Below are 130,556 nucleotides of genomic sequence, written 5' to 3'. Positions count from 1 at the left end.
ACTCACTTGAGTCAAATAGGACTTGGCACTTAGTAGATCTACTCCCAGGATGTAAGGCAATAGGGTACAAATGGATCTTAAGGAGGAAACTTAGACCTGATGGGACTGTCGACAAATTTAAAGCCAGGTTAGTAGCGAAAGGCTTTAGACAGAGAGAAAATGTAGATTTCTTTGACACCTTCTCCCTTGTCACTAGAATTACCTCTATCTGTGTCCTGTTCTCTTTCGCTGCCCTTTATAACCTCGTAGTATATCAGATAGATGTAAAAATCGCTTTCCTAAATGGTGAACTTGAAGAAGAGATTTACATGGAACAACCTGAGGGTTTTGTTGTCCATGGTCGAGAAAATAAGGTGTGAAAATTAGACAAATCTCTCTATGGACTAAAATAAGCTCCTAAGCAATGGCATGAAAAATTTGACAACCTGATCTTATCTAAAGGTTTCAAGGTCAATGAAAGTGACAAATGTATCTACCATAAGTTTGATAATAACCTCTGCACTATCTTGTATCTATATGTAGATGATTTATTGATCTTTGGGTCGAACTTGCATGTCATAAATGATGTAAAATCAATATTGAGTGCGAACTTCGACATGAAAAACTTAGGAGAAGCTAGTGTAATCTTAGGCATAAAAGTAAATAGATCTGAAAAGGGAATTTCTTTAGATTAATCTCACTATGTAGAAAAGATTCTAAAGAAATATAATTACTTTGAGTGTAAACCAGCCTGTACTCCTTATGACCCTAGTGTCAAGTTGTTCAAGAACACTAGTGACAGTGTTAATCAATCTGAGTATGCGAGCATCATAGACAGTCTTAGATACGCTACCAACTGCACTAAACCTGACATAGCTTATACTGTAGGACTACTTTCTAGGTTTACAAGCAGACCTAGTAAAGAGCATTGGAATGCTATAGAAAGGGTCATGAGATACTTAAAGAAAACCCAAAACCTAGGATTATATTATCAAAAGTTTCCCGCTGTCTTGAAAGGGTTCAGTGATGCTGATTGGAACTCTCATTCGGATGATTCAAAGGCTACAAGTGGCTATGTCTTTAATATAGCTGATGGAGCTGTCTCTTGGAAATCCAATAAATAGACTATTTTAGCCCAATCTACGATGGAGTCAGAAATGATAGCACTAGCGACAGCTAGTGAAGAAGCAGGTCGGTTTAGAAGTCTGCTATCAGAGATTCCCTAATGGAAAAAGCCGGTTTTAGCTATATTGATCCATTACGATCGTACTGCAGAAATCGCAAAAGTTCAGAACCGTACTACAACGGAAAGAGACGTCAAATACGTCGTAAGCACAGTACCATTAGAGAGTTTCTCACTATTGGTACAGTTAGAGTGGATTATATACGGACTGATGAAAATTTGGCAGATCTTTTGACGAAAGGACTGGCCAGAGAAAAGGTTTTCAGAACCTCAGAAAGGATGAGACTCATGTCTATCGAAAAATGAATCATAGTGAGGAAAACCCAACCTGTAGATTGGAGATCCCAAGAAACAAGTTCAACGGGTAATAACTGATCACGAGTGATATATAGAGAATCATGCTAAACCAAACACAGAGTTCCATTTCTATGACTTAAAGTCTGAGCATGATATCCTGAAGCGTAAGAAAGGTTGAACTCAGTTCTTAATGAGATCTATACTTGATAAAAAGCGGGGTACCCAGCTACAGGAGTACCCTTGACAGACTCACCTGTGTGAATGTGGAAGTGAGGGCCACTTCCTATGGAGTTTTTAGGAAAACTCTCTAGAGCATTCACTAAACCGGGATTCACGTGCTAGGCCTTAAAAGCACGGGCTTTCGTACTACACCCTAATGACACTCTGTGTGAGATGCTATTAGAGATAGAGTTCAAAATCAAGGGTTACTCTAGTATATTCTGAATCATCTACACTATGTAAAGGTTCAAGTCGTAAGATACCTTTGCTTATGCACAGTGTTGTATAGATTGATACTGCTCGATGAAAATATTTTCTCTCTTTTCGTTTTGTTTAAATTTCCAAGTGGTGGATTGTTTGGTGCAAATTTAACTTTCAAAACTAGAGGGAACCAACTTTTTGGTTGGAGAATCCCACATTGGAAAATTTGGTGTTGGAAGTCTCATTTATGTACTCCAACCTTGTGTTTTGGGTTTGGGCCCCAAGGGGTACCTATGTTTTGGAGGGAGTAAGGAGATAGACCAATGTGGGTTCGGTGGTCATCCCACACGCACGCCGCCGTCTGTTCGATCGGGCGAGGCGTGTGTATGTGATGATTATTTTTAATAAAAAATAATAAAATATTTTATTATTATTATTTTAACTAAAAAAAGGGGAAACGGTCCATTTATTATTTTTAAAACGATCCATTGATTATTTTTAAAACGGTCCATTGATTAATTTTAAAATGGTCCGTTGATTAATTTTAAAACGGTCCATTGATTATTTTTAAAACGGTCCATTTCGACGTTGAAGGCCTATAAAAGGCGAGGCCTTCAACAGTTTGTAAGACATATAATTCATTTTGTAAATTCCCACTTCAATTTCCTCTCCTTCTCCATCTTAGCTTTTCGAGCAATGAGTTTAGAAAGGGTGTATATTCTAATCGGTAATGGTGCATTTCCGATTAGTTTTCATTTGGCTGTTTTATCCTGGGAACGACGTGGCAGTTTCAGACCTACTTGCACACTTGGGCAGAGCCATGAAACGTCTTAAAGAGAGTGAGCTCCGCGACTCAACCTATAATGTGAAACCCGGATTTCCATTTTTACTACTTAAGCAGGTGGTTAAGGAAATTAACAAAGTAAAAGTTAAATCCTATGTTGAAGTGAAGGAAATTTCTAGGTGTTGAATAGATTTTCCTTGAATAGTTGAGTTAAGCTTTAATTGATGAAAAATTGATAAGTGTTGGACTAGGCATTGCCATGCATTGGCCATAAGATCTTGGAGAGATTATTTAGGCCAAGGGAGAAGTTGAAGTGGGAGTGACACATGCCTTAGAGGTTAGACCAACACATTAGGCTGGATGGATGCGTTGGATGCATTGGACGCATTGGATACGTTGGATACGTTGGACGCGTTGGATACATTGGACGCGTTGTATGCGTTGGATGTGTTGGATGCGTTGGATGTGTTGGATGCGTTGGATGATGGATGCGTTGGATGCGTTGGATGATGGATGCATTGGATACGTTGGATACGTTGGATGCGTTGGATGATGGATGGAAAATGGAAGTGAGGCATTGGGATGGCACGAGGGCTGGAGGGTGGCATGCATCGAGCAACCTCGGCCAAATGCCCAGCCATATGTCGAGCAACCTCGGTCAAATGCCCAGCCATGCGTCGAGCAGCCTTGGCCAGACGCCCAGCCATGCGTTGAGCAGCCTCGGCCAAACTGCCCAGGCATGCGTCGATGTACCCAGCCCATGTGTCAAGCACTGCCAAGCTTGCCGAGCGCCTTGTCGAACGGCCATGCCCATGAGGCCAAGCACGCCCATGCGTCGATGGCCATCACCTAAGCCACACACTCATGCGTCGAGTGGCTAGCGCCTATGCCAAGCACCATGCGCCGAGCATGCCTTGTGGTGATACCTAGTGAGCCATGCATCGAGGATGAGCGGCCATCCTATGCGTTGGTGATGGCTAGCTCTTGCGATGGCTAAGTTGGATTGCGATGGTAATGAATTGGCTTGCTATGCATTGATTATAGGATATGCATTGAGTATGGACTATGTGTTGATGGCCTAATATGTGTTAAACATCCAAGGGTTTGTGGACGCATAAGAAGGATGAACTCATGGAGGATGTCATCCAGACATGTGGCTTGCTAGGAGGAATTCTTAAACCTTAAGCAAATTAGGTGGAGGCATAAGAAGACATGTAAAGGATGGGGGCTATGCATTGGTGAAAGGAGAAGAAGACACTTTGACTTATGCTGATGCAAGATTGCGTTGATGATGTAAGGAAGAGACACTTAGTCATGCGGCTAAGTAAGAGGTGTCAGCCATGGAGCAATCTTGGACGCCTATAAATAGAGCCAAGGATTTCAGATGAAAACTCAAATTATCTTCAAAATACATAAAGAAGAGTGTGTGAGGACTAATTTGGAGAAGACCATGCATTGGTAGCAAGACCATGCGTTGGTCAAGAAGTTCCAAGAGGGGAGATGCTGTCGGGCAGAAAAGACAGGAAGTAACATCAACTTGGAACAAGGAGTTCTCCTAATTTACTCGTGCGTTTGATGTTATTCCAAAGCCATCTGAAAGTTAAAAGAGTCTAGTTTTCATGGTGAAGCTGCCGGAGAAGAAGCTCTAAGGAATCAGTCTGGAGAATGAGGAAAAGACAGAAGGGGTCGAGCTGTCGGGTAAGCTGGGCTAGTCTTGATGTTTTGATGATTCCGGCCAAACCACGAGAAGTTATGAGTTAAGATTTTAGGGTAAGATTCCTGAGACATTTTAAAGTATATGTGTAGAAGTAAGTATCTCTAGATAAAGTTTATAACTATGAGTAATCTGAGCTTTAATTTGAATCTGGATTTTAGGGTTCAAAAGGGAGCCCGAGGTGACAAAGGAACTTCTAGAGAGAAAGGTTCCTAAACGATCAAGGTGAGTGACTAAAATATTTAAAATGTTTTAAGAAACCATGTGCTAAAGAAAGATCTTTCAGATAAAGACATGTTTTCTAATTTTTATTAAAGAAAATCATTGTATGACTAGTTTTACTTGAAACTCGATACCGAAGGACATTTGAGAAGGTATCTGAGTAGCTTGATACTGAAGGACACAATTGAGAAGGTATCTGAGCAAAAGTACAAGTGTGGGGTAGTTCTTTTGATAAAAATCAGTTTTCTGGTCACTCACTGGGCTTATAGCTCATGCTTTCCAAATGTTTTTCTTTTCTTCCCAGGTAGCGAAAGGTGAGGAGTTCCAGGGTGCTGCTAAGGTCAAGGTCTGCCACATGCCACAGTTACACTTCCGAAGGGTTTTACGGTTGTTGTTGTAAACTTTGTTATTAAGTCTTTGAGTTGTATAAACGTTACATTGTTGTAAAATAAAATGAGCCTACTTAATCAGTTGATTGTTCAATTTGTACATTGGTATCAGAGTTATTTCCGCAAGAGTTATTAGGCAGTAAGTGTCAACGAAATGGTTGATAACTACTGCAGTCACGCTCTTTCCTAGGCTAAGAGGGTGGTCTGGGGTGGGGTGTGACATATAACGAGTTTCTGTTTTGCAGGTTTTGCTTCGCTTGACCGTCGTGCCTTGATGGTTTACAGTTCGTCGTTCTTAGGGTCCTGCCATTTCTAACACAACGCTTACCAGAAATGTGTCTCGACTACATTTTGAGTCTCCAAAGGTTTTGAGGCTCTTTCAAGTTTTTGTTATTTTCATATCTAGCTTTCGTTTAGGTTTGAATATTATACATTGAGTGTATTGTTTCTAGTTATTGAGGTGTAATCAGTTTACTATTATATTCAGTTTTATATATACTATTTTGCCCCATCAAGATTTATTTAAAATCTGAAAGATTGTTGCCTTCATAAATGAAAGCAATAATCGACAAAAAGCTTTAGAGAAGAAAACAATATATATTTGATATATATAATAGACACTATATATTTGAATTTTCGAGTAGGGGTGTACATGAATTGAGTTGGATTAGGTTGAAGGCATTTTTTGGACCAATCTGAAAATTTGGGTTGGTTGGGTTGGCAACCCAAAGGACCCAAATAAAGTCTCCAACCCAATCCAAACCTTAAAATTTGGGTTTGCTTGAGTGGGTTATTGGGTTATAACTTTTTCTTTAATTAAAAATATATAAATATATACAACACATGACTAATAACTAAAATGTCATAAAATTCCAATGCTAAATATCAAATATCTATGATATTTATTGCAAATTTTAAACAAAGACAAATATCATAACAATTTTAAAAGAAAAAGTATTAAAAATTCACAAATTAATTAATACAAAGTAATCAAACTCATATATATGTATATACATATATACATATATGTTGGGTTAGATTGGGTCAATCCAATTTTTTAACAACCCACGACCCAACCCAACCCAACAATTTTTTTTTAAAAAAATAAGGGCTAACAAAAGGAATAGCATATTTTAAATTTTCATTTGTAAAAGTAGCATATCAATTTTTCATTCGTAAAAATGGAAAAATGAATTAAAAATAAAAAAATAAACGAATTTATAAAAGTCTTAACTACCCCAGGCCATACAAATGAGATAACAAATTGGCTTATTAAATAATATTCGTAATTACACTGTAATTAAAACAAACATCTAGAGACTATCAGTGTCTTTCTTGACCAGACTCTGAGCACTGCACCAACCTCTTCTCCAATCAAGTCGCCGCATTTTCCTCTCCGAAATCGGCTCCTCCATCAATAGTGGCGACACCTCCAGCTTCAATTTTGTTTTCATCTCTTGCTCCGTCGAGTGTGGCTCCCTCTACTTCCACCAAAACTTCACAACCAACTTCGACTTCAACTCCTTCTCCACTGGCTTCATTTATTGCTCCTTCATCATTCCAGTTCCATCTTCTTCTATCTCAACTCCTCCGACACAACTTCTGTCGTCAACCTTAACCCCTAGCAATGATGTTGTCTTGAATAGAATTATTGCCTATGAATCTATCATCGCAACTATAATTTCCTCCACTCTACTACTTTAAATGTGATTGGTTTGTCTTCACTCTTCACTCTGTTACTTTGAGGAAGCCATCGGCTCAAAGACGAAGATGGGGAAAGCGTGTAGTGTTGTTGGGTTAAATTAATGTAAGTTTTTTTATAAAAAAAAAAGTCAACTCCCATTATATATATATATATACATGCACATATTTTGATGGTATAAACATTTCAAACTAGTTAAAAAATCAAAATGCAAAAACATAAAATAAGTTGAAAAATATTAAAGAAATAAAAAAAAATAAATCAATGATATTTGAAAAAAATGGTTTAGTTTTGATATTTGAATAATAATAATAATATGATTTTATGATTTAAAAAAGGGATGTATTTTAGAAGAAAATAAAGATATATGATAAAAGAAACATGCAAAGGAAAAAATTTGTTACACAGTAGTTCGAATAAGGGTTTGGTAGTCATAAAAGGTCTTGTGAAAGTTTTTGGAGATATTTACATGACAAATATACTGTAATTAATCTCCTAGCTATACCCAACAAATACACTAACTTAAAAACAAATACATTGCAATTGAAAATCTTAATCAAACCATCTAAATTGCTTTTGAACTTGCCCAAAATTGTATAACAATACATTTTCTTGTTCTAGACCCAAAATATCAATTTAGAAAGCGAGGACTGTACCTATGAAGACTTTATCTAAATAATTGCATTCATGAAGAAAGAAACCGATCTAGATTGGAGTATGAAAATTTCAATTAAAAATCATCAATTGAAATTACGAACCAATTATGATGTGGTGTTGATGTCAATTGGGAAGATCTCATGAATAGAAGAGAAACAAACAATATTCGGTGATGGTATATCCTCCTTTGATCGAATCTGTTGAGGTAGGTTTAAGATCCCCAAGGCAAACTGGTTAATACCAACACCGTTCATATGCTTCGCATAACTCTACAATGGCTCAATAGGAATCACTCTGAAAAGAAGAGACTTTGCAACTTGAACTCTTGGTTGATGGTTGATTAAGTCGAACTTTTCATCTATTAGATTTGATTGATTAAGTCAAGCCTCCAAAATAGACTTGTTTGTTGATTGAGAACAAAAAAATAAAATAAGTTAAATAAGATGAAAATTGAAAAATTAGATAAAATAAAATTTGAAATTGAAGATAAGATCAAATATAATATTTGAAAAAAAAATTACATTTGATTTTTAAAATTCGAAAAGTGTACGGGAGATAATATAGGAGAAAATCAGTATTCATGCTAAAAAATTTGCAAATAGTAGAATTAGTTATAATGTAACAAAAAATCTATATAAGGGCATTTTAGGGTTAAAGAAAAGTGGGAACACATGAGTGAGTGTATTTGGAATTTTTTTTTTTATTCTTACCAACTAAACTTTAAAACAAAAAATAATATTATTCAAAATTTTAAAATAAGACTAACTAATAAAAATGAGATGTTTTATAGTATTTCACACTTAAAACAAAATTATAATAAAGATAATCATAAATTTTTTTTAATAACATATGATTTAGTTATGATTAACAGAAATTCTAATTTAAATATAATTAGTTATTAATATAATATTAGATTTGAAAATTCAAAATATAATTTAAAAACAGATTATTTTATTAGGATTAAGAGAAAGTATAATATAAATATAAAAAGTTAGTATAGGAAAGGATTTAGAAAAATTCAAAATATTTTTTAAAGATAGTGCGATATAGATTTTAATTATTTTGAAATTAAATCACAAAATTTATGCCAAATTTTTCGAATGGAAATAGGTGGTTAGTTCCGGATTAAAATCTCAAGAAATCAGTAGAGTTCACATTATAAATTTGGTAAATTAATTACAGTGTAAGTAAGAAAGAGATAGAATTAATTACAGAGGAATTAAAAAGGTTGGTGAAGGTATTTTAGAATTAATGGAAAACTAACCCGCATGTGTATCAAGCAATTTTCTATATTTCAAAAGAATTTTGTGGTTTGCTATTTCTCCAAATGAGAATGTAATTAGTGCAAAATATATATATATATATATTATATATATGATTCTTTCAAAGTTTAACCCAACTCAACCCAACAAAAATAGAAAAGGTTTAACTCAACCCAACCCAAGAACAAAACTAACCCAACCCAAATCTAAAATTTTGGGTTGGATGGTTAGAGTAATTCACATTGTCGGATTATTTGAACACCCCTAATTATTCCCTTCAATCAATGTATATAGGATATAAAAAGAAGAATGAAAAATAATGCTATTACCAATAGTTTAATGTTTTATAGAAGTTGTATGTTAGTAGTTGAATGCGAGTTAATGTGTTTGAGTTTAGTACACCGAAACAAATACACGTTGAGAATTTAGATTATAATTTCGAGGACATTGAAAGAAAAAGAAAGAAAACATGTACAATACCAAATTTGTAGCAACGAAGATTTTGTTGGTCGCAATTCAAATTAGTCTATTTGTTGTGATAAGATAAGAAGGTTTCTCATGATCGAAGATGATATTCCTTTGTCGGCCTTTTTTGTATTTGTTGATTATCTTTTTGTTGAGTTTTTGATAGGAGATTTTGATTTTGGGATATTTTAGGATTGTGGCCCTTACTATTGTTTATGATTCACCGTATTGTTGGAAAAACCTAATGTTATATATGGATTCAATAGCGTTGACATTCGTTATCACCCAACAACAGTCTAATAGAGAAAATAATTGTTAATACTAAGACATATATTGCGTTAGAAACCAGTGATGTAGGGCTTTAAGTTGGGGACACAAATTCAAATAAAGCATTTTTTTCCGTTCGAAACGCAAACTCATGTAAGATTGAATTATAAATTTAGTTTCGAAATGTTTAGATTTGTATATATAGTCTCCAAAATTTCAAAAACCATACGGTATGCCTCTCAATTTTCAAGAAATCTTTGAACTTTTAATTCTCCATCTAATACGTTTTTGGTAAAAATCTGGAATGAAGATTTGATGAATTGATATCCCTTTAGAATGGCTTGGTTTTTCTTAAAAAAAAAAGGAAAAAAATGCAAAAGCAATTAACCATGACTTATTTTTTAAATTAAATACTTGAAAACATATTCAAACACACCGTTAAAAGACTTCTTCCAATGCAGTAACACTTCAAGATAGGCTCATTATGTGTTAGGATAGGTTAAAGAGTCGAATTCTTTTTTCCTTTTTTTAAAGAAAATACTTTTCTCCCATACGCCTGATTGCACATCGGCAAAGAGTTACACATATCAATGAAATTCAACGCATCGAGAAAAATACCGTCAGCACAGACAACTTCTTGTAGTGTTTCTCTACCTAAAATTCCTGTGCTTCATATCACTCACCAAATTACAAATCACATTAAACTGTTTGATCTTACATAGGGATTCAATTAACCACTTGTAACTCTCTGAAGTGTGTTTGAAGCCTTTCTACTTACCTGCCCACCTGAAGAACGAGAAAGCGCAAGAAACCCCGCATTGCTCAGCTTGTTCAACACCTCCATTAAAGCACCATCAAACGGCGATTTCAGCATTTTTCCTGATTGAATTTTAGTCGGCTTCCAAATCCTGTTTGCTATGCTCTGTACCATGATCCGTGAAATGGTGAGCGGCATAATTGCGATTCGGAATAAACCCAGTTGAATGATCATTGCAACTAGACAATACAGATTGAAGTTTGATTTCTAGTGATTGTTTACATATCTACCTGAACCAGAATGACTAAAGAAAGAAGATTAATCATTGTTGCAATCCTACTGCAGTGCTAACTTATACTTTACAATGCAAAGGGAACCAAATCTCAACTTTTAAAGAGAGAGATGGCAACACAATAAATGAAAATTCAATGAATGAATTATGACTCTTGGTAAAGCAATTGAGAGTCGAGTGGTAGAATAAAGGCAACAAGAAGGGAAAATGTTCCCATTGTTTGAATAGATTGTGAGGCTCTTAAATAAATACTAACCCCACGATAATACTACATTATAATCCAAAACCATCCTTATCTTCTCTAACCTGTTATGAACATGGCTAATGCCCACCCCCCCTCCCCGAATCAAATCAAATATTATGATTTGTAACCTTACTTGTGAGTGAATCAAGCCTTGGGTCAATGTTTCCATTGTATTGCCTTTCATTGGCATTGATTCGATTGAGTGTTCCAGTCGTCAAGAAGGTTCTTCATGGACTCTTCAAACTTCTTAGCTTGAGATCCAGGCTTCAATATATTGACATCACTCCACTGGGAGCACGGATCCATCAACCAGCTCTTCCGACCCGAGCACCATGCTCCAGGAAGAAGTCGGTTGCGTCCTCGCTTCAAGAGTTTTTGATCGACCATGTCCAGAACAGAGTCATCTTTATGAAATTCTCGAGCAAATGCAGCTCCACTTTCAGCCATGACATCAAAGTTTGATACATTGAGGAAAAGTGGTTCCATCTTTGGGGGATCGTCCCAGATCATAAATCTTAGATCACTATTAACAGTTTTGTTCTTGAACTCATTTGAATTACAAATGACAGAGTGAAAGTATCCTTCTTGTGATAATATGATGTTGTTAAAATACATAAGAAGTATCCGAGGAAGGTTATCCCACCCAAGAACACAGAATTCAAGAAACGATCGACTAAGGATGAACCAAGGGGAACCTGCAAATGATACGGTCTTAGGTACAATATCCTTTAGAGAGCATTAGATTAAGAAGAAAACCATACAAGTAGAATGTTGATAGCTATATCTACATAAGGAACGAAATGCAGAAAAAGAAGGGGGCAAAATCAACTTAACCGGTGAAAATTTTGAAAGCATCAGGTGTTGGCCGCTTCTCAGTGGCATGAAATATTTGAGTTCTCCTTGCCAAATATAGCCCTGGATCAACTACAATTGGTTGAACCCTCTGCCCTCTGGCATTACCAAACACCGATAATATTATAATTCAATTCAACCATGAACAGTTTATAATGCTGATGCAAATTGGTATTTTCTTACTCTTTCCACCCAAGGTTGCTCGTGTGATCTATGAAATTGAGATCTCTTCTAACAGACGAAAAGACATGTGATAGATCTGAAAGCACGGAAAAGAAAGATGTTACTATGCAAGGAAAAGGAAAGAAATTCATGGAAATCATTAAGTCGAATAACTTTGAAAACTTCCCAGCCTCGGAGATTTGCATAATTTATAATGCCTTTTAAATGCATTGAGAAGCTTGAAAGAGATGAAAGAAAAAAAAAAGTGCTTGAAAGAGATGAGATACAGAATAAATATCCTAGAACTAATATTTTAAACTAATAAGTCTCATAAATCATAAGTAATTCTTATAGACGTGTATAACGAAATTATCCACTCCCATACAAGTCTTCTCCTTCAACTTTATCAATTACAGTGATATAAACAATATTATTGAGGTTTCCTCGAAAGTGTTTTTCTCTTTTTTCGTGTGTGTGATGTTTGACCTAAATTTCAAAGACTATTTACACCATGCATCATTTGGCCATCATGCCAACCGGCCCACCCATAATGGTTTTCTCCTTTGAAATTCAAGTAATGAAAATCAGTAATATTCATCTTATAATAGCAAGTCTTTCTTCCTTCCAAAAAAGAAATAATAGCAAGTCTTTCTATGTGATACTTCATACAAGTCGGTGAAAGCCTCTTAAGATCCCAATACGTTAACCTTTCCATTCTTTGCCCCTAACCTGGTAAAAAGCCCCTCTATAACAGTCCCACCCTCAAAAGGAAAAGGGATAAAAATGTTTCAGAAAAGAATAAATGAATAAAATGAAACTTCAAACTTGGCCAGAATTATTTGGTTCCTCCAAGAAAAGATTCCTAGTGATTCTAGTCTAAGAGAAACCCTTTATGAAATGAGATCAAGATAAAATTACAAGTAGAATGGATATGGCATCCAAACTTGAGCAACAATCTATGGAAAAAGAAAAAAAAAAATGAAGTAAATGTTTTAAGACTCCATTGCAGTTAACCCGAATGCAAAGCAATGAAGTGAATGTAGATCAGTTAATGAGTTGCTATGGCAATGGTTCAAATTTTGTACAGAAAGTACACTCCAGTTTTTGCACATCACTGTGAATCGGTGAAACCTCAAAGGCTCAAAAGGGCTGTAAGAAAAAAAATCAACCTAAAACAATCCATCAGTTTCCTCAAATATAGAAGGTGAAAGTGTCTATTATCTCTAACAGAGTAATTCTAGAGAATAACTATCATATGAAGACTTCATGGATCAAATGACTTAACATGATTAGAGGTTCTCAAGGATTAGCATTGAATATTTCTCTCTGCTTGAACCAGTTAATTCAACCTACATTATCTGATCAATTAAAAAGAGTTGGCTTCCTATCCCAAAAACATAAAATACTTTTTTTAAAAAAGAAACCCCAAAAAACATAAACATGCCATTCTGAAATCTCTTAATAAATTAGAAAGATCCTAAAATTGGCTAAGTCTATAACAATCCTCCTACTAATTGCATCAACTCTGTTAATACAGGTTATGAAGTCCCAAAATAATCATAATATAACTAATAAATCGGAAAAATTAAAGCTCTTTCAAGAATTATTCCCATACATACCTCCCCTGGGTGAAGATGGGCCAAACAATCAAACCATCAAACAAACAAACACATTAACAGTAATCCACAAATTTGATAAAAAGAAAAAAAGATGGCAAAAACTGTTCCATTTTCCAAATTGGCGTATGACAATAAACGCAACAAGAAACAATTACCGAATTGGCATTACCATCCTGACTGATCAGCGGGTAATCCCTGGCACTCAAAGTGATAAACCAGTCCCAACCACTCTCAATTTTGAGAAGAATCGCTGCAGCATGAAGAATCGTGGCAATGTTAGACGACCCCATGTAGCTGATTCGATTGGGCTTTCCAACAATGTCAACATTTTCAAAGGCACGAATTGCCGGTACCGACTTCACTGCTACGGCGAGCTGCAGTCGCTCATCATTGGAAGCATCTGCTGCGAGATGCAGAAGGTACCGGTTTCTGGGGTGGTAGACAGCGAGCAGCAGCCTGAAGATTCGGTCCTTGTCACCGCGGCCACCAGAAATGTAATAGGCAAACGCCGGAGGATATGGAGCTCCGTGGTGGACTATTGAGGGAATGGATCGCGGAGAGCTGAATGCAGAAATGGAAGAGAATAAAAGGAGGAGAAGAGAAAGGAAAACGGCGGAGAAGAGAGTGAAAAGCCATTTCTTCTCAGCTCCCATGACGATGATCGTGGTCCTGGTTTTACTTTTTTCACTTTCTGGTGATGGGAATTACAGCACTCTGATGATGATGACGACGATTCAACTGGGTGGGGCATATGGGTAACCGTCAATTCGAGAAAACGGGTGAGATTGAGAATGAATTTAGGCTTTCAGATCGTTTTAGGGAAATGGGTCGTTGGTAGATCTTCGTTTCTTTGGCGATTCCAGTTCAGGGAGCCGCTCCTCTCGAAGATCTGGGATTCAAAAACACACAGTAAAAGATCGAAAGCTGTGAAATATAAAAAAGTACTGCGTCCAATTCATCAAAATAAAAGGGACGCAATAATAGACAGTAACCCCCAGTCATCCACACGCCAAACATCGAGCCAAACACGTACAGACAGAAACTAAAGAAAGACTTACCTTGTTGAAACGAAATTGAAGACTGGCCTGGAAATTTCGGAAGTTGCAATCAACCTCCTTGCAGTCGAAATCATAGGACACCGGTACTTCGCGTCAGAAGTTGCAGTCGCGGCCTAGATCGGCTCAAATCGCATCAGTTGAAGTCGAAATGGTGGGTCGTCGTTTCTGTCTCCGATGGAAAACGTGGGTTCGGCTGGATTTTGTCTCCGATGGTTTGTCGAGGGTTAGTACTTTCTCTCCGTGGATTTTCTCTGATTGTTGCCGTCGAAATCGTTTTCTTTTTCTTTTTCTTTTCTTTTTTTTTCCGATCGAGGGACTTCGGCTGGATTTTCGTCGTCGTTTCTTTCCGTGGGCTTTTGCCGTGGGCCATTTTGATTGGGCTTTTTTTTTTTATTTTGGATAACTAAACATATGCACTTAATCTAATTTTTTTTTAGCTGACCAAATTTTGGGGGTTTATTTGAAAAAATAGTAAAACATTTTCAAAATTGTGAAAATGACAAAATCAAATTAAATAAAAATAATATGGTAAATTGTCAAAGCTGCCCTCACTTACAAATAAATACCTAACAAAAAACTTAACTAAATAATTAGCACGGTAACCAATGTAGCCTACCAAAAGTCCAATCAACATCTACCAAAAGTCCAATCAACATCTACCTGATAAGATTACTACACTACTCTAAGCATTCAAAGAAAATAAAAAAATAATTAAAACCAAAACCACCAACAACTCAAATAAAGAAAAAAAATAGGGATTTAAAAAACTTCTCCTTTTCCTTCAGTCTTCCTCTAAAAAAGAAATTATGAGTTTGAGAATTTCTTCATGCAACCACAACGCCTCTTCCTTCAGTTTTCCTTTTCATCAAGGGATCACAATACAAACTGTCACAAAGAATAAGAACAAATTGAAGGAAAGAAAAATCATATATTGGAGTTGTATGGCTGCCAATGACAGGCATGAACAAATAAAAAAAGTGAGAAAGGAAAAAAAAATACCTTAACTTCTAGTAGTATGATGCGAACAACAAAAATGGGAAAAGATAAAAAAAAGTTGTAGTCTGTAGGGTTATATATATATTTTTTCCTTTCTTTTATTTTTTTTTATTGATTTGAATTATATTAAAATTGAATTCTAAAACAAAACCTAGATATTTCACTCTACTAAAGTTTATTGGATTCTTCAAAAATGTTATATATATAATTTACAAATTTCAAATCTTTTATCAACTTAAATGTAAAATTTTCAAATCTCGTATCAAATAAATTTAAATGAATTATCTTCTCAATTATGTTAATGGATTATCTTCTCAATTATATTAGTTTTGACACTAAAATACAAAATTAAAATGAAACAAAATTCAATAATTTGAGATAGTTAATTTAAATTCACAAGATCTCATAGTATTATAGTTTATATACTAATGATATATTATTATATTATTATATGATATATTTTTTTAAAAAATTATATAAATAGTAATAATATAAAAGAAAAATGTATGAAATAAAAAAATAGCTAAACTATGATAAGTATACAAATCCCTAAATATGAAAAAATGAAAAAGAAATAGATAAAACTTAATCATTTTGATAAAAGAATGTAACAAAAAACTGAATTTGATAAGAAAATGTATAAATAAATTAAAAAGGAATAAGATAAAACCAAATTTGATAAGAAAATATATAAATAAATTGACAATGAATAAGATAAAATAAGATCTTATGACAAAAGACAGATTTTGATAGATAATCATGGAGAAAAATCTAGAAGATACAAAATAGTGTTATAATGATGGATCACAAAAAAAAAAAAAAATTATGGTTAAAATCTCACAAGTTTACATTACAATTATGTATAAATGTAAAATAATTAAATCTCATAGCTTCATATTATGTGTAACTATATGTGGTGAAATCTTATATAAATATAACTATAATAGTATGATAAGTGCTAAAATTGATAAAATAAATAAATAAATAAATAAATAAAGAATATTTTAACGATTTGGAAAAAATAAATATCACTTCGTACACAAATGGTCATTCAAAGATATGAGAAATATACATCTAATTTATTAAGAATATATGTATAAAATTATGAAAATCGTTAAAATAATAGCAAAAAGAGTATATAAAACAATTTAATGCTATGAGAAATATACAACTAGTTTATTAAGAATATATATATATAATTATGAAAAACAATTGAAAAATTTGAATAAAATTGAATATGTAAAAAGTAGTAAAAAACCATTCAAAGATTTGAATAAATTTGAAATTTGATTAGATAAAATAAAACATAATAATATATGGTTATTTAAAATATTAATTTGGTAGAAAAATTTGGATATTTAATTTAGGTGAGATTAATTCGAAAAGTGGTTAAACAAAATCTAAATTAATAATAAAATATGGAGATTATGTTAATTACATGAGCAAAATCAGGAGGACAATTTTCAGGAGAAAAATCAACAATTACATTATATACATAACCCGACCTTATGTTTTATTCAACAACTACCTTGTATTTGATTCTGACTTTATAATTAGTGAAATTCAAAATATTGTTTTCAAGTTGATCCTGGTGTTCCTATAGCTTTACTAAAATAAATAGTTAAAAATGAATATAATTAAAAGAATAAGTATGATTCCTCCAGACAAATATTATCAGATACAAGTTGTGAGCTTGAAAGAGAAGACATGTTATTTCAACAAGTTACACTCCTTTAAGATTTTGTGCTTTTATATAATTGCAATTTATAATTACACGCATTTGGCACATTCACCTTTTATTAAAGAATCTTACTAAATGTCCCAATACCAATGATGTCATGAATCTTGTTTCCATCATATACTGTATAAAAATTATCGGTCAAATGCAACATTTGAGATAGTTCATCCAAACGATAATTTATTTCAAGAACATGGATACCCAAAAAGTTCGCGAATTCATAATGAGTTGGGTTAGCGTGAAGTAGCTACAAAAAATCAATGCAGATTATATATGAGAGAATGACATAATAAGCGTACTTGTTTAACTCGTTGTTAGATGCTCTTCAAGCCATGAATGAATAAGTTTGATGTGCGTCTCCCTTTTATTTATTTATTTATTTTTTCCTTTTTCTTTTATCATTGTAGTGGACTTTGTTGGTTATTAATGGACTCTATTCATTTTTTTTCTTTTTGTAATTGTGATGGAATTTATTAGCTTTTGTAGTTTTGTCTATTTGTGTAATGGTCTTTGTTAATTTTGTTAATTTTGGTAATGGGTGTTTGTTATATTGCTATAGTTATTAATTTTAGTTAATTTATGTCTATTACCTTTCAATATTTTTTACGATCATAGTTCGACTGATATGATTCAATTATATTTACAACAAACTTATTGTTCACAATTAGTATGAGATATTCAGTTTACTATAGTATTAAGGTGTCAAAAAAGAGAGGCAATAGTACAACATAATATAATGTTAGATCAACACATCATGCTTATCAACGACAGTCTAGTTTTTTAGAAGTTAGATAAATTGGGTTTATCAAACTAGATTGACATCTCATTATTGCTTTATTGTAACAATGGAGAGCAAAAACCCTACATTTCACATGTCTGGTGGGGAATGTACAATAACATTGTAAGATATTGCAGTTCAATTCGGATTATTAGTGGATAGAAAACTTGTTACTTAATGGTTGCATTATGATGTCTGGTGGGGAATGTACAATTACATTGCAAGATATTGCATCTCAATTTGGACTACTAGTGGATGGAGGACTTGTTCCTTGATGGTTGCATTATGACTAGGAACGTGTTTGTGAGATTATTTTGGGTTTTTACCACCTAAAATAAAGGGGTTGAGGTTGAATATCTCATGATTGGCATCACACTTTATAGAATTTTCCTCCAATGCTAACGTGGTCACAATATAGAGATATGCATGAGCATCTATAATGCAACTTATTGGAGGATTCTTGTTTGCCGACAAGTCCAACAATTTGGTTCACCCAATGCTCCTTCCTCTATTGGGCAATTTTGAGGAAGCTAGTAGGTAGTTATGAGGCGTTTTCTGTCTTGCATGGCCATAAAGAGAATTATGTCAAGCTAGTTATGCAACAACTTTGGGAATAACAGGTATGTTGATACTACTGCAAATATAAGCTTTTGATCGATTTTATACTATCGCACTGCAATACAAGTTAAAGACCCCCGATTATTTTGTTGGGTGTCCACTTAGTGCCTAATATTATTTTCTTTACATATTTATTTCATTCTAATTTTACATTATAAAATGTTTTTGATGAATTATATTCATGTGTAGATGGAGCGGTACCTTAGCTGTATCTGAGCAATCAACAAACATGTTAATAATATATCAAGTATCATTTGACCGACTAATGCAATAATCAAGGCATTTGGTTGACAATGAGCCCCCTTATATGCTTTCATATCATAAAGTGCACAAGGAGGATCTAGTAGATGCTTTAGCTATATAATATGACTATTTATTTGGGACGACTTAATTGCGAGAAGATATATCACAGTTGATGGCGCTTATTACCGTTGCATGGTAAGAATTTTATTGTCTAATTTTTTTCAATTATATTACATAATTATTATGTTATATTAATCTTTTTCTTCATGTAGAATAATTTTGTCCAAAATGTGCAACAATATTCAATACAACACAACTTACCACAATTAGGTTCAAAGTGTGATCAATGTGTGGTAAATATAATAGATATCATTCAACAGACAAGAATACTTAATGTTACTAACACTGATAGAAGACATGCTCATTGTAGATGCCAAGGATAATAGGTCGAGATATTCCAGAGCAACACGGATAGCAGATGTGGTCTGTCCCATAGATCCATACTCTGCAGGTGACCCTCAAACACATTAGCCGTGAGGGCCTTTGTAAATGGATCAGCAACGTTGTGCTTTAAAGCTATCTTCGTGGCAATCAAGTCCCCTCGATGTACAATCTCTCAGATGAGATGATACTTTCGCTCTATATGCTTGCCACACTTATGACTCCTAGGCTCTCGAAAATTAGCCATAACACCACTATTATCATAATAAAGTGTTATGGGCTTTGACATGTCTGAAACAACTTCTAGATCAATCACGAATTCCCTGAGCCAAACGGCTTCCTTAGCAGCTTCACAATCGCTACATACTCAGCCTCCATGGTGGAGTCAACGACACACCCTTGCTTGGTGCTACGCCATACTACTGCTCCTTCGTTAAGAGTGAACACTGATCCTAATGTGGATTTCCTAGAATCCTTATCAATCTAAAAATCAGAGTCTGTATATCCCGTAAGGATAAAATCCTTAGAACCATACACGAGTATGTAGTCCCTCATTCTCCAGAGATACTTGAGGATGTTCTTAACGGCTGTCCAGTGATCTAATCCTGGATTAGATTGATATCTATTGATTATCCCTACTGCATAGCAGATATCAGGTCTAGTACATAACATTGCATACATCAAGCTGCCTACAACAAATGCATAGGGGATCCAAACCTCTTGGGGTGTTTTAAGACATTGTTCTTTAGCCCCTTTTGGAGTTCTATATCAAATATTTGACAAACATCTTGTCAATATACGACGCCTGAGACAATTTTATTCTTTCAATCTCGAAAGATCTGAATACCCATAAAAAACTGAGCTTCTCCCAAATCTTTCATTTGAAATTGGGTCCCTAGCCAGTTTTTAACTGTAGTCAGTAAACCTACATCATTCCCAATGAATAGGATATCATCTACATACAACACTACAAAAAACTATTGAACTATTGATGATCTTCTTGTATACACAAAGCTTATCAATATTTTGATCAAAGCCATAAGATTTTGTCGCAATATCAAACCTTATGTTCCAAGATCGAGATGTTTGTTTCAGTCCAAAAATGGACAAATTAAGCTTGCGAACTTTTTGATCTTAGCCTTGGATTATGAATTCCTCGGGCTGCACCATATAAATGGTCTCCTCAAGATTGTCATTCAGAAAAGCAGTCTTGACATCCATTTGCCAAATCTCATAGTCATAATATGAGGCAATGGATAGAAGGATCCGGATAGACTTTAGCATGGCAACAGGCAAGAAAGTCTCCTCATAATTGACTCCCTCAACCTAGGTATAACCCTTTGCCACCAGTCTAGCCTTGAAGATTTGCACCTTCCTATCAGCACCCTGTTTCCTCTTGTATATCCATTTACAACCTATAGGTTTAACCCCATCAGGTTGATCTACAAGATCCCATATTGGATTGAAGTACATAGACTCCATTTCGAGATCCATGGCTTTGATCCATTCATCCCTATCAACATCCTCTATTGCCTTCTTGTAAGACAATGGATCCTCAACTTTGCCATTAGTTACCATAGCTAGGATTTCAGTTAAACCCATATAGCGAATAGGTGGGTTCGCAACCCTCCCACTATGTCGAGGTTTCCTCAACACTTTAGGTAGATTTGACCTACTAGATGAACCTACTTCAACAACTCTTATTGAGGTACTAGGCTCTTCAACAACTCTTGTTGAAGATTCAGTAGTTTCTTTGAAAATCTCATTCAACATAATTTTACTTTTGGGTCTTTGCTTCCTTATGTGGTATTTTTCAAGAAAAGTAGCATTTGTCGATATAAATACTTTATTTTTTTTTAGGATCAAAGAAATAATCACCTCTCGTTCTCTTGGGGTAGTCTACGAATAGGCATAACCTTGAACGTGGTTCCAATTTCTTAGGAATAGCCTCAAGCACATGTTCTGGGCAACCCCTGATTCTGAAATGACATAAACTATGTTGGGAATGTCCTAGAACTCGCAGTTCGTAAATTTTGTGTTAAACATTCTGTTTATCAATAAAATATTATTGAGTATCTTATTCAATAAAGTTGTTGATTTTGCATTCTATTATGAAAATCCAATAAACATATCCATGGGTATAGTATAAATACTTTAACTTTACATGGTAACATAAACAGGATCAAGTTAATAGTATATAGCCTAAATGATCTATAAGTATATGGATGAAATTGGGTATCTCATCCTGGTAACACTATTGGATGCGACTCATTTTGTATAGGTAATACAAATGGTGTGATCCATAAATGGTCTGCATCATATAAATGAGGCAATCCTCAAGATTCTATTCAGAAAGATAGTCTTGACGTCCATTTGCCATATCTCATAATCATAATATGAGGCAATTGACTGGAGGATGCGGATAGACTTCAACATGGCAATGGGTGAGAAAGTCTCCTCATAGTCGACTCCCTTCACCTGGGTATAACCCTTTCCCATAAGTCTAGCCTTGAAGGTTTGCACCTTCCCATCGGCACCCCGTTTCCTCTTGTAGATCCATTTGCAACCTATAGGTTTTACCCCATTAGGATGATCTACAAGATCCCATACTGAGTTGAAGTACATCGACTCCATCTCGAGATCCATGGCTTTGACCCATTCATCCCAATCAACATATCCATTGCCTTCTGATAAGACAATGGATCCTCAACCTTGTCATCGACTACCATAGCCAAGATTTTCGTGAAACCCATATAACGAACAGATGGGTTCGCAACCCTCCCACTACGTCGAGGTTCCCTCAACTCTTGAGGTGGAACTGACCTACCAGATGAACTTCCATCAACAACTCTTGCTGATGGAGCAGGCCCTTCAACAACTCTTGTTAAGTTTCAGTAGTTACGTTGGAAAGCTTAGACAACACGATCTTACTACATGGATTGTGCTCCCTCATATGATCCTCCTCCAAGAAGGTAGCGTTCGTTGACACAAACACTCTGTTTTCCATAGGATCATAAAAGTAACCCCCTCATGTACCTTGGTAGCCTACAAAGAGGCATAACCTCGAACGTGGTTCCAATTTCTTTGGATTAGCCTCAAGCACATGTGCTGGGCAACTCCATATGTTGAAGTTACACAAACTAACTTTACGCCCGTTCCACAACTCCAAAGGTGTTCTCACAACACTCTTGAAAGGAACACAGTTGAGGATATACACTGTAGTCTCCACTGCAAAACCCCAAAACGAGTCCGGTAAGGAAGCGTAACTCATCATCGAGAAAACCATGTCCAACAATGTTCTGTTTTTCCTCTCCACTATACCATTTTGCTGAGGTGTACCCGATACTGAGAGTTGGGAAACGATTCCATGTTCTATCATATAGTTCTAGAACTTAAAATCCAAAAACTCTCCGCCTTGATCCGATTGAAGTATTTTAATCCGTCTATCCAATGCATTTTCAACTTCAGCCTTGAACTCTTTAAACTTTGACATAAGTTCTATCTGCTATTTACACATTGCATGCGCCCTAGAAATAGGAATGATGGTATGTGGTCATCTTGTGTTATGTGTGCGTCATTAATCATTTGGACATACTTGAGAGAGTAGTCTAAAGATAGAATCTAGGTTTGAGAGAGTCGAATTAGATCACATAAGCAAGCGTAGAAACTTAGAAATAATTTTTGTCGACTGTTTCGCATAGACATCACATGCATCCTAGAAATAGGAATTATGGCATTATGCATTGAGAAATGTAGTACTGATATTTGTGTATAGCATGATCGCATAACTTGTGCGCAATCTTGCGAAATGTTAGCTAAACCCCTTCTCAACCCCTTCATCGCATACTTATTGTAACTCTACGCTCTCATCACTCCGCGTTCAACTCCGTCGCATAGGAAAAATCTAAATCAAAGCACTATCCACTTCTTTTTCACCACCGCAATAGAATCAAAGAGTCTGTCGCATATCTACTTAGTAGTCCCTGTGTTCGACCTTGGACTTACCAGGAACTTAAGAAGGCTTATACTTGGGCTTTGTTAGAAAAACTTGAATGATCATCGCATAACACATATCATCGCATACTCACACCATCACATCATAATTTTACGCATCAAACTGCTTAGAAGATGAAGCAACATTTGCATCACCTCCCTTCTTCTCCTTACTGTTCAACAAGGATTGGAATGTCTGCAACTTGTTGAGGATAGTTGTAAAGATATATTCCACTTTGTTCAGTATCGCATTACTAATAAAGTGCAGGAAGCTATCGGGCAACGAGTGCAGAATTATGCTAACCTGGTTGCCCTCATCGATGCGTGACCCATTCATCTCCGCCACGTTGAAGTGGACCATCATATTTAACACATGTTCACGAAAAAAGGTGCCTTCCTCCATTTTGAAGTTGAAGATACATTTAACCTCATGCTTGAGTTGTCCAGACGGTTGTCCAAACATTCCCCATAGGGACTCCATGATCTCATGCGCTAAGACCATAGGCTCATGCTTCTTGGCTAAAACATCGTTAAGACTAGCCAAGATATAAGCTCAGACCTTCTCGTTTGCCAATGTCCAATGGTCATAAGCCTCCTGAACATTTCGAGTGGCATTCTGAGGTGGAATAGTAGGACACTCCTCCGTAAGGACGAACCGTAAATCATTGATGATCAAAATAGTAGTGATCGTATGTTTCCAACTAACGTAGTTCTCGTTAGTCAGTTTGTCGGCACTTACTAGAGCTAATGTGGCTGTAGCCATATTTACGTCACTGAAAAACAAACAAACATAATGAGTCTGTGTACTACAACTTTTAGCTCCAATTTTAGTTTTAGCAAAATAGTTTCCATGTACGCTAAGTGAAAAGACATCTATTTCGAAATGATGCCCCAGCGAGGCAGGACAAACATCATCGGTGGGGTGGTCAGATGCCCCTTCACTGGGATGAGACACTCTCAACCATTAGGCAGAAACAACTCTTGTAACTGACCCTAACAGTCACCATTTTTCAGTCTAGAACTGTTAACCTTTAACAATTTCGCGTAAGTATAACGTTTCATTTTCGGCCCTAGAGTCCTGCCCTAATGTGCTCACCATAGGGAAAAAGCAGATTAGGACAAGAGATTAAAACGACCTTATCCTATACAGGAGATTAGATAAAGAGTTGTGCAAAACTACTATCCTATAAGGGGACATTCCCAGAGTGCCTCGAGGTGATGAACAAAAACGTTATCCAACCTAATGAGAGAGACTGTGGGATATTTTGTCCACGTTCTCCCACTTACTATGAACATTCTCTCCATTCACCTTGGTATTGACCTACCCAAACACCATCCTTTAAGGGGACACTCTGATGCTCATATTTATGAAGTGGAAATATGAATGATATGTGTTGATGGAATTGCGTTGTGCACTCAAGTTTCCCAAGCGGAATTCAAGTGTAAATTCCTTTGAGTTTCTTGGTAAGTCCAGGGTCGAACACAGGGACTTGTGAAAATAGATTGCGTTGGTAATTTTGATGAAAACTTTGCTGTAACTAAGTAAATAGTTGGGTTTGTTGTTTGAGTTGATGAAAAAGAAATAAATAAAGGTGGTGGATTTGAGAAAAGACAGTTACATTGATAGATGCAATGAGTATGCGATGAACGGGTTGAGAAGATCTTTAGCTGACGTTACTTGGGAATGCGTCAGACTATGCGATCATGTTACAACCATGCACGACAAATCATTTTCCAATGTAAATGCGATGCTCCTAAATCTAGGATGCATGTGTTGAATGCAAAATGTCCATAGAGCTCATCCCTAAGTCTCTACTCTTGTCCTATGCGATGATGCAAAATGCATGAAAGCAAGGTGACCGCATACAATCATATCCTATCTCTAGGATCCATGCGATGCGTTGATAACAAATAGTGCTCATTCCTAAGTACCTATCTCTCATTTATACGTTCTAATCTGGCTCTTCCGAGTCTAGATTCTAACTTGACCTTCCTAAGTCTAGATCCTGTCCTTAGACTACCCTCTCGAGTATCTCTAATGGACGAATAAAGCATACATAAACAAGATAATCGCAAAGAATGAAGATTCCCTAGTTGTGCTAGCTAAATGCTTCTCAACCCATTCAATTGATTTAGCTACTCATGCGTGAATAACAGAGAGTGAACAGATATAGAGAAAGGAATTCCATTCTTATAAATGAGTTGAGTATAAAATGGCAATGGAAAGTAAAGGTAGAGAGCCTGGTAGGAATTCCTTGCTGACCGAGGCTTTTTACACTGAAATCTCTATTCTAATATAAAGATGTTCCCGTTTCTGCATGCATCAGCCCTCTCTCTGTCCTTGGAGCTCCCAGTGCTCTCCCAAGCTTACCGGAACGATCTACCTGCACAACTTCTTCCTTCGCGTCCGCCTTAAAATGAAAGAAAACTAAGAACACAGACGTGCGACCTGTGGAACAAAAGATTGTAAAAATGGTGAACCCCTTTTCTAAAGAATGCACTTGGTATTTATGGAGCATCCGTGGTGAAAGGCGACTTCTCTCTCCTGGTTGTACAGATGAGACAACTTTAATTCCTAACTGATGCACCACATAATTGTCACCGATAAAGCTGAATGTACTTTATGACCATTATCGGCTGTCAACTTAATTTGGATTCGATTGTCATTAGCTTTCTGTCCCATCGCTCTTAATTATCCTTTCACCCGGATACGTCCACCATGTTGGGCTGACCAAGTTGTGGCAATCCTTCTCGAGCGAATGTTTGCGAGCATGATCAACGCAAAGCCTTGCGGTGAAGTTGCGCTCGACCGATGATTTCCTATGATCGTAATCTTGCATTGCGTTAACGTATATTCTGCACAAAAATACAAAGATCAACTGTTCTAATGCACTGAATGCATGCGTCCACAGTATTATAGAATTTATGCTTAATGGATGCAATTTAACATATTTCATCAATGCAATCCAACATTGTTTAAGAACTTAGCACTATGATAACGTGCATTTCTACCCGTTATCACACCCCCAAATTTAAACAATGCTTGTCCTCAAGCATATGCTAAAGATTCCTTTAGCAAGTCAATCGCAAAGTTCTTTTCCTAGATTTCTCAAGAATACTTCGTTCAAATCCTATATACCAGAATTTCCTTAAGTCTTATTCAAGTCTCTTCTTAAAATATTTCTAAGACCTAGGGACTGCAAGCTTACCTTTCAAAAGGACGTTACTAAATTTCGGAACATCACATGATTTATTTCAAAAAAGAAAATTTTTTTCCAGAGTGTCAAATGATTTTATCCTTGCATAAAAATTTTTCTTCATTGCTATTTTTTTCTGATCTTACGCTGATCCAAGTGCCTTGCCTTCGTTTTGGCTTGCCCCCACGTGTGTCATGCAGACATCCAACTACGAGCAATGCACTCTTTCTCAGACTAAACTCATATCGATTTGGCAGTGGAGTTGCGGTCATTGATTTATGCGTTGATCCTGGTGACTTACTTTCGTTTTGGCTTGCCCCTACGTGTGTCATGCGGACATCCAACTACGGGTAAGTGTCTTTCACAACTTAACGCTTATCAACATGGGTTTTCCATTGCGTTTACAGTGGAGTTGTTATTCTCAAAATATATATATTGTTTTTGTTTTTTTTTAAGAAAGAAATAGCAAGGTCGAAAATAAATACTCACCCCCAAATTTAAAATGCGGCAATGTCCTCATTGCTAAAAGATAAAAATAAGTCATGCGATGGTCATAGAATGCGTTGTAAGGAAAGTTTGAAAGAAAGCTAGCAAACCCCTAACTTCGAGAAATATTTCATGAGGTGACTATCTTAAGACTAAGTTGACTCTAGTATATATGAAAGAAATAGAAGCATATTTGTCATCATTGAAATCATACTTGGCAAAGAACAGAATGCGGTAAACTACTAAATTTATCTATGTCAAATGATTGCGGTGATAAGACTTTTAAAATTAACATGCGATGTGATAGCACAATATTTGAAATAAAGATAGGGAAGAGCACACCCCCAAATTTTGCGCTATTGCCCACATTGTGTACTGACGCATCCTTCCTTACGGCGATCTATCTTCTATGGATTGCGGTGATGGATTGAGATCATTTGCTTCTTCTTGTAACATCTCCGCAATCCTGTGCCTTAATCATTGTAAACAGACAAAGAGAGGGTCAAATGATTTAAAACAAAACAACAATTTTTTTTTTAGAGAAAGAAGTAAAATTCAGTAAGATTTAGATAGCTAAATACTAGTAAACGAGACAAAGAAATAAGAGTTCAAGAATCATGTAGGGGGGTAGTCCGGGTCTTTCAGCTTCACGAAGACTTTTTCTGGCTGAAAATCACCTCCACAATATGCTTTAACTCGTTGTCCATTAACCTTAAATATCCGACTGCCATCCTCAGTGATCAGCTCCACCGCACCATGTGGAAATATTTCTTTAATGATGAAGGGACCGGACCAGCGTGATTTTAGTTTTCCCGGGAAGAACCGCAGTCTTGAATTGAAGAGTAAGACCTTTTGCCCGACTTGGAGGTTCTTACCGCATATGCGTTTGTCATGCCAGTGCTTGGTGCGCTCCTTATAAATCTTCGCATTCTCATATGCGTTGATCCTCTATTCTTCTAACTCGACCAGCTGCATTTTCCGCACATCTCCTTTTTTCTTCAAATCAAAATTTAGCTTCTTGACTGCCCACAGTGCCTTATACTCTAGCTCCAAAGGCAAGTGACACGCCTTGCCAAATACCAACGCATAGGGAGACATACCTATTGGTGTTTTAAATGCGGTCCGGTATGCCCACAATGCATCGTCAAGTTTCGTTGCCCAATCTTTCCGTGAAGGCTTTACTACCTTCTCAAGTATCAACTTAATTTCACGATTGGATACTTCAACCTGACCATTCGTTTGTGGATGGTATACGGTGGCCACTTTGTGGAGGATGTTGTACTTGTGCATCAGCTCTTTGATATTATGATTGATAAAGTGGGATCCTTCATCACTTATGATGGCACAAGGAGTGCCAAAACGAGTGAAAATATTTTTCTTCAGGAATTGGGAGACTACGCCGCATCACTTGTGGCACATGCTATTGCCTCTACCCACTTGGAGACATAATCGACGACCAATAAAATGTAATGCTTGCCATACGAAGGAGGGAATGGTCCCATGAAATCAATCCCCCATACGTCGAATAATTCCAGCTCCAAGATAGTGTTCATTGGCATTGCGTTTTTCCATGAAATGTTGCCTGTGCGTTGACACCGATCACATTTCATTGCGTAGTCAGCAACATCCTTGAATAATGTGGGCCAAAAGAATCCACTTTGCAAAACTTTGGCTGCAGTGTGCTACCCTCCAAAGTGCCCACCATATGATGAGTCGTGGCATTGTGATAATATGCGTTTTTTAGCAGCATTCGGTACGCATAATCGAATAATCTGGTCTGCACCTCTCGTATACAAATTTGGCTCATCCTAATAATAATGTTTGCATTTGTGCTTGAGCTTCTTCTATTGATGATAGGTGTAATCTTTAGGAAATTGCTCATAAACCAAATAATTAACGATGTCCGCATACCAGGGCAATTCTTTTATGTGGAATAGCTGCTCATCCGGGAACACGACACTCACTTCAGTCTCATTGCGGTCAACTTTAGGATTTTCCAGTCTAGACAAATGATCCGCAACCTGATTCTTTATCCCATTCCGGTCAATTATTTCGATATCAAATTCTTGAAGGAGGAGAACCCATCTGATCAACCTCGGCTTTGCATCCTTCTTTGTCATTAAGTATTTGATTGTCGAGTGATCAGTGTGGATGAGTACCTTGGTTCCCAATAGATATGCCCGGAATTTTTCCAACACAAAAATCACAGCTAGGAGTTCCTTCTCTGTGCTGGTATAATTTATTTGTACAGGGTTTAAAGTTTTACTCGCATATGCGATGGGGTGCAAAATTGTTTTTCTCTTTTGCGCTAAAGCTGCCTCCATCTGTAAACCTCGAACTCTAAGTTTCTTAGATAAGCATGTTTGCTAAAGGAATGTTATAATAAATATTTAACTAATGGGAATCTATGTATATTTATAGGAGTTGGGGAGATAGGAAAGAAAAAAAAATCATATGAAATGAGGTAGCTCATTTATTAGTTTGGCTGGAGGCACTAAATATGGGTGATGTGGCAGTTTAATCCTTGAACTCAGGAGGCGACAGGAAGATTAAAAGGAAGTGAAACTTCAAAAGCATGGTTTTGGCAATTGGCATGAGAAAATTTAGTGAAATCAATGCCATTTGAAAGCTGGGAGAATCTAATTTTCGAGGTTTTCTTGTCGGAGAAAGATTGCAAGAGGAGAAGAACAAAAAGTGAAGAATTTGTAAAAGAGGCAAAATCTCAGATTAATCGGGGCTCGAGGTGAAGATTGGAAGCTCCAGGCCGAACTATATGATATTTTCGGATGAAATTTTAAGGTAAGACAATTACTCAATTCTAAACAAGTTTGTAGAAGGAGGTTTCTTGAAAAGAGTTATGGATTTTGAGTTATAAATTTTTGAATTTGAAATAGAGAATCTGTGCAGAAGCAGACAGCTGCTTGGGAAGAACAAGCAAACAACTCACCATAGAGAGCGAGAGCGAGATAAAGGGCATGAGGATCTCACTCAGGATGATAATCTCGTTAATTTTGTGTTGAAGATCTCACTCAAGAAGGAAATCTCGCTGGAATTTGGGCTTAATCTCGCTGGTAAGGTGAGTATCGTTAAGATGAAAGTTTGCTAGGAAAAGCTTGATCTCGCTCATGATGAGGAACTCACCCATGAGGAGGATCTCGCTCATGAGGATCTCGTTCATGAGGATGGATTTACTCATGATGATTATCTCGCTAGTAATGCTGTCTTTGTTGATGAAAGCTCCATTAGTAAATGAACTATTTGAGGTATTTTGCTAAGAATTCTAAGTAGTTTAACCGGGAATTATGTCCTTTCAGGCCAAAAAGAGCTAGGATAGGCATATAAACCATTAAGAGGCCGACGAGTTGTGAGTGACTAAGTGAACTTAATGTTTTAATACTTATGCATATAAGGTCAAGTAAGTTACAGTAATGTTAATGATGAATTTACACTCCCTCAAGCAACAAATAGTTGAAGAATAGCTTAACATATGTTCCCCGGCTTGTATATGTGTAACACAGGCCAAGGTATGTGGTGAAATCATTAAAGTTAAGTTTCTAATGTTGAAATATGCTTCCTAGAGGAAGGCTATAATAGAATGAATTCTTGTGTAAATGACATGCAGGGAAACTTAATTTAATACGATGAAATAACCCGATACCGAAGGACATGGAGAAGGTATCGGGGTAATAGTACCTAAGGTATTGACGGTACTTAGAAAACTCCACGTGCACGTAGGTAGTTCTGAATGAGAGGCCGAAGTATGGGTCTCCTAGGCCATACATCATCAAAGGGAGGCCGAAGTATGGGTCTCTTGGCCGGTAAAAGACGTTGGGAGCTAGAGCGTTATAGGCTCGTTCTCAACTAAGGAATAATGATGTTAATGATGCCTAAGAATAGTTGTAAATTATGTTTAGAGGAAGTTTCTTGAGATTCTCATCAGTATATTCACATGTTTATAGTGATGTAATGCATGATGTAATATGATTCTATAGTCACTCACTGAGCTACTAGCTCACAGATTTTCTATGTTTCCTTTTTCAGGTAGCGGTCAGATTCCTCAAGGTTGATCCTACTGCTGTTTGCCACTGAAAGGCCCGACTTGTTAAGGAGAACTTAGGTTGATGGCCTGTTTATGTACACATGTTTTGAGAGGGACTAGGACTTTGTTAGAAATGTTTAGGGCCATCTGTGAATATTTTGTTGTAAATGTTATGTCATGGCTGTATGCATGTGTTTATATAATCCTTGTAGAACCTTAGGAGGCTTGCTGTATGCGTATACTATTAATGTTTAAAATAGGTTAGTATTTAGATTAGAAGGCTTTGGTGGTGGGTGCTGGCAGTAGGGCTAGTAACTACCACGGTCATATCCTCTTTTAGATTAAAAGGGTAATCTGGGAGGGGGTGTGACAAGTTGGTATCAGAGCATAAGTTTTTGGGAATAGAAGGGAAAGTTCATGCATAAGTCTAAGTCCCTAAAGTGTGAGTCCCTAACATGTGTACATTGTATTAGGTGAAATGCCGAGGCAAAGTGGCAGACAGTGTAAGCAGACAGGAGGCAGGAATTTTGACCCTACCAATAAGGGCTCGGAGGTTAGAAAGAATGCATCGAGTGGGAAAAAGAAGGTGATAATCTAGTGGGTCAGGAAACGACGTCTGAGGGAGAGTCTAGTACTCCCTAGGCAAGGACAGATTCTCAGCTAGAAGATATAGTTTTTGACAGGATAGCGCAGAGGCTAGCAGCCAGTGTGGGCTCAGTACGAGCAGACCTAGAGAAGAAATATGGAATTGAGAGGTTTAAAGCCTTAGGGGCTGTGACATTTGAAGGTATAGCAGACCCGGCTGAAGCCGAGTTATGGCTGGATGTAGTTGAAAAATGTTTCAATGTTATGAGTTGTCCAGAGGACAGAAAAGTAGGGCTAGCCACCTTTCTACTACAAAAAGAAGCAGAGAAATGGTGGAAAGTGATATCCGCCAGACGAGCCAGTACAGATGCAATGTTATGGCCTGAGTTCAGGAAGGCCTTTGAAGACAAGTACTACCCCAGCTCGTTCCGAGATGCAAAAAGGGATGAGTTCCTCAGACTAATGCAGGGAACAATGTCAGTGGCAGAATATGAGCAGAAATTTATAGAGTTATCACAGTATGCTCTGCCGATTATTGTTGAGGAAAGAGATAGATGCAGGAAATTTGAACAAGGCTTGAGAAAAGAAGTCAGAACTCCGGTGACATCTACGGCTAATTGGCTAGATTTTAACCAATTAATAGAAATGGTGATATGAGTCGAGCGGAGTTTGGTAGATGATGAGCAATTGCCAAGGGGCAATGAGGCAGTAGTAGGGCCTAGAGACAGGGGATCTCGACCTCCAGTTGCAACTCAAACTAGTGGAAGCCAATTCAAGGGTACAAGTTGGCAAGGATCCAGGAAAAGGAAATCGAGACCCTCGGTCAGTGCAGTTAGCCGTCCAGAGATGCCACGAGCTGATGAGTCGGTAGCCAGCACAGCAGGATACCGATGTGCCCTAGTTATGGCAAGAGGCATCTTGGAGTATGCTATAGTGACAGGTGAACAGGGACACCCCAACCACACAACAGATAATCTCCCAGACAGTTAACCAACCAAAGGGCGCTAGTAATCGAGGCGAAGGGTCAAGGGGTGCTAAGCAGAAGAATGTCATAAGTCGACCCCAGCAGTAGGGGCAAGTGTATGCCATGACACACTAGGAGGCAGCAGAGTCTCTAGATGTTATGATCTGTAATGTCATATTATGTGGGCAGTTTGCTTATGTTTTATTTGACCCTGGTGCCACACATTCATTTATATATAGCATGTATGCATCTAGTATGGATAGATTGGTTGAGCCTATGCCTGAAGAGTTATTTATCTCTACCCCTTTGAGAGATGTGATAATAGTAGATAAATGTTATAATCATAGTGAGATATTGATCAATGGTCAGGACTTCTATGTTGATTTACTTCCCTTAGAGTTGTTGGAGTTTGATGCTATCCTGGGGATGGATTTTCTAAGTAAGTATCGTGCTTCAGTAGACTGTTATAAGAAGGAGGTAATGCTCAGAAAATCAAATGGCCAGGATGCAATGCTGACAGGAAGCAAAAGATTAATCGCGGGGAATCTGATATCAGCAGTGAGAGCTCAGAAGCTGTTGAGCAAGGGATGTAAAGCCTATCTGGCTCACGTAGTGGTTTCTCAAGGGAAAGAGCTGAACCCAGAAGATGTCCCTGTGGTAAATGAGTTTTGGGATGTATTTCCTGAGGAATTATCGGGATTGCCACCCGACAGAGAGGTGGAGTTTACTATTGACTTAGTCCCAGGAACAACTCCTATATCGCAGACACTGTATAGAATGGTGCCAACTGAATTAAAAGAATTAAAGGTTTAGTTGCAAGAGTTAATTGACAAGGAATACATTCGACCTAGTGTATCGCCTTGGGGAGCTTCGGTATTGTTTGTAAGGAAGAAAGACGGTACACTTAGATTGTGTATTGATTATAGGCAGCTGAATAAGGTAACAATTAAGAATAAATATCCGTTACCACGCATTGATGATTTGTTTGATCAGCTAAGAGGAGCCATAGTGTTTTCAAAGATAGACCTGAGATCGAGCTATCATCAACTGAAAGTGAAGGAAGCTGACATTCCTAAAACCGCATTTAGAACTAGATATGGACATTATGAATTTTTAGGAATGCCATTCGGATTGACAAATGCTCCTGCATTATTCATGGATTTTATGAACAGGATATTTCATCCCTACTTGGACCAGTTTGTGATAGTATTCATTGATGACATATTGGTATATTCTGGCAGTAGGGAGGATCATATAACCCACCTGAGGATAGTATTGAAGACGTTGTGAGATAAGCAGTTGTATACTAAGTTCAGTAAATGTGATTTTTGGTTAGATTGGGTTGTATTTCTTGGGCATGTTGTCTCAGCAGATGATATTAGTGTAGATGCCCAGAAGACGGATGCAATAGTTAATCGGGAATGACCCACGACCATTTCAGAGATATGTAATTTCTTAGGTTTGGCAGGTTATTACCAGAGGTTTGTGGAGGTTTTCTCTAAGATAGCTCTTCCGTTGACGAACCTGACCAAGAAAGGCATGAGGTTTGAATGGTCGTCGGAGTGTGAGCATAATTTTCAGGAGCTGAAACAAAGACTAGTATCAACACTAGTGCTTACCTTGCCTGTTCCAGGTAAGGAATTTGAGATTTATTGTGACGCATCCCGACAAGGATTGGGATGTGTGTTGATGCAGGATGGGAAGGTAATTGCATATGCCTCTCGTCAACTTAAGAAGCACAAAAGCATTTATCCTACGCATGATCTGGAGTTGGCAGCAATTATTTTGGCTCTGAAGTTATGGAGACATTACCTATTTGGAGAGCGCTGCAGAATATTTACAAATCACAAAAGTTTAAAATATATCTTTGATAAAAAAGAGTTGAATCTAATATAAAGAAGATGGATTGAATTGATTAAAGATTATGACTATTCCATCGAGTACCACCCTGGTAAGGCTAATTTTGTAGCGGATGCACTATGTAGGAAGGCCATTATTGGTTCAATAAGAGGAATGCTATTGCAGGAGTTCAGGAATTCTAGAACCGCCTTATCAGTGGGACCGTCAGGAGGAATGATAGCTACTTTCCAGGTAAGGCCTACCTTAGTAGAAAACCTCAAGAAAGATCAGTTGAAAGACCCTGATCTTCAGAGGATTGTGATGATGTAAGTAAGGGCATCAGAGTTGACTTTCAACTGGGAACAGACAATGTACTAGAAAAGGAGGGGAGAATGTGTGTGCCTAATAAGCTACAGCTTAAATAAGCCATTCTGGAGGAAGCATATAGTTCTGCTTACGCTATGCATCTAGGAAGCACCAAGATGTATAGAACCTTGAAAAGATCTTACTGGTGGTCTGGGATGAAGAGAGACATAGCAGAATATGTGGATGATGTATAATCTGTCAACAAGTAAAACCTGAAAGATAAAGACTAGCAGGATTACTCAATCCACTCCCAGTGCCTGAGAGGAAGTGACTTTCTATTTGTATTTCCTAGGATGCCCTCAGGATACGATGGCATTTGGGTAATAGTCGATAGACTGACCAAGACAGCCAAGTTTATACCAGTAAAAGTTACTTTTACACTAGACCGTCTAGCTAAGATTTATGTGGATAGGATAATTAGTCAATATGGAGACTCGAGGTTTACTTCAAAATTTTGGCCTAATGTACAGAGGGCTATGGGCACTAAATTGCATTTCAGTATGGCTTTTCATCCACAAATAGATAGACAGTCAGAAAGGACTATACAGACACTAGAAGATATGTTAAGAGCTTATGAATTACAATTCAAGGGAAGTTGGGATACACAATTACCGTTAATTGAATTTGCATACAACAATAGCTACCATTCTAGTATCGAAATGGCTCCCTATGAAGTATTGTACGGTCGACCTTGCAGGACCCCACATTTAATTGTCTAAAAATTGACAACGACATCAAATTTATGCTGGCCCCCAAATCACACAGGGCTTGCCCAATATAGAGTCCTCCTATGGAGCAAGGAATGGTGAAGCTCCCAGGATCGCTCATCTTCGATGGGATTATGGATTTGGAACTTTGTGTTAATGCCACCATGGCAAATATTCCAGCACCCCTCTTCTTAGTTACCATGTCCTTTAGAAACTTGGCGTAGGCAAGCATTTCCTCAACGACTTCACTGAAAGGAATGTTAACATGTAATTGCTTTAACATAGATAAGAATCGTTGGTACTGTACCTCTTCATTTTTCTGCTTACTTAGTCTCTGAAGGAAAGGTGGTAACTGAACTTTCACGGTTCCCGTTTCAGTTGGCTTCGAGGTTGATGCAACCTCAGGTTTTTCTGCTTCATTTTCTCTTTCTTCTTCTTGCGTTACTGCAATCTCAGGTTCAGCTGCAATGGAAGTTGTTCTACTATGCTCATTCTTTTCTCCCTCCACAGTCTTCCCACTGCGCAATGTCACAACCTGACATTACTCCTTACCTGATCCCCCCTGAGTTGTGTGGAAGTTCGGTTGAACTTGGCAACGCCTCTTGTGACTTACTTTTCAGCTCACTCGCAATTTGGCCCATCTGTAATTTAAGATTTCGGATAGACGTAGCCTGACTTTGAAGCACCGTATCGTTTTTCTCTATATATTGCTTCAATAGGCTCTCCAAAGAAGAGGATTGCGTTGGTTGTTGTGAGCTACTTTCTTGATTGCTCGGTTGACCGTTGTTGCGTTTAAAGAATCCTGGTGGCCCTTCTTTTTGCACCACAGGTTGAAAATTTTGTTGTTGATTCTTCCAAGCAAAATTGGGGTGGTTTCTCCACCTGGGATTTTAGGTGTTTGAAAAGGGATTATTTTTCACAAAGTAGACATATTGTGGATTTTGCGGGCAATATTCCATCGCATGACCATCACCGCAAGTCGCACACCTTGCGGTGTTTTGACTGATTGTGTTGATTTGCCCACCTTGCGGTGTTGGGCTACTGATCGCCATTCCTTGGATCAAATTCATCATTGCGGTCATTTAGTTTTGTAATGAAGTAATAACACTGTTGTTTGCGTCAGAGTCTTTGAGTCTCAATCTCTGGTCACTCTCTCTCCAGTTTTCATGGTTCTTGGAGATGCGATCTAGGATATTCTTCGCCTCATCATAAGTTTTATCAAGTAGACCACCAGCGGCTGCCGCATTGGCAGCAGTCTGTGAAGCAGGATTCAAACTATGATAGAAAATCTCCATTTGAAGGTAGTCTGGTAACCCATTATGCGGACAATCCCGGACCAACCTTTTAAACCTCACCCAAGCATCACTGAGCAATTTGTCCATATCTTGTTCAAAATTTGTAATCAGTTTCCTTCGTCTTGCATTCTCGGTAGGTGGAAAATACTTCTTCATAAATTTCTCCACTACCTACTCCCAAGAAGTGATCTCTCCTAGTTCGAGAGAATATGCCCATTTCCTAGCCTGATCATAGAGAGAAAACGAGAATAACGTTAGTCGAACTTCTTCAGCAGAGATGTTCGAGAACACAAAAGTGTTGCAGATTTCAATAAAACTTCGGAGGTGAGCGTGCGGATCCTCGCCACACCTTCCTCCGAATTGACCTGCAGTCTGGATCATCTGTAGCACCACCGGTTTCATTTCGAATTTGCTTCCGTCGAGGGCAGGCCTCATGATTCCCGGAGAGAAATCATAAAGGTTTGGCGATGCATAGTCCCTGATGGGCCTATTGCGATTGTTTGCCAATAGAATCGGATTCGCCATGACATTATTATCATTTGGTGCTCCATTTCCAGGCTGCTCCACTATCTCTTCTTTGTCTGGTTGTGGTTGCTGTTGGCGGTCTCTCAATCTTCGGGTCATAATTCGCCAGAGATTGAGAGTTCTGCAAAGAAATCAAAAAAATTATCGTTAACAAACTATTTTACCGAAGTCCTCGGCAACGGTGCCAAAAACTTGATGCTCGTATTTATGAAGTGGAAATATAAATGATATGCATTGATGGATTTGGGTTGTGCACTCAAGTTTCCTCAGCGGAATTCAAGTGTAAATTCCTCTGAGTTTCCTTGTAAGTCTAGGGTCGAACACAGGGACTTGTGAAAATAGATTGTGTTGGTAATTTTGATGAAAACTTTGTGGTAACCAAGTAAATAAATAAGTGTTGGGTTTGTTGTTTGCATTGATGAAAAAGAAATAAATAAAGGTGGAGGATTTGAGAAAAGACAGTTGCGTTGATAGATGCAATGAGTTTGTGATGAATGGGTTGAGATGATCTTTAGCTAGCGTTACTTGGGAATGCGTCAGACTATGCAATCATGTTACAACCATGCACAACAACTCATTTTCTAATGTAAATGCGATGCTCCTAAATCTAGGACGCATGTGTTGAATGCAAAATGTCCATAGAGCTCATCCCTAAGTCTCTACTCTTGTCCTATGCGATGATGCAAAATGCATGAAAACAAGGTGACCGCATACAATCATATCCTATCTTTAGGATGCATGCGATGCGTTGATAACAAATAGTGCTCATTCCTAAGCGCCTATCTCTCGTTTATGCGTTCTAATTTGGATTCGATTGTCATCAGCTTTCTGTCCCATCGCTCTTAATTATCCTTTCACCCAAATGCGCCCACCATGTTGCGATGACCAAGTTACGGCGATCCTTCTCAGGCGAATGTTTGCGAGCACGATCATCCAAAGCCTTGTAGTGAAGTTATGCTCGACCGATGGTTTCCTATGATCGCAATCTTTCATTGCGTTAACGCATATTCTGCACAAAAATACAAAGATCAACTATTCTAATGTGCTGAACATATGCGATCGCAATATTATAGAATTTATGCTTAATGGACGCAATTTAACAAATTTCATCAACGCAATCCAACATTGTTTAAGAACTTAGCACTATGATAACATGCATTTCTGCTTGTTATCACACTCCCAGGGTGCCACGAGGCTGGGGATAGATCTCACGGTGTGAACACAAAAGGGAGAAACGCGAAGAGGTTTAAATGAAGTATCATATACCCTAAGTACCTCCCACTGAATGTTCTACCTGGGGGTTCATTAACTTAGACCATCCGACTACTGATTTTATCTAAGTCAGTTTAGTTTTCTAAAAAACAACCCTTGTCTTTGAAACCAAACAAGTTCAAGTAGTCCCATTAAACTCTTTAACGAACTGTCCTCAAATTTGCATGCATGCATCAAATCTATCTAATTCACCTTTCCAGGTAGGTTCCCAGGTAGGGGTGTTTCGTTTCCACCAGCTTAAGTACCCTAGCTTAGACAGAACCCGCTTTAGACAATAGGTCCCTTATAGATAGATTTGCTACATATTTAATCTTTTATTAGTCAATTTAATCCTATTAAACTGATTAAAAGATTAAATCTTAGGTTCCTAATCTCATTAGAACCGTGATCTTAGGTCTATCTCCCCTAAGTTTTAAAACACTTTTAAAACCATGATTCAAGCCTAAGTTCACATGCAAGTCTTTCTTATTGATTTTAGTTCTAATTTCCCTTATAACTCTTATAAAAGAAACAACCAAAACCCATTCACATTGCCATGCACAACTAGGTATTTATAACTCTTATAAATTTAACCTATGTGTCATGCTTCATGCAATGTCCATTCATTACTATATATAACACTTATATACTTGGTAATGAACTAAGCAAGCATGCTTCCATACACCCTTATACTATAACACTTATAATATAAAGATGACGTATGTCTATGCTTAATGCATGCATAAATATAACTCTTATATTAGATGATGTATAAACATGTTCTTATGTAATTTAAGTCATGCAAACTACTATATCATATCACTTACTATATAGAGATGATGCATGACCAATGCATAACCTAAGGTGGGATATCAAATATATGGCATACCATATGACATATAATCAAACATACATCTTATGTACATTCATAGAACTAATGAATCGGGATGATTGAGCCTAAAAAACCGGAAATTAAAATTCTATCTATTACATAAATCCATCGAGCAAACTGATTCACAGGCGAACCGGGTCTTGAACTGCCCGGGCAAAGCCTCCCTGATCGAACTGGCCGAGTAACCACGATCGCATAGCTATGATCGAGTACCATTTACAATGCGATCAATTATGAGGCACTCAATCGTTTAGCGCACTAACATTAAATATACAAGTCTAAACGATTGTTTAGACGATGACGTTGCTATGAAGCACGATCGTCTAAACAACCATAGAACAAGTGCTTAAGTAACTTTTACTACACGATCATGTAGTCAGTGACTAAGTGATGAAGCTTGCTGAACTACACAATCGTTTAGTGCGTGCACGTTCACCTTGCTGCCAAGTATCTCATACTCAACGATCGCTTACCCCATCATTTACACAATCTGACCAACGCTTGGTCTTCTTTTTCCTCGAAGTATAGTGCAGCTCCTTACCTTGAAGCTTCATCACGAGCGACTCACACTAACTCAAACACTTTGAATTACATACTCGATAGCAAGTTAATACGCCCAAAAACACAGAGGCCCTTACAATTAACTTTAAATGTAAAAAGAATTAAAGAACCAAAGGCAACCATCCCAGAAACTCCATTAATCCACATCCACAAACATATTTAACACTTAAACAGAATGTAGACATGTTTTACCCACCAAGAATGCAAATGCTATTCTATACATCAATGGATTTGGAATATCAGAACTTGGCTCTGATACCAAATGAAGGAACTCTTATCAAAGAGAACCTTTGAGCGGAAGAAAGATCGTTCCAAATTTATAATGACAAAATTACAAGCATTCATAAACATACACAGTAGTTATGCATTTAAGAACAAATTACGGCATGCTTTTAACAATAAATACACACGAATGAGAGACTTACCTTTGAAGACTTTTCTTTTGTTTTCCTTTTGCTCTCGTCAAGAAGTGGGACCTACGCCTCTCGCTATCGCTGCAATCGTCTACCCAAATCTCTCACTATCGCTCAGCAAACAAACAATATTCTCCATGAACAAACAGCCTCTCGGACACCACCACTCAGTGACCTTGGTATTCTCGAAGTGAGCATCCAGGAGGTGTGGGCGCTGTTGGATTTGGTAGAGGGAAGGAGGAAACAACAATCGTAATCAAGACCAAGCAAGTGGGAGAGGTTTGTGTCTATCATATAGACTTGTGCTTGATCGTTTAGAAAAGGTGCACGATCGTTTAGTAAAACAGGTTTGGTCGTTTAGACAATCGTTTAGTGAATCTCGCTTAGGTGCACGATCACTTAGTAAAAACAACACGATCATTTAGGAAACAGCGCGTGACATGATCGTTTAGGAAACATTTGAGGCTATCTTGTAGGCTCTCGTGAGCTAAACGATAGGCAGTGTACAACCAATCAAGAGATAATGCGATTCCTATCCAAAATGAAATTTTTTTCATTTTATACTTCAGTTATGAGAACTAAATAAAACTTCCCACTTTCACGTATAGTTAAGAAGAAACCACCAACAATTATCTCATAATTGTTTTAATTATAAATAAATATAATAACTAACTTATCATATTATATTTATAACCTATAGTTTTAATATCACATCATATGCAACATTTAAACCATAGTCCTTTTCTCCTTTACTTAATATAAATCATATTTATATCAAATCCTCCAATTAATGTAGAATATCATGTCAACTATATCATATATAATTGAACCAGTGTAATCATATCATATATAATCAAACTCCCTCTTGCCAATTTGAACACTTCAAACTGACCCAAAAAATTGATTCTCAACTTGAATCCATTGAGCTACGAAGGGGATCTTATGAACCTGTAGCTTGAAGCTCCAACGGTAAGTGAATAGCTAACTAAACTCTTTAGCCACGAGATCCACCATCCGTTAACTGTCAGGCACTCCACTAAAGACCGACAGCTGCACTCTTCAACTACAAATATATTTCCGTGTCCTTCGGATATAACTAGTCAATAGTACGATAACCCTTCACAGATGCTCGTAAGTACAGTTGAGCCAATTTACTGTTTTGCCCCTGTGGTTACATCTAACTTCTTAAATACCACTGATCCCTCTAATGAACAATACATCATAGTCCTATTATGAGTGGACACCTCTCGGGCCTTGAGAAGGTGTATAGCGCCACATCGTTCAAGCACCGGAATCAACCCTTAAGGGAGCAATCTATCTACTTACCCCTTCTTCGGGGAAGGAGTTTCGTGTGTAGATGAGTTCCTAACTCCCCAATCAGACGAATCCCCAAAATGGTAGGTTTTAGTCGGTGATCTAACCACTCGCACCCATGCAAATCAAAGAACTTTCCTCAAAGGCAGAAGTTCCCAACTCACTCAGGATTAAGGTCATGTTACCTATGGTCATCCTAGTGAAGTGAAGTTTCTGTCATGAATGACGTTATATAACGAGACTAAACACTTCGTGGTCCGGTCTTATACAAACTCCTTTGTATAGGACACCCTTGTTAGCATGTCTCCACATGAATGATCAGGATCAAACCATCTGTAGCACGTCACAACACTTGTAACTATCTTAAAAGTGGGTCACATCCGTAGTGTCACCAGGATAAGGTTTCCCTCCTATATTCATACACTACAGACCAGTTTTGTCATCACTTAAGGCATGATCCACATGTATGTCTCCACATACATGCTTAAGTTACAACGACAACTAGGGATCTTAGTTTATTGGTTTGTGGTAAAGCAAATAAAACATCTCATGTTTCATAGACAACAGTGAAGAAAATATCTCATATCATTACACCACAAGCGTTTGTTCAATACTAGTGTTTACAAACTACAGGACCCAATGAGAGTTCAGGGCATCAACCCCAACAATTATTTGGTCAATAATTGTCTTGCTTCAGTGAAGGAATTGTTGACTACCCTATGGTAGTAACTATTCGAAACACTAAAGTATCGTTGCAAATAAATAAATATTTTTTGGGTACTTTATTTTTTTTTGCTAAAATTGGATTTAGATGCATAAAGTTTAATAGAATTTGTTTAAATTTTCCAGCAATGTCGAATTCAATTATACAACTTCTTGCTTCCGATAAATTTAACGGTGAAGTATATTCAAACTGGAAATCCAAGTACGATATTAGTTGTGGATGATTTGAGGTTTGTGTTGGGGACATCTATGATCGGTGGGTTAGGGCTAACGAATAACCTAGGCTTATATCTTAGCAAGTATATCCGATGTACTTAATAAAAAACATGAGGTAACACTTCATTAGATTCAGGCACCACTAATCATGTTTGCACTTTTCTACAGGAAACTAGTTCTTGGAGACAACTTTCTAAACAAGAAATGACTTTCAAGGTGGGAACGAGTGAAGTCATTTTAGCTCATGCAGTGGAAGATGTCAAGCTATTTTTTGGAGAATCTTTCATCTTACTTAGAAATGTATATTATGTACCTAAGATGAAAAGAAACTTAATCTCCATTTCCTATCTGCTAGAAAATATGTACAGAATATCCTTTGAATCTAATGAAGTGTTTGTTTTTTCAAGAGGTGTTCATATTTGTTCTACAAGACTCGAAAATAACTTGTACATATTAAAACCAACTGAAGCAAAGGCCATTCTAAATATAGAGATGTTTAAAATGGCTGAGACTCAAAATAAAAGATGGAAAATTTCTCCTAATGCCTATCTTTGGCACCTCAGACTTGGTCACATTAATCTCAATAGGATTGAGAGATTGGTAAAAAAACGGTCATCTAAGCCAGTTAGAAGATAGTTTTTTACCTCCATGTGAATCATGTCTTGAGGGAAGAATGACAAAAAAATCTTTTTCTGGTAAAGGTCTTCGTGCCAAAGAACCTCTCGAACTTATATATTCAGATCTATGTGGTCCGATGAGTGTAAAAGTGATGTGTTATTTTATTTAATGTGGAAAATGGATGATATGCGTTGATGGAATTACGTTGTGCACTCAAGTTTCCCCAGCGGAATCCAAGAGTAAATTCCTCTGAGTTTCCTGGTAAGTCCAAGGTCGATCACAGGGACTTGTGAAAATAGTTTGCGTTGATAATTTTCTTATGAAAACTTTGCAGTAACCGGTAAAATAAATAAGGTTGTTGGTTTATTGTTGCGTTAATGAAAATAATAATAAATGAGGCAGAGTTTGAAAAGAGTTGGCAACGGAAAATACATTGAATATGCGGTGAACGGGTTGAGAAGGGTTTTGGCTAACACTCCTTAGGTTGCATTCATGCCTTGCGATAATGCAACATGCATATAATAGTAAACCACCTCTCGATGTGAATGCCACGGCTTCTAAGGCTAGAACGCATGCGATAAATATGCGATAAGTCTACAGGGTTTACACATAAACCTCTATTTCTATTTATGTGATGACATTCACACAAATATGCGACCACAAAATATCATTCCTATTCCTAGGATGCATGCAATGCAAGTTGACAAACAGAGCTTATCTCTAAGTCCCTATTTCTTGTTTATGCAAGCCTAATCTTGCTCTTTCAAGTCATCAGATTCTAACCTATCTCTCTAGAGACATTAGGTTATTTCTTTAGATTCTTTCTCGAGCAACTCTAAAGGGATGTTTCGCGCAGCATAAAACAAGACAGTTGCAAGCGATGAACTTCCTAGATCATGTTAGCTTAGTTCCTCTCAACCCATTCAACTGGCTTAGCTACTCATGCATATTAAGAGAGTGAGCAGATGTAGAAATATAACTTCTATTGAATAGATTAAAGATGAAGTACAGAATAACAATGCAAGTATAGTAAAGAGCCTAGAGCAATTTCTTGCCACCAGGTGTTACACTGTTCTACTCGTGCTCTAAAGATACTCTCGCTTTCGTGAGAGTCAACCCACTCTCTGCTCTTACGCCCCAAGGTTCTCTCTCAAGCTGCCTTGGATGATCTCCAGCGTCCCCACTCTTTTCTAGCTCCACCGTGAAATGGAAAAGAAAACTATGAATAGAGGTGTGAACTTGTAAAGTGATGAAGTAATCGACTGCTTAACCCCTTCTCTGAAGAATGCACTTGGTATTTATAGGGCATCAAAGGTGAAAGGCAGCTTCTCTCTCCTAGCTGTACAGATGGGACAGCCTTAATTCCTAACTGATGCGCCGGATAATTGTCACCGATAAAGCTGGATGTACTTTGTGACCGTTATCGGCTATCAACTTAATTTGGATCCGACTACTGTCAGCTTTCTGTCCCATCGATCTTAATTGTCCTTTCGTCTGGATATGTCCACCATGTTGTGGTGATTCTTTTTGGGTGGATGTTTGCGAGCACGATCAATGAAAAATCTTGCGGTGAAGTTGCACTCGACCGATGTATTCCTATGATCGCATTCTTTGTATTACGTTAATGCATCATTCTGCACAAAAATATAGAGATCAACTTCCCTCATGCGTTAGATGCATGCGACCGCAATATTGTAGAATTTATGCTTAATGGACGCAATTTATCATATTCTATCAACGCAATCCAACATTGTTTAAGAACTTAGTACTATGATAACGTGCATTTCTGCTCGTTATCAAAAAGCACGAGGAGTATATCGATACTTTGTCAGTTTTATTGATGATTACTCGAGATATGGCTACATTTACTTAATAAGCCACAAGTCTGAAACTCTTGAAAAGTTCAAAGAATTTAAGATCGAGACAGAAAATTTGTTAAGTAAAAGAATTAAAACACTTCGATCTGATCGAGGTGGTGATATATGGATTTACAATTCCAACACTATCTAGTAGATCATGGAATTTAATCCCAGCTCACAGCACCTAGAACACCACAACAAAACGATGTTGCAGAAAGGAGAAATCGAACCTTGTTAAACATGGCCCGATCAATGATGAGTTGTGCAAACTGCAGTATATATTCTAAACATCGTTCCTTCAAAAAGTGTTCCAGAAAAATCATATGAATTATAGAAAGGACACAAAATTAGTTTACGTCATTTTCGTATCTTGGGTTGTCTAGCACACATGGTACAAAATCCTAAGAAACTAGAAACACGTTCGAAGTTATGCCTCTTTGTAGGATACCCTAAAGAAACAAAAGAAGGAATGTTCTATGATCCCCAAGAAGACAAAGTGTTTGTATCAACAAATGCTACATTCTTGGAAGAAGATCATATTAAAAAATCATCTACCTCACAGTAAATTAATATTACAAGAAATGACCAAAGATGCTATAGAAAAATCAACAAGAGTTGTTCATCAAACTAGTCCATCAACAACTGTTGTTGTCTCGTCACGTCCGTCTCAAACGTTGAGTATGCCTCGACGTAGTGGGAGGGTTATTCATCAACCTGAACGCTATATGGCTTTGATAGAAACTCAAAACATCATACATGATGATGGATTAGAGGATCCATTAACCTTTAAAAAGGCAATAGAAGATGTTGACAGGGAATAGCAGATAAAAGCCATGGACGTTGAAATGGAGTTTATGTACTTCAATTTGTCTGGGAACAGCAGATTAAACCTATAGGTTGCAAATGGATCTACAAAAGAGAACAAACTGGCAAGGTGAAAATCTACAAAGCCAGACTCGTGGCAAAAGGTTTTACCTAAAGAGAAGGGGTTGATTATGAAGAAACCTTTTCTCATGTTGCCATGTTAAAATCGATTAGAATACTTCTATCCATTGCCACATATTATGAATATGAAATATGGAAAATGGATGTCAAGACAACTTTTGAACAACCATCTAGATGAAAGTATTTTTATGTCTCAACCAGAAGGGTTCATCGAACTCGGACAGGAACAGAAAGTCTGTAAGCTTAAACGATCCATTTATGGGTTAAAACAAGCTTCAAGATCCTAGAATATAAGATTTGATACTGCGATCAAATCTTATAGCTTTGAACAGAATGTTGATGAACCTTGTGTATACAAGAAAATAGTCAACAAGACTGTAGCATTCTTAGTACTTTATGTTGATGACATCTTGCTCATTGGGAATGAGACAAGCTTCCTTGCTGACGTAAAGAGATGGTTAGCAACATAGTTCCAAATGAAAGATTTGGATGATGCTCAATACGTTCTAGGAATACAGATCTTTCAAAATTGAAAGAATAGAACCCTAGCACTATCTCGAGTATCTTATATTGACAAGATGTTGTCAAGATATAATATGCAAAATTCCAAAAAAGGTATGTTACCGTTTAGACATGGAATTCATTTTTCAAAGGAACAGTGTCCTAAGACACCTCAAGATGTTGAGGAAATGACAAGATTCCATATGCATCTGCAGTTGGGAGTTTGATGTACGCAATGTTATGTACACGTCCTAACATATGCTTTGTAGTTGGAATCGTCAGCAGGTTCCAATCCAATCCAGGACATAGTCATTGAACTACTGTAAAAAACATCCTCAAGTATCTAAGGAGAACGAGGGACTATATGCTTGTGTATAGACTAAAGATTTGGTCCTTACTGGATACACTGGTTCTGATTTCCAAACTAATGTAGATTCAAGGAAATCTACTTCAAGATCAGTTTTCACTCTCAATGAAGGAGCTATAGTTTGGAGAAGCATTAAACAAAGTTGTATCGCTGACTCCACGATGGAGGCATAATACATAGCCGCATGTGAAGTCGCTAAAGAAGCAGTATGGCTACGTAAATTCTTGGCTGACTTGGAAGTAATTCCAGATATGCACCTACCTATCACACTGTATTGTGACAATATGGGTGTTGTTGCCAACTCGAAAGAATCAAGGAGTCACAAACGTGGAAAACATATTTAGAGAAAGTACAATCTCATCAGAGAAATAGTACACTGAGGAGACATATCCATGACTATAGTATGAATACTTTAACTTTATATGGTGACATAAACATGATCAAGTTAATAGTATATAGCTGATAACGAGTAGAAATGCACGTTATTATAGTGCTAAGTTATTAAACAATGCAGGTTTGCATTGATAAAATATATAAGATCGCATCCAAAAAGCATTAAGTTTATAACATTGCGATTGCATGTGTTCATAGCATAACAACAGTTAACTTTTGTATTTTTGTGCAGAATATGTGTTGACGCAAAGCGTAAAATGCGATCACAAGAAAGCAACGGTCGAGCGCAGCGTTACCGCAAGGCTTTGCGGTGATTTGCGCTCGGAAGTATCTATTCAAGAAGGATTGCCGCATAGAGCCGGCACAACTTGATGGGCGCATTTGAGTGAAAAGCATAATTAATCACGATGGGACAGAAATTTGATGACGGTCGAGTCCGAATTAAGTTCACAAGCCATTAACGATCTACTATTGCAAGTACACTCAACTTTTCGGTGACAAATATTCGGCGCATTAGACAGAGGATTAAAGCCATCCATTAGTGCAATCATAAGAGAGAAGACACCTTTCACCCTGAAATTCTATAAATACCGAAGACAACCTTCAATAAAGGAGTTCGGATAGTTAGAGAATTTTTCCTTAGATAGATTAGCCTTGTTCTTAGTTTTTCTTTTATTTAAGGCGAAAGTGAGAGAAGCGAGATTGTGCCAAGAGATCATTCTGGTGAACTTGGAAGAGTGTCGGAAGCGTCGAGATCAGAGAGAGGGCCAGCTTCTGTGTAAGCAGGAATATCTTTTGAACAAAATAGAGTTGACAGTGTAAAAGCTTTGGGAAGCAAGGGATTGCTACCAGGCTCTCTATCCTTATCTTCTATTATCATTTTGTACTTAAACTTATCTATAGAAATGGAATTTACTTCTTTATATCTGTTCACTCTCTGTTTATTACGCATGAGTAGCTCTGTCAAATGGGTTGGGAAGCACTTAACTAGCATAATGGGGGATCTTCATTCTATGCAATTATCTTGTATTATGTATGCATCATTCGTTCATTAGAGATACTCGGGAGGGTAGTCTAAGGGTAGAATCTAGGCTTGGAAAATTCAAGTTAGAATCTAGGCTCGGAAGAGTCAGATTAGAACGTATAATCAAGAGATAGGAGCTTAGGAATAAGTACTGTTTGCTATTAACGCATCGCATGCATCCTAGAGATAGGATATGATTGTGTACGGTCACCTTGCCTTTGTGTGCATCTTGCATCATCACATAGGAAAAAAGTAGAGACTTAGGAATAAGCTCTATGGACATTATTGCATTCAACACATGCGTCCTAGAACTAGGAGCACGACATTTGCATTGGAAAGTGATTTGCTGTCGCACAAGTGTAGCATGATCGCATAGTTTGACGCATTCCTGGGAAACGCTAGCTAAAGACTTTCTCAACTCGTTCCTCCGCATACTCAGTGTATCTACTACATAATCGATAATTTCTCAAATCTACCGCATGCTTTTTATACCGCAAACAACAACCCAAAAACAACTCTTGATTGATTGGTTACAGCAAAGTCTTCTTAGAAATTATCACCGCATACCGTTTTCCTTAGTCCCTGAGTTTGACCCTGGACTTACCAGGAAACTCAATGAGATTTATACTTGGATTCTGCTGAGAAAACTTGTTGCTCAATGCATTTCCATCACCGCATTTCATTCCATAATTTCATCACATAAAATAAACGCATCAATAGCCTAAATGGTCTATAAGTATATGGATGAAATTGGGTATTTCATCCTGGTAACACTATTGAATGCGACCCATTTTATATAGGTAATACAAATGATGTGATCCACAGATCATTCATGTAGAGACATGTGAGTGGGGGCATCCTATGCAATGAGTTTGCATATAGACTGGACCACGAAATAGTCACTTTTCTTTATAATGATCATTTAATATTAAAACTGACTATTTCATACTAAAGTAACCTAGGATATCTCGATCTTAATCCTGAGCTAGCTATGAACTCCTGTTCATTCGAGATTATCCTTTGATCTGCATGGGTGAGAGTAGTACAACAACACTACTCAATAAGCCTTCCATTTTGGGGATAAGACCAAATGGATAGCTAGGGACATAGCCCTACAAGATGGAATTCACTCCTACCCGTTTTAGGGTTAGTAGATCGGTTGTTCCCTTAAGTGCTAATTCCAGGTCTTGAACAATCAAGGCCCTGCCTTCTCATAATAGAGAGGGACATGGTTCATAAGTAATATTATGAATCAAATTGTTCATTAGAGGGTCAGTGGGAACATAAGGAACAAGATGTATTTATAGGGGTAAAACAATAATTTTGACACAGCTGTAATTACGAATGACCTGTGAAGGATCGGCTTACTAATTATGGTTTACATGGACAAAAATATATCTAAAGTGAGGAGAGTGCAACTATCGAGCTATAGTGGTGTGTCTTGATAGTTAATGAATAGTAATTAATTTGATTAAAGAGTTTAACGAATTAATTACAGATCGTTGGAGCTCATGATCTGTAGGTCCATTAGGTCTCTCTACTAGCTCTTAAATTGGAATACAAATTGAATATTGATGTATGAAATTAGGGTTATGAATTTGAAATGTTCAAATTCAATTTTAGGGTTTTCCAATTGATTGTATATGATACAATTAGAAACGTTTAATTTAATTGAAATTAAATGAAGCTGGAAAATCAATTAATATTTAAATTATGATTTAAATATGAAGATTTATATTGGTGAAATTGGTACTTTATTGATTTAATATTAAGGTATTAAATTAATATTATTTTAATTTAAAAGTTTAATTAAAAATTAATTAAAATTAGTTTTATTTAAATTAATTATTTTTTAATTAAATTTATAAAACTAATTTAAAAAATAAAATAAAATGATTTTTGAAATCATTTTTTAGTTAGTGGATTGTTCCAACTTTTAGGAAAAATCCATTAACCATATTTTGATGGATTATCACAAAAATTCAATTGAATTATGTGATGATCACCAAGTAGGTGGTGCCCTCCATGTAGCCTATTGGTTTTGCATGATTTCTATCTATATATAGAAGCTCCATGCAGAAAGATTATCAAGAATCTGAGTTTTACTTGCTGAAGTAAAAACCTGAAAACTCTACACAACCCTCACTTGTTCATCCACAATTCAGCTTGGTTTGAGTGTTTGCACCACACATTCCTTCTTGAGCATAGTGGAGAAGATCTTGGTGGTGGTCTTCTTGTAGATTCAAGCTTAATCTTGGTGAAATTTTGCTGAATTCGTGGAAGAGATCTTCAAAGGTAATATGTGTTTCAAACCCTCTTATGAATGTCATATGAACAACATGTTTAAAACTCAAACTAAATGTAGTTTAAGTGCTTATTGATTCTGAAGTCTTCCATTGCATGTTATATTACTCCTTCAAACTAGCTTTACGACCATTCCATAACTTCCAAGGTGTTCTAGTAATACTCTTGGAGGGAATGCAGTTCAGTGTACACTGCAGTCTCCACTGCATAACCCCAAAACGAGTCAGATAAGGGAGCGTAACTCTTCATAGATTGAACCATGTCCAACAACGTTCAATTTCTCCTTTCTGATACACCATTTTGCTGAGGTGTACCAGGTGCTAAGAGTTGAGTTACGACAGTTTTAAACATTTTTATGTTATGGAGGGCATTTGTTGCTAACAACTTTAGCACATACAAATTATTTTCCAGTTTTGTAGGACATATATCAACACCATTCTTTGTAATAAACACTTTATTAAAAGAAAAGTTTAAATGATAACGTTGTTCAATTAAGCACTTTATAGATATTAAGTTCTTTTTTTAAATCAGGAACTACAAATACATCATTCAAAATTAGAAATTTGTTCTATAAAGTCAATCGGAGACCTCCCACTGCCACAGTTGAGACGACATGCTTGGTTCCAACTCGCATCGTCATCTCACCAACATCAAGTTGCCGCTAAGAATTAATTCCCTGAAATGAAGAACAAACATGGTTAGTGGCCCCAGAGTCAATAATCCAGGCAGAATCATCATTCTCCACTAAACAAGTTTCCAAGACAAGTAAATCATATGGACCTTATCTGGCCTTCTTCTTTTTTGCCAAATATCCGGGGCAGTTCCTCTTTTAAGCCCATCCTAGTTGCAATGGAAACATTTTCCCTTGTCAACCCTAACAGGTTGTCTACCCCTTGGTGCAGTAACTCCTAAGTTGGCAGTAGTTTTCCCCTTTCCACCCTTCTTTTTCTTCCACCTTTTGGTGCCGGAGGATGAAGGTACAAACTTAGTTCCAGAGGTCGAACCTTTGTGGAACTTTTTGGAAGATGAGGCAACATTTGCTTCACCTTTCTTCTCCTTGATTTTCAACAAGGATTGGAAGGTCTGTAGCTCGTTGAGCAGGGTAGTCAGGTTGTAGTCAATCGTGTTCAGAACAGCATTGCTACGGAAGTGCAGGAAACTTTCAGGTAAAGATTTCAGTATAATGCTAACCTGGTTGGCCTCATCGATGCTTGACTCGTTCATCTCCACCACGTTGAATTGGATCATCATGTTCAGAACGTGTTCTCAAACAGATGTCCCTTCTTACATACGGGCATTGAACATGTACTTGAGGGGTCATGCCTGAGCTGTACAGACGGTTGTCCGAACATTCCCCTCAGAGACTCCATAATCTCACGGCCTGTGAGCATGGGCTCATGCTTCTTGGCCAAGACTTTGTTAAGGCTTGCCAAGATATACGCTCGGGCCTTTTTGTTTGCCCTTGTCCAACACTCATATGCTTCCCAAACGTTTCGAGGAGCATTGGGAAGTGGGATAGGAGGACACTTCTCTATCAGAACGAAATGCATGTCATCGATGATTAGAATAGTGTTGATTGTGTTTTTCTAGCTAGCATAGTTTTCACCCGTTAATTTATCAGTAATTAGTAAACTAAGAGTCGCGGTAGCCATTATAAATTTGTTGAAAAAGAACAAACTACTTTAGTTTACTTGCATTAAACCACTTTTAAGAAAACCAATCAAGTTTTAGCAAAATAGTCTAGTGTACCCTAAGTGACATCTATTTTGCAATGATACTTCAATGAGATAGGACAAAAGTCACCATAGGGTGATCAAGGGCCCCTTCAGTAAAATGAGACATTCTCAACCATTAGACAGAAACAACGCTTTGTCACTGTAACTAATAGTCACCATTATTTGGTCCAGAATTTGTTAACATCCTTAACAATTCTGTGTAAGTGTAACCCCTCATTTTAGGTTCTAGGGTCCCGCCCCAATGAGCCAATCGTAGGGAAAAGCCGATTGGAACAAGAGACTAAAGCAACCCTATCCATTTCTGGAGATCAAATAAAGCATCATGCAATGCGTCCATCCTTTAGGGGGACACCCACGATGCCTCGAGGCGATGCATGAAACTTTATCCAAATTAATGGGAGAGGCCGAGGAATGTGTTGTCACACGTCCTGGTCCCACTTACTATAAACACTCTCTCCATTCACCTTGTTATTGACCTACCCAAATGCCACCATAGGGGTACACCCATGGTGCCTCAAGGCCAAGAGTAGATTTCACGGTGTGAACTTTTAGGGAGAAACGTGTAGAGGTAAAATTTAAATATCATATATCCCTTTTTCCTCCCACTGAGTGTTCTACCTAGGGTTAATTAACTTAGAAAAATCCGACTACTGATTTTGTCTAAGTGTTTGTTTAATTTCATAAAAAAACAACTCTTCTCTTTGATGATTAAACAATTTTGTTTCAAGTCTCATTAAACTCTTTAATAGACTTTCATCAAACATGCATACATGTAACAAATCTATCTAATTCACCTTTCCAGGTAGGTTCCTAGGTATGGGTACGACATTTCTATCGAGTTAAGTACCCCAGCCTAGCCAGAACCCGCCTTAGACAAAAGTTCCTTTATAGATACATTTGTTACATATTTAATCTTTTATTAGGAATCAATTTAATCCCATTAAAGCGATTTAAAAGATTAAACTTAGATTTTTAATCTCATTAGTAATGTGATCTTAGGTCTATCTCAATCATATTTTAAAAAATTTTAAAAAATGATTATAGCCTAAGGTTTGCATGCTACTCTTTATTATTGATTTTAATTATAATTTCATTTATTATAACAATTATAAGTAATGAAACAATTAAAACCAACCATTGCATACTAGACATACATAAGTTATTTATAACATCTATAAATTAACCTAAGGTAATGTCATGCTTCATGCAATGTTCATTCATTACTAATATATAAAATTTATATAACTAAGTAATGAATCATGCTATAGTAAACATTCCATACAACCATTCAACCATATATTATAACACTTGTAATATAAATAATGCATGCATACATATACTATAACTCTTATATTATATGATGCATGAGCATGCTTTATGTAATTTAAATCATGCATATTCATATATTATAATACTTATAGTATAAAATGATGCATGAAAAAAATGCATAATCTATGGTGGGTTTTAAAACTATATGACATACATTATGACATACAATATAAAACATGCATCACATGTATATTTATTCTAAACGTTGATGGACCGGGATAGAACCTCTCTAAAATAAATAAACAAAGGCTAACTATTACAAGATTTGAGTCAACCGGTTTGGAACAGGTGAACTGGGTCTTGAACCACTTGACCCGAATCGCTCCTCAAAGAACACTTCGTAGTTGATCATGTAGCAAATGCACCATGCGTCAAGCAGTTATGCATTGAGTATGTAACACTATGCGATTACGTAGCTAATGACTATGCGATGAGCATGATAGTCTACGCGATTGTGTAGCACATAAGCATGCATCAAGTATCCAATACTACACGATCGTCTAGCAAGCGAGCGCCTATGCGATCATGTAGCCAACACAACACAATCGTGTAGCAAACACTACATGATCACGTAGCATTAACTATGCGATCGTTTAGCAAATGCTACACGATCGTGTAGCAAATTCTACACTATCACATAACAAAAGCTACACGATCGTTTAACTCTAGCTACACGATCCGAAACCTTTGTTTCGTCTTCTCCATTGAAACTACGAACTGCAACCTTTCTTTGAAGCCTCTGGAACACCACGAGCGACTCAAAACTAACAAATTTACAGACTCGATTGCAATAATAATGCCCAAAAACGCAAGGGCCCTTACAAACCAACTTTGTAAATTTAAAGAAATCCTTAAACAAAGAGTTTTATCCTGTAAACATCCATAAACAATTCATCCACAACCATTCATTGCATAAATAGAATGTAGATCGTAAAACCCACCAGTACTATAAACAATTCAATACAAGAATTGAATTTGGAATAAAAAACCTAGAACCTGGCTCTGATACCAATTGAAGGATCTCGTATGAGGAAAACCTTGAGTGGAAGCGGATCGACCAAAAGTTTATAGTAAACATACAAATAGATATGCATTCAAAATCAAATTACAGCATGCTTTATAAAGAACCGAGTTCAAGAAATATTACTTTTGAAGAACCTTTTCTTCACGAATTTTCCTCAAACAGTCACGAACCTTTTGAAGACCTTCTTCAAAAATAATCTCGAACCAAATCCCGAACACTACCACAGTGAAACCTTGGTATTCTTAGGGTGAGAACCCAAAAGTGGTGGGCTCTGACTATTTTGGTTTAGAGGGGAAAATTAATGTGGAAGAGGAAGAAGATTGAGCACTCTTTCTACAAGGCAAACTCACTAAACAATTTTTTAAATTTCTTTCAATCGTTCAACTAAGTTGCAAAACATCGAAGAAGAAGAAAAACAAATTTTCTTTTATTCTGTTTGCCATAAAGACATAACCACCCCACTAAAGTAGGTGGCGAGAAAAGATAGGGAAGGGAGTTGAACTCCCTTCCATATTATACAAATAATAATAATATAATATAAATGTGATAACTAACTTATCATATTATATATATATATATATATTAAACTATATGTTATATCAAATATAACATATAACCTATAGTTTTAATATTGTATCACATACAATATAAATTATAGTTTTCTTTTCTCTATTTTATGGCATTTAATATAAATCTCATTTATATTAAATTTAACAACTATGAATCCCATTCATAGAAAATATATTTGAATCTCATTCAAATATTTATTTCCTCCCATTAAACTATAATGTATCAAATACATTAGGACAATTATATCATATATAATTAAAACAATTTAATTATATCATATATAATTAATTCCCCCTATTAATTAGAACAATTCAAATTAATCCAAAAACTGATTCTCAACTAAATTCTATTGAGCTACCAAGGGGACCTCATGGACCTATAGCTTGAAACTTCAACGATACATGAATAATTAATTAAACTCTTTAATTACATTATTCACCATCCGTTCACTGTTGGGCACTCCAATAAAGACCGACAGCTGCATTCTTCACGCTATAGATATATTTCTATGTCCATTAGATATAAATAATCAATAGTACGATGACCCTTCACAAATTGCTCGTAAGTACAGCTAGGCCAAATTACCATTTTTTCTTTGTAGTTACATCTAACTCTTTAAGTACCACTAATCCCGCTAATGAACAATAGATCATAGTCCTACTATGACTAAACCCCTCTTGGGTCAGGAGAGGGTATGGCACCATATTGTTCAAGACCCGGAATCAGCCCTTAAGGGAGCAATTTATTTACTTACCCCTGCTTCCGGGAAGGAGTGAATTCCATCTGTGTAGTTGTGTTCCTAGCACCCCAATCAGACGAATCCCCAAAATATTAGGCTTGTTGAGTCGATGATCTGGCCACTCTCACCCATACAAATCAAAGGACTGCCCTCATAGGCAGGAGTTCACAACTCACTCAGGATTCAGGTCATGTTATCTATAGTCATCCTGGTAAAATGTAAGTCTCAATTATGAACGGTGTTATATAATGAGACTAAACATTTTGTGGTTCGGTCTTATACAAACTCATTTGTATGGAATATCTCCACTTCCATGTCTAATACATGAATGATCAGGATTAGATCATTTGTAACACTTTACAAAAATTGTAATAACTACAAAGCGGGCCAGACTCATAGTGTCACTAAAATAAGGTACCCAGCCTTATCCATCTACTACAGACCATTTAGGTTATCACTTAAATATGATCCACTCATATGTCTCCACATACATGTTTAAGTTATAAAGATAATCTTGGATGTTAGTTTATTGGTTTGTGGTTAATGTAACTAAAATATCACATATTTTATAGACAAAATGAATAAAAGATCATATATTTTAGTAATCACAAAATGAGTTTGTTCATAAAATGTTTACAAACTATAGGACCCTGCGAGATTTAGGGCATCAACCCCAACAATCTCTCACTTGTCCTAAAGCTAGTGGAGTGTACAAAATAATAAAATACAAGTACACAAAACAATAAACTAGGGCATAACTCACCCAGTACAAGATCTCCTACTTGCCCTAGTCCAGTCGTGGTCTGTCCTAAAGACCCATACTCTGCAGGTGACACTAAAAAACTGTAGCCGTGAGGGCCTTCGTAAAAAAATCAGCAACATTGTGCTCTAAAACGATCTTCGTGACAATCACGTCCCCTTGATGCACAATATCTCAGATGAGATGATACTTCCACTCTATGTGCTTGTCGGGCTTATGACTCCTAGGCTCTTGGGAATTAGCCACAACACCACTATTATCACAATAAAGTGTGATGGGATTTGACATGTCTGGAACAACTTCCATATCAGTCAAGAATTTCCTGAGCCAAACGGCCTCCTTAGCAGCTTCACAAGTCGTTACATACTCAGCCTCCATGGTAGAGTCCGCAATGCACCCCTGCTTGGTGCTTTTCCATACTACTGCCCCTCCATTAAGAGTGAACATTGATCCTGATGTGGATTTCCTAAAGTCCCTATCAGTCTGAAAATCAGAGTCTTGTATCCTATAAGGATCAAATCCTTAGAACCATACACAAGCATGTAGTACCTCATTCTCCGTGGATACTTGAGGATGTTCTTAATGGTTGTCTAGTGATCTAATCCTGGATTAGATTAATATCTGCTGACTATCCCTACTGCATAGTAGATGTCAGGTCTAGTAGATAACATCGCATACATCAAACTGCCCACGACAGATGATAGGGGATTCATCTCATATCGTCAACCTCTTGAGGTGTCTTAGGACATTGTTCCTTAGACAATGTAACTCCGTGCCTGAAAGGAAATAGGCCCCTCTTGAAGTTCTACATCGAATATCTGACAAGCATCTTGTCAATATACGAGGCCTGAGACAGTGCTAGCATTTTTTTCTTTCGATCTTGAAAGATCTAAATGCCCAGAACAAACTGAGCTGCTCCCAAATCTTTCATTTGGAATTGGGTCGCTAGCCAGTTCTTAACGGTAGTCAGTAAACCTACATCATTCCCAATGAGTAAGATATCATCTATATATTGTTGGGATTGGTGTCCTAATTCTCCCGAAAGTCTCGTAGTTTGTAATCTGTACACATTGTTATGAATAAAATAAGAGTTGTTTTATCTGATATTTACTCATATCCAATAAACAAAGCTCCATGGTTATTGTATGAAAACTTAAGCATGTATAGGAGATATACAAGTGATCATGCCTTAAGTGATAACCTAAATAGGTCTGTAGTATAAGGATTAAGGAGGGATTCCTGATCCTGGTGACACTATACGACCCACTTTGTAGAGGTTTGCAAGTGTTGTGAACTACTATAGATGGTAGATTCTTACCATTCATGTGGAGACATGCGAGCGAGGATGTCCTATACAAAGAGTTTATAAGACCGGACCACAAGATGATTCGTCTCTATATATAATGCCATTGATACTGGAAACTTACATCTCACTTAAATGACCATAGGTGACATGACCTCAATCCTGAGTGTTTTGGGAGCTCCTACTTTTGAGGGCAGTCCTTTGATTAGTATGGGTGAGAGTGGCCAGATTTCTAACTCAACATGCCTACCTTTTTGGGGACTTGTCTGATTTGGGAGCTAGGAACTTAGTTACACAAGATGGAATTCACTCTTTCCCTGAAGCAGGGGTAAATAGATAGATTGCTCTCTTAAGGGCTGATTCTGAGGCTTGAACATAGTGGGCACAACTTCTCTTTGGAAGAGAGGACTCGGTCATAGTAGGACTATGACTTATGTTCATTAAACAGATAAGTGGTACTTAAGGAGTTAGATGTAACTACAGGGGCATAACGGTTATTTGCCCAACTGTACTTACGAGTGATTTGTGAAGGGTTATCTTACTGTTGATTGGTTGATATGGACACATAATATATCTGTAGTAAGAAGAGTTCAGCTATCCGTCTTTAGTAGAGTGCCTAACAGTTAACAAATGGTGGATCCCGTATCTAAAGAGTTTAGTCAGTTATTCACATACCGTTGGAGCTTCGAGCTATAGGTCCATAAGGTCCCTTTGGTAGCTCAATGGATTCAAGTTGAGAATCAGTTCTTGGTGTTGATTTGAAATGTTCAAATTGACAAGAGGTAATTCGATTATATATGATATGATCGGTGTGATGTATGAGATACATCAAGTGGAGGATTTATGTAAATGAGATTTACATTAAGTACCATGAAATAGAAAAAGAGCTATGGTTTATATGTTTCATGAGATGAAATATTAAAACTATAGGATAAATATACTATGGTAAGTTGGTTATCGTGTATATTTATAATTATGTTAATTATTGGATAATTATCTCTTTTTCTCTAATAACCAATTGAGTGGGAGGTTATTAGTGATTTCATGGTAACCGTGAGATAAAAGGAAAAATGTTTTCCTAAATTTAATAAGATTTGCTAAAGATTTGTGAGATTTTCTATTCTTGGAAAAAGACTCACGTTGGTTGTCAAGTGAATAAGATTTACTAAACGATAGCTGAAGAATAGACTATACGATTGTGGAGTGACACTACACAATAGTCACTCAGCTGGCCAATAGCTAAACGATCGCAGAGCTTTTTCTAAACGATCGTGGAGCTTCTTCTAAACGATTGGGCATTGTCTATACGATAAACTTATCATCTCCCACTTGCTCAATCGTTTACACAATTATTCTTCCTTCGGTCTCGTCCTCTAATCAAGTCCACATAGAGCCCACACTTTTGGATTCTCACACCGAGAATACCAAGGTAGTCATTGTGGTGGTGTCGTACTCAACTCAACATAGTTCATTGAGTTCGCAGTGTTCGTGTGGTGGTTATTGATTGAATGTGATCTTGGAGATCACTGAGTTCGAACGTTCGTGAGTTGCAGTATTGCTGATTGTTCGAGCGTTTGTGATCGAGGGTGTTTGAAGATGAGTCTTCAAAGGTATGTGTAATTCTATCCTTTGATCTTTTGAAAAGCATGTTGTCATTTCGTTTTGTGCATGACCGATTAGTTTCCGTTTGTGTACTGTAATTGTTGTTTTTCAAATACGAGTGGAATTTAGAACAATCATTCCCTTGCTCATGGAAATCCTCATGTCTAATCTCCTTCACATACAACACTATGAAAACTACTGAACTGTTGATGATTTTCTTGTATACACAAGGCTCATCAACGTTTTGATCAAAGCTATAAGATTTTATCGCAATATCAAACCTTATGTTCCAAGATCGAGATGCTTGTTTCAGTCCATAAATAGACCGATTAATCTTGCAAACCTTTTACTCTTGACCTTGGATTATGAATCCCTCAAGTTGCACTACATAAATGGTCTACTCAAGATTGTCATTCAGAAAAGCAGTCTTGACATCCATTTGCCATATCTCATAGTCATAATATGAGGCAATGGATAGGAGGATCTTGATAGACTTCAGCATAGCAACATGCGAGAAAGTCTCCTCATAGTCGACTTCCTCTACTTGAGTATAACCTTTTGCCACTAGTCTAGCCTTGAAAGTTTGCACCTTCCCATTAGTACCTCGTTTCCTCTTGTAGATTCATTTGCAACCTATAGGTCATTAGGTTGATCTACAAGATCCCATACTGAATTATAGTACATAGACTCCATTTTGAGATCCATGGCTTTGATCCATTCATCTCTGTCAACATCCTCCATTGCCTTCTTGTAAGCCAATGGATCCTCAACCTCACCACCAGTTACCATAGCTAGGATTTCAGTTAAACCCACATAGCGAATAGGTGGGTTTGCAACCCTCCCACTACGTCAAGGTTCCCTCAACACTTGAGGTGGATTTGACCTACTAGATGAACCTATTTCAACAACTCTTGTTGAGGTAATGGGCTCTTCAACAACTCTTATTGAAGATTCAGTAGTTTCTTTGGAAATCTCATTCAACACGATTTTACTTCTGGTATGTGCTTCCTTATGTGGTCTTCCTCAAGAAAAGTAGCATTTTTCGATACAAATACTTTGTTTTCTTTAGGATCAAAGAAATAACCACCTCTTGTTCCCTTGGGGTAGCCTACAAATAAGTATAACCTTGAACATGGTTCCAATTTCTTAGGATTGGCCTCAAGCACATGAGTTGGACAACCCCAGATTCTGAAATGACGTAAACTAGCTTTATGACCATTCCATAACACTCTTAGAGGGAATGCAGTTCAGGATATACATTGCAGTCTCCACTACATAACAACTTTATGCGGCCATCTTCTTGAGCAACTTCTCACGATCGCATACGATCGCATGACTTTGCGATCGCAATCTTTCAAGCGCGCGGACGCCTAATTCCTTAAATCACAATTTTACTTGCGCCAACGCATTTTTCCTGCACAAAATAAGTAAATTAATTGTTTTTATGCGATGGGTGCATGCAATCGCAATTTTCTCAGTTGAAGACTTTTGGACATGATATTGTTTATTTTTACCATCGCATTCCTTCATTGTTTTACTTATTTGAGCTATAATAACATGTATTTCTACTCGTTATCACACCCCCAAATTTAAAACAATGCATGTCCTCAAGCATAAACTAAATATTTTCTTTAAAGAGTCAACCACTTTTACCCTACCTAGATTTCTCAAGGTGCCTTATTCAAATTTCATGAACCAACGCCTTCTTAATTTCTATCCTGGTCTCTTCCTAAAATATTTCTAATCTTTAGGGACCGCAAGTTTAACCTTCAAAAAAATTTACTCGTTTCCAGGACATCGCATGATTTATTTTAAAACTTTTTCCAACCGAGGTGTGTCCAAATGATTTTTATTCTTGCGTGATTTAGATATTCTTTTTGTGACCTTGCGTTGATCCAAGTGCCTACCCTTCATTTTGGCTTGCCCCCAGGGTGTCATACGAGCATCCAACTACAAGCAAGGCGCTCTTTCTCAGTCTAAACTCATGCCCATTTTACTTGGCAGCAGAGTTCCGATCACTTGATTTATGTGTTGATCACGATTCCTACCTTCGTTTTGGCTTGTCCCTACGATTCCTACATCCAACTATGAGTAGGATCCGATCTCAATGTTATGATTTTTTTTTTTTAGTTTGAATCTCTAAACGTAGCAAGGTTGAAAACAAATACTAGCACACCCAAATTTATACACAGCAATGTCTCATTGCTGATAGATTGAAATAACTCATGCGATGCTTTTAGGAAATTTTATAAAAATCGTGTTGAAAGAAAGCTGGTGGACCGCTAACTTTTAGAAATGTTTCATGAATTGACTGTCCTGAAATTAAGTTGACTCTAATACATGCGGTAAGAAATAAAGGCATGAATTTCATCATTGAAATCATAATTGGTACGGGGAAGAATGCGGTGACTAAATAAAGTAATCAAAATTTAATGATTGCGCCAAACTAAAGAGGATGCGATAATAAAATCTTAGCAATGTTAAAATGAGATGTAAGAAGTGAAAAATTGGAATAAAAGAGTCAAAGAAAGATACAACCCCCAAATTTTCTCTGTTGCTCGCATCATCTATGATCACATCCTTGCTTGTAGTGGGCCGATTCCTCGATTGCGATGGGCTGATCGATCTGGTCACGTGTTTTGAGGTTATCACATAGCTCCACCGCAATCGTTCACTACGATCATTGCTAAATATTAAGAGGGTAAAAAGTATGGAAGACAGAGTTGATAGTTTTAAAGAGTAGTGGTTGTACAAAAGGGTAAGTAAGTTCATGAAAGAAAGATTTCAAAAGGATACTCAAAAAATGTGTCCCTGATGAATTTGTGTCACCTATCAACACAGGGACCGCTCATTTCTTCCTCAATTTGGATTTTTCACGTCCACGAAGGTTTTCTCTCATTTTCTTGATCCTCTGGGATCTTGGTCGCCTCAATCCGGAGCTTCTTCCCATTAATGCTCATCGTGATCTCTCCTTTGTGCACATCAATTCGAGCATGACCAATAAATAGAAATGGTCGTCCCAATATGAAGGGCACATCTTCATCCGCTTCATGATCTAGAATGATGAAGTCTGCCGGTAGAATGAATTTATCAATTAAGACCAAGACATCCTTCAACTCTCCCTCAGGGTGTACTAGGGACCTGTCTGCAAGCTGGAGAGTCTCCGTCGTGGGCGTTAGTTTTCCCACATTCAATTGTTTGAAGATTGAAAGTGGCATTAAATTTATACTCGCCCCAAGATCGCATAGTGCTTGACCGATGTAGACCCCTCCAATTGAGCAAGGTATCGTAAAGCTTCCTGGGTCGCGCATCTTCGGTGGGATTATAGTGTTTGATCTTTGCGTTAATGCCATCATAGCGATCTTTCCTTCATCATCCTGCTTCTTTTTTAGTCTTTGCAGGAATGGCGGTAGCTGTACCTTCTCTATTTCTTGTTCTAGAGGCCTTGGATGCAACTTCCAGTTTCATCGTCTCAGGCTCTTTTGATCATCTTGTGTCAACGGGTTCTTGGATTCCATCGCATTTGGATTGGTCTTGCTGGGCTCTTTCCCTTCTTCTGCTGTCATCTTTCCACTTACCAAGGAGATTGCTAGGCATTGTTCTTTCCCTGTATTCCCCGAGGTGCGAGGGAGCTTAGTTGAGCTCGAAAACGTCCCTTGGGGTCTATTTTTCAGCTCTCCCACAATCTGTCATATTTGGATCTCTAGACTGTGGGTGGAAGTTGCCTGATTCTGGAGGACCGTCTCATTCTTTTCAATGTACTGCTTTAATAGGCTCTCCAGAGAGGAAGATGGCGGTGTTTGTGAGTTGCTGGCTTGATGTTGTGGTTGACCGTTCGTTCGTTGGAAAAATCCTGGCGGTCTTTCTTTTTGCACCCTAGGTTGATAACTCTGTTGTTGGTTATTTTTCCAAGGGAAATTGGGGTGGTTTCTCCACCCATGGTTGATTTTATTAGAGAAAGGGTTGTTCTTTACGAAGTATACCGACTGCGGGTTCCTTGGACATTCTTCAATCGGATGAGATTCTCCACAAGTAGCACAACTCGTGCTCATCTATTCAATTGCGTTGACCTGCCCTTTTTGCATTCCATGGTTGTTGATTGTAACAGATTAATCATCGTATTCAGTTGGTTCTATAGAGATGCAATGGCCCCATTGTTTGCGTTACCTTCTCGAATTTTTAGTCGTTGATCGCTTTCCTACCAGTCTTCGTGATTCTTTGATATACGATCAAGGATATTCTTCACCTCATCATAAGTTTTATCAAGCAGACCACCAGTTACTGCCGCATTGTCAACTATCTGTGATGCAAGATTCAAGCCATGGTAGAAGATCTTCATTTGAAGGCAATCTGGCAAATCGTTGTACGGACAATCTCGCACCAATCTCTTAAACCTCACCCACGCGTCGCTGAGCGATTCGTCTATTTCCTGTTCAAAATTTGTAATTAACTTCCTCTTCTTGCATTCTCAGTAGGAGGGAAGCATTTCTTCATGGACTTTTCAACAACTAATTCCCATGAAGTTATCTCCCCTGGTTCGAGGGAATATGCCATTTCCTTTCTTGATCTCATAACAAAAATCGGAACAGCGTTAGTCGAACTTCTTCAGCTGAGATATTTGGGAACACAAAAGTGTTACAGATTTCAATGAAACTTCGGAGATGGGCGTGCGGGTCCTCGCCACGCCTTCCACTAAACTGTCTGGTTGTTTGGATCATCTGTAACATAACCGGCTTCATCTTAAACCTTGATCCGTCCAAAGTTAGCCTCATGATTGCTGGGGAGAAATCATAACGGTGATGCATAGTCCCGGATGGGTCTATTGCGGTCGTTCACCAGGAGAATGGGGTTTTCCATGATGTTGTTCGCGTTTGCAGCTCTTTCTTCCGGTTGTTCCGCCATTCTGGGATTTCTCTCTTGTTGTTATCGGCGGTTGTCTCTCTGTCTTCTTCGGAACGTTCTTTCGATCTCTGAGTCGTAGTTGGGCTTAGGAGCGTGTCCTTCACTCATGTGACACCTGCTTCTTCCCTTACCAAAGGAATGATAGTGCACAGAGGTCAAAAGCTGCAAAGAAAATAAAAAAGGTTTACTGTTAGCGCAATATATACTGTCGTAGCCCCTAGTAACGGCGCCAAAAACTTGATGCATTGTGAATTGTGATGTGATTATGGTATGAGTTTGCGATGATGTGTTATGTGTTGCACATGCAAGTTTTCCTAATAAGACCCAAGTATAAGCCTCACTAGGGTTCCTGGTAAGTCCAGGGTCGAACACAAGGACTACCGAGTTAATATGTGACAGTTAATTTTGATTCTCTTGCAGTGGTGAAAACAAGTAAGTTGGATGGTGTTTTGATTAAGATTACTTCCTATGCAATGGAGTCGATCAAAGAGTTGATGAAATCGAGAGTTACAATGAGTATGCGATGAATGGGTTGAGAAGGGGTTTAGCTAATACTTCCCAAGATTACATACAAGTTATGCGATCATGCTACACACAAACAACAACATGTCATCTCTTAATGCAAATGCCATAATTCCTATTTCTAAGACGCATGCGATGTATACAAAAATGTCGATAGGACTTATGTCTAAGCCTCTATTCTTGTCTATGCGATGATGAATGATGCACACATACACAAGGTGACCGCATACTATCATATCCTATTTCTAGGGTGCATGCGATATGTAAATAGCGATAGAACTTATGTCTAAGTTTCTATTTCTTGCTTATGCAGTTCTAATCTGACTTTCTCAAGCCTAGATTCTAATCTTACTCTCTCAAGTCTAAATTCTATCTTTAGACTACTCTCTCAAGTATCTCTAAAGGATGAATGACGCATACATAAGACAAGAAGATCGCATAAAATATAAATCTTAGGTCATGCTAGCTAAGTACTTTTTAACCCATTCGAAAATTTAGCTATTCATGTGAAGTATGGAGATATTGAACATAGTTTGAAATGAGATTTCCATTTTCTATAAATAAAATGCAGAATACAGAATAGCAATGGAATGTAGAGATAAGAAGCCCGGCAGTAATGTCTTGCTTTCCGTGGCCTTTTACACTGCCTTTTTTCACTCCAACTCTATCTAGATGAATATTCTTGCTTTCGCAAGTGTTGATCCAAATATCCGAAACGCAGGAACGATCTTACTAGAAATTCATTCAAAACTTGATTGAAGAACCAGCGTTTATTAAAGAAGCTATAGAGTCAATTACAAAAAGTACTAGTTTGAAAGGCTTGTTGGAATTGATTCGCTATGGGATTTACATTATATGCAACAAAAGCACCTGAAGTACTAAACAAAATAGGTATTAGTTTGGTAATGGTTGGAGCAGCAAACTCGGATTTGGCAACAATCGATCGATAGTCAGATTTTCATTATAGAAAATAGACCACCACCGCTAGAGCCATAAAACCGACCGACCAAAGTTGTTCGATTTAGTTAGTCAATTCAACTTTTTATTAGATTTTATTTGTTCACCCTAAACTTTTGTCGAGCCAAAATAGAATGGTGTTTTTGAAAAATGGCCAAATAGTTTCTATTTGGAAGAATGGTCCAATCAAACAATTTTAGAGATTGGGGAATGGAAGATGGGGAATAAAAGAGTATTGAAGAGGAGAGGGAAAGAGAAGAAAAATAAGGAAGTGTTAGACCATAACTTGAAGCAGAAGAGAGAGAGAAAATGGAAAGGGAAGGTGATGGGGTTTAAATAAATAGCTTTAGTCCATATACTAATTTTAATGGTGTTTTTTATTTTATTTTTTTTATAAGTTTAAGGTTATAAATGAAACTTTTGAAAGCTCGAGGATACTTTTTAAATAAAATATTAACAGGTTTTGTCAAAAAAATTATGTAAAGTATGTTTTAAAATTTTATTTAAAATTAAGAGTATCCACGAAACTTTTGAAGGTTTGTGAATATTTTTTAAACAAAGTACAAATTTAGTGGCCTTTTGTATAATTTAACCAATAAAGAAAAGGATAAATTATACAAAATACTCTGAAACTTTGAATTTTGTGTCAAAGATGCCCTTGGATGAAATTGCTAGTGTTTTGTGTAAAAAAATACCCCTTAAATTTCAAAAGTTTCAGAAACACTCTTACTGTTAGTATGTGGATTGAAATCGTTAGTACCTTCTTACTTCTTTATTTTTCTTCTTTTTTGACCCATCTTGTTTTTTTCAATACCCTTTTACTTCCCTTCTTGTTTTTTGTTTCTTTATATCTGTAAATGTACATATTAACTTAAGCATACCTCAACTAATTTCACAGCTCAACTCGCTTGACTTGACAACATTTGGTTGTGAAGGAAACTTGAAGAACATTAAATCTTAGGTAGGTCGCTATCATGAATTGAGCCCATTATCTCTTAGCTCTTTATGAAACCCACACCTGTTATTTACCACTAGGCCAACCACATGATGAAATACTCCCTTTTTTGTTAACTGTTTAATATTTTTTTATCTAAAAAATTAACAAACAAATAAGATTGCCCACTTTAAAGGTATATATATTATGTTATGAGTGTTTTGACCGAATGGTATAATTGACATTAAGAAATGACAAAGTCAAAGGGAAGCGTGATACGGGCCGAAACTAGAAACTAAAAACTGAAAATGGGTTTAGGAAAAAGGGGTTGGCCTAGGCCTGATTCAAGTTAGCGACCTCGACCTCGACCTCCTTGCCAAATGCCTAACAGGGCATGTTTTATGCATGCTCTGACCAAAATTAACATTTTAGGCCCAAGATATGACCTAAAGGGGACGAAGAGCGTGTGGCAAGTACCACACCGGTGTGTAAGTTTCTCTCCTTTGTAGACAACATTCTTCTTCTCTTCAAACAAATCACTGCTTGTGTCACGTGAAAGTCAGGTGCATTTCTCCTGTCCAAAATTGGAATCAACAGATTATAACAAGAAGAAAAAGGTTAATAGAAGTACTAATGGATCTTAGTACTTCAATGTTTTAATAAAGTTCCAGGTTAGTAGTTGAGCGTGTGTTAATAACAAAATGTACTTTTTTTTATTTGGCTATTTATTTTTTTGGTAAGTTTTAGGAGGAGAATTTAATTATGGAATTTTGAGGGATTTTATGTTTTAGCTAGAGTTGACAAAAATCTTCGCAGGGTTGGGTCCCCACCTTAATCGGGGCGAGGAATCCCCGATTTAACCGAGGATGGAGGTCAAATCGGGGATTATAATTGGGTCCCCGGTTGATAACGTGTAGAAATACAAGTTATTTATACTGTTTTATTTAGATATTGCGGCAAAAAGAAACAAAAGTTACGTCGATATTATAGAAATTGGCTAAGAAATGCGAGAATTATAAAATGTCGTGAATACACCCACTAACACCATTGCGATGGTAGAATAGAATGTTTCAATTTCTTTTTTGCAGGAAATCAGTCACCGCATGCGTTCATGGCACAAAGATGAAAGAAACAACGCATCTACGTCACATTACGCCCATCATTCAGGAATGAAGAGATGATCAACGCAATGACGGCACATGTGACAATCGATCAAGAGCTTAGCGATCAACGCAAATTCAACCGCATGCGATAATAAAAAATAACACCGCATGCGGCGATCGATCAAAGATGTAAAGAGCAATGCATTTGCAGAGGATTCTGAAAAATGTACAGCTTTCAGTTGTGCATTTCTGACAGGTTGATTGTGTAACAGAAGGAATATTCACTCCACCATTTCAGGAACTACCATAACCATGCAGTGGGGACCACAAAGTCAAAGAGCCAAGCTTCACTTATAAATAGCTTCTGCAAATTCACTGAGAGATATACTAGAATACATAGAGACATGTATATACTGATCTGAGAGAGAGACTGGTCTGAAGCAATTTCCAGAGTAGATCCGGGATAATGACGAGACAAGGCTGAGAGGTGAATCTTCGAGTAAAGAATCCTTCCAATCCTCGCCGTTGAAGCTATGTGCGAAGATCATTTCTACCATAAGAGATCAAGCCTAAGAGGGAAGTTCTCCTCTCCATTTTTACCACACGTCGGCAAGCAAAACCTCCATCCAGGATCTGTGTCAAGATGTTGACACTTTTTTGTATTTGTTTCTAATCTCTATTTCATCACTTGTATTCATCTTCTTAATCTTTCATTCACACCATGTATCGAACGCTTAATCTTAATATTAAATGTTATGATAATTTCCATTGTCATCTCTCTGTCTATTTCCGTTCATCCATAATCCATTTTCTCCATGATATTTTCCTAATTCCCTAGGTAAATAGCAAGAATTAAGCAAGAAAATTAATTTGTGTTGAGGAAATAATTATGTTTAGCTAAAGTATGCTCAACAACATCTTCACCTGTGAGAGTAGAAGTGTAGATGTTATTCCGCCTATCGAGAAAAGGTTGGAAGAATGTGTTAACTAAAGTAAGAAGTATTTCCAGAGATGGAAACAACCTTGCATTCATCACGTTCATCCCTATTTCACCATAGAGATATGGGAACGCAGCCGATCACTGAGAGGTATACGCCAAGGGAAAGCAGAACCTTAGTTGCATCTTTAATGCAATTAACAAACTTGCAATGTTTTTACTATTTATTCCTTCTATTTCTGATTCATCCATAAAGACTTGCCATCGCATACCACGATCCTTTGTATAACTTCACAGTCAGTCTCGAGCTCAGTATCATGTATCATGTATCTTGTATCTTGTATCATATTAGTTTAGGACTTTCTTTTGGAAATGGAAAATGAACGCATTTTCTTAATGATCGCATATTCTTGATCTTATCTGCTCAGACCTTCCACACCCCCAAATTTAAAGATAAGCAAGGTCCTCATTGCGTATTTTGGATAGACTAGACAAACACTTAGAATAAAAATTTCAAAAAGATGGTTTAAGCAGAACTTTGAAAGATAAAAGGTAAAGTACTGCTAAACTAAGAATTAACTAAGTGTTGGTCAAAATTTACAAAGTGTGGGAAATGTTTCTAAATATCAACATATATTACATCATGGCAATGCAATGAATAACACAACAATAAAAGATCAGAACATCGCAAATATTGACAAAGGATGATAAAGAAAAAAGGCACGGGCAAAAAGGAGTGAATATATACTCAAATTGTATTGAATATTAACAAAGTATACAAAGAATTAAAAATTAACGCAATACAAAAATTGTGCCTATACAAAGAATCAAATAATTTCGTTCTTTTTAAATTTGATTCAGATGGGTGCATGCTAAAATTTGACACCCCGCTTCTAATAATTCAAATACATTTTTGCTGAGGATGGACAACAACGCATGCACCCCCATAACACACCCCTTAACTAAACACATTTCTTGAGGATACCTCAACATAGTGCATTTAGCTAAGAACGGGCAACGGACAGATCGCGCGCAACACATCCCTCAATGCAATGCAGTTGAGTGTAATGGATGCAAGGTATCTCTTGTTAACACACTATGCACCCATAATCGCGTTACATACCAGTTTTTTTTTTTTTTTTTAATTCATCAACAATCGCAAGTCGAAAAGTCTATGCGGTGTTCAATGTTTCATCCAATCATTCACAAAAATTAAAGAACAGCGCTACTAATGCGTACAAATTAAAGGAATTAAACATGACATGAAAAATTAAATTGAAGAGAATTACAGAAAGCATTAAAGGTTAATTCTAAAAAGCAGTAAATACGTAATTTAGAAAGCAGTAAAAGAAAAAAATGTAAAGAAAGCAAGTAAACATAGATAGGGATGCTGATTGAAAGAAGTTCTCAGAATTATCGCAATCTCGCTTCCCTCGTAAGCGGTTTAATACTGCTTGCCCAACCAATGTCCTCAGGGACATTGTTCACCTCCTTTCCTCATCCCGTAGTGTATATGGGAAGAAAGTTGATCTACTTCTTTAGGGAATCACACCAGTTATGGGGAGCGCGTTGCACCTTGCATCCTCTGCAACCATAGATCTTGAAGTTCCGGTGCTTAATCTGGTCCTGATGTGCTCCTGCGCGAAAAATACACCTGATCTCTGGGTCAGCTTAGAATTTCTGGATCGCTCCAGTACTCATAAGCCGTCAGACTACTCTTCGCGATAAATAGCCAGTACAAAGAGATCTGTCCTGCACATACTATAAACATATTCAACAATAAACCATTAACCAATCCCCGGCAACGGTGCCATAAACTTGTAACGCAAATTTTAGTCTTAAACAATTCGCTGATACAAATATAGATATGAATTAATGAACAAGTCCATGTCCCCACTACCAGTTCCCCAGCAATGGCACAAAAACTTGTAATGCAGAAAAAACTATACAATGATGCACGCAAGGTACAAATCCATGTGATATTACTTCAAGATATGCGTTAATTAACAATGTCTTTGTAGTATGCTGTGCGTTGTCACAAGTTTCCATGCATTGAAACCAAGTACAATTTCATCGCAAGTTTATCGGTGTGATCCGAGGTCGAACACAGGGACTGTTTTAGGTTATTGCGTTATGCTTGTGATACATGCGACCAAGGGTTTTCAATTAATAAAAGTTGTGGTGTATAAGAATATAAACATGCGATAAAGTAAAGTAAAGCGGTAAATATGCGATAATAAAATAAATTGCGTTAAAGTAAATCTAAGCTGAGATGATACAAGATACAGGATTCATGATACAAGATACTGAGGTCAAGGCTGACTATGAAGATCGTGTAATGGGTGACAAGTTTTATATACGAAGCAGAAACAGAAAAGATAATTAATACAAAAATCAAAAGTTTCCTAATTGCGTTAAAGGCATAAATATGGTTCGGCTTTTCCCTTGACGTACACCTCTCGGTGATCGGCCGCGCTCCCACATCTTTGTGGTGAAACAAGGACATACGTGATGGACGCAAGGTTGCTTCCATCTCTGGAAGTACTTCTTGCTTTAGTTAACGCATTCTTCTAACCTTCTCTCAACAGATCAGAATGGCATCTTCACTTCTACTCTCACAGATGAAGATGCCGTCTAGCATGCTTTAGCTAAACGTTCTTATTTCTTTAGCATAGAGTAAGTTACTTGTTTAATTCATATTAATTACCAAGGGATTAAAAAGACTTTATGAAGAAAGCGATAAACGGAGGAACGGAAATAGACAGAGAAAGGGATATGAAATCGATCGAGACATTCAATATTTCTATTCAATGTCTGATACATGATTTGTGAATGAAGAGATTAAGAAGATGAAATACAGTGATGAATAGAGTTAGAAACAAATACAAATAAACGCCAACGGCTTGGTGCTGATCTGGATGGAGATTTGCTTGCCAATGTGGATGGATCATGCGGAAGGATGAACTTCCCTCTCAAGCTTGCCCAACCGGTAGCAGGGATCTGAGTATAGAGCTTCGCGAGGAGGATCTGGTAGACTCACCTCTTGGCCTTGTCTCTTTTCTTCCCGGATTTCTTCCATTCAGTACTCAGCTCAACCTTTTCTTTCAATAATCCAACAACAATTAGCCCTCGTATCAATTATACCCGTATCAAGTATATGTTCTCTGAATTCTATAGAGGTATTTATAGGTGAAAAGCTTTGACTCTTGGCTTGTGGAACCCACTTCTTGTTGTGGAAATTCCAAAGATGGAGGAATAAATATTCCTTCTGTTATGCAATCAGATCATCAAATCTGTACAACGGTTAGTTGTACACGTGTCACAATCCTCCGCCTTTGCATTGCTCAGCTGCATCTTTCGATCGGTTGCTCGCATGCAGTGTTGTTTTTATTACCGCATGCAGTTGAAATTCAGCTCGGGATTGACAGTCGCATTGCGCCGTCATTGTGTTAATTGTCTCTTCATTGTTGATTGACGGGCGCAATGTAACAGAGATGCGTTGTTCAGTTTCTCGTTGATCCTTGATCGCAAGCGGTGACTTGGTTTCCTACAAAACGGAGTAAAAATATCCTCTTCTACCATCTTGACGATGTTAGTGGGTGTAATTGCGTTAATTCATAATTATTGTATCTTTGAGCTAATTTCCATACAATCAACGCATATTCCGTCTCTTTTGGCCGCAATATCTAGATAAGTCAGCATAAATAACTTGTATTTCTACAAGTTATCATAACCTCAAAAGGTATCAGACTTTACCTCTTCCCATACACCTTGAGGGATGAGGTTAAGAGGTGGGCTCATTCATTGGAGCCAAATGAAATAACGTCCTGGGACCAGTTAGTGGAATGGTTTATAAAGAATTTCTTCCCTCCAGCAGTCAATGCAAGAAGATCAAAGGACGTGCTGAACTTCGAGCAGATGGATAACGAGACCCTAAGCACCGCCTGGGTGCGATTCAGAAGATTGGTGAAGAATTTTTCGCATATCGAGATACCCAAATGCGTTCTTATCGAAACATTTTACAACAGCCTGAATAGATCAACGCAAGTCGTTGCTGATGCCTCCACAGCAGGAGGTTTTATGGATAAAACTTACACAGAAGCCAAGGTCATCCTTGACCGCATCTCGCGGAACATGGGTGACTGGGTAAATGACGGGTACGGAGGAAGAGGCTCCGAGAGAAGAAGAAATGATAATGCCATTGTACCTGCGGATACAATGACAACTTTGGCCGTACAGATGGCCGCGGTGACCTCTCTTCTACAATTGATGGCATTTAATCAAGGTGCCCTCTCCCAAGGATCAGCGCAACCCAATGTGCCGGCACAAATGGCCGCAATAAGTTGCGTCCAATGTGGAGGGGGCCATGCGGTGGAAATGTGCCAATCGAACCCGCAGCAAGTGTGTGCTATCCAGAATAATCCGTAATACAACACTTATAATCCCAATTGAAGGAATCACCCTAACTTCGGTTGGGAAGGAAATCACAACCAAAGGGGGCCAAGTAACCATAAAAACTGCAACTCCGGGAATCAAGGAAACCCTCCACCTTTTCATCAAAACTAGAATCAGGGTCATCAGAGACAACCACAAAACCAACCATCCTCCGCAAACACCTCTGGAAATTCATTGGAGTCCTTGCTCAAGCAATATATTGAGAAAAACGATGTTGTAATGCAATCGTAGGCGTCTTCAATCAGAAACATGGAGATCCAAGTTGGGCAACTAGCAGTCGAACTACGCAATAGAACACCTGGAATGCTGCCAAGTAATTCCAAAGTCCCAGGATCTCACGGGAAGGAGCAATGTCCTTGACGACATTGTATAGGAAAGCTTGTCTACCTGCAGAGGTATGGATTGCGTTCATCATGGAAAAATGTCTTCTGGTCCATATCTCTAAATCCTATGTTTAACTGCTTTCTTAATTACCTTCTTTATTGCTTTATGAATTTTGTTATTTATTGTTTCCTTAAACTTGTTTTTATTGCTTTATGAAATTACATCTCATTTAATTCACTTGCGTTAATTTCCGTGCTCTGTCTAATTTTCTTACTTTTCTGTATTAATTGCATTATCCTTAATTGTGGTGAATGATTATTTAAAAGAAATTGATTACCGCAAAGTCCTAGTGACTTGCTTTGATGGAAAAGAAAGGAAGAATATATATATATATAATAAGAATAAAAATAATAATAACAATCAACATCCGATATGCATTGCGATGATGGGTGCATCTTGTGCTAACAAGAGACACTTTGCGTTCATCCTACCTAAATGCATTGCGTTGAAGAGTGTGTTGCGCTCGTATGTATTTTTCGCCCGTCCATAGCAAAAATGCACTATGTTGAGGTAGTGTTGCGCCAGTAGAAATACAGTGCACCCGTCCTCCAGAAATGCGTTGAGCCGGGGGGTGTGTTGCGCTGATACATGTGTTGTTACCCATCCTCTGCAAAGATGCATTGCGTTGATGGAGGCATTGCGTTGATTCTTAACCTTGCGCCCATTCGAATAAAACATTAAAGAAAAATTCTTTTTGCAAATAGAGTAGTCTAATCGTTTAGGCTTCCAAGGAAATGATGATTTCGCAGATGAAAGGGTGTACTTCTCTGTTGATTCATAAATGTGAGGAGTGCAGCGGCAGGCTTTTTGAGTACCTCGAGGCCTGCCATCGCAGAATTTGCATTGGGCCCAGCAAGGTCCAACCTATAAATTCCCACTTTCTTTGTCTGAGAGAGCCTATTTGAGTCTTTTGCAAACAGAAACTCTAGCAGAGCCTTTGTATACCCAGACTTCAAACTTCCTTTCTAAAACCCAAAGAACTTTCCCCTGTTTTTTTTTCACTCAATACTTCCATGGCTGATCAGTCTTCCCATCCATACTCTTCACCCTCACAAGGCCAACTCATTGCAAGAGAGTCGACATTCCTCGCAGCAAGCTGTCGTCTCGCCGCCCAACCAAAACCCATCCCTCGAATTGTCGGAAAGCCTCGACGAAAACCTGTAGCAACCGAACCACTCCGCATTTGAGAGGGGCAGAGCACGGAGAGTGCCCCACTCCCAACACTGTCTTCTGAAAGCGAGAGAAAAAGAAGAGATGACAGAGAAGTGTTCGAGAGTATTTTGAGTAACATGGAAAAGGAAGGGGGGCTGATCAAAGCGGGGGTTGTTAATCAGCCACTACCTTCGAAGGAGGAAATGGAGGAAGCTTCAAGAAAGAGTGCCCTGGCCGTTTCGGATTCTAAGGAAACTGTTCAAACAGAATCCTATGAGGGACCCATCAGGGTTACTTTGGAGGAAGCGGTGGTGGAGAAGCAGCATGAAATGGCTGAGGAGAAGAAGAAGAAGAAGAAGACTAAGGAGAAGAGGGCTGAAGGAGTTGAGGAAGCCTATCCAATCAATAAGAAGGAAAGAAAAACGAGTGGAAAGAAGGAACGCAGGCCGGAGGAGACGCGCCTAAAAAAGAAAGAAGAGAAGAGAAAGAGGGCTGAGAGCCCAGAAATCGACGGAGAATCCACCTCCGCAATGGTGGATAAGGGGGAATTAGCGCAACAAAAAGAATCAGCACAACCTGAAGAGGAAACAACGCAAATAAGAATGGTTGCGACTGATGATGAAGAAGATTTAGACATCACCCCCCTTAGGCGGCGTCGCAAGGAGAATGCACGGCAAGGGTCAACAATCGACCCAACAATTTTGCAAAGTGCATTAGAAGAGAAGGAGAGGAGAAGAATAAAGGAAGAAGAAAAACAAGAGAATATGTTACGGGCACAACAAATCATCGCAGAAGGAAGTCGAAGAAGAAAATTACAAGATGAGGAGATGTGCCGCAACAACGCAATATCGGCAGAAGAGGAAAGAAAAGGCTCGAGGAAGAACAATGCATTTTGCTGGCCTCAGAGTAATTTGAAAGAGAATTCGAAAAAGAAATGAGAGAAGAAGAGGAGGAAGAAAAGAAGAAGAAGGATGAGAAGGAGAAGAGGCACCGAGCAAATGTTCGGCGCATTCGAGAAAAGAAAGGCAAAGAAATTGCGGAGTGGCAGAAGGAAGAACAACGCAAGAAAAGGGAAAGGAAACAAAAAGAAAGATCTCGCCTTGCGTTGACAAAAGAAAAGGGCAAAGCAGTAGCGGAAAGTAGTGAGCTTGCATTGGCTAAGGGACGACCATCAAAGAAGATAGAAAATGATGATATAATGATGGAGATGGGATTCTTTGCTGCGCCAACGCCATTACCAGACTTGATCACAAGTGTTGTATTGGAACATGGATGGGAAACATTTTGCCAGTGTCCATCCATCATCATCCTAATGGTAGTGCAAGACTTCTATAATGGACGGCTCCATGGCACCAAAGATGCAGTGACCATGAAAGGGGAAGTAGTGCCTTTCAGCACAAAGGACATCAATGAATTATATCTGATGAAGAACATCCCGGATGCGCCGGGTAATAAAATCATTGATGGTCCCACAAAAGAGTAGATGGAAGATACACTAAAGGTATTAACGCATCCAGGAACTTAGTGGTCGGTCTCCTTAAAAGTCATCAGAACCCTTGTGTCCAAGAAACTGCTTCCAGAAGTGCGACTTTGGGTTTATTTGGTGAAACAGCGACTCATCTCGACTTCACATAACAAAACAATTTTGAGGGATATAGTCATGGTCGCATACTGCATCGCACGCGGAATTACAATAGATGTGGGCCAGTTGATCACAAGACAGATTCGAGGTTTTGTGGGGCATATAAGAGGCCAATATTTCTTTCCTTAGACAGTCTCAAGCTTATGCCTCTCACTAGGTATGGGTATTGAAGAGGAACCAATGCCGGAAGTACATAGCCTCATCAACGTCAAGATTTTGAGAATGCTTCTCAAAGATTCCCCACATTGCTCTAAACTCCAACCTAAAAGGCCCATGATCAATTTTAATGCACCGCAGCAGCCAAAACCCAAGAAATAGCGCAAGGTTGACAAAGGAAAGGAAAAAGTCCAAAAGCCATCACCGCAAGATCAAGAACCCTTGGACCCTTTGCCTTTGATCATTCGCCCTCTAAGCCCTACTACAGAACCCCTCTCCCCACTCCCTGAACATTTTACTAACCTTCTCCTCGCTCCTGCTTCACCCAATGCATATCCAGTAGCTCCATCCTCCCCTTCATCTTCACTGCAATTTTCCCCTCCACCACCGCATGTTGATGAACCATGTGATTTGGGTGAAAGCACTTCTGTTCAACCCTAAACATTGATGGTGAAACATTGCAGGTGTAGCCCACCATTGCCACCTTAGCTATTGAACTTGTTGATATGTGTTCTCTTCTTTCTCATCAACATGATTATTTCTGCCAGCAAATAAATGAGGTAAACGAGTGACAAGAAGAGTTGCAATGCAGTGTTGCCATGAAAAGGCAGATGCTGATCAATATTCAATGCAATATTTACACGATCCACCTGAACCAAAGACAAGTAGCAGAGCGCAACCATGAGTATTTCAACTTTTTGACAGCCTATCTCCATGGTCCCATGGTGCCTCCACACTTACAGCAACATTTGCAGTTTGAAGAAGCTCCTCGTGTTCCTCCACAAAACCCTCCTTCTGAATCTCCTTCTCCATAATTCTACAAAATTCTTTTGCAGTCATTTTTTGCATTTTTATTTCATTCATTAATTCCTATGTATAGAAGCTATTACTTGATTCTTTGAACATGCTTAAAATTATGTATTGTGTTATTTGTATACTTGGTTAATTTTTAATACAACTAAGTAACAATTCTTTCCGTATGCGTTAGCCTCTTATTTATCATCCTTTGTCAATTATTGCGATGTTCTTTATCTTTTATTTTGTGTTATTCATTGCGTTGCCATGATGAATTATATGCATAACCTTCAAAACATTTCCCACACTTTGTATTTTCTAACTAACACTTAGATAATTCGTAGCAATAACACTGCTTTACCTTTTATCCTTCAAAATTCAGCTCAAACCTTCTTTTCAAAATTTTGACTAAGTGTTTGTCTATTCTGTCCAAAACAACGCAATGAGGACCCTGCGCATCTCTAAATTTGGGGGTGGGGAAGGTCTGTGCAAATGTGATCAAGTTATGCGGTCATTAAGAAAATGCGTTCATTATAAAAAAAAAAATATTTTTCATACAAACTCCAATGTCAATGCAAGGGAAATAAAAAAATAATCCCAACCTGATAAGAGTTAAGTCATGAAAGGGACCTGCTCGTAGTTGGATGTTCGCATGACACCCATGGGAGCAAGCCAAAATGAAGGTGGATTTCCAAGAACGATGCAACATAAAAAAAATGAGAGAAAAATAAAAGAATATAAGAGACAACTTCTCTGACCAGCAAAAGTTAAACTTAGCTGAAAATCAAGAGTTGACGTTGAGATTGACATACAACCGTAGTTGGATATTCGCATGACACCCGTGGGAATAAGCCAAAATGAAGGATGTAACCATGATCAACAGTCTCTAATAAAATAACACAGCCCGACCACCGCATTCAAGTCATACCAAGTTGTTTTTGCATGAAGAGGTAAACATTCTTTTTAAAACTAGAAGGGAATTTTTTAGTAGATATTTGTTGTATAGAAGAATAAACTAAGGCTTATTTATGAATTATCAAGGATAGAAAGAAATTGCATTGTTAAGAGATGTTGCCTAAGGGGAGCATTCGAAGCAACCAGTCGACTCAAAAATTTAGGATAAGAACTGAACAATATTGCCTTAGTGAAGATATGCTTGAGGACAAGCATATATCTAAATTTGGGGGTGTGATAACTTGTAGAAATACAAGTTATTTATACTGTTTTATTTAGATATTGCGGCAAAAAGAAAGAAAAGTTGCGTCGATAGTATAGAAATTGGCTAAGAAATGCGAGAATTATAAAATGTCATCAATACATCCACTAACACCATTGCGATGGTAGAATAAAATGTTTCAATTTCTGTTTTACAGAAAATCAGTCACCGCATGCGTTCATGGCTAAAAGATGAAAGAAACAACGCATCTACGTCGCATTGCGCCCATCATTCAGGAATGAAGAGATGATCAACGCAATGACGACGCATGTGACAATCGATCAAGAGCTTAGCGATCAACGCAAATTCAACCCCATGCGGTAATAAAAAAATAACACCACATGCGGCGATCGATCGAAGATGTAAAGAGCAACGCATTTGCAGAGGATTCTGACAAATGTACAGCTTTCAGTTGTGCATTTCTGATGGGTTGATTGCGTAACAAAAGGAATATTCACTCTGGCATTTCAGGAACTACCATAACCATACAGTGGGGACCATAAAGTCAAAGAGCCAAGCTTCACCTATAAATAGCTTCTGCAAATTCACTAAGAGATATACTTGAATACATAGAGACATGTATATACTGATTTGAGAGAGAGAATGGTTTGAAGCGATTTCCAGAGTAGATCTGGGATAATTACAAGACAAGGCTGAGAGGTGAGTCTTCGGACAAAGAATCCTTCCAATCCCCACCGTTGAAGCTCTGTGCGAAGGTCATTTCTACCAGAAGAGAGCAAGCCTGAGAGGGAAGTTCTCCTCTCCATTTCTACCACACGCTGGCAAGCAAAACCTCCGTCTAGGATTAGTGTCAAAACGTTAACACTTTTCTGTATTTGTTTCTAATCTCTATTTAATCACTTGTATTCATCTTCTTAATCTTTCATTCACACCATGTATCGAACGCTTAATCTTAGTATTAAATGTTATGATCATTTTCATTGTCATCTCTCTGTCTATTTCCGTTCATCCATAATCCATTTTCTCCATGATGTTTTCCTAATTCCCTGGGTAAATAGCAAGAATTAAGCAAGTAAATTAATTTGTGTTAAGGAAATAATTATGTTTAGCTAAAGCATGCTCGACAATATCTTCACCTGTGAGAGCAGAAGTGTAGATGTTATTCCGCCTATTGAGAGAAGGTTGGAAGAATGCGTTAACTAAAGCAAGAAGTATTTCCAGAGATGGAAACAACCTTGCATTCATCACGTTCATCCCTATTTCACCATAGAGATATGGAAACGCAGCCAATCACCAAGAGGTGTACACTAAGGGAAAGCGGAACCTTAGTTGCATCTTTAACGCAATTAACAAACTTGCGATGTTTGTACTATTTATTCCTTCTATTACTGATTCATCCATAAAGACTTGCCATCGCATACCACAATCCTTTGTATAACTTCACAGTCAGTCTCAAACTCAGTATCATGTATCATGTATCTTGTATCTTGTATCATATTAGTTTAGGACTTTATTTTATCAATGCAATTTTATTTCATCACAATTTACATTATTGTATAAACAACCATTCGTTATTAATTGTAAAAACCGGTCGCATATACCACATGAGTAACACATTAACGAAAAAAATCCTTGTGTTCGACCTCGGATTATTCTGAGAAACTTGCATTGGAATTATACTTGGTTTCAGCGCAAGGAAACTTGTGACACACATTACTCAATCGCATACTACACGCATATCATTAACAACGCATATTTAGAAGTAGTATCGTATAAAGACTAAAGATATAAAAACGTCGTGTCAAGTATATGGCACAGTGCACGCATAATAAGGAAACCATTCTTTAGCATTACATCGGTCTATATATATATATATATATATATATATATATATATATATATATGGGTCCCCCTAACGAGGAATCCCCGTCCCCACCTTCAATTGACGGGGATGGGGGCAGGGATGGAGGCAAATACCCCCTGTGGGGATGGGGATGAAGAGTTCCCCCCACCCTGGCCCGGCCCCATTGCCAACCCTAGTTTTAGCTTGAAGCTTGTTGGGGTTGGTGTCCTAAATCTCATGGTTTAAAGGAACATTAAACATGTATATGGTTTAAAGGAACTCTAAATAGAGAACCAATGAGTGGAAGTGGATCATTCCAAACTCCATTGAGAAAGAACACAAACAATCACAGTCTAAAAGAACAGATTATGCATAATAAGTAAATTACAAGCATGCTTCTTAAAAGAATGAACAAGGTATAGAGTATGCAAACCTTTGAAGAACACTTTCTTCAAGTATCCCTCGATCAATCTCCAATGCATCCAAATAAGTACTCGAACACAACAATCAGAACAGCCAACAGCACAAACTAAAGAATCCTCGATCACTATCGAGTCTAACTCAATCCTCGACCCTCGAACGGAATAAGAACACCACTACAAGAGTTACCTGGGTATTCTAGTGTGAGAATCCAGGAGTTATGGGCTCTGTGTGGCTTTTGATAGAGGAATGAAGGAGGTAGACGATTGAGTAAGTGGGAGATGGAAGAAGTCTATGTATAGACTAGATACTCAATTGTGTAGTAAGAAGAAGCCTATCATATAGATTTGCTACTCGATCGTGTAGTGACAAGTAAATGAGTAACTATCGTATAGTAAACTCGATACTTGATCGTGTAGGCTATGAGATGTTATCATTTGGTAAAACTATTTTACTCGATAGTCTTTTCCTTTGTGAAACGATATAATGAATTAACTATCTGACTTGGAAAACAACTTTCCTTTTATCTCACAGTTACCATAAAACTACCAATAACCTCCCACTCAATTTGGTTATTAAAGAAAAAGATTAATTAGTTATCATGTACGTGAATAACTGACTAAACTCTTTAATCATGAGATCCACCATCTGTTATGTAACACCCCAGGCCCAAGATTCGAACCAGGATTCGGAATCCGAATTCGGCACCTGATGGCCCCGGCATTCCCCTACATCCCCTATGACCTGACTACGTCATCTTCACTTGCCTTGAATTCTTTTAGAAGTGAAAGTTTTCCCCATGAATAAACACTGGTCCTTTCAACGTGCTTGTCCTCACTTACATGCATCCTAGGAAAATTCCCAGGAGGTCATCCAATATAATATTGCTCCAAGCTAAGCATGCTTAACTTTGGAGTTCTTATGATTGAGCCACCGAAAAGGATGGTGCACCTTGTTGGTATAGGTAGTAACTTTCAATTCTTTTAAGCCTTTCTGAACCATACTTTCATGTCCTTAGGATCCCTCTCATTCAAATGTGATATCGATTCATTCATGTACCCCTCCTGAAATCGGGTCGTTAACGTTAATTGTTGGTCACTCCACTAAAGACCGATAGCTGCACTCTTTGCACTATAAATATATTTCTGTGTCCATTGCATATAAACAATCAACAGTGCGATCACCCTTCACAAATCGCTCATAAATACAGTTGGGCCACTTTACCATTTTGCCCCTATAGTTACATCTAACTCTTTAAGTACCACTGATTCCTCTAATGAACAATAAGTCATAGTCCTAATATGACTGAGTTCTTTCTTCCCAAGAGAGGGTGTGGCCACTATGTTCAAGACCCGGAATCAGCTGGGGAGCAATTAATCTACTTACCCCTGCTTCGGGGAAGGAGTGAATTCCGTCTTATGTAGCTGACTTTCCAACTCCCCAATCAGACGAATCCTAAAAACGGTAGGCTTGTTGAGTTGGCAATCTGGCCATTCTCACCCATACAAATCGAAGAACCACCCTCATGAGCAGGAGTTCCCAACTCACTAATGATTAAGGTCATATCACCTATGGTCATCCTAGTGAAAAATTATGAACGGTGTTATATAAAGAGACTAATCATTTCGTGGTCCGGTCTTATACAAACTCTTTCTATAGTATACCCCCGCTCACATGTCTCCACATGAATGGTCAGGATCAGACCATTTGTAGCACTTTACAATACTTATAACATCTACAAAGTGGGTCGTATCTATGGTGTCACCAGGATAAAGTATCACTCCTTTTATCCTTATACTATAAACCAATTAGGTTATTACTTAAGGCATGATCCACTTATATGTCTCCATATACATGCTTAAGTTACATAAAATAACCTTGGATCTTAGTTTATTGGATTGAGTAAATGCATATAAAATAACACTTATTTTATTAATAACAATATGTTTACAGAGTGTTTACAAACTACGAGATACCATGAGAATTAGGACACCAATCCCAACATGGTTGACATACAAGTGGATAATGTTTAAGTAATAAGCTAAATGGTTTGTAGTATATGGATAAGGTTGGGTACCTTATCCTGATGGCATTGCAGATATCGTCCACTTTGTAATTGTTACAATAGTTGTAAAGTGTTACAAGCGATATGATTTTAATCGTTCATGTGGAGACATGTGAGTGGGGTATTCTATACAAAGAGTTTATGTAAGATCGAATTGTGAAATGTTTAGTCTATCTTTATAACATCGTTACTTGAAGAGATTAATATTTCAAGAAGATGACCATAGGTGACTTGACCTTAATCCTGAGTGAGTTGTGAACTCCTGCCTATGAGGGCAATCATTTGATCTGTATGGGTGAGAGTGTCCAAATCCATTGACTTAATATGCCTACCAATTGGGGATTTGTCCATGTAAGGAGTTGGGAACATAGTTACACAAAATGGAATTCATTCCTTCCGACTTCAGGGTAAGTAGATGAATTGCTCCCTTTATAGCTAATTTCGAGTCTTGAAGAATGATGACTCACCTTTTCACTGGCCTGAGAGGGATTATTTTATAGTTGGACTATAAACTATTTGTTTATTAGAAGAACCAGTGGTACTGAATTAGTTAGATGTAATTACAAGGGTAAAATGGTCATTTGATCCAGTTGTAGTTAAAGACAATTCGTGAAGGGTTGACTTACTGTGGAATGGTTATATCCATGGACACAAGAATATAACTACAGTACGAAGAGTGCAACTGTGGGTCTTGATTTGAGTGACCTACAGTTAATGAATGTTGATTAATTTAACTAAGGAGTTTAATTAACCTCGTATCATTGGAGGTTCTAATCTATAGGTCCATAAGGTCCCCTTGTTAGCTTATTAAGAGTAAAAGATAAGTATCCATTAGTTTTGAATTAATTTAATTTTTTCAAATTAAATAAGGGAATTAATCGTATAAGATACAATTAATATAATGTATATAGATACATTATATTATAAAATTAATTTTGAATAAGATTAAAAAAAATTATACTTTATAATATAAATATTTGGATAAGGTTTAAATACTATTTAGGTGAATGAGATTCATATGAATATAGGTTAAAATTAATATGAATGAGATTCATATTAAAACTATAGGTTATGTGATGTGTGTTGGGACTGGTGTCTTAATTCTCCTGGTGGTCTTGTAGTTTGAAAACACCTCTATAAACACATTGTTATTAATAAAATAAATGTTATTTTATATGCACTTACTCATATCCAATAAACTAAGATCCGTGGTTATTTCATATAACTTAAGCATGTATGTGAGACATACAAGTGGATCATGACTTAAGTAATAACCTAAATGGTCTATAGTATAAGGATAAAGGAGGGATACCTTAACCTAGTGACACTACGAATACAACCCACTTTGTAGATGTTATAAGGGTTGTAAAGTGCTACAATGGTCTGATCCTAACCATTTATGTAAAGACATGTGAGCGGAAGTGTCTTATACAAATGGTTTGTATAAGACCGGACCACGAGTTGATTAGTCTCTTTATATAACACCGTTGATAATTGAGACTTACATTTCACTAAAATGACCATAGGTGACATTACCTTAATCCTGAGTGAGTTGGGAACTCCTACCTATGAGTGCGGTCCTTTGATTAGTATGGGTGAGAGTGGTCCGATTACCAACTCAACAAGCCTACCTTTTTGTGGATTTGTCTGATTGGGGAGCTGGGAACTCAGCTACACAAGATGAAATTCACTCCTTCCCTGCAGTAGGGGTAAGTAGATAAATTGCTCCCTTAAGGGCTGATTCTGGGTCTTGAATATAGTGGTCACACCCTCTCTTTGGAAGAGAAGACTCAATCATAGTAGGACTATGACTTATTGTTCATTAGAAGAATCAATGGTACTTAAAGAGTTAAATGTAACTACAGGGGCAAAATGATAAATTGGCCCAACTGTACTTATGAGCGATTTGTGAAGGGTCATCGCACTGTTGATTGGTTATATGGACACAGAAACATATCTGTAGTGAGAAGAGTGCAACTGTCGGTCTTTAGTGGAGTGCCCGGCAGTTAACGGATAGTGGATCTCGTGACTAAAGAGCTTTTTCAGTTATTCATGTACCATTGGAGCTTCAAACTATAGGTCTATAAGGTCCCCTTGGTAGCTCAATGGATTTAAGTTGATAATCAATTTTTGGGCTAGTTTGAAGTGGTCAAATTAACAAGGAGGAATTTGATTATATATGATATAATTAAATTGGTTCAATTATATGTGATATAATTGATATGATATATTAGATACATTAATTGGAGGAATTGATATAAATATGATTTATATTAAATTAAGGAGTCAAGAACTATAGTTTAAATATTACATATGATGTGATATTAAAACCATAGTTATAAATATAATATGATAAGTTATTTATTATATTTATTTATATAAAAACAATTATGAGACAATTGTTTAGTTGGTTATTTTCTCTTTTAACCGTACAAGTGGAGAAAAACACTCGTGTAATTGAGCGAGATATTAAGTGATTGAGCGAGATTTGCTGAACGATCGTGTAAACAATCTAGCAAGAGACTAAGTGATTGAGCAAGATTTTCTAAACGGTCGTGTAATGATCTAGCGAGAGACTAAGCGATTGAGAGAGATTTGCTAAACGATTATGTAAATGATCTAGCGAGAGACTAAACGATCGACTCTAAATGATAGCTCACGAGAGCGAGAGATTGCTATCCAATTGTTCACGAGAGCGAGAGATTTCCAAAAGAAGAGTTCTTTAAGGTATGTCTCTCAATTCTTCTTGTATTTGTTTAAGAAAGCATGTTGTAATTTTGTTTAAGGTGCATAACTATTCTTGTCTGTTTGTGAATGCATTGATTCTTGCACAATGGGCTTGGAAAGATTTTGCTTCCGCTCATGGAGATCTATTTTTAGATTTCCTACAATGTGGTTTGAATATGATTAAAATAATATTAAATATTTGTTTCTGAAACTCCTCTAGAATTATGGAGAGGTCTAAAGATAGTTTACGACATTTCAGGATTTGGGGTTGTCCAGCATATGTGCTTGAGGAAAATCCAAAGAAATTGGAACCGCGTTCAAAATTATGCTTATTCATAGGCTATCTCAAGCAAACGAAAGAAGGTTACTTCTTTAATCTTAAAGAAAATAAAGTATTTGTATTGAAAAATGCTACGTCTTTAGAATAGGACCACATCAGAAGTATAAGTCATGAAGTAAAATCTTATTAATGAGCTTTCCAATGAATCTAATGAAACTTCAACAAGAGTTGTTGAAGAGGCTAATACATTGATAAAAGTTGTTGATGTTAGTTCATCTTGTCGAGCACATCCACCTCAAGAGTTAATGATACCTCGATGTAGTGGGAGGGTTATAAACCCATCTGCTCACTATATGGGTTTAACAGAAACCTTAGCCAATCATATCAAATGACTATGTTAAGGATCCATTGACCTATAATCAGACAATGAACGATGTGGACAAAGATGAATGAGTTAAGGTTATGGATCTGGAAATGGAATCTATGTACTTCAATTTTGTCTAAGATTTTGTAGATCAACCTAATGGGATAAAACCTATAGGTATAAATGGATCTACAAGAGAGAAAGAGGTGTAGATAGTAAGGTGCAAATCTTTAAAGCTAGACTAGTGGCAAAGAGTTATACCTAGGTTCAGGGGGTGGACTATGAAGAAACTTTCTCACTTGTTGCCATGCTTAAGTCTATCTCAATTCTCCATTGCCATATATTATGACTATGAGATATGAAAAATGGATGTTAAGACTGTTTGTTTTAATGGTAATCTTGAAAATAACTATTTACATGTAGCAACTAGATGGATTCATTAAATAAGGTCAAGAAAAAATGGTTTGCAAGCTTAATCGGCTAATTTACGGATTGAATCAAGCATCTCGATCTTGGAATATAAGATTTGATACTGCGATAAAGTCTTATAGCTTTGACTAGAATGTTGTTGAACATTGTGTCTACAAGAAAATCATCAACAATTCAATAGCTTTCTTAGTGTTGTATGTGGACGACATTTTACTCATTGGGAATGACGTAGATCTACTGACATATGTAAAGAAATGGCTAGCCGCCTAATTCCAAATGAAAGATTTGGATGAGGCGTAGTTTGTTCTAGGGGTCCAGATCAACAAAACATCGACCTTGTCTGAGGCATTGTATATTGACAAGATGCTTGTCAGATATTCGATGCACAATTCCAAAAGGAATTTAGTACCTTTCAAGAATGTAATTGTATTGTCTAAGAAACAGTGTTCTAAGGCTCCTCAAGAGGTTGAGAAAATGAGATGGATTCCTTATGTATTGAGCGTGGGCAGCCTTATGTATGTCATGTTATATACAAGGCCTGACATTTGATATGTAGTAAAGATTGTTAGTAGATATCAGTCCAATCCAGGATTTGATCACTGGATTACAGTTAAGACCATCCTCAAGTATCTTCGAAGAATGACGGACTACATGCTTGTCTATGGAGCTAAGGATTTGTTCCTTATAAGATATACTAACTCTCATTTTCAGACTGATAGGGATTTTAGGAAATACACATCAGGATCAATCCTAAGAAATTAGAACCACGTTCAAGGTTATGCTTATTTGTAGGCTACCCCAAGGGAACGAGAGGTGGTTATTTCTTTGATCCTAAAGAAAATAAAGTATTTGTATCGAAAAATGCTACTTTTCTTGAGGAAGACCACATAAGGGAGCACAGACCCAGAAGTAAAATCTTGTTGAATGAGATTTCCAAATAAACTACTGAATCTTCAATAAGAGTTATTGAAGAGCCTATTACCTCAACAAGAGTTGTTGAAGTTGAAGGAAATCGGAAGCGAGATTTCCATGAGCAACGGAACAAGACTATTCCAAATTACAATAATGAATGAACATATATTTATAGTCGTCTTAATACAAACGGTTATACAAATAATTCCATAAATTACAGCATGAATAAACTCAAATGCCTAAAGATCAAACACTACACACATATGAGGATGCGTCTCCACACTCCCTTGCGCAACTCTGATCGAACAACAGCCACCACGAGCGCTCGATCTACACGACCACAACATAGCATGAACACCGCATGAACTCTTCGTGGTTGTTCTCAATGATCTCCTCAGTCACGATCTCCTCTGCAATAACGAATGGCCTCCACAGCACCACGAACGGTCTCCAGAAAACCTCAACGGTGTCGAGTTGAGTCTGACACCACCAACAAGGCTACCTTGGTATTCTCGGTGTGAGAATCTAGAGGGTGGGCTCTGTTCGGACATGGTATCAAGCAGACGCATAGACGAAAAAACAATCGCATACACGACTGGGCAAGTGGGAGATGGCGGAGACCTATCGTATAGGTCGATGCCCAATCATTTAGATAAAACTATGTGATCGTTTAGTAAAAGCTATGCAATCGTTTAGTCTATCGTTTAGCTCAGTCTATCACGTATAGACTCTACACGATCGTTTACCTTGGGCCAGCGATCGTCTAGCAAAGCTATGCGATCGTTTAGTAAATACTGCACGATCGTTTAGTAAATACTGCACGATCGTTTAGCTCTACTCTGCACGATCATTTAGCTCGCCCAGCCATCGTTTAGTAAATCCAAATTTACTTGACGACTTCGTGAGTTTCTTTTTTTCCGGAGAGAAAACTCAAAATCCTTTTCAATCTTTTGTAAAAACTTTTTTTTTAATAGGAAACCATTTTCCTTTTAAACTCACGGTTACCATGATCCAATAACCACCCACTACTTTGGTTATTTAAAAGAAAAAGAATTAATTATCCAATAATTAATATTATTATAAACATAAATGATAACCAACTTATCATATTATATTTATAACATATAGTTTTAATATTTCATCTCATGAAACATATAAACTATAGTTATTTTTCTATTCCATGGTACTTAATGTAAATCTCATTTACATCAATCATCCTCTAGATGTATCTTGTACATCATACCGATTTTATCATATATAATCAAAATACCTATTGTCAATTTGAACATTTCAAATCAACACCAAGAACTAATCCTCAACTGAATCTAAGCTACCAAGGGGATCTCATGGGCCTGTAGCTCGAAGCTCTAATGGTACATGAATAACTGACTAAACTCTTTAGTCACGAGATCCACCATCCATTAACTGCCAGACACTCCACTAAAGATCGACAGTTGAACTCTCCTTACCACAGATATATTATGTGTCCATCTTAACCAATTAGTAGTGTCGGGTCGTTCTAGTGGCAAAGGAACCACATAGTGAAGGTGGGTATCACCTGAATGCGGGGGTATTCAACAGGAATGCCTCCAAGCATACTGTCACTAAGAAGATAAGAGAGTGCTTTACCGAAGGGGAGGAGCTCTCTTCCAGATTCAATTATCGGAAGAATATTTTCATAAGATGCTTCTACACATCAGACTAACTAGAGTTCATGCTTTCCTGCGTGAGACAAAGGAAGCCAATTTTCTTACTCGGCGGGAAGGTAAACTGACAACCCTTCACAGATCGCTCATAAGTACAGCTGGGCCAATAACCATTATGCCCCTGTAGTTACATCTGTCTCTTTAAGTACCACTGATCCCTCTAATGAACATAAATCATAGTCTTACTATGACAGAGTCTTCTCTTCTGAAGAGAAGCTGTGGCCACTATGTTCAAGCCCCGAAATCAGCCCTTAAAGGAGCAATCTCTCTACTTATCCCTGCTTCGAGAAAGAAGTGAATTCCATATTGTGGATTGAGTTCCCAGCTCCCAGATCAGATAAGTCCCCAAAAAGGTAGGCATGTTGAGTTGACAATCTGGCCACTCTCACTCACCCATACTAATCAAAGGACCGCCTTCAAAGGCAGGAGTTCCCAAAACACTCAGGATTGAGGTCATGTCACCTATGGTCGTTTAGGTGAGATGCAAGTCTCTAGTATCAACGACGTTATATATAGAGTCTAGTCATCTCGTGGTCCAGGTCTTATACAAACTCTTTGTATAGGACACCCCCGCTCCACGTCTCCACATGAATGGTCAGGATCTATCATCTATAGTAGTTTACAATAGTTACAAACCACTACAAAGCGGGTCGTATCCGTAGTGTCACCAGGATCAGGAATCCCACCTCAATCCTTATACTATAAATCGATTTAAGTTATCACTTAAGGCATGATCCACTTGTATATCACATATACATGCTTAAGTTCACATAAGATAACCAAGGAGCTTTGTTTATTGGATATGAGTAAATGCCAGAATTAAATAACACTTATTTTATTCATTGAACAATGTGTATCTTTATAAAACAACGAGACTCCGGGAGAATTAGAATACCAATCCCAACAATGTCCCACTTGTTCTAATGACTCGGGAGACTAATATACAATACAATATAAAAATGTACAATATATAATAAACTAGAGCATACCCCAGTATCATCTCCCACTTGCCCTAGACAAGTTGCCGCATGTCTCGCAGACCCAGACTCTCTAGGTGACACTCGAACACATTAATCGTGAGGGCCTTTGTAAAAGGATCAGCAACGTTGCATCCTATAAGGATCAGATCCTTATCTCCATATACAAGTATAAATGGACTTACAGTACCAGGAAATCTACTGAGCTGTTGATGATCTTCTTGTAAACACAAGGCTCATCAACATTCTGGTCAAAGCCAAACAACTATTGCACCAGTGTCAAATCTGATGTTCCAAGATCTAGATGCTTGTTTCAGCCCATAAGTGGACCTATTATGCTGGCAAACTCTTTGCCCTTGATCTGGAACTATGAACCCCTCTGGTTGAGTCATATAGATGGTCTTCTCAAGATTACAATTAAGAAAGGCAGTCTTGATGTCCATTTTCCATATTTCATAATAATAAAATGTGGCTATGGACAGGAGAATCCTGATAGACTTCAGCATGACAACAGGTGAGAAAGTTTCCTCATAGTTAACTCCCTCAACCTGGGTATAACTCTTTACCACGAGTCTAGCCTTAAAGGTTTTCACCTTTCCATCTACACCTCTCTTTCGCTTATAGATCCACTTACACCTAATAGGTCTTACCCCATCAGGTGGATCAACAAGTTCCCAGATGTTATTGAAGTACATAGACTCCATTTCCTGGTTCATGGCCTTAACCCATTCATCTTTGTCAACATCCTCCATTACTTTCTTAAAAGACAATGGATCCTCAACTCCATCATTTATAATGACGTTATGGGCTTCAGTCAAACCCATGTAGCGATCCGGTGGGTTCATAACCCTCCTACTACATCGAGGTAGGCACAACTCTTGAGTTGGTTGACTAGACGTTCCAACCTCAACAACTCTTGTTGATCTTTCGGCCTGTTCAACAACTCTTGTTGAACCCTTAGCAATCTCAGTCTCACTAGAGATCTCATATAAAACGAGCTTACTTTGTGGCTTATGATCTCTCATGTGATCTTCTTCCAAGAAGATAGAATTAGAGGAAACAAACATTTTGTTTTCACTCGAATCATAGAAGTATCCTCCTCTCATTTCCTTAGGATAGCCTACAAAGAGGTAGACCTTCGAATGCGGTTCCTACTTCTTTGGGTTAGTCGTTAGCACATGTTTCGGACAGCCCCAAATCCTTAAGTGGCGTAAACTACCTTTACGGCCTATCTATAACTCAAAAGGTGTTTCAGAAACACTTTTCGAGGGAACGTTGTTCAGAATATAACATGCAGTTTGTACTGCATAACCCCAAAATGAGTTTGGAAGATGAGCATAACTCATCATAGACCGAACCATGTCCAACAATGTCCTGTTTCTCGTTCCAGATACACCATTCTGCTGAGGTGTACTTGGGGCCGAGAATTGGGACGCAATCTCATGTTCTATCATATAGTTCTGGAATTGGAGGCCCATATACTCTCCACCACGATCAGATCGTAGTGTTTTTATCTTCTTACCTAAAAAGTTTTCAACTTCAGCCTTATACTCCTTGAACTTGTCAAGGGCTTCAAACTTACGTTGCATTAGGAAGAGATACCCAAACCTTGAATAATCATCTATGAAAGAGATGAAATGTTCATACCCACCTCGAGCTTTAACATTCATTGGACCATAGAGGTCTGAATGTACAAGCTCCAAAACTTCCCTGGCTCTGTAACCTTTTCCAGTATAAGGTCGTTTGGTCATCTTGCTTTCGAGGTAGGATTCACATACAGGCAAGGAGTTTTCTTCTGAACTCTTTAGAAGTCCACTTTTCACCAACTTCTCAATCCTATTGAGGTTGATGTGACCTAACCTTAGATGCCAAAGATGGGTGTTTTCCTTTGGAGAAACTTTTGGTCTTTTAGCTGTTGTTTCCGTACTAAACATTTCAATGTTAAACAAGGATTTTATGACTAATGGCCTTAGTACATATAAGTTATTTTCCATTGAACCATACCCAATCTCCATTCCATTCTTGAAAATAAACATTTTATTCTCATAAAATGAGACGGTGTAGCCTTGTTCAATGAGACAAGAAACCGAGATTAAGTTCCTCGTAATATGAGGAACTACAAAAACATTATCCAGTAACAGATAACGTTTCTTGTCAACAAATAACTTCAGCCTGCCTATAGCAACAGCTGAAACAACCTCACCAGTACCTACTCGAAGAGTCATCTCTTCTTGTGGCAACGTTTGTCAGAAACTGAATCCTTGGTAAGAGGAATTGACATGATTGGTAGCACCTGAATCAAGGATACAGGCAGAATCATCATTCTCTACCAGACATGTCTCCAAGACCAATAAATCATATTTACTATCTTGTCTCCTCTTTTGGAGAGTAGTGGGATGGAGGTCGTTTGCCACGAAATTCTTTTCACACGATTCTTTCCACTGTAAATAATCGGTCATTTTTAAAAGCTTTAAACGGAAATACAAACGAGTTGCTGAAAATAAAAACACATTGACCTACGTTAGGTTTGAAACAAATACCCGTTGTAAAACAAAACAACATCCAATAAGATTTTAGCAAAACTAACATGAACCCCGTGTGACATCGAGTTTCGCAATGATGCATCAAAGGTTTAGGACAAAAGCTGCCGAAGGGAGGTCAATTATCCCTCCTCTGAATTGAGAAGTTCTCAACCAGTCATTAATACCAGAACAACTCTTGTTCCTATAATGACAAGCCATCATTAATTTGGCCAAGAGATCATTAACTTACTTAACAATCTCCCGTAAGTGTGACCCACCATTTTAATCCCTAGAGGTCCGTCCCAAAAGGCCAATTCAAAGGGAAAAAAATCCGATTGGGGCAAAACCTAAAGCGACCCTATCAATTTCTAGAGTTCACCTTGATATTGACCAACTGCAAAAACCCATCCGAATGGGGACACTTCCAAGGTGACACGAGGGTGTACAGAATGATCTCACGATGTGAACCAATGATAGAGACCATAGGACGTGTTGACACACACCCTTCACCCACTTACTATAAATACTCTCTTCGTCCACCTTGATATTGACTCATGCAAACACCATCCGAAGGGGGATGCATCCTGGGCATCTCGAGGCCAAGCATGAATCTCACGGTGTGAACATACAGGGAGAAACGTGAGTGGAATCATAGACATATCTGATATGCCTCTTCCTCCAACTGAGTACTTTATAACCTAGGGTTTAGTTTACTTAGAAAAAACACGGCTAAGGATTTTAACTAAGTGACTTTTAGGTTTTCCCAAGAGTAACATTTACCTTGGATAGTTAAACAACTTTTGATCATCATCCATTAAACTCTTTAACAGAATCTTTGACCAAATCGTTGCATGCTTGTTGAAAATCTATCTAATTCACCTTTCCAGGTAGGTTCCCAGGTAGGGATGTTACGTTTCCATCAACTTAAGAACCCCAGCCTAGCCAGAACCCGCCTTAGACAAAAGGTCCCTTATAGATAGGTTACAACAAATTTAATCTTTTAATCAACCATTTTAATCCTATTAAACTGAGTTAAAAGATTAATCTAGGTTACTAAACTCTTTAGAACCATTTGAACTTAGGTTTATCTCAATCCAATTTTAAAACCCTTTTAAAAAACTTAAGTTCATCCTAAGTCCACATGCAACTCTGAATTATTGATTTTAGGTTGAATTTCCTTTATAACACTTATAAATGGAAACAACCACAATGCTAAGCTAACACATGCAAGGCATTCATAATGATTATAAATGGCCTAAGTGTCATGCTCAATGCATTGTCCATTCATTGCTACTTCTTTTATATAACATTTATACAAAACCGCAATGAAACAAGCAAAACATGCTTCCATTCACCCTTAGACTATAACATTTATAATAAAAGGATGATGCATGATAATGCTCACTGCATGCAAAATATAACTCTTATATTTCATGATGCATGCGCATGCTTTCAAGTAATTTCTTCATGCAATATTATAACACTTATAATACATGATGCATGAATAATTGCACAAACTAAGGTGGGTTTTAACTATATGACAAAAACTTTGGCATAAAAGCATCATACATCACATGTATAAGCAATAAGAGTTGATGAACGGGGTAAAATTACCTTAAAACACAAAAGAGAAAGCTAACTATTACAAAGTCAAGAAGTCTCCGGTTCAAACAGGTGAACCGGGTCTTGAACCGCTCGGCAAAGCATCACTTCTCCAACCATCCATCATGTACTAAGAAACTCCGATCGTCTACACGATAAAACAAACCCTTCATTCTATCGCTTACCAGCGCTCCAGAGTTAAACGATCATTTAGCATTTACAATACGGTCGTCTAGAAAAATCCAAACGATCGTTTAGTTATTACTACACGATCGTGTACCTTTACTAAGCGATGAAGCCTGAAGTACACAATCTCTTAGCACGCTCCGCACAGCACCCGCCTTCCACGATCGTCTAAGCGACTACGATGCCGCGAAGCACCATCGCCTAAGCGATCGCTTAGCTAGTGTCTCCGTATCGCATACGCGTGATCACATAGGTAGTAACTAAGCGATTGATGACTTAAAAATTAATCTTTAAGCATGTGGACAAATATGAATGTGAACAAGTCCATGTCCCCAGCAACGGTGCCATAAACTTAATGACTTAGGATTAATGCGTATATGTGTAATATGCATGCATGATGATGTGCTACAAGCTCATGTTGCCATAAACTTGTAACGCAAAATGTAATCTTTTGTTGTGTTATTGCTCGTGCACATTTTATGCTGTACTACTTCTAGATATATGCGTTGTTAACAATATGCTTGTAGTATGCTATGGAGTAATGCATTGTCACAAGTTTCTTTTCGTTGAAACCAAATATAATTCCAATGAAAGTTTCTCAGAGTAATCTGAGGTCGAACACAGGGATTATTGTCGTTAATGTGTTACATTTGGGATATATGCGACCGGTTTTTACAATTAATAAAGATTATGTGTTTGTACAGGAAAGTAAATTACGATAAAGTAAAATTGTGCAGATAAACTAAAGTTGCGTTAATAAAATAAATTGCGATGAAAATAAACCTAAGCTAATGTGATGCAAGATACAAGATACATGATATACGTGATACTGAGTTTGAGACTAACTGTGAAGTTTATACAAAGGATCGTGGTATGCGATGGCAAGTCTTTATGGATGAATCAGAAGAGGAAAGAATAATTAGTACAAACGTCGCAAGTTTGTTAATTGCGTTAAAGATGTAACTAAGGTTCCGCTTTCCCTTGGTGTACACCTCTCGGTGATCGGCCGCGTTCCCATATCTCTATGGTGAAACAAGGATGAATGTGGTGAACACAAGGTTGCTTCCATCTCTAGAAGTACTTCTTGCTTTAGTTAACGCATTCTTCCAACCCTCTCTCGATAGGCAGAATGGCATCTTCACTTCTGCTCTCACAGGTGAAGATGCCGTCTAGCATACCTTGACTAAACTTAATTATTTCCTTAACCCAATTAATTTACTTGTTTAATTCTTACTAATTACCCATGGGATTAAGAAAACATCATGGAAAAGATGAATTATGGGTGAACGAAAACAGATAGAGAAATGATAATGGAAATGATCATAACATTCAATACTAAGATTAAGCGTCTGATACATGGTATGAATGATAGACTAAGAAGATGAATACAAGTGAAGATGAAGTGATAGAAAAAAATTCAGAAGAGTGTCAACATCCTGACACAGACCTGGACGGTGGTTTTGCTTACCCGCGTGTGGAATGGATGAACAGAAGAGCTTCCCTCTCAGGCTTGCTCGTTTGGTAGAGGTGACCTTCGTACAGAGCTTCGACGGTAGGGATCAGAAGGATTCTTTGCTGGGAGACTCACCTCTCGGCCTTGTCTCTTAATTCTTCCCGGATCTACTCTGATTAGTCGCTCAACCAGTCTCTCTCTTAGATCAGTATATACACTTTTCTCCATATTCAAGCAACCTTTTTAAGTCGAATGGTCGGAGCTATTTATAGGCTAAGCTTTGACTCTTTGCATTGTGGTCCCCACTTTTTTGTTAAGGCAATTCCTGAAATGGTGGAATGAATATTCCTTCTGTTACGCAATCAATCCCGTTCGAAATGCACAACGGTCAGCTGTACACGTGTTAGAATCCTCCGCAATTGCGTTGCTCATTACATCTTCGATCGTTTGCCCGCATGCGGTGTTGTTTTTTATTACCGCATGCGGTTGAGATTGCATTGATCACTTAGCTCTTGACCGATTGTTGCATGCGTCGTCATTGCGTTGATCATCTAGTCATAACTAAATGATGGGCATAATGCGACGTAGATGCGTTGTTCAGTTTATCCTGAGCCATGAACACATGTGGTGACTTGATTTCCTACAAAACAGACTTGAAATATTCTTTTCTACCATCGCCATGGTGTCAGTGAGTGTATTCACGACAATTTATAATTCTCGCATTTCTTAGCCAATTTCTATACAATCGACGCAACTTTCTTTTCTTTTGGCCGCAATATCTAAATAAAACAGTATAAATAACTTGTATTTCTACAAGTTATCAGCGATGAAGCTTGCTAACTACGTGATCGTCTAGCGCGCGCCTTCTACTAAACGACGAGCATCGCATGCTCCCACTACGATCGTTTACCTCCAACGATTACGCGATCGTGAAACCAACGCTACACGATGGTAAACGATTTACCCCATCGCTTAGCATTAGCTAAACGATCGATTAGAAAATACTACACGATCTTCTAGAAAAAATATCTAAACGATTGCTTAGTTAAATCCCAACGATCATTTACCTGAGGCTACACGATCCGACCAACGCTTGGTCTTCCTCTTCGTTCAGAACTGCATCGCCATGCGCCGAAGCTTCATCACGAATGACTCGACGAACTCGAACTTTTCGAATTACAGACTCAATTGCAAAGTTAATTCCGCCTAAAAACACAGAGACCCTTACAATTAACACTTTGTAATACCGAAAGCTCTAACAAAAAGGAAATTTAAACTCGAAATGTTCATCAAATTCATCCACAAATGAAGAAAACGGTTAACCACAAATGCAGAAACCCACCACGACTGAAAAATGCATTCGATTAAGATCTGTAATTTGGAATACTAGAGAACCTGGCTTTGATACCAATTGAAAGAAATCGGAAGCGATATTTCCATGAGCAGCGAAACAAGACTATTCCAAATTATAATCATGAATGAACATATATTCACAATCGTCTTCAATACAAACAGTTATACAAATAATTCCAGAAATTACAGCATGAATAAACTCAAATGCAAGATCAAACACTACGCACACATGAGGATGTGTCTCCATGCTCCATTGCGCAACTCTGATCGAACAACAGCCACCACGAGCGCTCGATCTACACGACCGTAACACAACACGAACATCACATGAACACTTCACGCTCGTCTTCAATGATCTCCTTGATCACGATCTCCTCTGCAACAGCGAAAGGCCTCCACAGCACCACGAACGGTCTCCAAAAAACCTCGATGGTGTTGAGTTGAGTCTGACACCACCAACAACACTACCTTGGTATTCTCGGTGTGAGAATCCAGAGGGTGGGCTCTGTTCGGACTTGGTATGAGGCAGACAAACGGAGGAAGCAACGATCGCGTACACGACCGGGTAAGTGGGAGATGGCGGAGACCTATCGTATAGGTCGATGCCTAATTGTTTAGATAAAGCTATGCGATCATTTAGTCTATCGTTTAGCTCGATCTGTCATGTACAGACTCTACACGATCACTTACCTTGGGCCAGCAATCGTCTAGCAAAGCTATGCGATCGTTTAGTAAATACTGCATGATCATTTAGCTCTACTCTACATGATCGTTCAGCTCGCCCAGCCGTCGTTTAGTAAATCCAAATTTAATTGATGACTTCGTGAGTTTCTTTTTTGCTGGAGAGAAAACTCAAAATCCTTTTCAATCTTTCGTAAAAACTTTTTTTTTTCCAAATAGGAAACCATTTTCCTTTTAAACTCACGGTTACCATGATCCAATAACTACCCACTACTTTGGTTATATAAAAAAAAAAAAGAATTAATTATCCAATAATTAATATTATTATAAACACAAAAGATAACTAACTTATCATACTATATTTATAACCTATAGTTTTAATATTTCATCTCATGAAACATATAAACCATAGTTCTTTTTCTATTCCATGGTACTTAATGTAAATCTCATTTACATCAATCCTCCACTAGATGTATCTCATACATCATACCGATTATATCATATATAATCAAAATACCTATTGTCAATTTGAACATTTCAAATCAACACCAAGAACTGATCCTCAACTGAATCCAAGCTACCAAGGGGACCTCATGGGCTTGTAGTTCGAAGCTCGAATGGTACGTGAATAACTGACTAAACTCTTTAGTCACGGGATCCACCATCCATTAACTATCAGACACTTCACTAAAGATCGACAGTTGAACTCTCTTTACCACAGATATATTATGTGTCCATCTTAACCAATCAGCAGTGCGACAACCCTTTACACATCGTTCGTAAGTACAGCTTGGCCAATAACCGTTATGCCCCTATAGTTACATTTGTCTTCTTAAGTACCACTGATCTCTCTAATGAACATAAATCATAGTCCTACTATTATTGAGTCTTCTCTTCCAAAGATAAACAAGGTGCTTTTTTTATTGGATATGAGTAAATGCCATAATTAAGTAATACTTATTTTATTCATTGAACAATGTGTATCTTTATAAAACAACGAGACTCTGGGAAAATTAGGGCACCAATCCCAACAGAAGTAGGTTCACCTTGTAGGTCAAATCCACCTCAAGTATTGAGGGAACCTTGACGTAGTGGGAGGGTTGCGAACCCACCTATTCATTATATGGGTTTAACTGAAATTCTAGGTATGGTAACTGATGATGAGGTTGAGGATCCATTGGCTTACAAGAAGGCAATGGAGGATGTTGACGGAGATGAATGGATCAAAGCCATGGATCTCAAAATGGAGTCTATGTACTTCATTTCAGTATGGGATCTTGTAGATCAACCTAATGGGGTTAAACCTATAGCTTGCAAATGAATTTACAAGAGGAAACGGGGTGCTAATGGGAAGGTGCAAACTTTCAAGGCTAGACTAATGGCAAACGGTTATACTCAGGTAGAGGGAGTCGACTATGAGGAGACTTTCTCGCATGTTGCCATGCTGAAGTCTTTCCAGATCCTCCTATCCATTGCGTCATATTTGACTATGAGATATGGAAAATGGATGTCAAAACTGCTCTTCTGAATGGCAATCTTGATGAGACCATTTATGTGGTGTAGCCCGAGGGATTCATAATCCAAGGACAAGAGTAAAAGGTTTGCAAGCTTAATCGGTCCATTTATGGACTGAAACAAGCATCTCGATCTTGGAACATAAGGTTTAATACTACGATCAAATCTTATAGCTTTGATCAAAACGTTGATGAGCCTTGTGTATACAAGAAAATCATCAACAGTTTAGTAGATTTCATAGTGTTGTATGTGAAGGAAATCGGACATGAGGATTTCCATGAGCAGCGGAATGATCGTTCCAAATTCCACTCGTATTTGAAAAACAACAATTACAGTACACAAACGAAAACTAATCGGTCATGCACAAAACGAAATTACAACATGCTTTTCAAAAGATCAAGGGATAGAATTATACATACCTTTGAAGACTCATCTTCAAACACCCTCGATCACGAACGCTCGAACAATCAACAAGACTGCAACTCACGAACGCTCGAACTTAGCGCTCTCCAAGATCACGATCAATCAGCAACCACCACACGAACGCTGCAAACTCAACGAATGGCCTCTAGAAACCTTGAACTATGTCGAGTTGAGTACGACACCAACACAATGGCTACCTTGGTATTCTTCGTGTGAGAATCAAGAAGTGTGGGCTCTGTGTGGACTTAGTTAGAGGACGAGACCAGAGGAAGAACAATCATGAAAACGATTGAGCAAGTAGGAGATGACAAGTCTATCGTATAGACAATGCCCAATCGTTTAGAAGAAGCTCCATGATCGATCGTTTAGCTATCGGCCAGCTGAGTGGCTATCGTGTAGTGTCACTCCACGATCATATAGTCTCTTCTTCAGCTATCATTTAGTGAATCTTATTCACTTGACAGCCAACGTGAGTCTTTTTCTGACAATAGAAAATCTCATAAATCTTTAGCAAATCTTACTAAATTTAGGAAAACATTTTTCCTTTTATCTCATGGTTACCATGAAACCACCAATAACCTCCCACTCAATTGGTTATAGAAAAAGAGATAATTATCCAATAATTAATAAAATTATAAATGTACACAATAACCAACTTACCATAGTATATTTATCCTATAGTTTTAATATTTCATCTCATGAAACATATAAACCATAGCTCTTTTTCTATTTCATGGTAATTAATGTAAATCTCATTTACATTAATCCTCCACTTGATGTATCTCATACATCACACCGATCATATCATATATATTCGAATTACCTTTTTTCAATTTGAACATTTCAAATCAACACCAAGAACTGATTCTCAACTTGAATCCATTGAGCTATCAAGGGGACCGTATAGACCTGTAGCTCAAAGCTCCAACGGTACGTGAATAACTGACTAAACTCTTTAGTCACAGGATCCACCATCCGTTAACTGCCAGGCACTCAATTAAAGACCGATAGGTGAACTCTCCTTACTACAGATATATTATATGTCCATATCAACCAATCAACAGTGTGATAACCCTTCACATATCGCTCGTAAGTACAATTGGGCCAATAACCATTATGCCCCTGTAGTTACATCTAACTCCTTAAGTACCACTTATTCCTTTAATGAACATAAGTCATAGTCCTACTATGACTGAGTCCTCTCTTCCATAGAGAAGTTGTGGCCACTATGTTTAGCCCTAGAATCAGCCCTTAAGGGAGCAATCTATCTATTTACCCCTGCTTCGGGAAAGGATGAATCCCATCTTCTGTAACTAAGTTCCCAAATCAGACAAGTCCCCAAAAAGGTAGGCATGTTGAGTTGGCAATCTAGCCACTCTCACCCATACTAATCAAAGGATTACCCTCAAAGGCAAGAGTTCCCAAAACACTCAGTATTGAGGTCATGTCACCTATGGTCGTTTAGGTGAGATGTAAGTTTCCAGTATCAATGGCATTATATACAGAGACGAATCATCTCGTCGTCCAGTCTTATAAACTCTTTGTATAGGACACCCCCACTCGTATGTCTCCACATGAATGGTCAGGATCTACCATTTGTAGTAGTTCACAACACTTCCAAACCTTTATAAAGCGGGTCGTATTCGTAGTGTCACCAGGATCATGAATCCCTCCAAAATCCTTATACTACAAACCTATTTAGGTTATCACTTAAGGCATGATCCACTTATATATCTCTTATACATGATTAAGATTTCATACAATAACCATAGAGCTTTGTTTATTGGATATGAGTAAATGCCAGAGAAAATAACTCTTATTTTATTCATAACAATGTGTACAAATTACAAACTACAAGACTTGGAAGAATTAGGACACCAATCCCAATAGTATGTAGATGATATCTTACTCATTGGGAATGATGTAGGTTTACTAACTATAGTTAAGTATTGGCTAGCGACCCAATTCCAAATGAAATATTTGGGAGTGGCTCAGTTTGTTCTAGGCATTTAGATCTTTCGAGATCAAAAGAATAAAATGCTAGCACTGTCTTAGGCCTCGTATATTAACTAGATGCTTGTCAAATATTCGATGTAGAACTCTAAGAGGGGCCTATTGCCTTTCAAGCACGGAGTTACATTGTCTAAGGAACAGTGTCCTAAGACACCTCAAGAGGTTGACAATATGAGATGAATCCCCTATGCATCTATCGTGGGCAGTTTGATGTATGCGATGTTATGTACTAGACCTGACATCTACTACACAGTGGAGATAGTCAACAGATATTAGTCTAATCCAATATTTGATCACTAGACAGTCGTTAAGAACATCCTCAAGTATCTACAGAGAATAAGGGACTACATACTTACATATGGTTCTAAGGATTTGATCCTTACAAGATACAAGACTCTGATTTTTAGACTGATAGGGATTTTAGGAAATCCACATCAGGATCAATGTTCACTCTTAACGAAGGGGCAGTAGTATGGCAAAGCACCAAGCAAGGGTGCATCGCGCACTGCACCATGGAGGCTGAGTATGTAACGGCTTGTGAAGCTGCTAAGGAGGCCATTTGGCTCAGGAAATTCTTGACTGATCTAGAAGTTGTTCCAGACATGTCAAAGCCCATCACACTTTATTCTGATAATAGTGGTGCTATGGCTAATTTCCGAGAGCCTAGGAGTTATAAGCCCGACAAGCATATAGAGTGGAAGTATCATCTCATCTGAAATATTGTGCATCGAGGGGACGTGATTGTCACGAAGATTGTTTCAGAGCACAATGTTGCTGATCTGTTTACGAAGGCCCTTACGGCTATAGTGTTTGAGGGTCACCTGCAGAGTATGGGTCTATAGAACAGACCACGGCTGGACTAGAGCAAGTGAGAGATCTTGTACTGGGTGTGTTATGCCCTAGTTTATTGTTTTGTGTACTTGTATTTTATTATCTTGTACACTCCACTAGCTTTAGGACAAGTGGGAGATTGTTGGGGTTGATGCTTTAAATCTCGTAGGGTTCTATAGTTTGTAAACATTGTATAAACAAACTCTTATGTGATTAATAATTTTCATTCACTTTGTCTATAAAATATGTGATATTTTAGTTGCATTACCCACAAACTAATAAATTAACATCCAAGGTTATCTTTGTAACTTAAACATGTATGCGGAGACATATGGGTAGATCATGTTTATGTGATAACCTAAATGGTCTGTAGTAGATGGATAAGGCTGGGTACCTTATTCTAGTGACACTACGAGTATGGCCCATTTTGTAAGTGTTACAATTGTTGTAAAGTGTTACAAATGATCTAATTCTGATAATTCATGTATTATACATGCGAGCGGGGATATTCCATACAAAGGAGTTTGTATAAGACCAGACCACGAAATGTTTAGTCTCATTATGTAACACCATTCATAACTGAGACTTACATTTCACCAGGATGACCATAGATAAAATGACCTGAATCCTGAGTGAGTTGTGAACTCTTGCCTATAAGGGCGGTCCATTGATTTGTATGGGTGAGAGTGGCCAGATCGCCGACTCAACAAGCTTATCATTTTGGGGATTCGTCTAATTGGGGAGCTAGAAACACAACTACACAAGATGTAAATTCACTCCTTCACCGAAGTAGGGGTAAGTAGATAAATTGCTTCCTTAAGGGCTGATTCCGGGTCTTCAACAATGTGGCGTGATAACGGGTAGAAATGCATGTTATCATAGTGCTAAGTTCTTAAACAATGTTGGACTATGTTGATGAAATATGTTAACTTGCGTCCATTAAGCATCGTTTTCATAATATTGCGGTTGCATGCGTTCAACGCATTAGAACAGATGATTTTTGTGTTTTTGTGCAGAATATGCTTTAACGCAATGCAAGAATTGCGATCATAGGAAATCACTGGTCGAGTGCAATTTCACCGCAAGACTTTGCGATGATTGTGTTCGCAAACATTCGTCCGAGAAGGATCACCACAACTTGGTCAGCGCAACATGTTGGGTGCATTTGGTGAAAGGCTAATCAATCGCGATGCACCAGAAAGCTGATGACAGTCAAATCTGAATTAAGTTGATAGCCGATAATGGTCACAAAGTACATTCAGCTTTTCGATGACAATTATTCAGTGCATCAGTCAGGAATTAAAACTGTCCCATCTGTACAACCAAGAGAGAGAAGCTGCCTTTCACCATGGATGCTCTATAAATACCAAGGGAATTCTTTAGAGAAGGGGTTGACCAGTTAAGCAGTTAGAGATTTCATACTTCAGTTCGCACGCTTTTGTCCATAGATTTCTTGTATTTTAAGGCGGAAACGAGGGAAGAAGTTGTGCCGGCAGATCATTCCGGTAAGCTTGGGAGACCACCAGAAGCTTCAAGGGCAGAGAGAGGGCCAACGCCTGCGGAAGCAGGAACATCTTTATAACAGAATAGAGATTTCAGTGTAACAGCCTCGGTCAACAAGGAATTACTATCAGGCTCTCTACCTTTAACTTCCATTGTCATTTTGTACTCAACTCATTTATAAAAATGGAATTTTCTTCTCTATATTTGTTCACTCTCTGTTATTCACGCATGAGTAGCTAAATCAGTTGAATGGGTTGAGAAGCATTTAGCTAGCACAACTAGGGAATCTTCATTCTTTGCGATTATCTTGTATTATGTATGCTTCATTCATCTATTAGAGATACTCGGGAGGGTAGTCTAAGGACAGATCTAGACTTGGGAAGGTCAAGTTAAAATCTAGACTCGGGAGAGTCAGATTAGAACACATAATACATGAGATAGGCACTTAGGAACGAGCACTATTTGTTATTAACGCATCGCATGCATCCTAGAGATAAGATATGATTATATGCGGTCACCTTACTTTAATACATTTTGCATCATCGCATAGGATAAGAGTAGAGACGTAGGAATAAGCTCTATGGACACTTTTGCATTCAACATATGCATCCTAGACTTAGAAACATCACATTTCCATTGGAAAATGACTTGTTGTGTATGGTTGTAACATGATCACATAGTCTGATGCATTCCTAAGTAACGCTAGCTAAAGATTTTCTCAACCCGTTCATCGCATACTCATTGCATCTATCACACAACTGTCTTTTTCAAAGCCTCCGCATTTATTTATTTTTCATCAACGAAAACAACAAACCCAACAACTTATTTATTTACTCGGTTACTGTAAGGCTTTCACAAAAATTACCAACGCAATCTGTTTTCACAAGTCCCTGTGTTCGACCCTGAACTTACCAGGAAACTCAGAGAAATTTACACTTGGATTCTGCTGGGGAAACTTGAGTGCACAACACAATTTCATCAACAGATATCATCCACATTTCCACTTCATAAAACCAAGCATTAAGTTTTTGGCGCTATTGCCAGGGACTTCGGCAAAATAGAGTGCTAACGTTAATTTTTTTATTTCTTTGCAGACTCTCAATCTCTGGCAAATTACGACCCAGAGATTGAAAGGACATTCAGAGGAAGATTGAAAGACCGCCAATAGAAACCACAATTCGATAAAGAAGAGATGGCGGAGTAGCCTGGAAATGGAGCACCAAATGATAACAATGTCATGGTGAATCCAATTCTGTTGGCAAACGATTGCAATAGGCCCATTATGGATTATGCATCACCAAACCTCTATCATTTCTCTCCAGGAATCATGAGGCCCACCCTCAATGGAGGCAGATTCAAAATGAAACCATTGATGTTGCAGATGATCCAGACTGCAAGTCAATTCAGAGGAAGGTGTGGCGAGGATCCGCATGCCTACCTCCAAAGTTTTATTGAAATCTACAATACTTATGTGTTCTCGAACATCTCTACTGAAGAAGTTTGACTAACATTGTTCCTATTTTCTCTCTGTGATCAGGCTAGGAAATGGGCAGATTCTCTCAAACCGGGAGAGATCACTTCTTGGGAACAGGTAGTGGAGAAATTTATGAAGAAGTATTTTCCACCTACCGAGAACGCCAGACGAAGGAAACTTATTACAAATTTTGAACAAGACATGGACGAATCGCTCAGCGATGCTTAGGCGAGGTTTAAGAGGTTGTTACAGGACTGTCCACATAATGGGTTGCCAGACTGCCTTCAAATGGAGATTTTCTATCATGGTTTGAACCCGCTTCGCAGACCACTGCCAATGCAGCAGCCGCTGTTGGTCTATTTGATAAAATGTATAATGAGGCGAAGAATATCTTGGATTGCATCTCTAAGAACCATGAATATTGGAGAGAGAGCGACCAGAGATTGATATTGGCTTTTTGGCCCTTAATCTCAAATTAATTAATTTTAATTAATTAATTTATCAATGTTTTGATGATAACAAACTCAATTTTTTAATTACTGAAAATCTTAGTATTTTAATATGTCCATAGCGTAGAGCTCGGAACAACAATTCCAACACCTCTTGAATCACTCAAATCAGAGCTAAAACGAAGACGATATGACCGAAACAAATCTATAGAGAAAATACTGTGGTGGATGACGTGGCATAACTAGACTATTTGCATGTAGACATTTAGCAGTATATTGGTTGAATGGTGGATCATTAAGAGATTAACATATGATGTTTTTTTTTTATTTTTTAGATTGACTTTAAAAAGAATGAATATAAAAAAAATAAATTAAAAGGAAAATAAGTTTAATATTATTTTATATTTGTGTCTAACGGCTAATTTTTTACACATGGTATGTTTTTTATTTTTGGATTGACTTTAAAAAGAATGAATTTAAAAAGAAAATGAATTAAAGGGAAAATGAATTTAATATTATTTTATGTTTGTGTCTAACGGCTAATTTTTACACATGGTATATTTTTTTATTTTTTGGATTAATTTTAAAAAGAAAATGAATTTCAAAAGAGAAGGAATTTAATATTATATTTTGTTTGTATCTAACGACTAGTTTAGTTTAAAATCTCCACTATTGGTTTTTCTTTTCCAAAATCCAATGGTTCAAATTAATTGTGGTTTCTAAAAATTTTTCCATCTCTATATAAACCATTTTTCTCTCCAAATTTTAAACGAACAAATTTTACATTTCATAATCCTCCAAAACTCAAAAGTTCCATTGTTGCTCTCTCTAAGTTCCCAATTTTTTTTCATCTTATTCTTGAGAGAGTGTTATTGTATTGTGAAGATAAATTTGTTGAGTGCTTAAACTTGTAAATCCATTTTAGTGAGAGTTGTATTGTGTTATTCAAAAATTTCAACATTTGTAACAGTTTGATCCTAAACTGTGGAAAGGATCGGGTTTTCTCTTGAACCCATAAAAGGAGCGGTGGTGTAACGGTTGGGCTCTAATCCGTGGAAAGAGTCGGAAAGATTTTATTCAAGCTCCCAAGAGGCACTAGGGGAGTGGAGTAGGTCGAGTTTGACTGAACCACTATAAAAATTATGGTGTCTTTTTCTCTAACTCTTTTCTTTTTATTTTTGCAATTAATTTAAGTAATTTATTATATGTTTTAGTTTGTTCTTATTTATTTGCTAAAATTTGATAGAATTAAATTATCACATTTTTGTCATCTTATTTGTTGCATAAAATTAATTTTTCTTATTCTTTATAAAAAAGTGTATTAATTAGTTTAATTGGGTTAATTTAGAAAAAAAAGTTAATTAAACCCTATTCACCCCCCTCTAGGGTTGCCATATCGATCCAACAATTGGTATCAGAACAGGTTGCTCTTCTTGAAATATTTATTTCTTGATAAACTTAATTGTTTTTGAGCTATGGCAACTTTAGGTTTTATCCCTTTTACCGATAGTCAATCTATTACAAAGTCTCCTTTCTTTAATGGTACTAATTATAGTTATTGGAAAAATAGAATGAGATTTTTCTTGCTTTCTATTGATTATGATTTATGGGATATTGTTGAGAAAGGTTTTAAAATTCCAACAAAAAAATATTGATGGTGTTAGCACTATAAAACCTAAGGAAGAATGGTCAATAAATGAAAAGAAAGCATGTTCTTTAAATGCCAAAGCTATTAATTGCTTATTTTGTGCTTTGAATGAAGTTGAGTATAATAAAGTGTCTATTTGCAAAACCATTAAAGAGATATGGGATAAATTAGAAATTACTCATGAAGGAACTAGTCAAGTAAAAGAAAGAAAGATTGACATGTTAGTTCATCAATATGAAATGTTTAAAACTGATAAAAATGAAGCTATTTCCGATATGTTTATTAGATTTACTAACATTGTCAATGCTTTAGAAGGACTTGGGAAAAAGTACTCAAATCTTGAGAAGATAAAGAAGCTATTGTGGTCTTTGCCTAAACAATGGGAGCCTAAAGTCACCGCCATTCAAGAGGCAAAGGATCTCAAATCTCTCTCCATTGATGAACTCATGGGCTCGTTGTTGACGCATGAGATAAAGATCAAGAAAAACATGGAGGATGAGAAGAAAACGAAAGAAAAGAGTATAGCTTTAAAGACCATCTCTTTAGAAGTTAACTCCCAAGATGAAGATGACCTTGATGAAGATGATCTTGATGAAGATGATGTTGCCTATCTTTCACGTAAGTATAAGAACTTCATCAAGAGAAAGAAGCAATTCAAGAAGCATCTCTCCAACCAAAAAGAGTCAAAAGATGAAAAGAGCAAAAAGGATGAGGTAATATGCTATGAATGCAAGAAGCTAGGTCATATTAGAACCGATTGTCCTTTTCTCAAATCATCTAAGAAATCCAAGAAGAAAGCAATGAAAGCTACTTGGGATGATACGATGAAAGCGAAAGTGGGAGTGATAATGAAAAAGTGGCCAATTTTTGCTTCATGGCTTATAGTGACAAAGAGGATGAACAAAATGATGAGGTAACTCTAGAACCTCTTTCTTATAATGAATTGTTTGAAGCTTTTGAAAATATGCAAAATGATTTAGAAAAACTTAGTTCTAAGTATGTTGTGCTTAAAAAGAAATACAATGTTTTATCTAGTAAAAATAAGTCTTTACTTGAAGAAATTGCTTGCTTAAAAGAGAATGAGCATGATGCTATGCATATTGATGAAATGAATATCTCTTGTGACAAGCATGCTTTTGATTGTGATGAGAAAAATGCCTTGCTTGACAAAGTTAAATTTCTTGAGCATGATAGTTGTGAAAAAGATAATTTGATTAAATTACTCAAAGAAAAGAAAATTAGTACTTTGCAAGAACTTGATAAGGCTAAAGAATCTATTAAAAAGTTGACAATAGGTGCTCAAAGATTAGACAAGATAATTGAAGTAGGAAAGCCTTTTGGTGATAAAAGAGGTTTAGGCTATATTGATGAATGTTCTACTCCTTCAAGTTCTAAAACTATCTTTGTTAAAGCATCTCATAATATGCCTAAGCTTAATATGCCTAAGGTTGTGTCTAAGCATGTTAGATCTAACTTTGTGCCTATATGTCATTATTGTGGTGTTGAAGGCCATATTAGACCTAAGTGTTTTAAATTGAAATATGCTCATACTACTTCTCCAAGAAGAAATTTTTCTCAAATGGCAAAGTTTCACAATGCTCCAAGGAATAATTTCTCCAAGAAAAGTAGAGTGCATAAATTTATTGTAAGAGATAAATTTTTATATAATGTTGTTTGTTTCTCATGTGGCAAGTTTGGACATACAACTTATTCTTTTTACTTGTCTAAATCCAATGCCTTAAAATGTCTATGCAAAAATGAAATGGATTCCCAAGTTTGTCAATGCTAACCATCTAGGACCGAAACAAGTGTGGGTACCAAAGAATCAAACTTGAACATTTGTGTTTGTAGGTTTGTTTGAAAGCCTCTAAGAAAAACAAGTGGTACTTGGATAGTGGTTGCTCGAGGCACATGACGGGAGACCTATCCAAGTTTGTCTCTCTCTCCAAAAAGGATGGAGGTTTTGTAACCTTTGGTGACAACAAGAAAGGTAAAATAATTGGTAAAGGTAGTATAGGTAATGAATCTTCTATTTTAATTGAAAATGTACTTTTGGTTGATGGTTTGAAGCATGATTTACTTAGTATTAGTCAATTGTGTGATAAAGGCTTTTGAGTTATGTTTGATAAAAAGAATTGCATCATTGAAAATGCTAGTGATAGAAAAGTTATATTTGTTGGAAATAGAGATGAAAATGTTTATACTATCGATTTGAATGATTGTCCTATTAATGATAAATGTTTATCGGCTTTGCATAATGATTCTTGGTTATGGCATAGAAGACTAGGACATGCTAGCATGCACTTAATTTCAAATATTTCCAAGAATTCTTTGGTTAGAGATCTTCCCAAATTTAAATTTGAAAAAGACAAAGTTTATGATGCTTGTCAAATGAGTAAGCAAACTAAGTCCTCTTTCAACTATTACACATGAACTTATTTGGCCCTTCTAGAATTGCTTGTTTTGGAGGAAACTATTATGCCTTTGTGATAGTTGATGATTTTTCAAGATTTAGTTGGGTTTTGATGCTAAAACATAAGGATGATGCTTTGAAAAGCTTTTCTAGTTTTGCAAAAAGAGTTCAAAATGAAAAAGGTTTTTTGATTTCTAAAATTAGGAGTGATCATGGAGGAGAATTTGATGCAATGCTTTTGAAACTTTTTGTGAAGAAAATAGTTTTTCTCATAATTTCTCCACTCCAAGAACTCTTCAACAAAACGGTGTAGTTGAAAGGAAAAATCGTATTTTGCAAGAATTTGCTAGATCAATATTGCATGAGTATGGTTTACCTACATACTTTTGGGCGGAAGCCATTAACACCACTTATTATGTTTTAAATAGATTTTTAATTAGACCTTCTTTGGATAAAACTCCTTATAAACTTTGGCATAACAAAATTCCAAATATTGGGTATTTCAAAGTTTTTGGTCGCAAATGTTTTATTTTGAATAACAAAGAAAAACTTGAAAATTTTGATTCTAAGACGGATGTTGGTATTTTCCCTGACTATTCCTCTACTAGTAAAGCTTATAGAGTATTCAATAAAAGAACTTTAGTAATTGAGGAATCTATGCATGTAGTGTTTGATGAATCTTGCAATGTTATTTCTAATTAGCCTATTTATAGTGATGTTTTAGAAGGAAATTTTGGAGATTTACTTGTTAGTGATAAAGGATGATGGTATGTTTTTTAATTTTTGGATTGACATTAAAAAGAATGAATTTAAAAAAGAAAATGAATTAAAAGGAAAATGAATTTAATATTATTTTATGTTTGTGTCTAACGGCTAGTTTTTTACACATGGTATTTTTTTTATTTTTTGGATTAATTTTAAAAAGAAAATGAATTTCAAAAGAAAAGGAATTTAATATTATATTTTGTTTGTATCTAAAGTTTAAAATCTCCACCATTGATTTTTCTTTTCCAAAATCCGATGGTCCAAATTAATTGTGGTTTCTAAAAATTTTTCCATCTCTATATAAACCATCTTCCTCTCCAAATTTTAAACGAACAAATTTTACATTTCATAATCCTCCAAAACTCAAAAGTTCCATTGTTGCTCTCTCTAAGTTCCCAATTTTTTTTCATCTTATTCTTAAGAGAGTGTTATTGTATTGTGAGGATAAATTTGTTGAGTGCTTAAACTTGTAAATCCACTCTAGTGAGAGTTGTATTGTGTTCTTCAAAAATTCCAACATTTGTAACGATTTGATCCTAAACCGTAGAAAGGATCAGGTTTGCTCTTGAACCCGTAAAAGGAGCGGTGGTGTAACGATTGGGCTCTAATCCATGGAAAGAGTCGGAAAGATTTTATTCAAGTTCTCAAGAGGCCCTTGGAGAGTAGAGTAGGTCGAGTTTGACCTAACCACTATAAAAATTACGATGTCTTTTTCTCGAACTCTTTCCTTTTTATTTTTGCAATTAATTTAAGCAATTTATTATATGTATTAGTTTGTTCTTATTTATTTGCTAAAATTTGATAGAATCAAATTATCACATTTTTGTCATCTTATTTGTTGCATAAATTGAATTTTTCTTATTATTTATAAAAAAGTGTATTAATTAGTTTAATTGGGTTAATTTAGAAAAAAAAAAGTTTAATTAAACCCTTTTCATCTCCCCCCCCCCCCCCCTCTAGGATTGCCATATCGATCCAACAATTGAGACTCAAAGACACTGATATAATCAACGGTGCTATTGCTTCACTGCAAAACCAGATGACCGCAATGATGAATTTAATCCAAGGAATTGCGATCAGCAGACCAACACCGCAAACTGGGCAAATCAACGCAATCAGTCAAAATACCGCAAGGTGTGCGACTTGTGGTGATGAGCATGCGATGGAAGATTGCCTGCAAAATCCACAGTCTGTATACTTTATAAAGAATAACCCTTTTTCGAATACCCACAACCCCGGGTGGAGGAACTACCCCAATTTTACTTGGAAGAATCAACAACAAAATTTTCAACCTGTGGCGCAGAAAGAAGGGCCACCAGGATTCTTTCCACGCAACAATGGTCAAACGAGCAATCAAGCAAGTAGCTCACAACAACCACCACAATCCTCTTCTTTAGAGAGCCTATTGAAGCAATACATAGAACTGTGCTTCAAAGTCAGGCGACGTCCATCCGCAATCTCGAATTACAGATGAGCCAGATTGCGAGTGAGCTGAAGGGTAGACTGCAAAGGGCTCTGCCAAGTTCAACTGAACTTCCACGCAACCTGGGGGGATCAGGTAAGGAGCAATGTCAGGTTGTGACATTGCGCAGTGGGAAGACCGTGGAAGGAGAAAAGAAGGAGCTTAGTAGAACAACTTCCATTGCGGCTAAACCTGAGATTGCGGTGACGCAAGAAAATGAAAGAGAAAAAGAAGCAATAGAACCAGAGATTACGTCAACCTTGAAGCCAACTGAAACGAGAATCATGAAAGTTCAGTTACCACCTTTCCCACAGAGACTAAGGAAGAAAAAGAATGAAGAGGTACAGTACCAATGCTTCTTATCTATGTTAAAGCAATTACATGTTAATATTCCTTTCAGTAAAGTGGTTGAGGAATACCTACCTACGTCAAGTTTCTGAAAGATATGGTAACTAAGAAGAGGGGAGCTGGAAAATTTTCCACGGTGGCATTAACGCAAAGTTCAAAATCAATAATTCCACCGAAATGAGCGATCCTGGGAGCTTTACTATTCCTTGCTCCATAGGAGGACTGTACATCGGGCAAGCCCTATGTGACTTGGGAGCCAGCATAAATTTGATGCCTTTGTCAATCTTTAGACAATTGAATGTGAGGCAACTTGTGCCCACAACTGTGACTCTCCAACTGGCCAACAGATCTCTAGTTCATCCAGAAGAAAAAGTGAAGGATGTGCTGATAACTATTGACAAATTTATCCTACCAGCTGACTTCATCATTTTACACTATGAGGACGACAAGGATGTGCCCATCATTTTGGGGCGACCTGTTCTATCAACGGGTCGTGCTCAAATTGATGTGCATAAAGGGAAAATCACTTTGAGTATCAACGGACAAAAGCTCAAGTTTAATATAATTCGTGACATGAAGTTACCGGATGAAGAAGACCTACATGACTCTGATGATGACTAGAATTCAATTGAAGAAGAAAAGTTTGATGAAGAGAATGAAGAAGAGGATGCCAGCGCATCCGTTGCTGCCTGCAATGTGATCACAACAAAAACAAACACGGAAGAAGAGATGATCGCAAAGCAAGAAGTAGAGCCAAGGAAAAAGAAGAACAAAAAACAACGCAACCTTCCCTGGTGAAGCCACCAACACTTGAACTGAAGACCCTACCAACCATCTAAAGTATGCATTTTTGGGACAAATAAAAAACTGCTAGTGATCATTTCCTCTACGCTCAATGAAGATTAGGAGAATGCATTGATGAGCATTCTCAAGAAACATGTGTGAGCAATTGGCTGGACGCTCAACGACATTAGAGGAATTAGCCCTACGTACTGTATGCACCGCATTAGTCTTGAAGATGACCACAAAGCAACAATTGAACATCAACGCAGACTCAACCCTGCGATGAAGGAGGTCGTCAAGAAGAAGATTATCAAATGGCTAGATGCGGGTATTATCTATCCCATAGCAGATAGCACGTGGTTTAGCCCCGTGCAGTGTGTGCCGAAGAAGGGCAGAATGACGGTAGTCCCAAATGAAAGGAACGAATTAATACTGCAAAGGACCATCACTGGATGGCACATATGCATGGACTACCGCAAGTTGAATGTGGCCACAAAGAAAGATCATTTCCCTCTGCCATTCCATTGACCAAATGCTAGATCGTCTAGCTGGAAATGATTTTTACTGCTTTCTAGATGGTTATGCCGGATACAATCAAATTATGATAACTCTAGAAGATCAAGACAAGACCACATTCACCTGTCCATATGGGACATTTGCTTTTCGCTACATGTCATTTGGTCTCTACAATGCGCCAAGCACATTCCAAAGGTGCATGATGGCCATCTTTTCAGATTATCTAGAGGACTCTGTGGAAATATTTATGGATGACTTCTCTGTTTATGGGAACACTTATGAAGTCTACCTAGCCAATTTGGAGAAGATACTGAAAAGTTGCAAAGAGACAAATCTAGCGCTCAATTGGGAAAAATGTCATTTCATGGTAAAGAAGGGCATAGTGTTGGGACATAAGGTCTCTCGAGATGGGTTGGAGGTGGACAAAGAGAAGATCGTAGCAATTGAAAAACTTCCACCTCCAACTAACGTGAAGGTTGTACGAAGCTTCTTGGGGCACGCTGGATTTTATAGACGATTTGTCAAAGACTTTTCTAAAATAGCACGACCACTGAGTGCGTTGTTAGAGGCTGACAGAAAATTTGAGTTTGACAATAACTGCCTCAACGCATTTAGAGTTTTGAAATATGCGTTGATTACCGTACCCGTATTGATTGCACCGGATTGAACACTACCATTTGAAATCCTGTGCGACACAAGCGGGTATGCAATGGGAGCTGCTTTAGCGCAAAAGAGAAAAACAATTTTGCATCCCATCATATATGCGAGTAAAACATTAAATCCTGCTTAAACAAATTATACCACTACAGAGAAAGAACTCCTGGCAGTGATTTTTGCGTTGGAAAAATTTCGGGCATATCTGTTGGGAACAAAGGTGCTCATCCACACTGATCATTCGACGATCAAATACTTAATGACAAAGAAGGACGCAAAGCCGAGGTTGATCAGATGGGTTCTCCTCCTTCAAGAATTTGATATAGAAATAATTGACTGAAAGAGGACAGAGAATCAAGTTGTAGATCACTCGTCTAGACTGGAAAATCCTGAGGTTGACCGCAATGAGTCTGAGGTGAGTGTCGTATTCCCGGATGAGCAGCTGTTCCATATAGAAGAATTACCCTGGTATGCAGACATAGTTAATTATTTGGTTTATGAGCAATTTCCTGAAGATTACACTTATCACCAACAGAAGAAGCTCAAAAGTGAATGTTGGGATGAGCCGAATCTGTATAAAAGAGGTGTAAACCAGATATTTTGATTATGAATACCAAATGCTGTTCAACAACGCATATTATCGCAATGCCACGACTCACCATATGGTGGGCACTTTGGAGGGCAGCGTACCGCAGCCAAGGTTTTGTAGAATGGATTCTTTTGGCCTACATTATTCAAGGATGCGGCTGACTACGCAATGAAATGTGATCGGTGCCAACACACGGGTAACATTTCATGGAAAAACACAATGCCAATGAACACTATCTTGGAGCTTGAATTGTTCGACGTATGGGGGATTGATTTCATGGGACCATTCCCTTCTTCGAATGGGAAACATTACATTTTATTAGCCGTCGATTATGTCTCCAAGTGGGTAGAGGCAATAGCATGCGCCGCAAGTGATGCAACGATCGTCTCCCAATTCCTGAAGAAACATATTTTCACTCATTTTGGTACTCCCGTACCATCATAAGTGATGAAGTTGCGCAAATACAACATCCTCCACAAAGTGGCCACCGCATACCATCCGCAAACGAATGGTCAGGCTGAAGTGTCCAATAGAGAAATTAAGCTGATACTTGGGAAGGTAGTAAGGCCTTCACGAGAAGATTGGGCAACAACGCTTGATGATGCATTATGGGCATACCAAACCGCATTTAAAACACCCATAGGTATGTCCCCATATGCGTTGGGATGTGGTAAGTCATGTCATTTGCCTTTGGAACTGGAATATAAGGCACTATAGCGGTAAAGAAGCTGAACTTTGATTTGAAGAATGCGGGAGAAGCGCGAAAAACAAAATTGGTCGAGGTAGAAGAATGGAGGATCAACGCAAAAGAAAATGCAAAGATTTATAAAAAGATCACCAAACGCTGGCATGACAAATGCATATGCAATAAAAACCTCCAAGTCGAGCAAAAGGTCTTACTCTTCAACTCACGTTTGTGGCTCTTCCCAGGAAAACTAAAATCACATTGGTCCGGACCCTTCATCATCAAAGAAATATTTCCACATGGTGCGGTGGAGCTGAGCACTGAGGATGGAAGTCGGATATTTAAGGTTAATGGACAGCGAGTTAAGGCATATTGCGGAGGCGATTTCCAGCCAGAAAAGGCCTCCGTGAAGCTGAGAAACTCGGAATACCCTTTGTTTAATTCTTAAACTCTCATTCCTTCGTTACTTCTATCATCATTTATCTATCTGCATTTTACTTATTGTTATTCCTATTTCTCTAAAAAAAAAAAAAAAAAAAAAGAAACTTGTTGTTTTGTTTTAAATCATTTGACCCTCTCTTTGTTTGTTTACAACGATTAAGGCATAGGATTGCGGAGATGTTACTTGAAGTAGCAAATTATCTCACTCTATCACCGCAATCCAAAGAAGAGAGATCGCCGCGAAAATGGATGCATCAATACATGATGCAGGCGACAGCGCAACATTTGGGGGTGTACTCTTTCTTATCTTTATTTCAAATTTTGCACTATCACATCGCATGTTAGTTTTAAAAGCTTTATCATCGCATCCTCTTTGATCACCGCAATCATTTGACGTAGATAAATTTAGTAGTTTACCACATTTTATTTCTTTGCCAAGTATGATTTCAATGATGAAAAATATGCTTCTATTTCTTTCGTATATACTAGAGTCAACTTAGTCTTAAGATAGTCACCTCATGAAATATTTCCAGAAGTTAGGGGTTTGCTAGCTTTCTTTCAAACTCTCTTTACAATGCATTCTAAGAACATCGCATAACTCATTTCAATCTTTTGGCAATGAGGACATTGCCGCATTTTAAATTTGGGGGTGAGGTATTTATTTTCAACCTTGCTATTTTGGAAAAAAAAAAAATTAGAATAACAACTCCACTGTCAACACAATGGGAAACCTATGTTGATAAGAGTTAAGTTGTGAAAGGCACTTACCCGTAGTTGGATGTCCACACGACACACGTGGGGGCAAGCCAAAACGAAAGTAAGTCACCAGGATCAATACATAAATAAATGACCGCAACTCCACTTCCAAATAGGTATGGGTTTAGTTTGAGAAAGAGTGTATTGCTCGTAGTTGGATGTCCGCATGACACCCATGGGGGTAAGCCAAAACAAAGGCAAGGCACTTGGATCAGCGCAAGGTTAGAAAAAAAAAATATACATCAATGAAGAAAATTTTTGTGCAAGGATAACATCATTTGACACCTAGATAGAAAATCTACTTTTTAAAATAAATCATGCGATGTTCCGGAATATAGTAAAGTCCTTTTGAAAGGTAAGCTTACAGTCCTTAGGTCTTAGAAATATTTTAAGAAGAGACTTGAATAAGACTTAAGGAAATTCTGGTATATAGGATTTGAACGGAGTATTCTTGAGAAATCTAGGAAAAGAACATTGCGATTGACTTGCTAAAGAAATCTTTAGCTTATGCTTGAGGACAATCATTTTTTAAATTTGGGGGCGTGATAACGGGCAGAAATGCACGTTATCATAGTGCTAAGTTCTTAAACAATGTTGGATTGCATTGATGAAATATGTTAACTTGCGTCCATTAAGCATCGTTTTCATAATATTGCGGTCGTATGCGTTCAACGCATTAGAATAGATGATTTTTGTATTTTTGTGTAGAATATGCGTTACCTTACTTTCAAGAATTGCGATCATAGAAAATCACTGGTCGAGCGCAATTTCACTGCAATGCTTTGCGATGATTGTGTTTGCAAACATTCTCCTGAGAAGGATCACCGTAACTTGGTCAGCGCAACATGTTGGGCGCATCTGGGTGAAAGACTAATCAATCGTGATGGGACAGAAAGCTGATGACAGTCGAATCCGAATTAAGTTGACAGCCGATAACGGTCACAAAGTACATTCAGCTTTTCGGTGACAATTATTCGGCACATCAGTCAGGAATTAAAGTTGTCTCACCTGTACAACCAAGAGAGAGAAGCTGCCTTTCACCATGGATGCTCTATAAATACCAAGGGAATTCTTCAGAAAAGGGGTTGACGAGTTAAGCAGTTAGAGATTTCATACTTCAGTTCGCACGCTTTTGTCCATAGTTTTCTTTTATTTTAAGGCGGAAGCGAGGGAGGAAGTTGTGCCGACAGATCATTTCGTTAAGCTTGGGAGAGCGATGGAAGCTTCAAGGGCAGAGAGAGGGCCGACACCTGCGGAAGCGGGAACATCTTTAGAACAGAATAAAGATTTCAGTGTAACAACCTTGATCAGCAAGGAATTGCTTCCAGGCTCTCTACCTTTAACTTTCATTGTCATTTTGTACTCAACTCATTTATAAAAATGGAATTTCCTTCTCTGTATATGTTCACTCTCTGTTATTCACGCATGAGTAGCTACAGTTGAATGGGTTGAGAAGCATTTAGCTAGCACAACTAGGGAATCTTCATTCTTAGCGATTATCTTGTATTATGTATGCTTCATTAATCCATTAGAGATACTCGGGAGGGTAGTCTAAGGACAGGATCTAGACTTGGGATGGTCAGGTTAGAATCTAGGCTTGGGAGAGTCAGGTTAGAACACATAATACAAGAGATAGGCGCTTAGGAATGAGCACTATTTGTTATTAACGCTTCGCCTGCATCCTAAAGATAGGATATAATTGTATGCGGTTACCTTACTTTCATACATTTTGCATCATCGCATAGGACAAGAGTAGAGACCTAGGAATAAGCTCTATGGACACTTTTGCATTCAACACATGCGTCCTAGACTTAGGAGCATCGCATTTCCATTGGAAAATGACTTGCTGTGTATGGTTGTAACATGATCGCATAGTCTGACGCATTACCAAGTAACGCTAGCAAAAGATTTTCTCAACCTGTTCCTCGCATACTCATTGCATCTATCATAACTTCCTTTTCTCAAAGCCGCCACATTTATTTGTTTTTCATCAACGCAAACAACAAACCCAACAACTTATTTATTTACTCAGTTATTGCAAGGCTTTCACAAAAATTACCAACGCAATCTGTTTTCACAAGTCCCTGTGTTCGACCTTGGACTTACCAGGAAACTCAGAGGAATTTACACTTGGATTCCGCTGGGGAAACTTGAGTGCACAATACAATTTCATCAATGTATATCATCCACATTTCGACTTCATAAAACCAAGCATCATGGCACCACACCCTCTCTTGGCCTGAGAGGGGTTTACTCATAGTAGGACTATGTTTTATTTTTCATTAGAGGGATTAGTGGTACTTAAGGAGTTAGATGTAACTACAAGGGCAAAACGGTAATTTGGTCCAACTATACTTACGAGTAATTTGTGAAGGGTCATCGTACTATTCATTGGTTATTTCCAATGGATACAGAAATATATCTGTAGTGCGAAGTGTGCAATTGTCGGTGTGTAATGGAGTGCCCAACAGTTAACGTATAGTGGATAATGTAATTAAAGAGTTTAATTAATTATTCATGTACTGTTGGAGTTTCAAGCTACAAGTCTATAAGGTCCCCTTGGTAGCTCAAAATGAATTAGTTGAGAATTAGTTTTTAGGTTAATTTGAATTGTTCAAATTAATAAGAGGGATTTAATTATATATGTTTAATGGGAGGAAATAAATATTTGAATGAGATTCAAACATATTATCTAGGAATGTGATTCATAATTGTTAAACTTAATGTAAATATGATTTATATTAAATGTCATAAAATAGATAAAAGAAACTATAGTTTATATTGTATATAATAAAATATTAAAACTATAGGTTATATGTTATATTTGATATAACATATAGTTTAATATAAATACAATATGATAAGTTGGTTATCATATTTGTTTAAATTATTTCATTATTATTTGAATAATAACTTTCTTTTTTCTTTTCAACCACCTTAATGGGTGGTTATTGTTTTTGTGGCAAGAGGAATAAAAGAAAATTGGTTTTCTTCTTCTTTATCAATGATTAACGCATTTTATAGAATGATTGAGAATTGTAAAAAAGTTCTATGTGTTCCTTAATCTCCTTCCTCCAAACTCAAGCTATCTCTCCTAACCAAACTATCAGAGCCCACCACTCCTGGGTTTTCACCCTGAGAATACCAAAGGCTCATTGTGGTTGTGTCCTCTTTGTTCTGTTTGAGATATCTTGAAAAAGGTCTTCAAGAGTTGTTGTGTTCTTGATTGTTCGAGGGAGTTATGTGAAGAGAAAAGGTCTTCAAAGGTAATGTATCTTAAACCCTTTTCTTGTATCAAACATGCTGTAATTTATTTTAAATGTATATCTTGTATGTCTACTGTAAGTTTAGTTTCCAATAATAAATGGAATTTGGACAATCCGCTTTCGCTCAAGGATCTCCTTAAAAACAAATTCCTTCAATTGATCTTGTAAGAATCAAATCCTTAGCCCCATATACCAGCATGTAGTCCTTCGTTCTTCGAAAATACTTGAGGATGTTCTTAACCACTGTCCAGTGATCTAACCCTAGATTGTACTGGTACCTACTAACTAATCCCACTGCATAACTATTTTCATGAGAGATTAACAATTATTCAATCTCATAGATCCAGTTTAAACATGTAATCTATCAAGTTAAACATTAAATCTAACATGTATTGATGGCCAACCATCATAAATTTAACATAATAATATTAAAAAGCATTCAATTCCACAAAATCTATAAAAAGTACTATACATTAACAAAAATCCATGAATAAGGCCATCAACACTCTATAACAAATGAGTCTAGCTACTTATAGTTATCAAACACATATTCTTATACAATTTGACAAACATAAACAATAAAGAAAGTGAAAAGAATAAGGAAAAACTGTTGTTGAAATGATTCTGCGTCGTTGCACATCATCGATCAAGCCTTAATTTGCATCTCGAGATCACAAACGACCTCCAACAAGTTTTTCTCAACTTTTAACTCTTTTATACAAAAAAAAAAAAAAAAAAAAACTCATTTTAGGGATCTAAAATTTTGTGTGTAAGTCAGCTGGGGAACCCTATATCTTATAGAAAAAGTTCTCTTAAAATACAGATTTGTTTGTCAAATATGGAAAGACTAGTGCCTCAACGCCGCGTCCTCTTTTCTTAGCATCACGATGGTATGGCCTTGTCCCTTGCTATAGGAAAGGGGAGCATGGCGGCGCTCTCCCTACTGGTGGTCTGTGTTGGCAAAGAAATCATTTTTCAAGTGCTTTTCATCCATTGATTCACCATCGGGAGAAAGATCATCTAGGCTTAAATGGAATGAAAGTATCTTGTATGTCAATAATTCTAATATAAGATATATAGTCTTCTTATATAGGAGAAGGTCTCAATAAATAGAAGGAAATAATCATACTTGGAATAAAATAAAAACATTAGTAATTTTACAGGTAATTCACGTAGTTACGACCAACACTTTCCTTCAAATTGGTTTACATATCTCTTCCATTATCAGCTTGTCAATCATTCTATCAAATTATATTTTTTGTAGTCCTTTAATCAACATATCAATAGTTAATTTGCTCTATACTATGGAGATAAGGAATACATATCGCACCAATTTTAATTTTCTCCTTTATGAAGTGTTTATCAATTCCAATATTCTTTATACTATTACATAGGACTAGATTGTGGGTTATAGAGATGGAAGCATTGTTGTCAAAATTTACACATATAGGTGTCTTCTAAAATACTTTCAATTATTCAGGTAATTTTTTATCCATATTTCTTCGCATATACCATGGGCTAAAGCACTAAATTCTACTTTAGCACTGCTTATGGCCACCACATTTTTCTTTTTCCTACGCTATTTTGCTTTAGCACCTTATGGCCACCACATTTTGCTTTTTCCAACGCTAAGTGACTACATTATCACCAACAAATGAACAATAGCCAGAAGTAGATCTTCTATCCGTTGCACTTCTTGCCCAATTAGCATCAAAATAAACTTCAATCTGGAAATGATAAACTCATAAACACTTCTTTTTCAAGGTCAACATTGAGAAAAGCATTTTTTGACATCAAGTCAAGTGAAGAGGCCAATCAAAATTTACTACAAGAGATAAAAGCACTCTGATGGAATTAATTTTAGCAACGTTTCCAGATAATCAATCCCATAGGTTTCGATGAATCTTTTTACAACTAGTCTTGCTTTATATCTTTCAATATCATCATCGCCATTATATTTCATAGTAAAGAACCATTTACACCCACTGTTTCTTATCTTTCGAGACTACTATTTTACATGTACCATTATGTCTTAAAGCATTCATCTTTTCTATAACAACTGATTTCTAACTTGGATCAATAAAGGTTTCTTGTATATTCCATAGGACAAATAAGTTATATATCATAAAAGTGAAAGCTTTATGAATATTTGTCAAATTTTTGTATGAGATATACTTTGCAATGAGATATTTAGTGCAAGTCCTAGTACCTTTTCTCAAAGCAATAGAGATATAAAAAACAGAGGTAACACATGAGACATTTTCAAAGAGACATCAGGTCAGGTAACCTAAAACGTGTAGGCCTACCGAGAGGGCACTTTCTAATTTGAAAAAAGGGTTCTATTACGGGAAAAGAAAGACATTTTCAATGGGTGAAATAACAATGGGAAGTTGGTTGCCTAGAATACGTTTCAGAATCATCCCGAAATTGGATTTGTGACAAGTCAACTATTTGGTAAGTTCATTTGATTGAGTCTTCTTCTAGTATACTATTGAAACTCATGATACAAAATGGAAGAATCCTTTTGTAGTTATTCTCCCCCTGAAGTGGAAATTTCTGTATTAGGCATTGAAGAAATAGTAATATTAGGGCCAGTAACATGTTGAAGTGGGATAGACATGTCCCAAAAAATTAAAATTTTTCTCCCCCTGAAGATAACTTTGGGTAAAAAGAACAGGCTGGTTGTCCAAAAATGATACATATACACTCACATACTGATTTTTAGTTTGAGGATCAAAACATCTATATCCCTTTTGGCTAGAAGAATAGCCCAAAAAATTACATTTGATAGTTGGATGATCTGATTTTGATCACCAAGATCTAGGAAGATGCACATTACATGTGCACCCAAAAGTTTTAATCGATGGATGAGAGTACAAACAAGTAGTTGGAAAAGAATCTTTCAAAATTTCAAGAGGATTTTTAAAATTCCACACTTTAGAAGGCATGCAATTTATTAGGTAGATAGCTGTAAGGGCTGCTTCCCCCAAAAGTACTTAGGAACATTTATAGAAAGCATTATGGCTTGAGCAACATCAAGTACATGTCGATTTTTTTCGTTCTACCATACCATTTTGTTGAGGGTATCCCAGCAAGTGGATTGTTTAATAATATCTTTATTTAAAAATAAATAAATAAATAAATCTCACTTAAATGTTCATTGAAATATTCAGTTCCATTATTAAATGTAAAATATCTAGTTTTGTTAAAAATTGGGTTTCAATCATATTGTAAAGCATGTAAAAACATCATTCACTTCTAATTTTCTTGGTTAATAAATAGATCCAAGACAAGCAAATATGATCATTAACAAAAGTCACAAACCAACATTTTCCACTATGAGTCACAATTTTGGAGGAACCCTAAATATCGATGTGAATTAAGTGGAACAGTTTTGAAGATGAGTAAGGTTTTGGTAAAAAAGAGGAGCAATGATTTTTTGTAAAGATGCAATTTTCACAATGAAAATGAGAGCAATCAACCCCCTTAAATAGATTTGAGATTAAAAAAAACTCTCAAGTGACCTAGTCTACAATGTCGAAGCATAATTTGACCTCTAACAAAAAGAGAATCGATATTACTAAAGGCTTGAATTTTTCCATTACTATTAGAAGGTTTATCAAAATAGTAGACGTCATCAAGCATTTTAACACATTCAAATATCCTCCTCAAGTCTAATCCTAAAAAATACAATAAAATTCAAAGAAAATAATACGATAGTTAGAATCTTTTGAAAGTTTACTAACAGGTCGCAAGCTAAATTAGGAACATGGAGGAAAGACCTTAGAGTGACATCTTTAGTCCGTTTAAATAGATCTTTTTCATGCAATTAGTGAGAAAATGTCATCTAAAGTTCTAAAGTTTTCATTGCAATACTAAGGAGAGTAAGAATCAAAGAAAGAAGATGAACTAGTCATATAGAAGGTCTGAAATCAATAATCTACCGAGAAAATTTACAATAAGTGAAGATTTGAGAATAAACACCTGATTGTATCCAGAAAACACGTGAATGATTAGATGATGTACTGGTTAGTAGCAATTTTATGATTTGATGAATTTGTTCCTTTGACATGTATGTGTAATGGGAAACTATAAAATATATGCCAATTATGAGATCCATTAGATGAAAGCAAACCAAGTAAAAAACCACAACAATAGTCAAATTAGGCTGTAGTCAAACCAGGCTATGAACTGGACCAAAAATAAACTGAGCTGAGTCAACCAAACCAGACTTTACCCGATTTTGATATTAGGATATCGTGAAGATTTGAATGTGTTGATCATAGCCTCTAGTCCACTCTCGTGCTTTCTCTTCAACGCTCGGCGACTACCTCAACCACCATGCAATAAGCACCTTCCGGCCGATCAGCACCTACATGAACAAATTTTTAATGAGTCTCAATAGATTTAGGAAAGAGTAGGGATTGCGAACAAGCGTGGTTTTGACGAAGATGCAAAGGTCAGAGATAGGTATGTTGTTTTGACGTTGAACTCGATGATGACTGATGATGAGCTCAGAAAAACTCTCGACGTTGAACGATAGGGGCATGCGATCTCTTTCAACCCACCCAAACACCACAAAGACTAGTGGAGAGAGTAGCGAACAAACATGGATGACAAAGTTGAATAAGAAATGAAAGTCGACAATCAATACGTGTATTGTATTCGGGATAAAAGTTGTGGCTTTTATAGGTGTTTGTCGACGAAGGCTATATGAGGTAGCCAGAGTTTTCTTTTTTTCTTTTTTCTTTTTTTTCTGTTTTCTATATCCTGATACCATGAATGGAATGAACATATCTTGTATGTAAGATACATAGCATTCTTCATAGCTCAACACATAAATGGAAAGAATCATGCTAGGAGTAAAATAAAATCATTAATGATTTCAGAATTAATTTGTTGGACTGGTATGACAACCCTAGTGGAAGATAGATAGGATTTAATTAAATTTTTTCAAAAAGATTCTCAATTTAAACTAATTAGATATTTCTTAAATTAAATTAATAAATACCCTAATTGATGCTATATAACAAGATTGACAAAAAAAAAAGTAAGAAATAATAAATTCAATTAATCTCAACCAACAAGAGCATTCAACTAAAATTAAATGCAAAAATAATTAGGAAAGAGTTAAAGAAGAGAAGATACCATAATTTTTATAGTAGTTTGGTCAAACTTAACTTACACCCACCTTTCCAAGTGCCTCTTAGGATTTTGATTAAGAATCTTCTTAGACTCTTTCCATAGACGAGAGTCGAACTGGTACGTTACTCTTTTTTGAGTTCAAAAGCAAATCAAATCCTTTCCATGGGTTAGGATCCAACTGTTACAATGTTTTGAAGCTTTAAGTCACACAATAAAACTCACTAAAAAGAGTGGGTATACAAGTTTGAGCTCACAATCTTTAATCCACACAAATAATAAAAAGTTCTCTCAAGAATAAGATGAAAAAAACAAAAATTGAAAACTTGGAGAGAGAGCAACGATTGTAGTTTTTTGCTAATTTTGAGGATTTTAAAAGTTGTAAAAGTTGGAGAAATTTTCGAGAAGATGAAGTTTTTTTTTTTAAAAAAAAAAAAAAGAGAAGTGCATGTGTGTGCGCGTGCATGCATGCGTGTGTATGTATGCTCTGTCATCAAATCTTGCTTGTCGGAGGGTAGCCGGTTCCAATAATTTTAAGACGATCCATCTGCCATTGTTGTGATGGCCCTTTCAAACTAGAACAAAATTTTGACCTCTGACCTCAACCAACCATTCCGATTTGAAGGAGCAAACTTCAAACGGTGGAAGTAGAAGATGTATGTTGTTTTCTCTCACAGTCAAGAAGGTTATCGACATTTGCATTACGAAGAAGCCAACTATCTCAAAAGAAGATCCTACTGAACAACAAATCAAAGAAACTATTGATTGGGAAGAAAAATATTTCCTGTGTAAAAAATCATTTTAAATGATTTTACTAATGATCTATATGATTACTACAGCTCAATGAAGACAACAAAGGAAGTTTGGGACACCCTACGGAAGAAGTACGATACCGAGGAGGCCAGGTTAGAAAAGTATGTCGTCAGTCGTTATCTTAAGTTCCAGATGATGGATGAAAAATCTACGGAAGCCTAGTCCCACGAGTTGCCAAAGATAGCCCACAAAATAATAAGTGAAGGCATGTCCTTGAACGAGCAATTCCAAATTGTCGTTATTATTGACAAACTGGCCCCTTGTGGAAGGACTTTAAGAACACCTTAAGGCACAAGACCAAGGAGTTTTCCTTGGAGAGTCTAATCACCCATTTGAGGATTGAGGAGGAAGCCCAAAAGCAAGACCAAAGGGAGGAGGTGAACATAATTCCTGAAAAATTCGCCTCTGTTGTGATAAAACCTGACCAAAAGTCCAAGGGAACCAAGAGGAAAGGTCAGAACCATGGTCCCAGCAACCAGAACAATCAGAAGAAGTAGAAATCTCCTTCAGGAGAAACGATACAATTTCTTTGCTAATTGTAATAAACCTAGACATATAGCTGGGATCTGTAGGAACATGAGTCGTCCTGTTGGTCAGGAGAACCTAACAGAAGAACCGTTAGTTTCCATGATCACAGAAGTAAATGTGATCAGTGGTTCTGAAGGGTGGTGGATAGACACTAGCGCTACACACCATATATGTCATAACCTTAGTCTATTTAAAACATATACTGAAACTAAGGATAAGAACATACTGTCAAGGGATCACCACCCAATGAAAGTTGTTGGAACTAGCAAGATGGAGGTGAAGTTCACATTCGGGAAGGATCTCACCTTAAAGGATGTCCTGCACACTCTGGAGATAAGAAAGAACTTGGTCTTAAGCTATCTCCTCAACAAGGTCAGATTTACTCAAACTATAGGGACAAATTTATGTATCCTTACTAAGAATAATGTATTCGTAGGGAAGGGCTATGCAACTGAGGGCATGTTCAAATTAAACCTAGACATAAATAAAATGAAATCTTTTATTTATATGCTATGTTCTTTGAATGTTTGACATGCTAGACTTTTTCATGTTAATAAGAGATTAATTAGTAATATGATTAGGCTGGAAATGATACCTAAGTTATCCATGAATGAATTTGATAAATGTGAGTATTGTAGTCAGGCTATAACTAAGACTCTACATAAATCTGTACTTAGGGAATCTGAGCCTCTAAATTTAATTCATTCTGACTTATGTGAATTTGATGGCATCTTGATTAGGAACAGGAAAATATATTTTATTACTTTTATTGATGATTGCTCCAATTTCACCTTTGTATACTTGTTGAAAAACAAAATGATGTGTTTAATGCTTTCAAATTGTTTGTAACTGAAGTAGAAAATTAGTTTAACAAAAATGTTAAAAGATTTTGTAGTGATAGGGGAACTGAGTATGACTCAGACAGCTTTAATGAGTTTTTTAACTCACGTGGAACAATACACAAAAGAATGCACCTTACTCTCCTAAAATAAATGGAAAAGTCGAAAGGAAAAATAGAACTTTAACTAAGCTAGTAGTTACTATTTTACTCAGTTCAGGAATTGCATCTTATTGGTAGGGTGAAATCATCCTTACCGTGTGTTATGTCCTAAATAAAATACCAAAGTCTAAAAACACAACTTCACCTTACAAAGTCCTCAAGAATAAAAATCAAACTTGTTATATCTTAGAACTTAGGCGTGTCTAGCCTTTGTAAGGATTCCCGACCCTAAAATAAAAAAGCTTACTATAGAGTTGTGTCTTTATAGGTTATGCCATAAATAGTAAAGCCGATAGGTTCTATGATCTAGTAAATAAAGTGATCATTGAATCAATTGATGCTGACTTCTTTGAAGATAAATTTTCCTTTAAATCAAGAAATAGTGGTGGCTTGGGTTCCAGTAGTCTAACCTTAATTAAAAATTCTACTTCTGCAGAGGAAGTCGACCTAGAACCCGGAAGAATCAAAAGAACTAGAATTGTCAAGAATTTTTTGAATGACTTCCAAACCTATAATGTAGAAGAAGATCCCAAAGACCTAAAAGTTGCCTTGCCTTTGTAGATGCCAACTTATGGCAAGAAGCGATAAATGATTAGATGGATTCTCTTGAGTTAAATAGGACTTGGCACTTAGTAGACCTACCCTCAGGTTGCAAGGCAATATGGTGCAAATGGATCCTAAGAAAGAAGCTTAGACCTAATAGAATAGTCAACAAGTTTAAAGCAAGGTTAGTGGCAAAGGGCTTTAGACAAAGAGAAAACATAGACTTCTTTGATACCTTCTCCCCTGTCACTATAATTACCTCAATCCATGTTTTGTTTTCTCTCACTACCCTTTTATAACCTCATAGTACATCATATGAACGTAAATACCACTTTCCTAAATGTTGAACTTGAAGAAGAGATTTATATGAAACAACTTGAGGGCTTTATAGTCCATGGTGAAGAGAATAAGGGTCGTAAACTAGATAAATCTCTATATGGTTTGAAACAAACTCCTAAGCAATGGCATGAAAAGTTTAATAACCTAATCTTATCTAAAGGTTTCAAGGTCAATGAAAGTGACAAATGCATCTACTAAAAACTTAAAAATAATCTTCGAACTATCTTATGTATATATGTAGATGATTTTTTAATCTTTGGGTCGAACTTGCACGTCATAAATGATGTAAAATATGTTGAGTGCAAACTTCGATATGAAAGACTAAGGAGAACCGAGTGTAATCTTAGGCATAAAAGTGACTAGGTCTGAAAAGGGAATTTCTTTAGATAAATCTCACTATGTAGAAAAGATTTTAAAGAAATATAATTACTTTGAATGTAAACTAATATGTACTCCTTATGATCCTAGTGTTAAGTTGTTGAAGAACACTGGTGACAGTGTTGGTCAAACTGAGTATGTGAGCATCATAGACAATCTCAGGTACGTTGTTAACTGCACTGGGCCTGATATAGCTTACCTTGTAGGATTACTTTGTAGGTTTATAAGTAGACTAAGTATAGAGTATTAGAATGCTATAGAAAGTGTTCTAAGGTACTTAAAGAAAACCTAAAACCTAGAATTACATTATCAGAAGTTTCCCACTGTCTTGGAAGGGTTCAACAATGCCGACTGGAACTCCCTCTTGGATGATTCAAAAACTGCAAGCGGCTATATTTTTATATAGTAGGCAAAGTTGTCTCTTGGAAGTCCAAGAAATATACTATTTTAGCCCAATCAATGATGAAGTAAGAAATGATAGCACTAGCAACAGCTAGTGAAAAAAGCAGGCTAGCTTAAAAGTCTACTATCAGAGATTCCCCTATGGAAAATGCCGGTACCAGCCATATTGATCCATTGCGATAGTATTGTAGCAATCGCAAAAGTTCAGAACTGTTACTACAAAAAAAAGAGACGACAAATACGTCGTAAGCACAGTACCATTAAAAAGTTCCTCACTACTGGTGCAGTTAGAGTGGTGTTGGGTTTTATGTCCTAAAACTCATAGTTTGTAAACAATAAAACTTATTCTGAAAATTCAATAAGTTGTTATTGAAAATATGTATTTCTTATTTCATTTTAGAAATCCAATAAACTAAAAGACCGTGACTACTACATAAGTACTTGAACTTTTTGTGGAGACATGAAGGTAAATCAGGTTCAAGTAAATAGTCAAAAGGATCTATAGTATATGAATACGATTGAGTACTTTATTCTGGTAACACTTTTGGATGTGGCCCACTCTGTAGTTGTTACAAGGAGTTGTAAAGTACTACAGATGATGTGATCTTAATTCATACATGTTATGACATGAGGAGTGGGGGCGTCCTATGTAATGAGTTTGT

At 37.2% G+C, this 130,556-nt stretch overlaps 1 protein-coding gene and 1 long non-coding RNA gene across 6 annotated transcripts; one reads left to right on the top strand and one right to left on the bottom strand.

The window, feature by feature from the left end:
• Positions 1–9,946: 9,946 nt before the first annotated feature.
• Positions 9,947–16,138, bottom strand: LOC120090031 (beta-glucuronosyltransferase GlcAT14A-like). The gene is made up of 6 exons (XM_039047518.2): positions 14,326–16,138; positions 13,437–14,156; positions 11,670–11,745; positions 11,469–11,584; positions 10,768–11,329; positions 9,947–10,263 (listed from the first exon to the last, which is right to left on the bottom strand). Exons 2-5 carry the CDS (start codon positions 13,918–13,920, stop codon positions 10,815–10,817), a joined length of 1,191 nt encoding a protein of 396 aa, XP_038903446.1. The 5' UTR covers positions 13,921–14,156; positions 14,326–16,138; the 3' UTR covers positions 9,947–10,263; positions 10,768–10,814.
• LOC120090032 (uncharacterized) lies at positions 16,138–110,160 on the top strand. Of its 5 annotated transcripts, none has more exons than XR_016524435.1 (5): positions 16,138–18,457; positions 18,645–18,893; positions 26,530–26,679; positions 108,384–108,984; positions 109,923–110,160. It is a non-coding gene; the product is annotated as an uncharacterized LOC120090032 (long non-coding RNA). The 5 variants fall into 5 exon arrangements; XR_016524433.1 differs by lacking the exons at positions 108,384–108,984; positions 109,923–110,160 and adding exons at positions 30,857–30,932; positions 31,328–31,708; XR_016524434.1 differs by lacking the exons at positions 108,384–108,984; positions 109,923–110,160 and adding an exon at positions 47,421–48,107.
• The last annotated feature ends 20,396 nt before the right edge of the window (positions 110,161–130,556 follow it).

The sequence above is a fragment of the Benincasa hispida genome, chromosome 11 (assembly GCF_027475165.1).
Source record: "Benincasa hispida cultivar pf3 chromosome 11, pf3_genome.v1.1, whole genome shotgun sequence".
NCBI lineage: Eukaryota > Viridiplantae > Streptophyta > Magnoliopsida > Cucurbitales > Cucurbitaceae > Benincasa > Benincasa hispida.
This window is presented reverse-complemented; position numbering and strand designations above follow the sequence as displayed.

Coding starts and splice junctions, on each gene's coding strand:
- LOC120090031 (XM_039047518.2), bottom strand. CDS start 13,920: ATGGGAGCTGAGAAGAAATGGCTTTTCACTCTCTTCTCCGCCGTTTTC. Junction 11,746..13,436: donor CCCGCTGATCAGTCAGGATG/GTAATGCCAATT, acceptor CCGTGCTTTCAG/ATCTATCACATGTCTTTTCG. Junction 11,330..11,468: donor TGCTTTCAAAATTTTCACCG/GTTAAGTTGATT, acceptor TATCATTTGCAG/GTTCCCCTTGGTTCATCCTT.